We start from the raw sequence: 144,179 nt of genomic DNA, 5'->3' as shown, positions 1-144,179 counted from the left end.
TTCAGATTTCAAATTTTCTTTAATGAACTAATTCAAACTGTAATATTTAATTTATCTAAACTCGACTGGATGATAATGTCAAATACAATTGTCTTATTTCTTTATGGTAATTTTTCAATAAAAGTATTTGAGTGTTCATCCAAAATAGTATTTGCTACATAAAGCACAAATTTAATATTTACTAACTTAATTTGTATTTCTTGTACAAACCATATCTTAACCTCAAAGGCAGTGATAATAAGAAGACAACCGTCCCCTAGTAAATGCGTGACACCCCACCACATTCATAGGTTTCTTCAGCTCAACCAATATTGTAAACTTTTTACTATTAAAAATACTAATTTAACAATTTTCAGAAAAAAAAAAGAAAGGGAAAATATTACCGGTTGTAATTTATTCACGTGTCGATTATTAAAAATGAAATGTTTACATGAATCTAGCAAAACCAAGGGGCCACTGAATTCATCCAACTTTAACCATATATGTATTCATTTTAATTCACTGCATTGAAATTAGTAGTTGCGAAGACTAAAGGACAAGTGATTTATTATACTTAATCATTTAGGAGATGATCAATTAAGGACAAGGTCACAATATAAATATTGACAATAAATAAACACATATAAAATAAAATATGAACAAAATTATTTATAGTTAATTTATGAAATATGAAAATCAAATAAAACCATAATAAACAATTAAAACAAAGGAGAATTGAGATTTTACGAAACGTTGAGGCCCGTGAAACACAGTTTCCTTAAGATAGATTCGGCCACCCCTACGGTACTTGGAGTAATGTTGGTCGAAAGTCTCCCAAGATACAACAACAGTGATCGAAGTAGTAGCACCTCTACTACTATCAATGGAACGAACAATGCCTTTTTCTATCATCGGAATATTTATAAAACACGAAGGATGGAAAAAGAGATTTTTGAGAGCAACAGAATTTCGGTAGGAGAAATTCTAAGAGAGTATGAAAGTGTGTAAAAACCCTTTAGAATCATGGCCTTTTATAGGCATGGAGACTGTTGGAATTTTGGAAAAAAAATATCCCCAAAATCTGTCCTTAAATAAAAATTTTAAATAGATTTATTGGAATCAAATTAATAATATAAGTTTCCATATATAAGCAGATTTTGTCTGCTGAGGAAAATAATTTCGTGTTAGGCTAAAATATCCGCAGGGACCTCATCGAGTTTGGACCTATACCCCCTGCACGCGAGACAGAATTACAAACTTAATCATTCAATAACCCTTTAAAAGAGTTCACATATATAAACACATCCTACACTTGGTATTTAACCAATGTTGGATGTAAGCCTTTTATTTTTCCTTAACAATATTTTCAAGTAGCTTACTTTGACACTACACCAGAGCATGTTTTTAGCGGCGTTTTTTTAGGCCTTTAGCGGCGCTTTTTAACGCCACTAATGGCATTTGCGGCGCTTGAAGAAGCGCCACAAAAAATACCGCTAACGACAACGTCGCTAACTTTTGCGGCGCTTACAGAAAAAAATACCGCTAAAGATCATGTTCTTTAGCGGCGCTAAGGAAATAAACGCCGCTAAAGATCATGTTCTTTAGCGGCACTTATGAAAAAACGCCGCTACAGATCATATTCTTTAGCGGCGCTTAGAAAAAAACACCGCTAAAGATCATGTTCTTTTAGCGGCGCTTGGGAAAAAACGCCGCTAAAGATCATGTTTTTTAGCGGCGCTTAGGAAGAAAACGCCGTTAAAAGTAATGTTCTATAGCGGCGCTTGGTCAAAAACGCCGCTAACAGTAGTGTTCTTTAGCGGCGCTTATTTCACAAACGCCACTATTTGATATGACTTTTAGCGGCGCTTTTTGAAAAAATGCCACTAATTTTGGGATTTTTTTAAAATAAAATTTTCTGTTTTTTTCAGCCCTCCTGCAACAACAAATCAAAAGTAACCAGATCTAAACTAACCAAAAACAATAAATTTATATAATATTTCAAATTAAATGACTAAAATAATATTAATTGATATAAATAAGAGTGAATTCATACTTTTCTTTTCAAAAACGTTAAAAGTTAAAATGATAAAAATATTTATGCAATATACAGTATGACAGTGGAAGTTGCGACTGCTGAAACATCTTCATCATAATCTGAAGCTGCTGTTGAAGTTCGTCGTACTTTTTGCTCTGCTCTGCTTCTCTCGAAGCCGCATCTTTTTGAAGTCGTAGTTGTAGTTCTTCATATTTCTTTTAAACCTTTACTTCTATCGCAGCTTCTATTGCTGCTTCTCTCGCTGCGGCCTCTGCTTCTCTCGCTGTAGCCTCTACTTCCCTTGCTGCCGCCTCTGCTTTAAGTTGTTGTTGAAGTTCTTCATATTTCATTTGAACCTCAAATGTGGTCGCTTGCATCTGAGTCATCTGGTCTTTTAACCTCTGAACTTCAGCTTGAGATTGACTCCCCGAAGCCATGTATTGGTGCGAGCTGGATCCAAAATATTGGGTTGGGCTGATAAAAGATCCTTGAAATCGAACCCGACCATACTTTTCAGGACCAAAACTTCAGTAATAATCCGGTTATCAATGTCTTCAAGATGAACAGAACTATCACTAGAAGCAATCGCTTCGTACTCCCTCTTTTTTTCCTTTAGTTTTTCCTAATAAATAAATCACATAGTTAGGAACGCAATATATAGTAAAAAAAAACAAATGCAATATAACAATAGTCGCATTACAAGCAATGAATTAAACCATTAGAAAATAAACACTATAAATAACTAAAACAAGTCAAATCGTATTAAGTAAACGTACCATAATTTCACCAGCTTTAGGAGTCATAGCAGATCCATATTTCTTCTTATGTGTAATTTCAAAAAGTTGAAGGCGTCCAACTTTTTGACCGGACGACCGTTCCTACAATATAGTAGTAAAAATATTATTTAATAGAAAGTTATACATATTTGAGAATATTAAAAAATTAAAAATACCTCCGCCTCAGCAACACATGCAAAACTTCTCGACCCGGCTGTGTAAGTGAATTTTTGTTGCTGCCGGCTGCTTTTTCTAACTCGTTCACGATCCTACGTTATAAAATTTTTAGTACGTAAATAGTAAATACTATAAACCAAAATAATTACAATAGTTTGGAAGTACGTCGTACCTCGCCTTTCTGAGAATGCCAAAATCTAACCGCATCTTCCCATTGGTACCTCAACATACCCGGCGTGACATTTTGCAATTTCTCATCGAGGGTTGTATTTGTCTTATAATAATTTTTCTTCAAAGTACTTTTATTGTCTCTCCATCTTTTTCCCAATGCATTCTTTACATAAGCAGCCGAGAACTCTAAAGCAAACCTCGCCTACAAAAAAAATAAGTTAATAAAGTAAATATAAATGAAACTATTTCCCAAGCATTACAGATGACATTAACATTTTGTTACCTTAATATTATCGAGGGCTTGGTTTTTTTTGCTATCGGGCATTTGGCGCCATGACTCGTAGTTGATAGGCAACATATTCGCATTTCGTGCTAAAATGCCCATGTATCCTGCTAAAAGTCGAGCTTCTGATCCAACAGGCTGACCAAAACTGTTTCTGCATACCTTGACACGCTCGACTGGATCTAACTCGTATAACTCTCTAAGTAGCGTACGTCCTCGACCTCTATACGTCCCACCATTTTCAGCTACAAATGGTATATTATAATATAAGAATTTGAAAAATAAATCAATTATAAGTCAACACGCATGTAAATTAAATGTAAAATTACTTTGAACTTTCGTAGGATCCTCAGGTGTAATCGGAACATTCGAAGATCCAATTGCTGTCCGTTGTTCAGTACTATTTGTTTCTGTCGAGTTTGGATCATTTTGAACAATGCTTTCCCTTATAATTTTTCTTCTAGGCATTTTATCTGCAATACACATAAAATGTAATTAATTACAACAATAACAGCACATATAAAATAGTTGAAATATATAATAAGACCAAGATTTAATACTAATGTAAGTTACATATAATTAAACAATCGTAAAATCTTACTACATCATTATTCGTAAATATCTTCATCCGTATCCTGACAAACCCATTGAAATTGTGCACTAGTACTAGGGATATTATCGTTTAAGTTTTGTTTTGGAAATGGCAAAGTTTCTGATCTGTCATCGATGTTATCTCTACTTCCACTGCCCATGTCAAACAAGTCTCTAGGGATGTTACAGAGTACAACGTACCAACCCTCATCAGTTGGATCTTTTGAGCAAAAAAACTTGTTTGACTTGAGATGAGAATACATACGGCTCATCTATCAGTTGTTGTCCTGTGTGAATCAATCGGTCAAAGTTCACCATTGTAAAACTAAATTGATCTTGCTTGATTCCACGAGCTGTATTAACATCGGCCCAATCACCTCGAAATAAGACAACTTTCCATTTTCCGTAGTAATCCAATTCAATTATGTCAGTAAGATGTCCGAAATATTCCACATTTCCCTCAACAAGATTATTGTCCCTAGCACTAGCATAACTTTTAATTGCAGAATTAACAACTATTCCACAATTTTGCGTTCTCCTCAACCTCTCGCAATATTTTGTATGAAATCTGAATCCGTTGATGAGGAACGCACTATATCTTTTAACCACTCGATTTGGACCTTGGGAGAGCCATTTAACTTCGTCGTCTACGTTCTTCCCACTCCAAACCTATTGAATGGAAAGTAAACTGAGTAATTAAAAATGTTATGTGAAAACATTATTATTTGTAAGCGGAAGCTCCAACTGCATACCGTTTGGCTTAACCATTCATAAAAAGATTCTGTAAACAACTTATTGATATCTCGATGTTGTGTTCTTCGGGAGCACGAACGAGATCTCAATATTTGTTTGTACTCATTGTGTTAAAAAAATGTTCACTTTGTTAGAAGATAAACAATTATTAGTTTGATAAATATTTATCAAATTTGTAGAACTTACTTCCGTAAAGGTTCCAATGATTCGTGGTGAAACAGAACATATCGATGTGCTTGTACCCACGATAAATGATCTAATTCTACAATTTCAACTTTGCCGATTGGTTCTCCAAAACTTTGGAACAAATAAGTATCGGCTAAGTTATGGTCCGCGAGTCCAGCATTCCTATTTGGTCTGTTCAACCTTGTTTCAACATCTTCCAAATATATTGAGCAGAAGGTCATACATTCCTCAGCCAATTAGCCTTCAGCAATCGATCCTTCTGGATATCGCTTGTTGCGGCAGTAAGACTTTAATTTGGATAGGAACCTAAACACAATATACAACATTATCAAAAGTTGTAACTAAAGGCATAGAGGTGAATGAAGGAAAATTTTAAAAATTTTAATTAACACCTTTCTATGGGATACATCCATCGATAGAAAACGGGTCCGCCAAGAATTGCTTCGTACGGGAGATGGATTATCAAGTGAACCATAATAGTGAAGAAGGAAGGTGGGAAGATTTTCTCCATGTTGCATAAAGTCAAAGCGGCTCGATCCTGTACCTTCTGAAGTTCTTGAACATCCAAAACTTTGTCACAAATGGCTTTCATTAGATTGGATAGTTCAATTATACAAGATGTCACCTTCTTGGACATACAAGATCGTAGAGCAACTGGCAGGAAATCTTGCATCAAGATGTGATAGTCATGTGATTTTAGCGAATATAATCTTTGATCTTTAACACTAACACATCGAGATATATTTGATGCATACGCATCTGGAACCTTTATATCCTTCAACACCATGCAAAAAAATTCTTTCTCCGTCTTGGACATTGAGAAAATAGAAGGCGACAACCGATATTTCCCATTCGGAAGTGGATTGGGATGAAGATCAGGCTGAATTCCCATTTGGACAAAATCAAGTCGACTCTGAAGATTGTCTTTTGATTTTCCGTCAACATTCAAAATTGTACCCACAATGTTCTCGCAGACATTTTTCTCAATGTGCATAACATCAAGATTGTGTCGTAGGAGGTGATGCTCCCAATAAGGCAACTCAAAAAAAATACTTTTTTTTCCACAAGTCCACCTCATTAGGATCATCCTCTTCATCAGAGTCATCATCAGTTTCATCATTTGATCTTCTATTTCTTTGCGTGCTTGGCGGTTGGTTCATCTTCCCATAAATGAAATTCATATCTTCCAACATGAATAAGATTTCAGAGCCACTGGTCTGCGAAGGAGCTTCTCTGATATCTTCAGTACCGTCAAATACGGAACTCTAAAATCTAAATCTATGATTTTTCGGTAACCACCGACGATGCCCCATGTAAGAGAACTTCTTCCCATTGTACAACCATTGCGAACATGTTTGTGCAGCACAACAAGGACACGCATAACGACCCTTGATACTACAACCGGATAAATTTGCATAAGCGGGAAAGTCATTAATGGTCTACATCAACGCTGCACGTAAATTAAAGTTTTCCTTTCTCAGCACATCATATATCTCGACACCAGCCCATAATTGTTTTAACTCTTCAATAAGTGGCTGTAAATAAATGTCGATATCATTCCCAGGCCCTTTCTCTCCAGGGATAATCATAGATAAGATAAGGGAAGATTGCTTCATGCAAATCCACGGAGGCAGATTGTAAGGAACAAGCACTACTGGCCAAGTACTGTACGCAGTGCTCATGATCTTGAAAGGATTAAATCCATCAGATGCTAGCCCAAGCCTCACACTCCTAGGATCGTTTGCAAAGCCTGGAAATTTATTGTCAAATGATTTCCAAGCTAAAGAATCTGACGGATGCCTTAGTAATCCATCATCGGTTCGTCCATCATGGTGTCACGTCATTGACTCCGCTGTCTTCGACGACATGAAAAGCCTTTGAAGTCTTGGTATCAAGGGAAAATACTGTAAAATCTTGACTGGCTTCTTTCTCCACTGTGCATCATTTTCATCATCGTTCCCATCTTCTGTGTTTCTACTAATCCAACGGGATTGGCCGCATACATGACAGCACTGTTGGTTTTTTCGATCGCCCCAATACAACATGCAGTCATTTGGGCAACTATGGATTTTTTTGTACCCAAGGCCTAAATCTTTTATCATTTTCTTCATATCTTTGCATGACTGAGGGATTTTTGCAAACGGAAACATTTCTCTCAAAAACTCTAACAGCATTGTCAACGAGTTTCCGGTCCACCCTTTCAAACATTTTAACTGAAAAAGACGAACACAGAATGACATTTTTGAAAATTTTGATCCCTTATCCAGTTCTTCGTTCATGTCATTAAGTAGCGCGTAGAACTTTGCCGCTTCTCCATTCGGCTCTTCATGAGGTACACTACTGCCCGGTTCGGTAAATGCAGTTCCACCAATATTACAATCATCAGGTGCCACAAAATCCGCTGGGAACGACTGCACACCATGATTGTGCATATTAAATGCATCCCGCAACATACCTTCCATGTCATCCCCTCTTTCAGACTGATGGTAATTAGCAGTACCAGGATAAGATACATCCATCCTTGAAGAGGAAGTACTAGGCAGCCATTCTCCATGAAAAAACCATTGCTTATAACCTCGAACAAACCCATCAACAATTAGATGCTCGTATACAACCTCACGATAATGCCAGTTTATGTTGACACACTTCTTACACGGGCAAAGAATCATGTTCTCTTGGCTTGCATATTGAAATGCAAAATTTAGAAAACTCTACACTCCATTTCGATAACCGTCGCTTACCCTTGACAAATTCATCCAAGAACGGTCCATTTCTTAATTCTTGAAGTCTGACATTGACAATAAATTGCACGGGTTTAGGATTTAGGAATAAGTTATACATTATGTAAGTTGTGTAAGTTATGTAAGTTGCGTAAGTTGTGTATTATGAAACTTATGTAAGTTGTGTATTATGTAAGTTATGCAAGTTATGTATTAAGTAGGTTATGTAAGTTATGTATTATGTAAATTAATATATGTATAATATTAAAAATATAGTAATACTTATTTAAGTTATCAATTTATTATTAATAAAATTTAAATATAGCTTACATAAGCAATCTTTGCTTTTAAACTAATCTTCCACTGAATTATGGGTGGAGAGGTATACGTGTTATTGATTTGACAACAAAATATGTTTAAATATTATTAATAAAATTTAAATATAGCTTACATACGTAAATTAATATATTTATAATATTAAAAATATAGTAATACTTATTTAAGTTATCAACTTATTATTAATAAAATTTAAATATAGCTTACATAAGCAATCTTTGCTTTTAAACTAATCTTCCACTGAATTATGGGTAGTGAATATACATACAAAATTAGGGTAACTAGATGACTTAGCTACAAGTTGACTCTTTGAATCATATGTAAATAAATTAAAATAATCTAAAAGTGAGCATAGTCTGCATTCAATTTGATGCACCATTTTTACTTTGACTTATTTAAAGTATTAAAATAACAGTTTAAAGAATTTCTCCAAATTATATGAATAAGTGACTTGACATTTTGAAAAACGAGCATTTTGAACTTATGATTTCATGTTTTAAGTAAAGCAATTGTGAAGATTTATATACATCATAAAAAGGAGTATTTTGTAATATTTAAAAAAAGGTGAATCACATGAAGAAATATTAAAAAGATGAAGACAATACTAATGTCACTGTCAAAGTGCATTTCGAGTTTTGACTGGAAAATAGAAGCTGAAGACAGCTTGGTTTCACACTTAAGTTTTCTTAAGCGATTTCTAGGCAAACTAGGTCAAAATTTTCCTACATTTAAACCATTTTATCCTTTGTTTCTAGGGCAAATTTTCCTACATATACATTTGCCCATCAAATCCTTTGCTAAAAGCACAGTAGCAGATGATTCCACCGACAACAGAACGATGCAGAAAACAGAAATTTTCCTACATATATATTTGCACATCAAATTTTCCTACATATATATTTGTACCTTCAGAACGATGCAGAAAACAGAAATGAACGCAATGAAATGGAATGGACTGAAACCCTATAAAAAAGCAGTATTAACATCAGTTTGTAAGCAATGAAACCATTCCGAAAATAAATTCACATTCGAAGCATTACAGTACCTTCAGGACGATCCACAAAAAATGAAGAGGAAGACCGAATACCCTATAAACAGATAATACAATTTTTTTTAATTTCAGGATCAACAAACAATAACAAACCAAGAATAAAATTAACAAGTAAGAGAAAACCCAATGTATATGGAGGCAGAATGGGGAAAGCAAACCTTGAATACTTATTCCCCCGACGACCGATTCCGACAATGCTTCGCGACGTTCTTCGTCAACTATGTGTGTTGACCGAATGTACGAACCGGAGATTTTAATCTTTTGCAAGAAATGGAAACACCCAAACAATGAAAACGGTACAGATGAAGAATTGCTTCTTAGAAATGGCTGATAGGAAAAAACCTTAGGGATTTCGATGAAACACTTAGGGATTTCAGAGAGAAATTGGAATTGGGGCTGGGAGCGGGGATATACCCCAAAACTGATCTGGTCATTAAAACGACGCTGTTTCATTAAAATACATTTGTGGCGCTAATAAAAAACGCCATTAATCTTATATCTTTTGCGGCATTTTGAGAAAACACGCCACTACAAATTAAATTCGTCAACGAAACGGTGCCGTTTTGTTTAAATTTTAATTGGATCCTTGTGGCGTTTTGCATAGAAACGCCACTAATAATTCACTTCTTATAATTTTTTATTTCTTTTTATTTATAATTTTAATTTTTAATATATTTCTGATTTAATACATTATTTTTAAATGATAAAATTTATTAAATTTTTTTAATTTTATACAGTATGAATAATGTATATATTAGCAACATTAAAATTTATAAATAATTGAAATTATTAAAAAATATATTTTTCAATTTTAAATTTTAATCAGTAAAACCTAAAATGTAATTTAATGCTTTTGCGGCGTTTTCTGTGAAACGCCGCTAATACCGGTAAACATCATCAAAGCGACGTCGTTTTGGTGAACTTTTCGACCAAAGCAGAACACTAAACGATGTCGTATTACAGAAATATTTGCGGCGTTTTAGGAAAAACCGCCGCTAAATCCCCAAGCCATTGTGGCATTTATTAATAAGCGCCACTAAAGGAATGTGCTGAATGAAAACGAAGTCGTTTTGGTTTAATTTTTTGCGGCGTTTTTACAATAAACGCCGCAAATTCGACTCTATAGCGGCGTGTTCTGTGAAAACGCCGCTAATTATTCAATTTTTAAAAATGTTTTATTTCTCTTTATTTATAAGTTTAATGGTTTTTAATAGATTTTTTATTTTGATAATTGTTATGACATTATTATAAATTGACACATTAATATGATTGTTATGTAACTAACACAATATTAATATATATGTTTCATAATATATAACATATATATATCGTTGCATATATATCTTTTTCTATAACCCTAATTATATTTAATTATAATCCTACTAATGACATATATAATAAGAAGTAAAAAACACAAATAATTTACATTTTTTTGGCTTTTGTTTTAGATGAGTAATTAAACCCTAAAACCCAAAGCTATTAATCCCTATAACCCGTAAATTTTAAAATTAAATTATAAACCCTAACTCGTATTCTTCATGCAAATCTGAAACGCAAAAACCATGCATTGTAACATTCAAATCATTAACGCTAAACCATAAACCATAAACATCAAGCCCTAAAACAGTAAATTTGATCATTATCTTATAAGCCGTAAACACTGACCTCTCATTAACACTAACATGTAAACTGAAACTCTAAACCGTAAACCCCAATCCCCAAGCCATAAACCTAAACCCAAAACCCTGAACTTAATACTGTAAACCTAAAATAATGAACATTATGTAATGAACCCTAAAACCCCAAACCGTACACGACAAAACTTAAATATTAATCCCGAAACCCTAAAATATAATTTATTTCCTTTGCATAAAAAACGCCGCTAATACCAATAAACAGTATAAAAACGATGTCGTTTTGTCTAACTTTCAACCAAATAATAAAAGTAAACGACGTCGTATTACAGAAATTTTTGCGGCGTTTATGTAAAACCGCCGCTAATACCGGTAAACATCATCAAAGCGACGTCGTTTTGTCGAACTTTTCAACCAGAGCAGAACACTAAACGATGTCGTATTAAAGAAATATTTGCGGCATTTTAGGAAAAACCGCCGCTAAAGCCCCGAGCCATTGCGGCGTTTATTAAGAAGCGCCACTAAAGGAGTGTGCTGAATGAAAACGAAGTCGTTTTGGTTTAATTTTTTACGGCGTTTTTACAATAAACGCCGCAAATTTGGCTCTATAGCGGCGTGTTCTGTGGAAACGCCGCTAATTATTCAATTTTTAAAAATATTTTATTTCTCTTTATTTATAAGTTTAATGATTTTTAATAGATTTTTAATTTTGATAATTGTTATGATGTTATTATAAATTGATACATTAATATGAAATTATTAAATTTTTTAAATTTCGATGCAATATATATGTATAATTTAAATACAATCAACATTATAAATTATAAATTATTCAAATAATGTATAACAAATTTAATTTATATATATATTCTATTTTTAAGCTAACAAACGAATGTAACTAACACAATATTAATATATTTATATGTTTCATAATATATAACATATATATATATCGTTGCATATATATCTTTTTCTATAACCAATTATACTTAATTATAATCCTACTAATGATATATATAATAGGAAGTAAAAAACACAAAAGAATTTCAATTTTCTTTTGCTTTTGTTTTAGATAAGTAATTAAACCCTAAAACCCAAAGCTATTAATCCCTATAACCCGTAAATTTTAAAATTAAAGCCTAAACTCTAACTCGTATTCTTCATGCAACTCCGGAAACGCAAAAATCATGCATTAATTAAGTAACATTCAAATAATTAACGCTAAACCATAAACCATAAACATCAAGCCCTAAAACAGTAAATTTGATCATTATCTTGTAAGCCGTAAACACTAACCTCACATTAACACTAAAATGTAAACTTAATTAGCTATTAATTTCTAGTGGGTACGTATTAGACCAAGTAACAACCTCATTTGTCCCTTTTCATTCATTTTCAGTTCTTATTGATATTGAGTACGTACTATATATAAAAATTATTATTGGTACGTAATAAATTATCAATATATAATATTATTTATCACGATATTTGGTGTTTTATATATATAATTACTTTCTTTGATTTATTTAGTACTCTAACTATATATCAAAATTAATTTATTATTCTTATAAATTTTTATTCTATTTTTTATTCTTTACAACACAACAATTTAAGTTTTATGATATTTCATTTTACTCATAATTTAATATATTTTTCTACTAAAGTATTTTAATTAAATAAACTGTGATTGAAAAATAATAATATATAGGACTTCTCTTTAATAAAAACAATTTGTAATATTTCTAAACAATATTGTTTGTTATCATTTTAAATGTAAATTTGACCAATATATAATAAATACAACTTTTTCAACCTATAATATAAAAATGTAATTCAAGCATTACTTGAGAATATATCAAAGAATGAGATAATTGAAATGGTTTTAGATTTTATTATTAGCGGCACTTTTCTAAAAAACGCCGCTAAAAGAACGAATAATAGCGGCATTTTTAAACAAGCATTGCTAAATGACACAGTATTACCAGTGCTTTTCTAAAAACGCCGCTAATGACCAGATCATTAGTGGCGCTTATTAAAAAACGCCTCTAAAGGCCAGAGCATTAGCGGCGCTTATAAGAAAACGCCGCTAAAGGCTAGAGCATTAGCGGCGCTTTACGAAAATCGCCGCTAAAAGGTCGGAGAATTAGCGGCGATTTGTCAAAAACGCCGCTAAAGGCCCAAAAAATATGAAAACGGCGTTCGGCTTAGTTTATTTGCGGCGCTTTTTGGAAAATGCCGCTAATGCTTATTTTTAGTGGCGTTTTTCAGGATGCGCCGCTAAAGCTTAATTTTTAGTGGCGTTTGTTATCCAAACGCCGCGAAAAATGCCGCTAAAAGCCTGTTTTGGTGTAGTGTGAGCATCAATTTCTCATTCATCACTCAACTATTTTGAGCATATGATATACCGTTGTAAAGGTCTAATGGGGTAGAATATGAAACCATAAAATTATGATTCAACTCTCCACCTTCACCTATTGAGAATATGCCTCAAAGTTACTATAAAATGTAATTTTTCCAACAAACCATTCATTCTTAATCGTATCCATCTGTCTATCCAGTTAGGCTCTACATTCATCCTTTGCCTCTCAATAAAATTAACCTTGGGTAAGGATGCATAATGTTTTGTCCAACTATATGACCCTTTAATGATGTCCTCTATACTCCATGACACTCCCTGAAAAAAAAAATTCTTATTTTTCCACATTCGCCACATGATTAGCTCAAAGAAAATTAACCAATCAACCTCTCCAAAGAACAGCTTTGGCTATTTTGAAAATTTTTATCCTTACAAAATCATTAGTTGAGCTTCAATATTCATTCAATTTGAGCTACCAAATTGTAGTCCCCAAGAGTTGCATTAAATTACAAAACCAAACTGTAATAAAAGAAAATTATAAAGCCAAACCAACCAACCGATGTTCTAGACTTGTGTAAGCACAATTGGAATAATTTATACACAACCTTTTTGGGTAGCTATCGGTTCACGTCATAAATGTAATGACCAAGTTGTCAGTTTCACGAATAATGTTTATACAATAATTATATTTGAAATATTAATTAGATTTAATTTATTTTAAATAGTCAGATATTTGGGTTTTTTTTATAGTATTGTAAACGTAATAGTTAAACATCTAAATTAAAAAAATTATCAGTCTCAAAGGTTGTAAATTAGGAAGGGTCTTTTGTAAGATTACGAATTTTACGTCTAATAAATAAATTTATCATTTTATTTTTTTATTTTTTTCTGGTGAAATTTTGTACACATTTTGAAAGTAATGCTTTCAATGAAATTATAAATTTATTATTTTGTTTATATATTTTTTTCTGGTGAAATTTGTGTACACATTTTGAAAGTAATGCTTTCAATGAAATTATAAATTTATTAATTTTTTTTTATATTTTTTTTCTGGTGAAATTTGTGTACACATTTTGGAACTGATGCTTTCAACGGAATTATAAAATGTAGCCAATAATTTTAAGAAAGAAGCGATACCTTAAAAGTTTAGGTTTATATCTTTAGTTCGAGGTTGATTTAGAAGTTAAGGTTCATTCCCTTTGTCCTTAATTGATAACCTTAGCAGAGGTAGGGTGCAACAGTGGGCTGAGCAGGACAATGTCAATCCTTGTCTGCTACACTTGTCATATGGTGACAACTATGGTGTTGACACCATTTTTTTGATGAATGGGGTCGACTTAGATTTTAAAGAAAAAAATGAATATCGGAGTTGCCACCAATCTTTTTTAATGAGGTGTGATCAGGTCACCTCAAAAAGTGTTTGTTTTTAATAAATGATTTGGTTTTATTAAAACAACGATTTTGGTCCACGAAATTCAAAAAAATAGGTTCGGGAGTTGGTTACATACTAAGAAGGGTTAGCACCCTTTTAGCGCCCAAAATTGGTACCTAGTTGATTAATTAGTGTCTTAGTGTCGAAGATTGAAAACTTTGAAGAATTTTAAAAATACAATCCTAAAAAAATTTCGAATAATATGGGTTGGAATTTAGGATTCTCTTGTTTCGAAAGAATATCACATCCAGCACGTTAGGATACGATACTTTAAACTCTCGAAACCAAGATCACCTTATGGTTTCCAAAACCCATACTTTGAAATTTTAAGAGGGTATTTGGCTATTTGGTCAAACAAGAAATCAAAACCCAGCACGTTAGGGCACGTTTTCTCAAATTTCCAAACGCAAAATATTGCCTTATTTAGAAAAATTTTCCTTTTGATGTATGGTGTTAATATGCATAACGGAATAACAAATATAATAATGTAAGTAAACATAATACGAACAACAACAAAATTAAGATAAATAAATAAAAGAGACAAATCAATTATATATAACAAGTAAATAAATGAATAGAATTTAAACTTTTTTAAAATAATAATAGGCACGTAAATAAATAACTAATAATAACAATAAATAAAATTATAAAATGCAAAAATGCAAAAATATATATGTACGTATATATACAACAAAGTTTGAAATTAAAATAAAAAATAATAATAAGTAAATAATAATATTATTATTATTAATAACAAAATAGTGAATTAATCTAAAATTTAAAAATTATAAAAAAAGATATAAGTAAATAAATAAAATATATGGGAAAACCAAAATATCTTTAAACCTGATACATAAATATAAATAGAAATATATAAATAATAGCAATAATAATAGTAAAAATAATATTAATTAATTAAAAAATAGCAAGTATAAAGGACTAAATCGAACTAAAAGACGAAAATTTGGGGCAGATTCGAAATAAATAAAAAAGAAATGGACTATATTGAGTGCGCAAATGAAATAGAGGGACCAAAATAGTAAATATCCCGCCCTCCAATACGCATCACTTTGCGTGGGACTAAAATGAAATAGAATTAAGACTATGCGGCTAAATTAAAATAAAAGAAAAGAAAGAAAAAGGACCAAATCGCAACATGTTGCAAAAGCGGAAGAACCACGCACGCAAATAGCCCAAAAGTCAAAAATGCGCGGATCCTCTGGCGAGTCGGGTCGCATGCGTGGGTTGAGGGGCTAAATGACGTTGTTTTGGGCATTTGAGGCCAGTCCCAAAACGACGTCGTTTTGGAGGCCTATAAAACTCAATTTTTTGACAAAAAAACTTCATTCTTTTCCTTCTAAAAAAACCAAAAAAAAATGCTCTCCCCCTTCCTTCTTAGCCCAAAATCCGTCGAAGGCTCCGGTGTCGGACCACCGTGGCGACCACCGATCGCCAGTGACGGCGCCGCCGTCCATGGCTGCTGGAAAATTCAAGAAAGTACCATTTTTTTTACTATATATTTAAGTTTATATATATAAAAAAACATAAACGTATAAAAAAAGAGTTCGAAAAAATAAATAATAATAATAATAACCTTTGTGTTTTTTTTTCAAATTTGTTTCGTTGCTTGCTTCTTTATTTTTGTTTTTTTATGCTTGAATCTCTGCTTTTTTTTTATTTCTCAAAGAAAAAAATCCCTTTTACAGTGGTTTATCATGGCTTTTATAGCCATTTTACAAAGGTTTTTTAATCTATTTTATTTTTGCTGTCACTTTCGTTGCAAGCACAAGTGGGCAGGGGAGTGGCGGAGCAAGTGGTGGCAGAGTTAGGGCGGCGACAGTTGGGTTTGAATACCGTAGGTGCGGCTTACCTACGGTTAGGTTTTTCCTTCTTTTTTTTGTTTGTTTTGGGCCACTGGAAATGGGTTTGGGTAATTGGGCTGTTTGGGTTTAGTTATTTTTGGGTCTGAATTGTAATTGGGTTAATTGGGCCTCAGGTCAAAATTGAGCCATTACAGCTGCCCCTCTTTGCTTATTGTCGTGTAACGGGAATGGAGCAAAGACATCAAAAGGGACCAATTTTGCCCGGTGTCACTGAATCTTAACTTCTTGGTGCTCATCCTCTTCAATTAGCGTCATTCCAGTCCACTTTGTCTTGTTGCTTCAATCCACTCTACTGCCACTTCAGAGAGATATGACTTGTAGCTTCAATGCACTCTGTTGCAACTTTAGGGGGACGAGATTTGTGGTTTTAGTCTACTCCACTGCAACGTCAGAGAGATAAGACTTGTTTCTTCAAGCTGCTCCACTGCAACTTTAGGGAGATAAGGTTTGATATAATAAGATCTGCCATCTACAGTCTGCTCCACTACAACTTTAGGAAGATAAGACTTGTTATGGTAGATTTAATCCGACCTACTGCAATTTCAGAGGTATGAGATCCATCGTTTTAATCCGCTTCACTGGAGCTTCAGGGAGATAGAATTAGTTATCTTCGAGGAAATATTTGCTATCTTCAGTCTGCTACACTGCAACCTCAGTGAGATAAGACCTGTAGCTTCAACTTGTTTTACTATATTTTTAAGAAAATAAAGTCTGATGGGATCTGCTCTACTACAACTTCAGAGAGTAAGATCCATCATTTTAATCCGCTCCACTGCAATTTCAAGGAGATAGGACTAGTTTCTTCAATCTGCTCCACTACACTTTAGGGAGATAAGACTGGTGGCTTAAATCTGTTTCCCTACTACCTTGGGAAGATAAGATTCGTTGCCTTCGATCTGCTCCACTACTGCTTAGGGCGACAAAATCTGCTGCTTTCAGTCTTAACGTCAGGGAGATAAGATTCGCTGCCTTTAGCTTTAATCTACTCCGCTTTAGCTTTAATCTGTTCTGCTGCAATGTCAAGGAAATAAGATTCACTGTTGTAGCTTCAATCTATTCCACAGCAATGTCGACGAAGCAAGATTCGCTGTTGTAGCTTCAATCTATTTAACTGCAATGTCAGGGAAGTAAGATTCACTGTTGTGGCTTCAATCTATTCCATTACATTGCCAGGGAAGTAAGATTCGTTGTTGTAGCTTCAATCTATTTAACTGCAATTTCAGGGAAGCAAGATTCGCTGTTGTAGCTTCAATCTGTTCCACTACATCGCCAGGGAAGTAAGATTTGCTGTTGTAGCTGCAATCTATTTAACTGCAATGTCGGGGAAGCAAGATTTGCTATTGTAGCTTCAATCTGTTCCACTGCAGTGCCAGGGAAGTAAGATTCGCTGTTGTAGCTTAAATCTATTTAACTGCAATGTCGAGTAAGTAAGATTCATTGTTGTAGCTTCAGTCTGTTCCACTGCACCACCAGGGAAGTAAGATTCGTTGTTGTAGCTTCAATCTATTTAACTGCAATGTCGGGGAAGCAAGATTCACTGTTGTAGCTTCAATCTGTTCCACTGCACTGCCAGGGAAGTAAGATTCACTGTTGTAGCTTCAATCTATTTAACTGCAATGTCGGGGAAGCAAGATTCGCTGTTGTAGCTTCAATCTGTTCCACTGCACCGTCAGGGAAGTAAGATTCGCTATTGTAGCTTCAATCTATTTAACTGCAATGTTGGGGAAGCAAGATTCACTGTTGTAGCTTCAATCTGTTCCACTGCATCGTCAGGGAAGTAAGATTCGCTGTTGTAGCTTCAATCTATTTAACTGTAATTTCAGGGAAGCAAGATTCGCTATTGTAGCTTCAATCTGTTCCACTGCACCACCAGGGAAGTAAGATTCGCTGTTGTAGCTTCAATCTATTTAACTGCAATGTCGGGGAAGCAAGATTCGCTGTTGTAGCTTCAATCTATTCAGGGGGACAAGATCTATAATCTTCAACCTACTCTACTACAAATTCAAAGAGGCAAGGTTGGTGTTGTCGATCTGCTTCGCTACCAGTACAGAAAGACAAGATTTGCTATCTTCAGTCTGCTCCGCTGCAAACTAAGGGAGGCAGGATTTGCAGTTTCACTAATCTGTTCTTTGGGGAACATGACCTGTATAATCCATTTTATAAACCTAATTATGCCTGCAATTAGAATGCCATGATCAAAATGAATCAAATACTCCTAACTAGACGCATATGAATGATATTTGTATTAAACCAAAATGTCATTTTTCGAGAATGATCTTTCTTAACACTTAGGTTGTCGTTGCTTGAAGTTTATTAAAGCTTTATCACTGACGTGCTACAACGCCTTCTTGTTCGGTTGGCTTTTTTTAAGAAACATTTAGTCAGATTGCCCCCACTGTAAGCCTCCAAGTTCAATCGACTAGATGCAAAATTTGTACCATCTTTCTCCCGCTGTAACCCAAGGGTAGAAAGATCTGGCCTTTTCTCAATCCTTTGCTATCACAATTCAAGGATATAGAATGTGAAACTCTTTGATCCTACATCATTCCCAGGGTGTCGTACCAAATGTTTATGCACAATTGTAGAACTTTATCTTCCGAGAAACCTTTTTGTATTACTCAGTGAGCAATGCTTGTTTGTTCATTGAAGTTTTGTCACCAACACAACATCTTGTCATTTTGTTCAACCAATGTTTGGACAGCAAAATCCAAAAGGATAGTCTTAACTTAGACTCTTCCTTCTTAGACATTTCAACCTTTAAACTTGGTGCGTTCTAAACGGTAGTCATGTTTCAGGTTCCTGTATTATTTAGAAACTTTTAGAGTAATATGCAAAACTTCCCTTGTGAAAGTATTACTAGTCCATTAATCATTATTCCAATGCAACATGCTTACAAAAAGATCATAACAATGGATAAAAATAAAATTAATTAGGAGCATAGCTCGAAATAATTAAATTAATCAAAGATAGCCAAGGCAATAAAAAGAAATTGATTGGGGCGTATCGAAGAATAAGGTAATCAAAGATAGCAACTTCAAATATGGGTAAGATGGAAAACTAGGTGCCCCAGATATCGCAGCCTGAGCTTCTCTGTACAAACTTTTTGAAGACCATTTTGAGTTTGACATGTGTTTAGGAGATCTACAGTACTTTGTCGATGCCCCAAGATGTCGTCTACCCTTTCCTGTTGATTCAGGTATAACAAGATCACCACATGCCCCAATCTGATCAAAATTTGAGCTGCTCTGATCATTTCATGTCCCATTCTGATCAAAATTTGAGCCGCCCTTTTCGGGTTTTCAACTCAAATCCCTTTTGGTCTCAAGATGCCCTTTTACGGGTTTTCACTTTAGCCTCTCTTTTTTTCTTTTCTTTTTCTTCTTTCTCTTTCTCTTTCTCTTTTTCTTTTCCTTTCTTCTTCTTTTTTTTTGAAATATTTTTTATTGAATCTAAACTCATAGGGTTAGGCATGTCCTTGTTATATCTTCCGATCAAAATCAATGTTTTTCCAGATAAAGCCTTCCACATAAGGTCCTTCCTAGTTTAGCATAAAGCATTTTTTACATGAAAATGATCTTCTTCAATACCAGGTCCCTCTCATAGAATTCTCTAGGGTGAACTTTTTTTTGTGAGCTCGCATCATTTGTTTTTGGTGCATTTGACCATGACAGATAACTTTGAAACTTTCTCTTTAATCAGGATTGGATCCAAAAAACTCCGAGAGAAGGAATCTTGACTTCAATGGGTAAAACTGCGATAAGTCTAAGAAAAAGACATTGCCCCAGTAGGTTTTTTTTTGCCGTGCCATTTATTTTGGGGCAATGTGGTGTTAATTTTAGGGCAAAACTGATATCGTGCTCTTGTTCAAATTTAGTGCATTTTCAGATATAATCTTTTTTGGCATTCCATACTGACATATGATTTTTTCAAGAATTTTCTGACTGTCGACTTTGTGACATTGGTATATGAAGCAGCTTCCACCCACTTAGTAAAGTAATCGACAACCACAAAGATGAATCGATGGCCGTCAGAAGCTTTTAACGAGATCGGCCCACTGACATCTATGCCCCACATAGAGAAAGTCTATGAAAAAGTCATAACATGAAAGGATGAAGGAGGCACATAAATCTTGTCTCCATAAATTTGGCACTTATGACATTTCTTGGTATAACTGATGCAATTCGCTTCCATGGTGGACCAGTAATACCCGAATATCATGATTTGCTTGGCCATTGTAAAACCATTAGCATGTGCTCCTCATACACCCTTATAGACCTCTTCCAAGATTTTTTTAGCCTCAACACCCTCCACACGTTTTAGTAGCTCAAGAATATCTTGGTACGATCATGTGAAAATATCTTTGAATTCTTGGAGTAGCTCAATGTCATCTCGCTTTGTCTCTGCAGTGATACAAGCTCCGATCTTCACCTCTTTCTCTTCTCCTAAGCTCACAATTTTCACTTGATTCTTTGTAAGGCAGGATCTGTTTCTTGACTTGTTCTACCATCCTTAACAAGTCTAGAAATAGGCTATAATCTATGTCATCTTGAAAGTCATGAGATCCTTCTAAACAAATGTCTCGCTCAAAATGAGATTCTGAGTATGTAGCAACGTCACTCCTGCCGTTGATATCCAGGGACCTATTGTAGGTACAAAAGAATATACAAAGAATGTATGAATTTAAGAATAATTATCTGTACAGTGTGATTTATGAATGAAAGATTGATTTGGAAGAAAATACAAAAGAATGAAATAATCAAAAATAATTATTCGTAAGGAATGAAAGAATATTGGCTCAAAAATGATCGCAAAGATGCATTTCATTAAAATAATGACGTTCAAACATGAGCCTATTCCACAAAAGAATTCTTATTGCCTCTAGGCTGAAAGCAACAAGTGTGTTCTGAACATTACTTTAAGTAAGCTCTAAATACTACAGGGATTCCTTCTGTAGTCCGAGTATTCAGAACACTCCCAAGTTTATAAGGGTAGATATTTAACAAGATCCCTTTTCAGTTGTTTTCATGTATGGCATTGATGTGAACGTTTCTTTTTCTCCTCTTTTTTTTCACAGAGCTCCATCTCTTTGTTGTCCATTATATTTAGTTGGATTCTGGCTAACCGCTCTTACATTTGCAGCTATAGTTGGTCTTGCCTCCCCCTTTGGAGTTGTTCAATTTTTTCCAATCTTTGGTCCATGTCTTTTATTTTTGCTCGGGTACCGTAAGAGTGTTTGGTTGGTTTTCAGATTAACTGAAATAATTTTACTCAATTAGGGTCTTTTAATGGTCCTTAATGCATATGATGTCATGTAATGCAAATGCATGAAATGAATGCAAAAAGGAGACGTTGATTCTTGGTTCAATTATATTAGAACAACTTTACTAGAAAACAAATCTCTTTACATGAAGTGGAGATATATATAGTTTTACCCTCACAGGCGGAGACATTCGTTCCTCTTCTTCATTTGAGTGTTAAGATAAATCTCACGAACTCTTCAAAAAGGGCGTCTCTTTTATCTCTTCTTTGCTTGATCCGGGCTGCGACTCGTTGCTCACTCATCCTCGTGATACTCGTTGGCTTCTCTTTAAGAAAGTTCGGCGGCTCTCGAATAATCTTTGTCATCTTGAATCCTCGGGCAATGAAACAAAGTCGTGTACTCATTCATTAGACTATCACCCTTCCCTCGTTACGTTTTCTCGGACCATATTTGGACGACCGTATTGTTTCCCACTTTATCAAGAAACTCATTTTCCATGAAAAGCTCTCTATTTAGTAACTGAACGTGAATCAACACCTCTTTTCTATTATGAAAATGCAATGCAATCATAACCAAAACAAAAGAAAACAGGTTAGTACAAAGCAAAACCAAGCAAGAAAGAAACAAATAGAGCACCTATTCAGGTGACCACTAAGGGTTTGGAGTGGTTCTACCTAGGGTAGGTTCTTAGGGCTCACTACATACGGTTCGGCTCTAAAGTAAAGGGTACCTGAACCAACAGATTCCTCTATCCTCACCCATTATAGGCTCATATGGACCGAGTTCAGTTCAGGGGAATACATTTCCCTATGGCTGCACGGAGATAAAAATATCACGAAGACATAGGTACAGATGTATCCCGGAAGTGATCCACTATCCTGCACGGAGGTGAAAACCTCACGAAGGAGTAGCTTCTTACTCCCACTTAAAAGGTGTGACCAACGGTCATGAAATGTAATGTGCAGAAAGATACCAAAACTTAAACTAACACAGCAATTATAAACCACAATGATGAATGCCATAATAAAGGCGGATAAAATACAATGAAATGATCGTATGTTTAAATCAAGTTTTCAATTTTTTACAAAAAGACAAAAACTAATCAACTCGTGGCGTGACTCTCTTCTTTTGGGTCCCTAGTGGAGTTTGAAAATGTACCCTTTTTTACTATATATTTATGTGTATATATATGTAAAAAATCATAAACGTATAAAAAAAGAGTTCGAAAATAAAATAAAAAATAATAAAAAACCTTTGCATTTTTTTTAAATTTGTTTTGTTGCTTGCTTCTTTATATTTGTTTTTTTGATGCTTGAATCTCTGATTTTTTTATTTCTCAAAGAAAAAAAATCCCTTTTACAGTGGTTTATCATGACTTTCATAGCCATTTTTACAAAGGTTTTTTAATCTATTTTATTTTTGCTGTCACTTCTGTTATAGGCACAAGTGGGCAAGGGAGCGATGGAGCAGGTGGTGGTAGAGCTAGGGCGGTGGCAGTTGGGTCTAAATACCCTAGGTGCGGCGTACCTAGGGTTAGGTTTTTCCTTCTCCTTTTTTTTGTTTGTTTTGAGCTGCTGGAAATGGGTTTGGGTAATTGGGCTTGTATTTGGGTTGTTTGGGTTTAGTTATTTTTTGGTCTGAATTGTAACTGGGTTAATTGGGCCTCAGGTCAAAATTGGGCCATTACATATGGCTCTAAACTTGGCTTAATGTGGTGGTTCTCACAGGCCTTATAAATCTTAGGCTTTGGCCTATAATTATGGGATGGTATAACAAATACAAACTAAAAATAAAGTATTAGACAAAAAAAACTTTCTCTATAAGCCTCTTCCACTTTTGTGATTATTGTTATCTATCCAAATTCCTTAAACTCTTTCTTTGCGATCCTTCTTAACAATTTTTTTTCTACTATGTGTGTATTGAACTAATGAAGCCTTTCCTAGTTTCACACATACCATCAAAAGGTCCATTTCTCTCCTTAATGCCTCTATTTAACGATTGAAAAGGGAGCCAGTTGTTGCCGCGTCTGCCCTTTCTACGCCATATCCTACTTCCATTCTCCCAATTATACCTGGTGATCCCTATGCCTAGTTGCATCCTCATGTTCCAATGCTACTCCACTATTTTTAGGTTGCGTTGTTCTACCTTTAACTGATGAATGATTCACACGTTCTATTGTATGGTTTCTTACTATTGGTTGTATTTTTATAACAAGAGCTTAAGTTGTTCTTGTAGCTTACTGTACTATTGTGACGTGGAGTATTATTTTGCACTGAGGTTCACGACCCCTTTAGGTTACAACTACTGATTACCTCTATCAAGATCAGGTTAATTCCAATAGCTTTGATAGTATATGGGTGATTGACGAGCGTTGAAACCACCAAATATAATTTCCTATGTTTTAATTGAATTAAACAATAGTATAGAGTAGTAGGGTTGATTCGAAAGGGACTGAGATTCTTAATTTTCTTGTTTACGTGACCAAATTCCTGAGTTTAGGCAATTGTTGTGCCCATGACCTGTACGTGTAGAGCTGAAAAATAAATAAATGGGGAATTTAGTTGATAAAGAAAAAAAGTATAAATAAAATGAAATAATAACAAAATGAAGGTTGCAAAATAAAATTGAGTAATTTACAGTAAATTTGTAAATCAAATATGTGAAGGCTTAACCTTAGCCTAGGTACACTTCAAACTCGAATCGATCCTTGAAAGAGGATTTTCCTTTCCAAACGATAAGTTGGTTATAGCGATCAAGGACACTTCAACCACCAACTTTTCTTTGCGCAGTTGGTTCCGGTACGACTTGCAAAGCAAACTTTACCGATTATCTAACCAAGTAACACGCGTCCACAATTTAAAATCTCGATAGCCTTGCAATCTAGAGAAGCCCAACTCGAATTAACAACCTCAACCGCGTGGGTCATTTAAATCCGATCACTATCTCCCTTGACAGAACCCAACTAGCTTTTTCCAATTGGACACGATAATTTGTTCTCGGGAACTCAAATACGATGGACGACCGACTTATTTTTCCAACTGTATGCCAAAAAAACTCCCTCCTAATGTGTATTTTGAGCTTAAATTGGATTAACTTTACGGGACGAATGTGACTATCCTATTACCAGAGATATAATGAATATCGTGTTGTAATGTTTTAGCGTGAGTTCACATCTCACGATTTTCGATCAAAATTACAACTGACCTAAGGCTAAATGGGGTTTAGTTAAGCATGAGATTAATCATGCTTTGTTGGATCATAAGAATGACTATAAATGTAATGGTAATAGATGAAAAGAAAAAGAGCCTTAAAGAGTAATTGCACCAAAATAAAGAAAAAAAGAAAAGGAAATGACAAAAGTGCTTTGACAAGCTACAGACGTAAAATGAAAGATTGTTTTCAATTCAAGTCTCAAGTGTATGTTTCCATGCCACATTTACAATGTATTTATATATTTCTCATATTCTAATTTTAACATGATTCCCTTCTAGTCAACCAACTAAAATTATATTTTTTTCTATTTATAGAGTTTTGACAAAATCAAAATCTAATTTTTATCAGCCACCAATTTGTAACTTTTCAATTTGGCCCATTTTATTGATTTTCATTCCAATTTAGTCTAATTTGCTTCTTTTTTTTGAACTTTGACATTCCAATTGCGTCCTAATAAAAATTAAATAATAAATAACAAGATTAGTAGCATTCTTATTCAAAATTTGACAAAAAATAAGTATATTAAACACAAAATTAGCTTGCTACCAGTGGCTGCTCCACCTAAGGTTATTATTAGTATTCTCCTTGATCAATGATTCGTCATATTGGTTGTAAGCAGCATAACCCTAATATTTTGCCCTTGTTTGTTGTTAATAATATTGCTACTGATCATAACTGTATTGGTCATCTTCTCATGACCATGTTGCTTATCTCCATACCCATAGCGATTGTACTTCTAGTAATACTATCACCCTACTCATAGTTGACCTCATTTTCTTGCACTCCTAGGATGTTCTAGGTTAGTTGAGCCATAAATTTTTATTTTGGTTTCTATAAACAACGCCAATTGTTATAACAGTTAAGTTATACATGGTTTTGGAGTAGATTATGGTAGCAGTTCACAGCGTGTATGATGTAAAGATTCATTAAGAATGGTGTTTAAGCAAAGTGACGGCTAGTGGTTTCTCTTGTATATCATTCTTGTTCAGGTAATATTGGACTAAGGGATATTTATAAGAGAACGAGAGTTTGAATTCGATCCCCCATATCATGATTGCTTCTGTGGATAGGACCTAGATGCATCTCGATGTAGGGGTTGGTGAACTTGAATAAATCACTTGGAGTTAAACATTTGCATATGACAAATCAAGTTGCGGATCTTCTACCAAACTCACTTCCTTGAATTTCCTTCATTCGTCTTTTTTAAGTTGGGGTGGTTGACATCGACACCAACTATAGGGGTGTAATAACGACTATTGACCTAGTCTGTATCCAGTCGCGGAGCGTAGTGAAGACCCAGAGGGCCATGGCCCCCTCTAAAATGGTAAATTTTTAATTTAGACCTTTTATAATTTATAAAAATTTTAAAATAGTAATAGTAATATTACACTTTGATCCCTAAAAATGATAAAAAAATGATTTAACCCTTTAAAAATGATAAAGATATAAGCTATTAAAATGATGAAATTATACTTTTACCATCGTAAAAATATACAATTTAATTTCGGCCTAAAAAATTCAGATCCTCCACTGTCTAGATCAACAATTATTCTGTTTTTTTAATTTCTTCTTGTTATTTTTTAAAAAATTTCTTTATCTTATGTTTAAAATTTGTTGCTATTTTTTAATTTCTTTCTCCCTTCTTTATGGTTTAACTAGCAGTGTAACAACAATTACTTAACAAAGTATCAATAAACTTCATTCTTTGACTATAAAAAACTACTCACAAATCATATTTTATTTTAAATAAGTTATTATTTAGATTTTTTCCCCATAATTGGTGTATCATTATTGTTGAGTAATATTTTTCTCGTATCATATTAAGGGAAATGTAGGGGGTATTTATACATGTTCCTACTGTTACTATTACAGCTCACAATGGGGCCTACTATTTTTTCTCAGTCTTTGGGCCGATGGTCCTTACATTCTCTGTCCCTAGTGCTGACATTCCCAGGGCATCCATTAGGTTATTAGACGTGTGTCTGCGGAGCATGCGCTCTTTTCTGATCTTGAGACTGACTCCTTCAGCGAGCTTCGTACTTGTTAATCACGAGCAGGGATCCCTTGTAAGGCTCGCGATCCCTTCTGCGGACATAGCTCGCAACCTCATTCCTGCGAGGCTTACGCGAGCTCTCATCGCAAGCTTCTCATGATAGCTATTCGCAACCTCATTCCTGCGAGGCTTACGCGAGCTCTCATCGCAAGCTTCTCATGATAGCTATCTTTACGAACATCTAGCATTCCAGCGGGGTCCCTAACGAACTATGCTTGTAAGCAAACATTCTTCTTTCAAGTCGGGTCTATCCGGGTCAGAGATCCAAATCCTATTCAGGTCAGAGATCCAAATCCTATTCAATCATTTGGGCTGACTGTTACCAAATCCTAACAATCTAGTCCCCCCTTAATGGGCTTAAGAGACACTATAAAGTGGTGGACCTTAGGTCCATTTCAAACGCAGCTTGCTAGGTACGCCGTGGGTCGTGGTGCATAGCAATTGTCTTGTCATGTCTGAATCTGGATATTGGGTGCGCACATCTGACTGTTGAGAGACAAATTGTTTCTTCTTGCTCACATTTGGGTCGTTAGTCTATTTTTGGCCATCCGAACGGTTTAAAGAACCTCTCTTTAAAAAGGGATCTTCAGGGTTTTAAGTTTCTTCACTATTTGGCATTTTTTGCAAATTATAATCGAGATAATTTTCACAAATATTTTCTGCTTCTTAGTTTCCATTTATGTTTTCTTTTTACTCGAAACATAGTGAATATGAAATGATCCCACAACTTGATTGTCTCGGTCAGTCAAGCTCCAGTCGTTGTGACTGAGAAGCCCTATATCTGCACCACTACGCTAGAGGAAATGAAGCGGGCTCTACTTGTGTGAGGAATCTAGCTTCCCCACATTGCTTATGAATTTTCCATTCCTTTGGGGTTGCACCGTGTGTACGAAGCAACTGAGGATAGTTTCCTTCTCTCGTTGCACGTCCTAAAGGCAGGATTCCACCTCCCCCTGCATCCATTTTTCTGCAATCTCCTAAATGACTATTGCCTCGCTCTTGGCCAGCTCTCTAGTTTTTCCTAGTGGCTAGCCATGGCATACTTTCTCGACAGCTGCCAGTGCGGTGAAATGCCAACGCTCTCTATCTTCCAGCACATGTACAGGTTGAAAGAGATTGATATGGGGAAATCAGCGAGGTTTTATTACTTTTCCCTTCATTGGAAGGTATAGACGATTATACGAAATTAATGTAAGAATCTTCATTTGAAATGGGGGAAGTATATCCAAGTCCGCAACATATTTGGCGAAGAGTTTGGATTCCCAACCAGGTGGTCCTTCCCTAGTGAAGACATGCAGGCCTTTTAGAGGAGTCTTGCCACTGATGAGGCTATCGCACAATTTCAGAGGTTACACACTGGTCGTGTGTTGGCTCTAGAGGCAGTTCTGACTATGAGGAATGTTTTCAGATTCTACTTGGAGGATATCAACCCAAATGGTTGGAAGGCTGGCGACAAGCAAAAGATCGCACGGTTAGTTGGTGGGCAAACAACGAGGAGTACTTGGCCTCATGATTCCCTTGATCAGATGGGCATGATATTGACGGGGCATTTGGAGGAGCTTGTGAACTTCTTTTACAATTATTGTAGGATCGCGCTCCGTCTCTTTGCCCTTCCTAAGTTTGAGTAAGAGGAGAGAGTTAGAGGAGGTACTGACTTGTTAATTACTTTTATTGATCCTAGGATTGTTGATAGTGTAGGGGACAATCGGGGCTGCGAGGATAATTTTAGTAATAGTGACAGTATATCGCATGAGCTTAACGAAGCTATGGATATTGATGCTTTGATAGGCAATAGTCGCAAGAGGCGCAAAACTTCTGCTGGGGCCGCGCGTATCGACACTTCCACGAGTTGAAGAGGAGTGGTGCTCCATTGAAGCATCGCCAAAAGAGAAGAGCTGATCACGGAGGCCCTGTTACTGCAGTTACTTCCATCTATTCTCCCCCAATAGAAAGCTTGCCAACTGTTGCCCAAACGAACTCACCCATTACCATTAATGAGGACACCCCTTCCCCTTACTCCTAAGAATTCTTCAATGGCTCCCGCAGTTAGAAGAGTGCCTATTAAGGCTGATGAGGACTTCTTTTTATCTCTACGCCACTTACTATCTAAAATTGGTGCTTTTGGTCTGAGGTACACAGAGGCTCGTAATAAGGAGCTCGTAGATGCCAAGGCTGATGAGCAAGAGATGGTACGTAATTGCGATTATGGAGATGAAGGCAGAGGAGTGTGCAGCTAAGCTCGCAGTAGAGAAAGAGAGACGTATAACTACAGAGGCAGAGTTGAGGAGGGTCAACGCGAGGCACTCTATTGAGCTGGAAAGGATTATCAATGAGTACCAATAGCAGATGGATAGTACCCTTCGGAAGCAAGATGAGGCCCTGACAATTTTTAAGCAATAGAGATCCCAGAACATCCTAGGCTCCTTCTAGAAGTTCAAGGAGAATCTGCTTCTTCATGCCCTTATTGTTTGTGACACTTTTGATGTTTTCAAGATGGATTTTGATACACTTGCTGATGTGGACATGAGCAGCATGGGTTTTGATGTTTTCAATCTTTCTAGGTTTACTTAGGACTCTTTCTTGGCTATTTAGAAGGGCGAGATTTTTATGAAGGAGAGGGAGGACTCTGACACTGCGGATATGGCTCATTATGTTATGTGTGATGTTATGAACTCGGTTCCTCCTTCGATAATTTGGGGTGTAACTGTTGCTTCCTCAACTATTGAGGGTGTCACTCGTGTCAATGCTTCCTCAACTGTTATTTACTTAAAGAAGATACTTTTATAACCTTGCGAGCTATTTCATACTTGAGAAGCTTTTAGAATTTTTTTCTGCGAACTTTCATTGTATAGCTGGGAGCTTTGCTTGCGCTAACTATTTTGGAGGTCATGACTCTTCGCTTGTGAGCCTTGATTTTACTGCTGAGAGCTTTGCTCTCGATAACTGTTTCGAAGGTCACGACTCTTCGCTTACGAACCTTAATTTTACATCTGGGTAATGGCTACTATAATGAACTTTTTCTGCGTCATGGCTATGGGTAATGGTCCAAGGATATCAACCCCCACATTGCAAAAGGACAAGGTCCCATCGCAATTTAGAGGTTTTTTACTAGTTGTCGTTGTATTCTAGCATTTCTTTGGCAGAAATCGTATTTGCGGACCATGTGTTGGGTGTCTTTGTGGATAGTGGGCCAATAATACCCCTACCTAAGTATTTTTTACGCTAGCGATTTACTTCCGAAATGATCGCTGCAAATGTCTTCATGGATTTCTCTTATAATATACTCAGCTTCTGAGGGAGAAAGGCATCGTAGTAATGGGTGCGAAAACTCTTTTCGGTCTTGACTTTCCTTTTTACCTTGTAATGTGTGGATTATAGAGGTCATCCGTGACAAAGCATTTGCGTGCATGTTGTCGTTCCTTGAGAGCTACTTACCCTCAACTTTGTCGAACCCCGCCAGTAATTGGATTGCCATCGTGTAATACCATTTTAGTGTTACTTCTTTCACCTCGTACTCGTCATGTATTTGCTTTGCCACGAGCTAGGAGTCGATATGTATGGTCAAGTTTCTAGCACCCAACTGGTGCACTAATTGTAGTCTAGAGATCAGTGCTTTGTATTCGGCGGTGTTGTTTGATGTTTGGAATCCAGACGACAGCCCATATTGCCACTCGTTGCCCTTTGGGTCTATCACAAACGCACCTGCCCCTGATCTTATTTTGGCTGCGGAGCCATCGACGTAAACCATCCAACCTTTCGGTTTATCTATTATGTGCGCAATTCCTAGGGGTGTGTTTACAATTAGTGGTGTCCAATAATGAAAAGTAATTTTAGTACAAAATGAAAAGTGAGTATCGTTTTTTTGCAAAATATGAGAATCGCTAGAGTGGTACTACTCATCATAAAATGTGCCATCATTAAATTGCTAACTTTCGTTAGTGTTCGCATATTACATTATCTCCACGAGATATTTCACCATTTGATGCATCAAATTATAATCTATGTTACTTGTCGTGTTTTCACTTCTTTCGAACGAGCATTCTACCACGAAATCTACCAAGACCTGCCCTTTTTATCGCCGTTCGCAGGGTGAAATCTATCCCAAACTCTGCGAGTTCGATGCTCCATTTCATTATCCTCCCCATGGTGTCTGCCTTGGCAAACACTTCCTTCATTGGCTGGTTGGTGACTACAACAATTGGATGGGCCTAGAAGTATGATCGTAACTTGCGAGCTACTATGATAAGGGCATAAATGCATTTTTCTATTTTTGTGTACCTGAGGTTGCCATGCTGAAGCACCTTGTTGACATAGTACATCGAAAAATTGGAGGATGCCTTCAAACTTGACTCAGACAGCCGCGATTGCCTCTTTTGAGGCTGCTAAGTACATATATAATGTTTCTCCCGTTTGAGGTGACTTTAGCAGTGGGGGGAAGTAAGGTACTGTTTCAATTGTTCGAAAGCTGTTTGACATTCTTTAGTCTACAAGAAGGGTTTCCTTAAAGCTTTGAAAAATGGGAGGCACTTGTCTGCCATTCTGGAGATAAACCTGTTCAGCTCCACCACCCTGCCCATGAGGCGTTGGATTTCTTTTATAGTTCGCAGGGAGGGGGGCATCTCTGCAATGGCCTAAATCTTTTCCAAATTCACCTCTATTCCTCTTTTTGAGACAATGAAACCCAGGAACTTGTTGACTCGCACACCGAGGGCACATTTCACCGAATTAAGCTTCATGCTATGGGCCCCCAATGTCGCAAACGCACCGGAGAGGTTCAGCACATGTTTTTTCATGGATTCGGTTTTTACTAGCTAAGGGTGAGTAAAATTCGATTTGATTTGAAAAACTCAATAAAAATTTAAATTGTGAATTAAATAGTTCAAGTTATTTGAGTTAATCATGTTATTCGGATCAACTCGAATAAAAAATTAAGTTTTTCAGTTTAACTCGAATATAATTACACAATTCAAGTTATCTGAAAATCCAAATAAGAAAAGGTAAAATTACGATGTTTTGATTTCTAAAGTTAAAAGTCAAAACCATTAAGTTAAAAAGCAAAAACTACGTCGTTTTGATAAATGTTTACTCATTAAATAGTTAAATAATCTTGTACTTCGTTTGCTAGTTAAATAATCGGTCAATGTAAACACAACATTGAATATAAATAATAGGACTCGTTAACTCGACTCGACTTAACTCAAAAAAATTTTACTCGATTCAATTTGATTCAAAAAAAAATTCAAATTGATTTCGATTGCTAAAATAGGATTCGTCAACTCGACTAACTTGAAATTTTTTAACTCGATTCGACTTGATCGAATACTCACCCTTATTACCATAATGTCATCTACGTACACCTCCAAGCCGCGACCTATCTACTCCTTGAATATCCTGTTTACCAACCTTCGATAAGTTGCACCCGCGCTTTTTAGTCCAAATGACATGACCCAATGATAGAAGAGACCCTCTTCGGTGATGAAAGTTGTCTTTTCTTGGTCATCACGGTCCAACAGGATCTGATTGTAGCCCAAAAAAGCATTCATGAAGCTCATAAACTTGTGCCTAGCGGAGGCGTCAACTAGGAGATCTATCAACGGCAAGAGGAAGCTATCCTTGGGGCATGCCTTGATCAGGTTGGTGAAGTCAACGCACACCGCACCAATTGTTGAGTAATATTTTTTTTCGTATCATATTAAAGGAAACGTAGAGGTATTTATACATGTTCCTACTGCTACTATTACAGCTCACAATAGTACCCACTATTTTGTCTCAATATTGGGGTCAATGGTACTGACATTCCTTAGGCATCCCTTGGCTTATTGGACGTGTGTCTGCAGAGCACGCGGTCCTTTTTTATCTTAGGACTGACTCCTCCAACGAGCCTCGTACCTGCTAGTCACGAGCGGAGATCCCTTGCAGGGCTCGCGATCTCTTTTGCGGACATAACTCACGACCTCATTGTTGCGAGACTTACGCGAGCTCTCCTCGTGAGCTTCCCGTGCAAGCTATCTTTGTGAACATCTAGCATTCCAGCAGGGTGGGTCCCCAGCGAACTATGCCTGTAAGCGAACATTCTTCTTCCGTGTCGGAGATTTGGATCCTATTAGTTCATTTGGGCCTACAGTTCCTAAATCCTAACAATTATCATTAATATATAGTTGATAGATAGATAAAATGTAACAATGGTAACTCATATATTTGTCTCGTATTTATGTATTTTTTAATATCTATTGAGCTTAAAATAATTTATATTTATATAACTTTCAACATATCAATAATTTATATTATAAAGATTTTAACATTTATGTTATATTGAGTTTGATGAATAAACGAAAAAAAGTAAAGGAAAAAACATACATGAAATATTCAACTCATTTGTGAAGTGAATTTACATTCAAATAGAATGATAATTACAAAGCTTACTTCCATTATTGGTAGGGATGATGAACATCTTGGCTTGAGCCACTTGAAAAATGGTCCTGGTGAAAGGGATCATCAATAGCATTAACACAACTCAACCTGGGTGAGAAACTATATGCTCCACTCATCTGTTCCATTTCATAGCCATTAGATCTCACACTGGTTTCATCTTTGAGTTTGAGGAAGTACATGGATGACCAGAAATCTTTTGCCAAGTTCTATAGTATAAAATACATAAAAATGAATGAACTGTATTATGAGCCAATTTAATGGATTAACCACTAATAATAATTATTGATTTACATATGCTAAGTAAAGAAACACACACCATTTTCATCAACTGTAGAAGTTCATTTAGTGCATTGGTAAAGAGATCAGGATGTGTTAGATCAGTGGTGGATAAAATCGCTTGCCGGCTTCTATGAGATATGTTAACTTCCATTGCTGAACCTGCAGGATAGTTTGCCCAAGGTTAAATAATAAGACCATGTCAATTATTAAGCAAACATGAAGTCACAGATGAAATATAAAGGTCGGAGATCCGAGCTTTATCAATGAAATATTCATGGGAGATTAATACCAGACCACTCATCCCTTAGTGATTGTTGACTATTTTACCTAATTATGAATCAAATCATGCTTCAATTTCAAGTACAAATATATGCACGTCAACGATATGTTTACCTAATTACGCATGAAATCTATGTTAGGTAATCGTAGTTTTACTAATAGCTAGCGCGGCTCATCCTCGGGCCGGAACTTGAAAATGGGTTACACCAGTTTCTTTCAGAGTTTGCATGTCAAAATATCTCAATGACTCAATTTAGCACAGAACATCACCCCTCGGAACTTAAGCTTTCTAAAAGATGGAACTCGAAATGTACATTAAATTTTGAACCATGTATTAATATATCCTGCTAGTGAAGAAATGTTCAGAGAGGAGAAAATAACTAATATTTGGAGGATAGCAAAGATGTTTTCTTAAGTTATATGAACTTCTCCATAGCACAAGGCTTAATACCGAAAATAATGCAGTGAGAAACAATAAAAAAAATAAATTTAAGCAGTGGTTTCTTGAAAAATAAAATAACAAACCTGCAATTATGTATTTATTAATAATATGTCTTGCCATGTAGATCCTTCTTACAGGGTCATCTATCGGAATTTTGCCAAGCTCATGCACCTCTTCAAAGAAATGCACGCTTTCCCCAGCCAAACAACTGCGATCAAGACAAAACAATATTCAATTTTAAAATTTCTTTTAATCTTTTAAGGTCGTAAATAATGTGTTCTTTGGTTTATAACAGTGAAGAAAATTTTCAGGGAAAACCATTCCCTCTTTATTTTTCTTTGGATAAAATAAACTTTTGTCAAACTCTAACCAAGTGGAGCTGTGGGAACGTAAGAAGTACCTGTCTGCAAATGCCATAAAAGACTGACGGAACCTTTTGTGAGTAAGAAGCTTATCCAATGGTTCATTAGGATCGATGACAACAGCTTGTTCTCTATGCAATAGCAGTCCGCTATCTGGTATCCCCAGAGCTTGACACATTGTTTTGAATTCTATAGGTTCCCTTTTTATGAAGCTGATTTGTGTGAGCAGAGGCTGAGAAATTGATATGGAAAAGAAAACCAGTACAAGACTGCTTGCCTGCGAAACATACCTGAACCATCTTAGCAAAAACACGAAAATCATAAGACTCCGGATTACTTCTATCTCAACTGTCTAATGATGCAGACAAGCTAACCAAGAGGCTAAGGAATAAATCAATAACAAACATACCGTAAATAAAAGGATAAATCGGGAGGTGACTTGAAGCCATGAGATATTATCATGAATTTCATTCAAGATGTAAGCTGAAACCCAAAGTCCTGAGAAAAGCAAAGGAGCATGAAAAAGGAAATGAAGGTCAACATAGTTAAATGACAGAGATATCATTCAAAATAATCCGAATAATACATTGTATCATTATTTGTCACACTAAAGCCTGTTTCCTTTATCACCAGTGATGATAATATAATATAGACATGCAGACCAAATGAAACGTAGATAAACATGTACCAATTAGTGAGGCTGAGACAAGTATTCCTTGCCACAGGTCTTTGAGTTCATCAAACCTGAACTCTATATGCCGAATTGCCCCAGTGAACCCAACCAAAACAGCTACATACAACGCGTGGAGACACATTACAGCTATTACCCAGTAAGTTTGCAGGTGACATCTGCAATTGAGAGGCTTCTTCACATGAATAACTACATAACAGTAAACCTCCAGTTAAAATAAGAATCACATTGGAGTTAAGAGCAAAAAGGAGTCAAAATAATTATCATAAGATCCATAAGTTACAAAGCCCCAATAAGAAAATATCTACTGGAGGCGAGAATAACTCAAGTGCAGCAGTGCTATTTGAACCTGTCACTCTTGCATGGTAGTTTATAAGTTTCATGCATTTGTTAACATTATGAACATAATAAATGACTAAGGACATGGACAATGAGAATTAAGCAACCAAATATATTCTTAAGCTCCGTAATATTTGTAGACAACAATTGCAAATATTAATTCAAGATATCTGTTGACTCTTGGCTCTGATAACTGTATAAATATGTCTAGATAAACAAACGAAACAACTCTTTTGGAGAAAGTGTTGCTATCTGTCCAACTTGATGAAATTGGTACGTTTCTAAGATTCTTACTTGCAGCACCGGCGATCCATGGCAAGACAATTAGTGGAAGAAAAATATGAGATCTGACCGGTGGTAAACGCCTCCTGAAATATGCAATAACACATAAACTAACCAATTTTTGCTAAAATGGAATGTTTAAACAGATAACATCACCTCTACCGCAATTAATACTGCAATGTGATACAAAACTTGTGGTTTGGCAGCATTATCTCTGATAAACCATCAGACTGAGTAGAAATTTGCTCAATGGCAAAGTCTCGGAGTAGAAAATTGCAGTTAAATTCAAAGAGTGTTTGATTCACTAAATGTAAGATCATCTTTAGTAATAGGATAATTGAAATGTAAGATTACTTGCATATTACAAATTGTGTTACAATATCCTCTTCAATTTTGACTGAAATGTAAGGTTTTTCTATTTGGTTGATGGAATGTAAGATTACCTTAAAAACATATTTTACTAAATTATCCTCATACAACTTTGCTACTTTTTTATTATTAACTATACAAAGGTTGAAATTTATGACACGTTTGGTTACAAGTGTAATAACACGAGGAAAAAACTTATTTAATACACATGTTAAAATAGTTAGACATAAAATAAAGAATAATTAGTACAAATTTTAATTTGAAATTAGAAGGATGAGCAAAAACTCTTGTAAGAAATAAGACCTCTTCAAAATAAGCAAAAAGTTTTCCTTTGTCAAAAACAAGTCATTGGCTAAAAATTATCAATTGTAATTAGTTTATTGCTGACTCATGTACAAAAACATGTAGAAAAATAATACTCTTACCAAATGTAGCATTAAATGAATACGTTTATCTAGTAAATTAATTTCATATATTTTTTCTCAAACAAATAAAATGAAATGGGGGAGGAGCTATAAGCAGCTAAGGGCTTCTATTTTGATCAAAGTGACAAGGAAAAGAAAAAAGATTTTTTTTTGAATTAAAATATGTTATTTGTTATGGTTTAAAGGTAAATTTGACTAAAATGATAAAAAGAAATAATAAATTGTTATAAAAATAACATTTCAGGCACAATGCAATAGACAAAATGTTAACTTTACTAAACTTATAATAAATATATATAGTTGAAATGTTAATTGAATAATATATCAAAAAATTGAAAATATTGATTCAATAGTTTTTATTATAATTTAGCTTTGGTTTAAGAAAAAAGAATCAAAGTGTAAAATTGTCAAAAATCTCACAATGTAAGATTACCGATATTAAGAGTGCCTCCTATATATCAAATCTTGACACTATTGGTAATGTCACATAACATACTGAAAGTAATTTTTTTTATCCAAACATGGGAAAGTGATTCCAGAATATAAAATTGCACCAATAATATGTGAATAAATCGTCCCCTTATTGATTAAAAATTATAGCAGTCCCATGACTGAAACTAGGGGTGAGAAAAATTCAATTCGACTCAAAAAAATTGAAAAAAAATTCGAATTTCGAGTTAAACGAATCGAGTTATTCGAGTTATTCGAATCAACTCGATTTTTTTTTTCAAATTTCGAGTTCGAATCGAGTTGGGTTTTCGAATTCGAATAATTCGAATGTCAAACTATAATATTTTACATTTTTATCTAAACTCCCAAACTTTTTTACTTTTCCATTAAAACTTTTACTCCTTCCCACTTTCTCTCCAAAACTTTCACTCCTCTCCCAACCACCCAATCTACCCAAAATTCATTTCCCACCAAAATTTTACTCCCCAAAACCCTCAAAACCTTTTATTTTTCCCCAAAATTTTTACTCCCTCCCACTTTTTCCCTGAAACTTTTATTCCCTTCCCATCCCACCTGTCATCTACCCCAAACCCTCCCCCTCCATTTTTTTTTAATATTTTCCCTCCAAAATTTTACTCCCCTGTTTACTTTCCCTCAAATTTTTATTCCCCAAAACTTTTTATTTTCCCCAAAACTTTTACTTCTCACCCTTTACTCTCAAATAAAAAATCAAAATTATCCAAAATAAAAAATCACTAAACATAAATAGTAATAATTTTATTTATATCAATTATTTATATTATTAAATTAAATTTCACATTTTATATTATTTATATTATTGAATTGTTTAGTCATATTTAATATTTATATTAAAATTGAATTATTAATTATGCCATAAAATATTTGTATTAAAATTTTATATTGGTATCAATTTCACATTTTATTTTTAAAATAACTTTTATTAAAAAATCATATTTTTACATTTAATATATTTTTAATTCCAAAAATACATAGTGACAAGAATCTGAAGATAATTGAAACAACTAAACAAGCAAAGAAGCTAACCAATATATAAAAAATTAATAAATAAATTATGAGGTGATGAAAGTTAATAAAAAATTTGATTAAGGTGGACAAATTTTATTACGATGGGTGGCAGTTGTTATAAGGACCTAAAATTATTTTTTAAAATTTAACTCGAACAAATATATTCGATTCGATTCGATTCGAATTTCATCTCACTCGACTCGATTCGAGAAAACTTCAAATAAAGTTAGGATGATAAAATGAGATTCGGAAACTCAATTAACCCAAAGATTTTCGATTCGATTGAATGCTCACCCCTAACTGAAACATTTCACCTAAAAATTAACAGGATCAAGCATTCCTAAACAATTTAACCAACATGGTTCTATCATTTGTCTATTTACAGTCTGTCTTAAATCTCCCAAGTAGAAGAATATCCACTTACTTGACAAATGCATAGTATAGTTGAAAGGCCTGTGCTATGCGGCAGCTCATCAACAAACCAAATCCAAGTGGACCTTCAACCCATACTGAAACCAAAACATACTTCAGACAATGTCATGGAAAAATATAAAGTAATTTAGAGATCCATAAACCTGCCCAAACATAGCAAGACAACCACCAGTGGCTCTTTTTGTACTTGAGGAAATTCCCAGCCATCTGTAAAAAGCGTATGGTTAACAATTTAATGAAGTCATTTATTGTAGATATATAAATAACAAGGAAATTGAAGTCTATATTGCTTTACCACAAGCGATAACAGGAAGTTGAAGCTGGCAACAACTTGAATGACTGGAATCCAAAAGGCACTGCCTCTTGCACTTGGAACTTTGTGTATCAAAAACGGGAAACTTGACCTCACAATAAGTCTGCAGAAAAAGAAAAAGGCACAATTTCAAAAAGAAAATAATCCCACTGAGGCATAACATCGAATAGATGATGACAGAGCAAAACTACCCATCTAAAGACAAAAAAGAATGAACTTTGACTTCGATATGAAATTTTTATGAGATATAAAAAATGGGGCTCTTAATAAAGATTCAAAAGAAGGTACAAAATCACGGCGAAGATGGCTATGGAAACAGCAACATAATCGGAGGGGTAGCCACCATGAACGGCGGGACAGTTTGCCATCGTTTTTTCTTCAACATATGATTGATAGAAGATCAAATTAAGGAATTAGATGCGGGGAAAAGAAAAGAGTAAGGTTTGATTAGTCTTTGGGTGGGAAAAACACGGCAGTGGCCTCGTTTTCTTGGCCAAAGAGTCGCCATGTTTCCATTTCCCACGTGAAGGCTTTGTTTGACTAATGATCAAGCCAAAGCAATATTTACCGAAATCAAGGACTTCCCAAATTTTTACTTCCGTGTCTGTAACATATACACGTGACTTTTCCGTAAGCAATGATCAGCTCCATTGCTTGTCTCATATCTTTCTTTTATTGAACTTTTTAACTTCGCCGATGCTTTCTTACTCTGTCCTTTTACTTCAACAAGTATCAAAGTAGCTTTCTTCCAAAGTTATTTTCAAAATTATGAATTTTTTTAGTTAATTTGACAATCATGAGTATTGAGTTTAATAATATGTATTATGGAGCTTCATTAAAATCAAAGCAATGGTGGTGCAATGACTTGAAATATTTTCAATTTTAAACTATACCAATATAATTTAATTTTGTACACATAATTTAACATTTATGGACTTTAAGGTCTTTGATAAAATTTAAAATAAAGAGTAATTTTTAATAAATTATTTAAAGAGGAAAATGAAAATTTCCACCCAGGTGTCGGAACTACTATTAAAATCTTAACGTAACTCAACCATAAAATCTATAAATAATCAATCCTACTTGTTAATTTTTCACAGAAAATTTAAAACATTCATCATCTACTATCTATACTATCTTATATTTTTTTTCTAAATCTGAATTCTCAATCGACACATTTTTTTTATTGAGATCCAAAAAAAAAGCATTTTCAAAATGTAGGAATATTGGAGTATTCTCTAATAGCTTGACGTCGCAATAATATGGAAATAAATTCACTTGACAACAAAATCATTTGTCACTGACGAGACATCGGTTTTTATCATGCTAGCCAAATTGAGAATTTTACTTTTGTGTCATTATTCATCTCTACTCTGTTTGAACGATAGAGACCCTAGACCCTAGACCCATATTTTTAATCTCCCATGCGGCAAAGCGATAGTACCATTGGAAGATGTAGCATTATTGACCAACCTTCTAATAAACGAACACCCAATAACAAATACAATCTAGCACATATGACCTAATTGCATCATTGGAAAGAGGTATCAATCATGATTCCCATTTCAAAAGGCATCATATTAAGCTAAAATGACTTAGAAGTAACTTCAAGCATCTCCCCAAAAAACCCCAAACCCGTAGATATTCAATATCATACTAAAGCTTATATTCTTCAATAGATTAGAGGTATATTAATACTAGAAAGGTATGACAATTTAGTTCATACCATGCATCTTCAATTGTTAAATATTTTTTGAAATAATAAGAATAAACAATTTAATATATGGATTTGGCATGCCTATACAGGCTTGTAGAATGGGAAACATAGAAGTAAATAGTTGCCTTATGATTTTATAATCATGAGGCTGTATCTAGTTTCATAGATTGCGCTTATATTCTTTGAAGATCTTAGTTTCCCTTTCGCTAGAAGGTAAAATTAGTGGTATATGTTATAAATGTATTACATTATAGATGTTTTATATTGGTACTAACATTATATATTAAATAGGTGGTTCAGGCATTGTGACTATACAACTTACTAAAAGGATGAAATCATAACAATACAATCATCTATGGATGTTCAATAAAATAATTTGATGATTTTTGTGTTAGAATGATATTTATTAACTATAATTAATATCATATTATAATTGATTTTAAATGCATTTATTTATTTTTATTTTTTTAGCTTGTGTGAATGTTCTATCAAACGATAGAGATTACTAACATACTACTAATGAACGGACATGTGCACGAATGTGTTTTTAATATGTGGATGTTGCTTATATTCTTATTTTGCATCAAGTGGCACCAATCTAATAGGTTTTATAGGAATTTTGGATGTTTCAAGAAATTTCGGTAAATCTAAAGAACATTAATGGTTTTCATTTGTGTTTGGGGTCGAAGCATAATTGCTAAAATATGAATAAAAGGTTGTTGTATTTCTTATTTTTCATTACAGAATAATGAGATGATTATATACAAGTAGAAGCTCCAATTAGCTCATAAATCAAGGAAAATAATATACATAAATAAGGAAAATATATACATAAAATATTCTTGAGATTATGGGTCAATAGTACAAGTATATGGTAACTGAATATTCACATTTAGTGGCCTCTGTTAATATACCCCCTCAAGTTGAAGCATGGAGATTACGAATGCCCAACTTTCTAACAAGAAAAGAGAACTGAGAAGAACCAAGAGCCTTCGTGAAAATGTCAGCAAGCTGGTGATTAGAGGAAACACGTGAAGTAGTGATGGAGCTAGTTTTGATGCAGTCCCGAATGAAATGACAGTCTACTTTAATGTGTTTTGTGCGCTCGTGATGGACAAGATTGGCAAGGATGTGAAGAGCAGCGCAATTATCACAATATAAATGAGCCGAAGGAAACTGAATTTGTTAAATCATGAAGGAAGGTATGGAGCCAAATTATTTCACATGTAGTAGTTGCCATGGAGCGATATTCAGCTTCAGCGAATGAGTAAGAAACTGTTCAAAGGTGGCAACAACAGTAGCTGCATGCAAAAAACCACGCAAAGTGCATGTTGCATGAAGAAAACCAAAAATCCAGCCGATGCATGCTAGTGTCCATGGTGCAATTCGACAGCAACATGTTTTATTTTGTTGACTTTTGATAGTTAATGCTGTAATCATTTTGAGCTTTGGTCAACTAAGATTAATTGTGTGCTTAGCTGATTTTGTAGCTTTTTTAGGTTATCATTAAGTTGATGTAAACCTTTAGTTACTTGCACAAGCAAGCTTTGTTTTCTTTCTATGTATTTTGATCTATTTATCTAAGCAACTATGTTCTCATTCGTGTAATGAAGAAAACACTTTGTTCATTCATTTTTCAGCTTGTTTTTCTTCTATTTTTAAGCTTTCAAACACTTAAACAATTGTTTTGATTATTTTTTGAACCTTGTTGCTAAGTTAAAAACCAACAAATGGTATCCAGAGCCTACTGTCTTTGAGGGCCTCTTGTTGTGTGTTGTGTTTGTTGAAGCTAAGTGCTTGAAAGAAAAGAAACAGGAGCTACCTTTGCTGCTCAATTTTTTGGAAGCTGCGTGAAGATGAGCTTTTCACCACCACCTCCACCTGTGTTTGCTGGTGAAAGCTACAACATATGGGCTGTAAAAATGAAAACATATCTACAGGCACATGACCTGTGGAATCTTGTTCAAAATGATGCAGAACCACCACCTTTGAGAGCTAATCCAACGATAGCTTAAATAAGGCAACACAATGAAGACTGTGCAAAGAAGTACAAAGCTATGTCATGCCTACAAAGTGGAGTTACAGATGTAATCTTCACAAGGATAATGGCCTGTGACACTCCAAAGGAGGTCTGGGATAAACTCAAAGAGGAGTTTCAAGGTTCAGACAAAACCAAGCAGCAACAACTGATCAACTTGAGAAGGGATTTTGAGAATCTGAGAATGAAAGACTTAGAAACCATCAAGCAGTATGCTGACAGAATTATGGCTATTGTCAACAACATAAGATTGCTTGGGGATGACTTCAGTGATCAGAGGGTAGTGGAGAAAGTCATAACAACCCTGCCAGAGAAGTATGAATCTAAGATTTCTTCCTTGGAGGACTCAAGGGACTTATCTGCCATTTCCTTGACAGAGCTGATAAATGCTCTCTATGCACAAGAGCAAAGAAGAGCAAACAGAATGAAAGAGTATTCTGAGGGTGCTTTTAATGCCAGGAGCAGAGAGAGCTCGAGTTCAAGCTTAAATCACAAAGGTAAGAAGCCTTGGTTAGAAAAGAAAGAAAGAGGGAAGAAGGAAGCTGTCAAGAAGAAGTTTCCATCTTGTGCTCACTGCAAAAAAACAACTTACCTTGAGAAATATTACTGGTACAGGCCTAATATTCAGTGTAGAGGCTGCAAACAGCTTGGCCATATTGAAAAAGTGTGCAAAAACAAACCAAAAGCTCAGTCACAGCATCAGAATCAAGCTCAAGCTGTTGAGGACATCGAGGCACAGGAAGTACATATCTTCACATCCTCCTGTTTTGCAAGCTCGAGCAAAGTCAACAAAATTTGGCTGATCGATAGTGGATGCACTCATCATATGGCCTCAGATGAAAGCATGTTCAAGGAGCTTGACACATCTTTTGAGTCCAATGTCAGAATTGGAAATGGTGAGCTTATCAAGGCCAGAGGTAAAGGCAAGGCAGTGATTTGCACCAATTCAGGTATTAAAACTATTTCTGAAGTTCTTTATGTACTTGACATTGATCAAAATTTGTTGAGTGTTGGTCAGCTACAGGAGAAAGGTTATTCTCTCATGTTTGAAGGCAAAATTTGTACAATCAAAGATGCTACTAACAAAGTGTTGGCAATAGTAGCTATGCAAGACAGAACTTTCAATGTGGATGTGAATCAGTTGCAAGCAAGAGCATATGCAGCTCGGACTGATGAGGCAAGTTTGTGGCATAAAAGAATGGGGCATGTGAACTACAACTCACTCGGGCAAATGCAAAAACTAAATTTGGTTGAAGAAATGGCCAAGTTCGAGCCAAAGAAAGAGGTATGTGAAGTCTGTCAGCTTGGAAAGCAAACCAGACTGCCTTTTCCAGTCAATAAGGCATAGAAAGCCCAGGAAAAACTTCAGTTGGTTCACACAGACATCTGTGGACCAATGAAGACCAATTCTTTAAATGGCTGCAGGTACTTTTCCCTGTTCATTGATAACTGCACCAGATTCTGTTGGGTAAGTTTTTTGAAACAAATGTCTGATGTTACTGACTCCTTTTGTAAGTTTAAAGCTTTCGCTGAAAACCAAGCCAACAGCAAACTTAAAAGCTTGAGGTCAGACAATGGAGCTGAGTATGTATCTCAGAGGTTTTAGAAAATCTGTGATAAAGCAGGCATTCTACACCAACTGACCACTGTATACACACCACAGCAAAATGGTGTTTGTGAGAGGAGAAATAGGACTGTTCTCGATATGGCCAGATGCTTTTTGTTTGAGGCCAAAATGCCAAACAATTTCTGGGCTGAGGTAGTAAACACATCTGTTTACTTGCTGAATAGACTGCCAACTAAAGCAGTTAAGGGTAAAACACCCTTTGAGGCCTGGTTTGGGCAGAAGCCAATCGTGTCACACTTGAAAGTGTTTGGATGCTTATGCTATGCACTGGTGCCAGCAGAGAAAAGAACCAAGCTGGAAAGAAAGTCTGTGCTAGGTGTGTTTGTAGGCTACAGCAGTGTGAAGAAGGGTTATAGGATCTTTGATCCATCAACCAAGAAGGTGATTGTAAGTAGAGATGTTAAGTTTAATGAAGCAAGCTGTTGGAAGTGGAATGAGATAGATGCAAGCTTGGCTGAAGAAGACTTGCAGGACCTTGATCTCCAGCATGCTGAAGTTGAAAGTGAAGCTGTGGATGATTTTGATGATATGCTTGTCAGAGGCACCAGAACATTGGCAGACATCTATGAAAGATGTACTGTGACCATGGTTGAGCCATCCTGCTATACTGAAGCCTCGAAAAAGAAATGCTGGCAAGAGGCTATGGAAGCTGAACTAAGGATGATCCAAAAGAATGAAACCTGGGAGCTAGTTGATAGGCCAGAAAACAGGAAGATCATTGGAGTTAAATGGGTGTTCAGGATCAAAAACAATGCAGATGGATCTCTGAACAGACACAAGGCCAGATTAGTTGTGAAAGGGTATAGTCAACAGCAAGGAGTCGATTTCTTTGAAACTTTTGCTCCTGTTGCAAGGTTGGACACCATAAGGATGTTGTTTGCCTTAGCAGCTCAGAAACAATGGCAGGTGCATCAACTGGATGTCAAATCAGCCTTCTTGAATGGATTTCTCATGGAGGAAATCTTCATAGAGCAACCTGAAGGCTTTGAAGTTCAAGGAGAAGAACAAAAGGTCTACAAGCTCAAGAAGGATTTTTATGGACTTAAACAGGCTCCAAGGGCCTGGTATGATCGAATAGATGCCTACCTAACAAAGCTCGGGTTCACAAAGAGCACTAGTGAGCCTACTCTCTATGTTAAGAAGGAGGGAAGTGAGACTTTGCTGATTGTTTCATTGTATGTTGATGATCTGTTGGTCACTGGTTGCAAAAGGGAGCAAGTTGAGACCTTTAAGAAGCAAATGCAAAGTGTGTTCGAGATGACTGATCTTAGCTTGATGACATACTTCCTTGGCATGGAAGTGAACCAGAATAAGCAAGGCATCTTCATAAGCCAGAAGGCATTTGCATCAAAGGTTTTGAGCAAGTTTTGCATGTCAAACTGCAAGCCTGCTAGCACTCCTATGGCATTGGGAGAAAAACTCACTAGCCTAGGTGTTGAAGATCGAGTTGATGAAAAGAATTACAGAAGCCTGGTTGGTTGCCTACTCTACTTGACTGCAACTAGGCCAGACATCATGCATGTTGTTGGTCTTCTATCAAGATTCATGCATTGCTGCACAGTTGCACATTTTAAAGCAGCAAAAAGGGTCCTAAGGTATGTTAAAGGGACTCTGAATTGTGGAGTGAAGTTTGAAAGAGCTGAGGAGTTAAAACTAGTGGGATATTCAGACAGTGATTGGGCTGGTTCAGCTGATGACATGAAGAGCACATCAGGCTACTTCTTCACCCTTGGTTCAAGTGTTTTTTTGCTGGAGCTTGAAGAAGCAACAAACAGTGGCTCAGTCCACTGCTGAGGCAGAATACATTGCTGCTGCTTCTGCTGTAAATCAAGCCATTTGGCTTAGGAAAATGTTATGTGATTTGAATGCTGATCAAAAGGAGGCCACAGTGATTAAGGTTGACAATCAATCTGCTGTTGCCATTGCCAAAAATCCAATTTTTCATGGTAAGACCAAGCATTTTAAAATTAAATATCATTTTTTGAGAGAAGCTGAAATGTCCAAAGAGGTAAACTTCATTCACTACTGCTTGAGAGATCAACTTGCTGATTTGTTGACCAAACCATTGGCTACTTCAAGATTTGAGTATTTGAAGGATAAGATCGGGGTTTGCTACTTTGTAGCCAAGGAGGAGTGTTCAAAGGTGGCAACAACAGCAGCTGCATGCAAGAAACCATGTAAAGTGCACGTTGCATGAAGAAAACCAAAAATCCAGTCGATGCATGCTAGTGTCCATGGTGCAATTCGACAGCAACATGTTTTATTTTGTTGACTTTTAATAGTTAATGCTGTAATCATTTTGAGCTTTGGTCAGCTAAGATTAATTGTGTGCTTAGCTGATTTTGTAGCTTTTTTAGGTTATCATTAAGTTGATATAAACCTTTAGTTACTTGCACAAGCAAGCTTTGTTTTCTTTCTATGTATTTTGATCTATTTATGTAAGCAACTATGTTCTTATTCGTGTAATGAAGAAAACACTTTGTTCATTCATTTTTCAGCTTGTTTTGCTTCTGTTTTTAAGCTTTCAAACATTTAAACAATTGTTTTGATTATTTTTTGAACCTTGTTGCTAAGTTAAAAACCAACAGAAACTACAGTCTGCTTTTTGGTTTTCCATGAAATGGGAGAGGAACTAAGGAGAGGGAACGATGAGCAAGTGGACATCCAGCCCAATCTGAATCACAGTAAGTATGCAGTTGAAGGTCACAATTAGAAGGTAGGAAAATACCTTGCCTAAGAGCAACTGTAAGATATTTTAGAACCCAAAGAGCTGTTAACCAATGGCCATGTCGAGGCTGGTGCATGAACTGAGGGAGGATATGAATGAAATATCAAATCTCAGGACGAATGATTGTCAAGTAAATGAGCGTCCCAACAAGGTGATGATAGGAACTTGGATTGTCCAAGAAAACACCATCGTCTAATGCTAGTCAATGATCTTGTTCCATAGGAATAGGTGAAGGTTTAGTACCAAGTAGGTTTGCTTCTTTCAAAATGTCTAAAGCATATTTTCTTTGCAATAAGACAATGCCATTAAGAGAATGAGCCACCTCTAAGCTAAGAAAGTACTTCAAGGGACCGAGATCTTTGACATGAAACCAAGTGTCTAGATAAATTTTAAGTGATTGAGTATGCACACTATTGTTGCTAGCGATAATAACATCATCCAAATACACAAGTAAAACAGTGAATGAATCGTCTTAGTGGTATGTGAAGAGGGAAGTATCTGCTTTAGATTGAGTAAACCCAAATTTAAGAACGGCATGAGAGAATTTCATAAACCATTGGCGAGAGGTCTGCAATCCATTGACAACAGACTTGATTGTCATTAGGTGATAAATAACCAGGTGGTGGCGTCATGTATACTTCCTCGTAGAGCTCGCTATGTAAAAAGGCATTATGGACATCAAGTTGGTGTAGTTCCCATGCTTTGAAAGCAGATACAACCAACAAAGTTCGGACTGTGGTGAGTTTTGTGGCTAGAGCAAATGTCTTAGTGTAGTCCAACCCTTCAATTTGTATGTAACCTTTAGCCACTAACCGAGCTTTATATCGCTTAATGGTTTGATCTGAATGATATTTGATTTTGTAAACCCATTTACAACCAATAGGTTTATTCCCAGGTGATAGTGGTTCTAGAGCCCATATTTGATTTTGATCAAGTACCAGTTTAGAATATGAAAGAAATTGAGACAAAAAGTAAGACATACCTAAGGATGCATGATTAGAAGAAGTGAAATGCGATGCATGTTGTCCTGGCAATTCAACATGAAAATCATAAAGGTGAGGTGGCAATTTTGTTTGACGTGTAGGACGTATGGATGCAAGTCGAAGAGGTTGAGCATTATCAAAAGATGCATTAGAAATATGGTCAGTGCTTGGAGGAGGTGGAGATATAGGGTGAACAACAATATTTGGTAAAGATTCAGATTCATCTTCAATAAGAGATAAAGGGATGGGTATATTTGTAGGTTGAGTTAAAGATAGAGCATCACGAAAAGGAAAATATTTTTCATAGAAAACTGTATCTCTAGAGATGAAAATTTTATGTGTGTAAGTCATACATCTTGTACCCTTTTTTACCATGTGGGTATCTAAGAAAAAGACATGTTGTAACTCGTTTACAAAATTTATCCTTCGAGCAAGGCAAAATCAAAGCATAACAAAGACATGTTGTAGTTCGTAAGGGCTACGTCCAGATAAAAGAGCAGTAGGGATGTAATTAATTAAGTAAACAACATTTAAAATACATTCACCCCAAAATGTAATGGGTAGATTTGCTTAAAAACGTAAATCTCTAGCAACTTCAAGTATATGTCAATGCTTACGTTCGACAACATCATTTTGTTGGGGTGTGGAAACAGAAGAAAATTGAGTTAAAATCCCATGTTGTTGACAATATAATTGAAGGTTATGATTTGTAAATTCAGTTCCATTATCACTACGAATGCATTTTATTGTTTTACCAAATTGTTTAATTACCATTGCCATAAAAGAAACTAACTCGGTATAAACTTCTAATTTAGATTATAATAAGTAGACCCAAGTAGTTCTGCTATAGTCTTCAACAATACTTAAAAAATAATGAACCCTTAATAAAGACGCAGTTGGATATGGTCAACAAACATCACAATGAATTAAATAAAAAATTTCATGTGTTTTACTTGAACTAATAGGAAAAAAAGATCGAGCTTGCTTGACTTAATGACAAGATTCACAACATTTATTTAAAAACTTAAAAGAAAATGGACCTAAATCTTTAAGAAGAGACATCCTATCAAAAAATAAATGCCCAAGACATTGATGCCACATGGTAACTGAAGAATCTTGGGTAGTGGCAGTTGTTGCTGTATAATTTTTGATTACTCAAAAATGATAAAGTCCATCTCGCATTTCACACATTCCAATTAGCTTCTTCGTGGGTAAGTCCTGTAAAACACAAAAGGAAGGAAAGAAATGAGTAACGCAATTAAGTCTTTGGTTAATTTGCTAATGGAAATGAGGTTACAAAAAAAAATAAAGGTATATAGAGAACATTTTTCAAAATAATGTGAGAATTAAAAGAGACAACTCCCTTTGACTTTGCTGGTACACACATTCCATTTGGTGTTTTTATTGGTAGCAAATGAGGAATGACTGTTTATGAAGAGAGACAATTTTTATGGTAGGTCATATGATCAGAGGCATCTAAATCCAATACTCATTCAGTGTTATCATTAGACAAAAAATTTGCCTTACTTGCAAAATTGGTTGTAGAGGGTTGACTCTTTTCAAGGTTAAGCATAGATATGAGTTGAGTGTATTGCTCATTTGCTAATCCAGTGGTTGGGACAGTACTGGTGTTGCCTTCATCTTTCTCCAAATGTTGTGCATTGTTGGATGCCTTTGGTTTAGATAACTTCTTGCCTTTCTCTCACCAGTTAGGATAGCCATGGAGCTCAAAACAAGTTTGGATGGCATTTGGAGAGATCTCAGCTGATTATGGATTTTCAATTGGTATTGGCCTTTGAGTTGCTGCTAAAGAAAGTTATTGCTTCAATGGATGGTAGTCTGGAATCCACTATTAATTGTTGACATTCATTCTAAGCCACCTGTGTATAAACACGAGACAATGAAGGCAATGGATCCACGTTCAAGATCTGTGAATGGACCGTTTTGTATTTTTCATTCAGTCCCATGATAAACTGATGCACTTTTTATTTTTCTTTCTCCATAGCTAATGCCTTTGCTGAACCGCATGTACAAGGTAGAATTTGTGAATAAGTATTAAGCTTATCCAAAATCCCTTTCAATTTGGTATAATAGGCAAAGACAATCATCCCTTATTGTAAGGTATTCATCATTTCAATTTTCAACTATGAATACAAGGAGCATTACCTTGAGAAAATTTCTCTTCTAAATCTTCCCATAATTCTTGTGCTGTTACAAAGAATGCTACATTATCATGTATTATAGGATGGAGATAATTAAATATCCAAGAAAGCACCATTGAATTGCATTTAATCCATGCAGATTCCTCTTATGCTCCAGATGATGAACTTGTAATGGTCCATCAACAATGCCATATTTACTTTTCGCTTGCAAAGCATTTATCATGGCACGACGCCATGTGGGGTAATTTTCTTCTTTTAGGAGACAAGTTACTAAAGATGTCCCTGGGTTGTCAGAAGCATGAAGGATATAGGGTGAAAATATTTCAAGGTTTGTTTGAGGGGTTTTTAAAGAAGAGTCTTCTGTCATGGTTAAAAGAAAGAGCTAGAATTCTAACCACACTCTGATACCATGCTAAAATATGAAGAAAGGGATGTATTTCTTATTTTTATTACAAAACAATGAGATGATTATATACAAGTAGGGCTCTAATTAGCTTGTAAATCAAAGAAAATAATATACATATTAAGGAAAAGACATACATTAAATATTCTTGAGATTATGGATCAATAGCAAAAGTATATGGTAACTAAATGTTTAGTGGTCTCTATTAATAATAATTAAGCTATTAAACATGTTGAGCACATCACACATTAATCATCTTCAGTATAAACCATAATTTGCATTGATTAAAGATGGTAACTATGCAACATCCATGATTTATGTCGAATGGTTTAAGGCGAATGGTAAATTGCATATGAACTCGTTGGGACATGCTCCTATACATCAAATTTAATATCCAATTTTGCAATATAGGAGGAAAAACATAGAAGTATGAGACGAACCTGTCGAAGTAGGCCAAGCTAAAGGAGGGAGAAACCTATGACCTCATGGTAGAGACCAATGCATAAGCAAAGCAATTGATGTTAGGATTTGTGCCTTGAGTGTTGTTAATTTTATCATTATCTACTTGTAATTTTTGAATTGAATAAATATATATTTCTACATGATCATTTAATTTTCTTTGTATAATTTTTCTTTAATGATTTTTTCATGTAAAACAAATTATATTAGCAAATATGGAATTATTGATTACCTAAAATTTAACCAATATTAAGTTGTATTACATGGTTGGATTGTGATGCAGAAAGTCAATTTATATTAGTAGGTAATCTAAATTGTTTGTAATTCACAAGGTCATATTGAGAAAATGACTCACGTTAAAACTACTATATCATCTATAAGTTTAAGTAAGGAGATAGTTGGTTTTGGTTATCAGAGTTCGATTGACTCTAAAAAATAAAGACATAGATGTAATTGTTTGAACTAACAATACATTGAACAAAATCCAAATTGAACTTACCCTAGACCTGTTTATTTGTTCACTTAAGACATTCATAGTGTGACTTAAATAATCTCGATTAAGTGAATGATCGTGTGTGTACACTACACCAAAATAGGGATATAGCGGCCCTTTTAGCGGCGTTTGGACAAAAAACGCCACTAACAATCGAGCATTAGCGGCATTTTACGAAAAACACCGTAAAATATCGAGAATTAGCGGCGCTACATAAAAAAACGCTGCTAAAACCAAGCATTAGCAGCGTTTTACAAAAAGCGCCGCAATAGAGTAACACAGAACGACGCCATTTTCATATATTTGGGAACATTAGTGGTGGTTTTTCCCAAGCGCCGCTAATACTCCATTCTTCAGCGGCGTTTTATAAAAAGCGCCACAATGGAGTAACACAGAACGACGCCGTTTTCATATATTTGGGAACATTAGTGGCGGTTTTGCCCAAGCGCCGCTAATACTCCGTTCTTCAGCGGCGTTTTACAAAAAGCGCCGCAATAGAGTAACACAGAACGACGCCGTTTTCATATATTTGGGAACACTAGTGGCGGTTTTGCCCAAACGTCGCTAATACTCCGTTCTTCAGCGGTGTTTGGCATTAAGCGTCGGTAAAGTACCGGTATTTTAGCCGCGTTTTTGCGTCTGCGCCGCTAATGGTCTTATCTTTAGCGACGTTTTTTATAAACCGCCGCTGATGCTCCGCTCTAAAGCGGCGTTGATGGAGAATCGCCGCTAATGTTCCGGTCTATAGCGGCGTTCCTGTAACAGCACCGGTAATTCTTGGGTGTATAGCGGCGTTTGTGTAAAAGCGCCGCTAATTAGAAAATTTAAATTATTATTTCATTCTTTTATATTATTATATTATTATAATAAGTTATATTATTATGTTTGAATTATATTATTATATTATAAGTTATATATTATGAAACATATATATATTAATATTGTGTTAGTTACGTACGTACATTTGTTTGTTAGCTTAAAAATAGAGCATATATTGGGATCTAAATTAAAGTTCTTATACATTATATTAATTTGAATAGTTTCAGTAAGTTATAAATTATAATGTTGGTTATATTTAAATTATACATACTGCATAAAATTGAAATAATTTTATAAATTCATATTAATGTATCAATTTAAAATAATGTCATAACAATTATCAAAATAAAAATTCTACTAAAAATCATTAAACTTATAAATAAAGACAAATAAAATAAATTAAAAAATTAGGGACACTTATACAGAAAACGCCGCTGTAGAACAAGATTTGTGGCGTTTATTGCAAAAACGCCGTAAAATGTGTAACCGAAACGACTTCATTTTTATACTGTTTATTGGTATTAGCGGCGTTTTTACTTTTTTGTAAAAACGCCGCAAATGAAAGTTATGTATTTTAGGGTTTTGGGATTAATATTTAAGTTTTGTTGTATACGGTTTGGGGTTTTAGGGTTCGATACATAATGTTTATTAATTTAGAATTACAATTTTATGTTTAGGGTTTTGGGTTTAGGTTTATGGCTTGAGGAACAGGGTTTAGGGTTTGAGTTTACATGTTAGTTTTAATGCGAGGTTTACAGCTTATAAGATATATTAATGATCAAATTTATTATTTTACGGCTTGATGTTTATGGTTTATGGTTTACCCTTATTGATTTGAATGTTACAATGCTTGGTTTTTGTGTTCGGATTTGCATGAAGAATATGAGGTAGCTAGGGTTTAGCCTTTAATTTTAATGTTTACGGGTTATAGGGATTAATAGCTTCGGGTTTTAGGGTACAAAAGCAAAAAAAAAATTAAAATTCTTTTTGGTTTTTACTTCTTATTATGTCACTAGTATATAGGATTATAAGAGACAGGGTTATATATAATATGCCACGATATATATCTATGCATATATGTTATATATTATACATATTGCATAAAATTGAAATAATTTTATAAATTCATATTGATGTATCAATTTAAAATAATGTCATAACAATTATCAAAATAAAAATCTACTAAAATCATTAGACTTATAAATAAAGACAACTAAAATAAATTGAAAAATTAGCGGCGTTTATACAGAAAACGCCGCTATAGAACAAGATTTGTAACCGAAATGACTTCGTTTTTATACTTTTTATTGGTATTAGCGGCGTTTTTTGTAAAAACACCGCAAATGAAAGTTATGTATTTTAGGGTATTGGGATTAATATTTAAGTTTTGTTGCATACGGTTTGGGGTTTTAGGGTTTGATACATAATGTTTATTAATTTAGGATTATAATTTTATGTTTAGGGTTTTAGGTTTAGGTTTATGGCTTGAGGAATGGGGTTTAGGTTTGAGTTTACATGTTAGTTTTAATGCGAGGTTTACGGCTTATAAGATGTAATGATCAAATTTACTGTTTTACGACTTGATGTTTATGGTTTATGGTTTACACTTATTGATTTGAATGTTACAATGCTTGGTTTTTGCGTTCGAATTTGCATGAAGAATACGAGTTAGCTAGGGTTTAGCCTTTAATTTTAATGTTTACGGGTTATAGGGATTAATAGCTTCGGGTTTTAGGGTACAAAAGCAAAAAAAAAAAATTCTTTCTGCTTTTTACTTCTTATTATGTCACTAGTATATAGGATTATAAGTGACAGGGTTATATATATAATATATGCCACGATATATATCTATGCATATATGTTATATATTATATATACTGCATAAAATTGAAATAATTTTATAAATGCATATTAATGTATAATTTAAAATAATGTCATAACAATTATAAAAAAAATCTATTAAAAATCATTAAACTTATAAATAAAGACAAATAAATAAATTGAAAAAATAGCGGCGCTTATACAGAAAACGCCGCTATAGAACAAGATTTGTGGCGTTTATTGCAAAAACGCCGCAAAATGTGTAACTGAAACGACTTCGTTTTTATACTGTTTATTGGTATTAGGGGCGTTTTTTGTAAAAATGCGCAAATGAAAGTTTTGTATTTTAGGGTATTGGGATTAATATTTATAAATTTTAATGTTGTTAATGTTTAAATTAATCATACTGTATAAAATTAAAATTTTTTTTATAAATTTTATCAATTAAAAAAAGTATTAAGTAAGAAACTTATTAAAAATAATAATTATAAATAAAAAGAAAAAATATATATTATAACAACTGAATTATTAGTGGCGTTTTTATGAAAAAAGCCGCAAATATATTTAATTGAAACGGCGTTGTTTAGTGACAGATCAGAAAAAAAAGGAAAGAAATAGGGAAAGAAAAAGAAAACAAACTTTTAATTCATTTAGAAACGAAAAACTAAAGTTTTATTTTGATTAGAATGAAATTAAATACTTAGGTTTTCAAAATTTGAGGGGCTGCTTGGCAATTAACCCTTCTTGCTGAAATTAAAAAGGGGAAAGGAAATGGAAAAGTGTTTAACATGACTTGAACATTGGAAGCAAAGGAAGGAATACAAATGCTTAACCATTTGGAAAATTAACCACCCTTGGCATGTTTCTACCACATTTTTATATGTATTCTAGTTAGATTTTGTTCCTTAGTTGCTAAAAAAATGAAGAAAATGGGAAGAGTGTGACTTAAACCTAAGACTTCTTAAGGATTACTTTAGCTACATAACCATCAAAACTAAGTCATTTCTTGGTGGTTTATTTATTCTAACCCTATACATTTTGGGGTGTTACATCTTTAATTCCACAAAGATGATTCACCTCATCGATTGATCCAAACAACTAATTTGACAGTTCATATATTTCAAGAGTCAACCATGTCAAGATTGTTACAAACTGTCGAACTAATAGGTGTTCAAAAATTCTTAACTCATTTCCTTGACGAGTTGGTGACTTGTCCCTGCCAAAATTTTAACTTCAATATTGTATTTGTATAATTTGCAAATATGTTTTTAGTTGCATGTAATATTAAAAAAAAAGCTTTTATCTTTTTAATTGGAATTATAATAAACCTTTACAACACATTTGCTTGGCATGAATAACCAAATTATTCTGGTTTGATTCGGTGATAAACAATGATTCAATAGTTTGATTCATCGAATCCTTTATTCAACAAAATCATCATTCATCTCTTATTCCACCTTCTCCTGTAATGGTCATTCCTCACTAGACCCAAAGAATAGGACATTACAACCTCCACCGAATAAAGAAAAAAACATAACTTCCCATTATTGCCCTTTACCACTCTCCCTCACCAAACATCTCAAGCCACCACACCTCAAGCCTTGTCTCCTCGTTCTCGTTTGGTTATTCTCATCCCACAACGATCATCGACAGATATCTCGACATTTGGTTATTCTCATCCCACAACGATCATCGACAGATATCTCGACATTGTAAAAAGCTTATCTAAAGTTGATACGAGTAAGGTTATTATTCCCATCAATCTCACTTTCATTGTGAGAATTTCATCTCTTTGCTTCTCTGCTTGTATTTCATTAGTAGGAAGCTGTGAAAAAAATGATTTTTCGAAAAAAATTTGGTCGATTGGTTGATTCGATTGTTTTAGGGCAATTTAGGGTTAGAAATCTAAGCTTGTTTTTTTCGAATTGCATTTCTATTTTTTTGCTTCTCTGCTTGTTTTTTGATTGGTTTTTATAGGAATTTTTTTTATTGCAAGGGATTTCAGGTTGCTTGTATCAATAGTATGAGATTTCAATTTCAGGTTGTTATTCATTGGATTTTGGCTCAGATAAATTCTCGGGTAAGAATTCGTGCCTTTGTTTCACAGTTTGACTCATTATTTCTCTTCTCCTAAAGATTCTTCTCATTTGAATTGTCATTATCGTTTTTAAACAACTTTTCATTTGGAATTATGGGTCAATCATAGGCTGGTTGACTGAATTGGTTTCTAAGTTGGGTTTTTGTTTTGTATTGTAAGCAATTGATACTTTTGGTATGTACATTGTTGGATACATATGTAAGGGGAAGTTAGGGAACTAGAATATATAATGATGATGGTTGACACACATGTATGTATAGAAACATAAGGAGTTAGGGTTTTTCTATTAATTGTCCTCCAAAATTTGTTGAAACTTGGTAATCTGCTCGTTAAGCATTTTAAGGACTATAGGGACTAAATCTTAATTATTTTAGCACCAAGCTTAAGTTGTTACCAAGTTATTCTAATTGTTTGGCTAATATATATTGTATTGCTTGCTTATTAATTGAATGGATCTGTCACTCAGAAAATATTTCTGTGTAGAGTTTGCTTTGAGGAACAAATCAGGGTAGTTCTGCTTCCTTGTAGACATCATGTTCTTTGCAAGTATTTGCATCTGCCCTTCTAATACTGACAATGTTATTTTCCATTTTGGTTGTTTTCTCAGTATTGGACTATTGTTTAATGCAAATATGTCTATGAAAGCTTTGGCTTAGGCATCATATATACTCATAAATATATTATTATGGTATTTACATGAGTTGTAGTGGCATAACATATTTTTGGCATATGGTGTGGAATATTTTCATTTCTTATCAAAGGATGTGGAACTTGTTTTCTTTAATTATTAATAATGTTGTTTCTTTCTCAACACTTGCTGTGAGAAGTGCAAAAGGTGTTCTGCCATGTTTCTATTGAAAAGCGACTGCCAGTTTCTAATGTCCAGTCTCAAATTACCTATAGAAAGTTGGTGTAATTTTTTTTCAAACCGTTTCGAATTTGCTTGTAATTTTAGATAAAGCAAGCATTGAGAAGCTGGCCATTTTGGTTACTCCAAACGTAATAGAGTTGTGTTTTGCCACTCAGGAGTTGTAAATGACTAGTTATTTTCTGAAATGAAATGAAATTATAGTGATTTTGACATGTTTTGTGATAAGTCATGGGTTCTGTTCCTTTTTTTGCCTATGAAATATAAATAAGAATGGTGAAGCGCTCTCTTATGCATGTGTATAGTTAGTCCCGGACTTCCAGGAATTATATGTTGCTTGGGTTGCATTGTTTTTTTCTTTAGATATGCATGGATGGAGATAAAGAGAGATCGGTGGATTAAATCTTTTGGTTTGTGATATGGAGGAGAAAATGTTGGGATAGCGTGATTTGGTTAAGGCCAAATGGAGAAATAATCAGAGTTATTGAGTGGAAGGAACCAAACGAATGCACATATAATGATGCAGTTGATGCTTTTTGTCTTGTAAAATGTTGGAGAGGAAGATGAAGATGAATTTAAGGAGAGAGAGCGGACCAACGAAGATATAAAAATAAAATCTTAATATAAAATATTTTAATATAATTTAATATAAAATATTATTTTCAAATTTCAGAATATATAAAAATAAAATCTTTTAATATAAAATTTTTTAATATAAAATATTATTCTTTAATACTAAATCGATGTGAAAAATATATTTAAATGTTAAATGACATATTTGTCATTCGAATATATATATTTTTACTATTAGATATCTATTTCTCTCAATCAAATGTATAAATATTATTATAATACTCATTTTATTCAATCCAACCAAATCACTGTTATACCTATTCAATTTCATTATAACATTATTTTATTCCACATAATATATACTCCGTTACAATCTTATTCCATCTCAGTGAATTAAATGTTCTATTAGTGTTTAATGAATAAATACCAAACAAGTAAACAAAAATTTTAAATAAAAATAAAAAGTAATTTATATAATCATATGCTTATAGCCAATTCTCCGAATAACCAAAATCAAATAATACAAGTGAGAAGGCATTCCAAACGAAAATGAGCAAAATTGCAGCTTTATAGATTATGATGGCCTTCTTACACAAATGAAACATGTACATAACCAAAAAAAAAAAAGTGCATAGAAAAATTCCATGAAAAACATGGAAACACCATAAGCACTAAAACAAGTAATCAGAATAAAAGATACAAGAAAATTGCCAACAAATATTGACACTGTCAACTATCTTGTACTATCAATTCAACAGAGAGCTTCAGCATTAAGATTAATTTGACTAATTTCCAGATTTCAAGCAAAGCAAAACCATTTTCTCTGCATTCAGATCGAAACAAAGGAAAGTTAGTAATGAGGTGAATTTTTGTAGAAATGAGATCCCAAATAATCTTTGAATTTATGGGTCTTAACCTTAATGCAATATTTATGTTTTCTTTTCTCCTTGCGCGCACCTTGTTTCTGTTGTGATTTTATACCTTCAGTGGCAACAACTGTGACATTCCCACCAGTTCTCTTCTCATCTCTAGCTATGTTAAAAATGGCAGTATATCCTTCAGCTGAGGCTGGATCATTTACATCCCATTCACCAAATTTTGGCAGTGCTTGTCCTTTACCATACTGCAAACATGGAAAAATCAACAAATTATTGAAGGGAAAAAATTGCGTTTTTCATGGGCTTTCTGGGTTTCATTTGCTTCTAGAAAACAATGCAATTGAAAAAAAAAACAAAACTATGCTTCTTTTCATAACTTTTTCTTTCAATATCTGAAAATGAGATTGAAGAAATCAACATAAAACAGAAAACCCAGAAAATTAAAGAAGATTCCTGAGAAAAAAAATAAAGGAGAGTGGAGAGAATCTTACGGATGACATGATTGAAGAGTAACAGGGGGAGTGTAAAGGAAATGAAAAAGATAGTTTTTTGTTAATGGATGAATTGATGAAGATGTGATGATTATTCAAAGGTGAGTGAATTTATATCATGGTGGGGGGTTTTGAGTTTAGAGGGGGGAAATCGAAAACACAAACGATGGGAATGATTTTCCACACGGATCAAACTCGTCTGAGACACGGGATCTTTCCATTTTATTTTAACTCTGCTTTTGAACAGAAAAGTGGGGTCTTGGGGTGGGTGGGAGACTCGACCACTCGGTATTAAACGGTGGCCTAAAGGGCTTTTAGGATTGAATACCCTTTATTTTAAACCCCTAATAAAAAACTACAAAAATAATTGACGATGTTCCCCTTCTTGTTATCATCAGGATTATACATTGTCGAAATGGCATCCAATTCCCACTCTTAGTGTGTGTTTAGATTCAAACGCAGCTGTAGTGGTAAAATGAGAATAAAAAATAATTATTAAAGACATTAGATTAGAACTGATATATAATATAATTTTTTAAAATTATTAAAATATGTGAATTTATAAATTCATTTAATAGAATATTAAAATGTATCTTCTAATATTTTAATGAATTATATAATCAATTTAGATTATTTATTAGATAAACGCACCGCCTATCCAAAGGGAGCCTATGCAGTTAACGCCAATAATGTCTTAATCGACTTGTTTATTTTAGATGGCTTTTAATCCCTTTTCTCAAAATTTCCTAAGATGCAAGTATAAATTGCTATATTTGCTATAGTTTATATGGGTATAAATTTCAAATTTATACACGAATTTTGATCCAATGTGCAATTTAATACATAAGCTTTGATTCAATATAATTAAATATATTTTTTATAATTTATAATGTATTTATTTTTTTAAATATAGTTTTGAATTTTTTAAATTTAAAATTTTAATTAATTATTGGTATTATATCCACGTACATGCCCCATCAACAAAAGTAAATTTTTCTATCAATTTTGAGATTTTACCAAATAATGCAAGTTTAAGGGAGTAAAAATGAAAAATAGAAATTTTCTTTTAAATAGCCATTGTGCCTTTAAATAATAAAGCAAACTTTCAAATCAGACATCAGCCTGAGCGCCGATTGACCCAAATTCTTTTCCACAAATTTTTGATCTGTTTCATTTGCGGCCCAAAGCAGATAAAAGACGCAGCAAAACCAGAAATAACTGTTTTCCAGTACCATTTTTAATCTCAACATGAAAATTAAAAAAGAAAAAGAAAGTAAGAACATAGAATATATATGTGTATATAAATCAGTCATCGGCAACCCAACTCAACTCTTCCTTCAGCACGGATGCTTGTGTTGGTAAAAAGCTTCTGAAGATCAATGTAACCGATGATGGTATCTTCGAAAACTGCATCTTCAAGCTGCGCATTGTCGAATGTTGAACCAGATAACACTGTGTTCTTGAATATAGCTCCTTGCAGATTCGCTTTTCCGAAATTAACTCAATCCAAAACCGCATTCGAGAAGTCTGTACCTGTGTTCATTATATTTTGGATCATTTCCCATTTTTATGCTAAACTTATTCACCATGATTTCCAATACTCAACTTGGATGTGTGTTGAATACACACATGTACTCGGTACGTGTATGCTTAATTTTTTCTAAATGTTTTCATGTATTTTGAGGATCATACTCATATATCTGTATCTAAATATATACGAGTAATTGTGCCAAGTTTATCAAATAGATAATTTGCACAAAATTATAATTGTCTCAAAAACACTGAGTTACGAAAAGATGTATGATTGTAGAAAATGCAAAACATAAAGAAGATTTACCTTTGAAGCTAGCTCCAACAACATAAGCCTTTGACATCATAGCTTCAGACATGTCTGCACCATCAAACTTAGCATCCGACATAAGTGCAGCCGCAACAGATTTCCCCTTCAGGTTCGATTTCTCGTTAGTGTAATCGCAGAAGCGTAGATCGAGCGGCTTATTGTACACACCATTTGCCTGACATATGGTGTTACCAACGAATGCACGCTCGCATCGGTTCGGCTCCGTTGACAACGGAGGAAGCCTCTGCATGACAATGCTTTAGTAATTAGACATTTTTAGTAGCCTTTTGACAGTGTTAATTTGAATCGTCAGATGGATATAGGAACATTTATTCCCCAATCCCAATAGTCATCCTTACCCGAGCAAGCCAGTTACTAAATGACCTAAGGTAACTTGGATAGACAGTTTGATTGAATTAACTAGGCTAATTTACGTATGAATTCCATTATTTCTTCTTTCAGGCTAAGATACAAACAGCTACCGTGCAACAATTTATGTGTTCCTGGCAATTCTTAACCCAGAGGAGTGGTGAAGGTTTTCAACCTGATTGGCAGCAATTACAGGCGAGGCAGTGGCAACGGTGCATACAGCAAGAAGGCCACAAGCTACAGTCCTCAGTGGAGACGAGCTTTCCTCGGATTTGGGAACACGTTTGCTAGCTGCTTCGATGGAAGAAAACATATCAGCGGTAGTAATTAAAGAGAAAACACAAAGCTAAACATGGCTTCCCCCATTAAAGTTCCAGACAATAACTCAACAACATAAACCCCAAAACATGACTTGAACTGAAGACATCACGGCAATTGAGATTTACCCACATAATGGGAATTACTTTCAAGCTTGAATCCATATTCCAAACATTCAAAAAGAGGAAAAAAGGAAAAAGAATTTGGAAGCAGTTTAAGAAATAAAGAAAGAAAAAAAAAAGCAAGGGCCATACCAGAAGAAGAACAGGTGACTCTGAGAGGTACATGGGTTGATGAAGAGGACAACCATGGCGTTTTGTTGATAATTCTGGAGAGCATAAAGAGTTATGGGAGAGTGGAGTTGAAAGGGTCACCATTTTTGAGGGCATATATTTTTTTTGTCTCTTTGATCTTCATTTTGAGAGCTTATCCATTGACATGGTTCTAGTTGCAGCAGGGTATTTTTGTCGGTTAAAAATACCAACAGTTCAGTTGATTTCAATTGCAGCTAAAATCTCCAGTTAATTTTCAGCTGAGGAGTGTGGTGGAGATGCAATCTCACTGCACTGATTTGCTGAACCAAACAGCATAACAGTGAGATTGGTACCATTTCCTCCCCCCAACTGCACCTCACTGGCTTTTACAGCCAAACCAAAGGAAGCCTTAATGGCCAAAGATCCCACACATACGTTTGTTCAAGCGTCGATGCATGAAGATCCGAATAATGTACACGATAACTTTTATTATGTGTTGGGTGCTATATAGAAACTATATTTATTGATATCATTATTTTCTTTTTAAAAGAAATGATTGATTAGATGTATGGGATATTTATTTAATTTTTTAATTTTTTTCGATATAATTCTAATTATTCTATTTTTCTTAAGAATGCTTGGTATGAGATTTTCCCACTAATTTCATAACATCTTTACCATAGATTTTTTTCTTTTTAGGAACCTTCACATAGATTTATTTGTCATTTTTACTTCCTCTACTCTAAGGACTTGACATAAGCACAGGTTCACTTTGTTTAGAGGCACTTAGTGTGGAATTGGACTGTCCATGATTACTCTAAATACAACTTATCACGAGATCTTATATTTTTCTTAAAAGATATGTTATATCAAAAAACTTTTCTTAATATTAATGCTTCCTACCTACTTATTTAAATTACTTGGTCTGATTTTTTTTTAAATCACTTAGACATAAGTTACTGACTTTTGGACTAACTGTTAGTTACTTCAGTTAGCAGTTAAGTGTAGTTTTGAGTGTTAGTTTGTTATAGATTAGTTATGTTGTTATGAGTTAGTTGCTTATGCTGTATAAATAAGCAATCTCATGCCTTGATAACTCATTTAATTAGAATTCAAGAATTTTCTGTATTTATATTACACAGACGTGTCGTTAGGCCGTGTAATTCTCTGTGTCTGTGTGGGTTAAAAGAAAATTAAAAAAAAATAGCTCTAGTTTTCACATGGCCTGTGACACACCCGTGCCTCCAAGCCATGTGGATCACCCCAGATCGTGTGACCCCTTTTTTTTTGAATTTCTTTTCTTTTTGAATTTTTTGAATTTTTTCAACTTTTTTTAGAATAATCATGAAATTAAAATGAATAAATAAGTAAAATAAAAATACTCGGTTTGCCTCCCAATAAATGCTTATTCAAAGTCCAAGCTCGATTTCCCTTTTCAAGCTAACAGTTAAAGCGGATCTTGGAGCCGAAGCTCCTTTCTCTCGTTGTCAATATTACCACCAAAATAAAGTTTGAGACGAAAATTGTTTACCTTAAACGTGTCATAATCAGGGTGTGTTACCTCAATGGTTCCGTATGGAAATACATTTTGTACCACAAATGGGCTAGACCCTCTTGACTTAAGCTCCAAAGGGAACATTCGTGGATTTGATTTGTCTAGCAGCACTTTGTCCCCAACTTTAAATTGGTTCGTTCTCTTTACATGCACACTATGACGTTGCTTAGTTATTTCTTTGTCCGTTCTTAGGTTCTCATCAGCCTTTGTTCGCCATTCATCTAATTCATCGAGTTGTAGCACTTGCTCTCCATCGTCCCTTGATTTTTATCACCTTGAGACGAATACTATTTGAACACATATTCATTAGTAAATTCTTGCAAAGAATGTTATGCCACATGATTACTATCATTGACAGAATAACGAGTATCATCTCGCTCACTAGGAACTTTAACAAAATCACATGCTTGAAGAGTAACTTTTTCATCACCTACACTAAGTACAAGCTCACCATTACCCACATCAATAACAGTTCTAGTAGTGACTGTAATGCCCTAATTTATTTAATCCTGTTGTTACGAATTCTGTCATAACTTTAATGGTTAAGTGATTTGGGCGTGTGTTTGAGATATTGGGTTCAAGCCCCACTTTTGAATTTTTTTTTTGTTTCTAGCTTTATCCATAGCTGCTTGACTTAAGTTATATTTTTGGTCAACTCATATTAGAATTAGCCTGTTGATTCAAGTGGTAAAGTGTTGGCTTGTCTTGAGATCTTATGATTGAGTCTGAGCGAAGTGTCAATATTTTAACTTTTGTTGGTGGAATTGATGGATAGTAGAATTTGGGTGTGTTTGAGTTAAATAAGAAGTTTGATAAGTTTTCAAAATAGGGTGGTTATTATCTTTTATTTATTTTTATCCTAATTTATTTGTTTAATTTTGGTTTCAAATTCAAAAGAGTGGGGTGGTTAGGCACGTTTCCTCTCTTTCCATGTTTCACTCAACTTTTATTTTATTTGATTTTATCATTAATTAATTCTTTTCTTTTCTTTCTTTCAAGCCTGCTAAACATCTTTCATCCATCCAATTTCTATGTTCTTTTTCTTTAATTCTATTTACCTTCCTTGTTAAGTTCTTGTGCGTGGTTACTCGATGTTTTTTCTTTTTGCGTTCGATAAATTGCTTGGAGCTGTAATTTTCGATCTATTGACTGCAAGTTGTGGTGGGTAAGCTTTCTTTTTGTTCGTTCTTACAAGGTTGTGGGTTGCAAATATTTTTAGATGATGCGGTTATGAAGTGTTTTGGGGTTCGTATTAATTTCGGTATGTTCTTAGGGGAAGATCAAGAGGCGATCGGTGCTCTTCTAGTGATTTAAGTGGCGTGTGGTTGCGGTTTTTTGGCAGTAAGTGTACGTGTGCATTGTTCGGGTTTGAGAGGCTAAGCTCACGATCAATTTGTGTTTGAGTTGTAAATCAATTACTAAATTAACCATTGGGATACTGTTTTTAGGTACTGGAAATCATGTGTCATGTGGTTGCGTTCGTGTCAAAATCGAGCTACTGTTTTAAATAGGTTTTTTATTGTAGAAGTACGTTTTTTTGGAACTGCTATTTAAAAAAAAGTTATTCAATGCTAAATGTCAAAGACATCTATTTTTAAAATAAAATGATCGGTCTTTTAATGTCATTATTTATCTATTCCTATAGATTTTATAAATTATAATTGTACAAGCCCAATTTTTAGCCCAAAACCCAATTAACCCTAAACTAAACAAAAACAATTATAACCCAGCAAACCTCAGCCCAATAACCTACCCAAACCCCAATAGCCCAATAACAAACCCAAAAATAAACCCAATAGCCTAACCCAATTACAAACCAAAGCCCAAAGCAGCAACCCAATACCCATTTTCAAAAAAAAAACGAAAGAAAACCCTAGCCCCCTAACCCTAGCCGCCGCACCTAGCCCACTTGCCCTGCCACCGCCGCCTCTGACCAGCACCGCCACGGTCACGTCGCCTCACCCACTTGCACCTGCAACACCTGCAAAACAAAGACCAAACACGCAACAACCAGGGTAAAAAGAAGAAACAACAGAGAAATGAAAAAAAGAGAAGAAAACGATTGTAATACTCGGCTATAAAGGCCATTTTTTCGATTTCTTTAGTCTTCTCTCCCTTTATATGAATACTAAGAAATAAAAAGAAAACCAATGTGATTTCCTGGTATTTAGATTTCAATCTTTCGTTTTTTCTTATTTTTTTATCGTTATTTTTATTTAATATTTAACGAAAATAGAAAAACAAAGAAAACGAGAAGAAACCTTACCTGCACCCTTGATTACGGTGACCGCACGGCGGCTTGCCATTGAGGTCGGCGCCGGAGTTCAGGGGGGGCTGAAACGAAAGAGTGAAGGCTCTCTGTTCTCTGTCTTTTATTTATTTATTTTTGGGGGCTGCTAAAGATGAAACTAGGTTTTTTTAGGGGATTTTAAGGCTCCATTAAAAGACGCCGTTTAAGCCCCATGACCTGCGCGTGATCCGACCCGACCCAGGGGGGATCCGCGTGTTTTCGTGATACGGGATATTTCGCGTGTGGTCCTTCCCCTTTTGCACCTGAGTGCAATTTGGTCCCATTTGTTTTTCTAATTTGGCCTCCTGGTTTTTCGCATGTTTCATTTTAGTCCACATTGAAACACTGCGTGCTGGGGAGGGGAATATTTCCTGATCAATCCCTCCCCCTTTTCAGTGTGTACCATTTTGGTCCCGAGCCACCCTTTTGTTTATTTACGGATTTTAACCCTGAGTTTTGTTTTAGTTTTCGATTTAGTCCTGTTCATTATTTTGTTTACTTACTTGTTAAAATTATTAAGTTTTATTAGCATTTTCAAGCTTTAAAATTTGCTATATCACATACGAATATACATACATGCACATATTTCCATAAAGCATTTGTATACGTGTATATGCTTGTATATGTTTTTCATATTTTATATCTTATACATCTATATATCTATATCCATGTCCCATTTCCATGAGTATATACATTTATATATATATTAAAATATATATTCTCTTGTGGATATTTTTTTTTGTTTTATAATTCATATACTTATATATTTGCATGTTATATTTTTATATACATATATATATATCTACGCGCATATTTATATAGTTTGTAACTTATGTATGTATATTCATATATATATGTCTATACGTATACTTATTTTCTTTTTAAAAAATACACGTGTCTAAAAATGTACTTTTATGTCTTTTATAATTTATATGTATATACATACATGTGTACATCCATACATTTCTTGCATTTTTTATAATTTCATTTGTTTGATTCATTTATTTATTTACTTATTTATTTATCTATTATATTCATTTTTACTTAAATTCCTAAAACGGAAAATTTCAAAATAAAAATAACACTCGATATTTGAGATCTTCGAGAGAATCGAGCCCTAACATATTGGGTTCCGATTTTCTTTGTTGAATCAAAATAATCGAAATTACTCTTTTATAAAAAACATAAATAAAAAGCTCATCATCGAGAATTCAATACGTCGTGTCCTAATGCATTGGATGTGACACGTTGATTTCTTAAGATGAAGATTTTTTTTAAAAAATAAATACAATATTCAATGTTTAATATTTTGAGAAATTGTGCCCTAACGTGTTGGGTTGCAATTTTTTCATTTGATTTAAACAATTGAATATTCTTTTAAACTTTATTACGTGAATATTTTCAAACTAAAGTTTCAAACGATATCGGGAATTAAAAAAGGATCGTGTCCTAATTTACTGGCCGTGATCCCTTTTTTAATCCAAGATAGTTAAATATCTTTTGAACAAGCATTTTCATTCACGTATCGGGAATTCGAGACATTGTGTCCTAACTTACTGGATATGATTCTCTTTCTCGAATAACGCGAAACATGCCCTTTTCCTGAAAATTTTTAACGTTTTAATACAAGGATCGTATTTTTAAAATTCTTCAAGATTCTAAATTTTCGACATTAAGACATTAAGTAATCAACTAGGTACCAATTTTGGGCGTATCGAGGGTGCTAATCCTTCCTCGTGCGTAACTGACTCCCGAACCCGTTTTTCTAAATTTCGTGGATGAAACTTGTTGTTTTAATAAAATCAAACCGTTTATTAAAAACAACTCATTTTCGAGGTGATCCAATCACACCTCATAAAAAAGGGATTGGTGGCGACTCCCGTTTCATTTTTCAAAACCCAAGTCGACCCCGTTTTTCATCCAAAAAATGGTGTCAACAGCTTGGCGACTCCACTAGGGACCTTTTCAAAATAAGTGAGTCGAGCCATGAGTTGATTATTTTTTGTTTTTTTGTCGAAAATTGAAAATTTGGTTTAAATTTACGATCCTTTCATTTCATAGCATTCTTCATTATAATTTTCATCATTGTGGTTTATAATTGCATTGCATGACCTTTGGTCACACCTTTTTAAGTGGGAGTGAGAAGCTACTCCTTTGTGAGGTTTTCACCTCCGTGCAGGATAGTGGATCGCTTTCGGGATACATCCGTACCTATGTCTTCGTGAGATTTTCATCTCCGTGCAGCCATAGGGAAATGTATTCCCCTGAACCAAACTTGGTCCGTATGAGCCTATAATGGGTGAGGATCGAGGAATCTGCTGGTTCGGGTACCCTTACTTTAGAACTAAACCTCATGTAGTGGACTTAGGAACTTAACCTAGATAGAGCCACTCCAAACCCCTAGTAGTCACCCGATTAGATACTTTCTGTTTTTCTTGTTTGTTTTTGTACCAACCCTTTTTATTGTGCTTTGATTATGATTGCATCGCATCTGCATCTTAGGAAAGAGATATTGATTTAAGTCCGATTACTAAATTAGAAAGCTTGTCATGGAATACGGATTCCTTGATAAAGTGGAAAACAATACGACTTCCCAAATATATTCCGAGAAACACAAGAAGGGCGATGAAAGAGTTCGTGATCTTTACTTCATGGCCTAAGGGTTCGAGACGATTGTCCAAAAGCCTTCGACAAGTTGATGAGCCTTATGAAGATGGGCAGATGATGGATCGCGACCAAGATCAAGAAAATGAGCTAGCAATGGCATCTATTGGCGAGATTACCTCAAACATGCGGATGAAGAAAAAGACCGATGTTGTTTCTTAGAATATGAGGGTGAGGTCGTACATGTATCTGTTTTATGTAAGGGAATTTGCTTTCTAGAAAAGTTTCCTAAATGTAATTGAATTAGAATCAACGTCTCTTTAGGCATTCCTTTCATGCATTTGTATTACATTGCATCATATGCATTAGATTTTCACGAAGTGGCCCTAATTAGGTAAAATTATTTCAGAAAAGTCTGGAAAACCAACATTTTTGCAGTACCCGAATAGAAACTAAGGAATGGACCAAAGGTTGGAGAGATTAGAGCGAATGCAGATACAAATACTAGAGCAATTGGCAAAATTTCAACAAGATGTGAAGGATCAGATGCTAGAAGTCTAGAGAAACCTGATGAGCCAGTTAACCCAGTTGTTGGATATGAGGTTGGAGAAAGGAAAAAACCCAGTGGTCTACTTTGGGAATGATAATGAAGGTCCTGCATATCTTCCAGACTTTACTCCAACCAACATCCAAGCACAACCAAACACATATCCAGAAAGGGTAACTGTCAACATCCAGACCAATACCTCGACACCGGTGAATTTCGCGACAGGTTCAGGTTCCAATCTGAGGGGCAATGTAACTAATTCTGCTGTCCTTGATGATCTAGCGGGAACAAAACAGGCAAGGGTAGAGTTTTCAAAACAATTCGAAGATCATTACAAACGGAAAGGGCAAGAATAGAACTCCCAAAACAATACTTCAAAGGTCTTGAGGAAGAGGAAAAATGAGGTGAGCAATGCGGGTAGGCATAATGAGGGTTATTCAAAGCTAATTACCGCAGGTCAACAAAGGTCGGTTGTTACTGGCCATCAGATATCCCCAAGACATGAATCTGGCACTAAGCAAAGCATTAAGAAGTCGCAATTTACACCAATCCCAATGTCGTACCAGGAGCTGTATCAGAGTTTATTTGACGCACGTGTTGTCTCCCCTTTCTACTTGAAGCCTTTACAACCCCCGTATCCCAAATGGTATGACATAAATGCGCAATGTGACTATCATGCGGGAATTACAGGGCCTTTTATAGAAAACTGCACTGCCTTTAAAAAGCTGGTCGAAAGGTTTATCAATATGGGCATCATCAAATTTGAGGATTCACTCAGTACAGAAAACCTGCTACTCAATCATACGGATAATGAAAGGAATGCGATGAATGAAGAGATGTTGGGAAACGTTCACATTAGTGCCGAATACGAAGAAGCAACCGGAGAAGAGATCTTGTTAGATGTTCGCCCTTATAAACTTGGGAGTGTTCTAAAGAAATCCTTGTAGTATTTAGAGCTTACTCAGAGTAATATTCAAAACACACTTGTTGCTTTCAGCCTAGAGCAACAAGAAGTCTTTTGTGAAATAGGCTCATGTCTGAACGTCATTATTTTAATGGAATGCATCTTTGCGATCTTTTGAACCAATATTCTTTCATTTCTTGAATGATTATTCTTTTATTCTTTCATCCAAATCATTTTTTTCATTCATAATCATACTGTGCAGATAATTATTCTTAAATTCATACATTCTTTGTATATTCTTTTGTACCTACAGTAGGGCCTTGGATATCAACGACATGAATGACACTGCTACAGACTTAGAATCTCCTTTTGAGCGAGACATGTGTTTAGAGGGATCTCACGACTTTGAAGATGACATAGATTGTAGCCTATCCCCGGACTTGTTGAGGATGGTAGAACAAGAGGATAAACAGATCCTACCTCTTAAGGAGTCATTAGAAATTGTGAGCTTGATGAAGACTAGAATTGACCTGACCACAGAAACGAAGCAAGACCTTGTTGAGTTACCTCTAGAGTTCAAATATTTCTTTGTATGATCATACCAGGGTATGCCTCGATTCTTAAAGCCTGCACAACAGCACGATGACAGAAATTTACAGTGCGAACGATGCAATTCTTTGCCGGGGCAATGCCTCTCTCGTTGAGTCAGCATAGCTTTGCCCATTTGAAGTCGAGTTTCCATCCCTTCAAGATGTTGGATTTTGTTCGGATTAAAGAGGAAGATCCAAAGTTTTCTGTCGTAGTTGCGTCCCAAAAGGGCTCTATGAAAGAAATTTGGTACCAAAGAAGGTTTCTCACATACATGATGAAAGTAGAAGATTTTATGTGGAAGAATTTAGAATAACATTGATTCTGGTCGAAAAGCATGACCAGGACTTGCCTAATCTCATGAGTTCAGACTAAAAAAAATCAAAAAAATCAAAAAAATAAAAAAAAAATCAAAAAATCAAAAAATCAAAAATCAAAAAATAAAAGTCAAAATAGGAAAAAAAGAAAAAGAAGAAAAGAAGAAAAAGAAAAAGAAAAAGGAAAGGTCAAAGCAAAAACCCGCAAAGGGCGCTTTGACCTAAGCTGGATCTGAGTTGAAAACCCGAAAAAGGGCGACTTAAATTTTGAGCAAAATGGGGCATGGACATCACCATTATCAAAGACTTCTAATGGGCATTGCTTCATTTTTTTGAGAGGCTACTTCATGAGCCAAAGTCATCGTATACCGATACAGAATTTCAAAGAAGAGGGTATTGGAGAATGCATTGAGCTTAAACAATAGCACGATAGCTGAGGTCTCAAATTAACTCAGAAGTAGACACCACGATTCGTCACTGAAGTTCCTAGAGTTGAACATCGAAAATTGAAGGAAAATGACTGAGACGTACAAGGATTGATGTGAGAAATTACCATTTGCCCTCATTATTTGTTGAACATTGGTACTGGGGCAACACCTCTCTTTTTGGTTTATAGGATTGAGGTAGTTCTACCTATTAAAATCCCCTCATTGCTTGTTGAAGGGATCCAATCGCGATGTGATCAGTTGGCCCTAGGAAAATGGTTAAAAGCTATTCATCAGGGTCAGATGTACCATAAATAAATAATATGAGCCCATAATAAATAGGCTCATCATAGAGAATTCCACAAGAGGGCTGGATGTTGAAAAAGATTTTTCCTTAACAAAAGGATTCTAAAGGGAAATGAATGCCAAACTAGGAAAGTCCCTGTGTTGTAAAGAAGATCATTTTTAGAGGAGCACTGATCTTGAGTGAGATTGCTAATCCTATAAACTCGGATTCAGTCAAGAAACACTTCGTTTAAAGAAGAAGGAAGGACCAATGTGAAAACCTGCAAAAGGGCACTTTGAGTCAAAAAAAAGGATGAAAAAAATGAAAAAATGAAAAAGTAAAAATGGAGAGGCTAAGGGGAAAACCCGCAAATGGCACCTTAGGCCAAAGGGGATTTGAGTTGAAAACCCGAAAAGGGCGGCTCAAATATTGATCAGAATGGGGCATGAAGTGATCAGATTGGGGCATGTGGTGATCCTGCTATACCTAAAAGGGTAGGGCGACATCTTGGGGCATCAACAAAGTCCTGTAGATCTCCTAAACACATGTCAAACTCAGAATGGTCTTTCAAAGATTTTGTACAGAGAAGTTCAAGCTGCGATATCTAGGGCACCTAACCTTCATTATATTGAATTTGTTGTTGTTCTTGGAATAATTCATTCTTTTTTAAGATACGTGTTCCAATCAATTCTTCTTTTATTCTTGCTACCATTGATAATTCATTCATCTTGAGTTATGCTCTCAAATCAATTCTATTTTATCTATCATTATGTTATTTTTGCAAGCATGTTGCATTAGAATAATGATTAATGTACGAATAATACTTTCACAATGGAAGTTTTGCATATTACTTTAGAAGTTTCTAAATAATATAGGAACCTGAAACAAGACTATTGTTTAGAAAACACCAAGTTTAAAGGGCGAAATATCTAAGAAGGATGAGTCTAAGTTAAAGACTATCTTTTCAGATTTTATTGTCTAAACATTGATTGAACAAAATGACAAGATGTCGTGTTGGTGGCAAAGCTTCAATGAACCAACAAGCGATATTTACCAGGCAAAAAGAAAAGGTCTTCTGGGAGAAGAAAATTTTTGCAATTGTGCATGAGCATTTGGTATGACACCTTGGGGATGAGGTAAAGGACCAAAGAGTTTCACATTCAATATTATTGAATTGCGATAGGAGAAAATTGAGAAAAGCCATACCTTTCTACCCTTGGGTTACAGTGGGAGATTGATGGTACAAATTTTATGTCCCAGTGGATTGAACTTTGACGTGCACAGTGGGGGGCAATCAGATTAAGTGTTTCTTTGGATATGCTAGCTGAGCAAGAAGGCGGTGTAGCACATCAGTGATAAAGCCTTAATAAGCTTTTGTGTGATGATAACCTAAGCATTAAGGAATCATTTTCATGACATTTTGCATGTCATTCATACACATCTAGTTAGGAGCATTTGATTCGTTCTGATCATGTCATCCTAATCACTAGGCACAATTAGGTTCATAAAATAGAACATACAGGTCATATTCCCCAGAGAACAGATCAATGAAGACATCAGATCTTGCTTTCCTGTACTAACTGCGAAGCAGATCAAAGACAACAGATTTTGCCGTCCTGCCTTGATAGTGAAGCAGATCGAAGATACAAGCTTTGTCTCTATCGGTTGCAGTGAAGCTGATTGAAGAAAGGATCTTATCTCTCTGAAGTTACAGTAGAGTAGATCGTGTCAGATCTTATCTCCCTGAGATTACAGCGGAGCAAATTGAAGTTAGTAATCCTATCTCCCTGAGATTACAGTGGAATGGATTAAAATGAAGGATCTTATCTCTCTAAAGTTACAGCAGAGTAGATCGCGTCAAGTCTTATTTCCCTGAGATTACAGTGGAACAGACCGAAGAATTTTAGATCTTATCTCCTTCAGATTACAGCGGATCAGATTGAAGTTAGTAATCCTATATCAGATTGAAGTTAGTAATCCTATCTCCCTGAGATTACAGTGGAGTGGATTAAAATGAAGGATCTTATCTCTCTGAAGTTACAGCAGAGTAGATCGCGTCAGGTTTTATTTCCCTAATATTACAGTGGAACAGACCGAAGATTTTCAGATCTTATCTCCCTGAGATTACAGTGGAGCAGATTGAAGCTAGTAATCCTATCTCCCTGAGATTACAGTGGAGCGGATTAAAATAAAGGATCTTATCTCTCTGAAGTTACAGTAGAGTAGATCGTGTCAGATCTTATCTCCCTGAGATTAAAGCGGAGCAGATTAAAGATAGTAATCCTATCTCCCTGAGATTACAGTGGAGCAGATTAAAATAAAGGATCTTATCTCCCTGAGATTACAGCGGAGTAGATTAAAGATAGTAATCCTATCTCCCTGAGATTACAGTGGAGCGGATTAAAATAAAGGATCTTATCTCTCTGAAGTTACAGTAGAGAAGATCGTATTAGGTCTTATCTCCCTGAGATTACAGCGGAGCAGATTGATGCTAGTAATCCTATTTCCCTGAGATTACAGTGGAGCGGATTAAAACAAAGGATCTTATCTCACTGAAGTTATAATAGAGTAGATCGCATCAGGTTTTACCTCCCTGTGGTTACAGTGGAGTACATTGAAGCCAGTAATTCTATCTCTCTGACGTTGCGGAGTGGGTCGAAGTGCTAATGCCTATACCTCTGAAGTTGCAGTTGAAGTTACAAGTTTTATCTCCTTGACGTTGCAGTAGGACAGACTAAAACCACGAATCTCGTCCCCCTAAAGTTGCTGCAAAGAAGATTGAAGCTACAAGTCGGATCTTATTGAAGTGCAGTGGAGTGGATTGAAGCGACAAGACACAGTGGATTGAAATAAAATTACTTGAAGTGAATCGTCAAGAGAGGTCAAGACTCGGCGAGACCGGACAAAATTGGGCTTTCTTAGTCTTTGGTCTGTTATCGTTACACGACAACGAGCAAAGAGGGGCAGCTGTACAAGCCCAATTTTTAGCCCCAAACCCAATTAACCCTAAACTAAACAAAAACAATTATAACCCAGCAAACCTCAGCCCAGTAACCTACCCAAACCCGAATAGCCCAATAACAAACCCAAAAATAAACCCAACAGCCTAACCCAATTACAAACCAAAGCCCAAAGCAGCAACCCAATACCCATTTTCAGAAAAAAAACAAAAGAAAACCCTAGCCCCCTAACCCTAGCCGCCACACCTAGCCCACTTGCCCTGCCACCGCCGCCTCTAACCAGCACCGCCACAGTCACGTCGCCTCACCCACTTGCACCTGCAACACCTGCAAAACAAAGACCAAACACGCAACAACCAGGGCAAAAAGAAGAAACAACAGAGAAATGAAAAAAAGAGAAGAAAACGATTGTAATACTCGGCTATAAAGGCCATTTTTTCGATTTCTTTAGTCTTCTCTCCCTTTATATGAATACTAAGAAATAAAAGAAAACCAATGTGATTTCCTGGTATTTAGATTTCAATCTTTCGTTTTTCCTTATTTTTTTATCGTTGTTTTTATTTAATTTTTAATGAAAATAGAAAAACAAAGAAAACGAGAAGAAACCTTACCTGCGCCCTTGATTACGGTGACCGCACGGCGGCTTGCTGTTGAGATCGGTGCCGGAGTTCAGGGGGGCTGAAACGAAAGAGTGAAGGCTCTCTGTTCTCTGTCTTTTTTTGGGGGGGCTGCTAAAGATGAAACTAGGTTTTTTTTAGGGGATTTTAAGGCTCCATTAAACGGCGCCGTTTAAGCCCCATGACTCGCACGTGATCCGACCCGACCCAGGGGGGATCCGCGTGTTTTCGTGATACGGGCTATTTGCGCATGTGGTCCTTCCCCTTTTGCGCCTGAGTGCAATTTGGTCCCATTTGTTTTTCTAATTTGGCCTCCTGGTTTTTCGCATGTTTCATTTTAGTCCACATTGAAACACTGCGTGTTGGGGAGGGGAATATTTCCTGATCAATCCCTCCCCCTTTTCAGCGTGTACCATTTTGGTCCCGAGCCACCCTTTTGTTTATTTACGGATTTTAACCCTGAGATTTGTTTTAGTTTTCGATTTAGTCCTCTTCATTATTTTGTTTACTTGTTAAAATTATTAAGTTTTATTAGCATTTTCAAGCTTTAAAATTTGCTATATCACATACGAATATACATACATGCACATATTTCCATAAAGCATTTGTATACATGTATATGCTTGTATATGTTTTTCATATTTTATATCTTATACATCTATATATCTATATCCATGTCCCATTTCCATGAGTATATACATTTATATATATATTTTAAAATATATATTCTCTTGTGGATTTTTTTTTTGTTTTATAACTCATATACTTATATATTTGCATGTTATATTTTTATATACATATATATATCTACGCGCATATTTATATAGTTTGTAACTTATGTATGTATATTCATATATATATGTCTATACGTATACTTATTTTCTTTTTAAAAATACACGTGTCTAAAAATATACTTTTATGCCTTTTATAATTTATATGTATATACATAAATGTGTACATCCATACATTTCTTGCATTTTTTATAATTTCATTTGTTTGATTCATTTATTTATTTACTTATTTAATTATCTATTATATTCATTTTTACTTAAATTCCTAAAACGGAAAATTTCAAAATAAAAATAACACTCGATATTTGAGATCTTCGAGAGAATCGAGCCCTAACGTATTGGGTTCCGATTTTCTTTGTTGAATCAAAATAATCGAAATTACTCTTTTATAAAAAACATAAATAAAAAGCTCATCATCGAGAATTCAATACGTCGTGTCCTAATGCATTGGATGTGACACGTTGATTTCTTAAGATGAAGATTTTTTTTTTAAAAAAAATAAGTACAATATTCAATGTTTAATATTTTGAGAAATTGTGCCCTAACGTGTTGGGTTGCGATTTCTTCATTTGATTTAAACAATTGAATATCCTTTTAAACTTTATTACGTGAATATTTTCAAACTAAAGTTTTAAACGATATCGGGAATTAAAAAAGGATCGTGTCCTAATTTACTGGCCGTGATCCCTTTTTTAATCCAAGATAGTTAAATATCTTTTGAACAAGCATTTTCATTCACGTATCGGGAATTCGAGACATTGTGTCCTAACTTACTGGATATGATTCTCTTTCTCGAATAACGTGAAACATGCCCTTTTCCTGAAAATTTTTAACGTTTTAATACAAGGATCGTATTTTTAAAATTCTTCAAGGTTCTCAATTTTCGACATTAAGACATTAAGTAATCAACTAGGTACCAATTTTGGGCGTATCGAGGGTGCTAATCCTTCCTCGTGCGTAACCGACTCCCAAACCCGTTTTTCTAAATTTCGTGGACCAAACTTGTTGTTTTAATAAAATCAAACCGTTTATTAAAAACAACTCATTTTCGAGGTGATCCAATCACACCTCATAAAAAAAGGGATAGGTGGCGACTCCCGTTTCATTTTTCAAAACCCAAGTCGACCCCGTTTTTCATTCAAAAAAATGGTGTCAACAATAATTATATATATACTACAACACAAATTGCATAAAAAATGAATAGAGATGAGAAAATCGCATAAAATGCTTCTATTCTAGCAGCTTGATATAACAATTTTTCTCTTTTAACTTTTAAAATTTTATCTTACTTTTTTAAATAATCTAAAAACTAACCTAATTTTCTAAATAATTTTTCCATTTGGTATATTCTTTTATAAATAACTCTTTTTGAATTATAAATACCAACGAGTTGAAATTGATTATTAAGTTGGTACTTTACGAGTATCTTTCATTAATTTTTTTTTGGAAATTATTCTTCACTAAATTAATTATTGTATTTTTAAAATAAATATTCATCATTATTAGTCAAATTAAGCAAATATTTTATCAAATGAAAAAAAAAGAACAATACATTAAGTTATAGGAACTAATTATATAATCAAGCTTTTGAAAATTGCAAACACTGGACCTTTTTACTTAAATTGTTTTCAAAATAGTTTTTTTATGCATTTCTTTTAAGAGTTTTCTTTTCTTTTACTGAAAAATCGCTTCATTATCTTGGAAAGAAACATAAATTGTTTGCCCCCTATTTGTGCCTAGTTTACAATTTTTTGTCACGTATTCAATTTCATTTCTACATTAACCTTTTCTAGCTTTAACATTTTCACATCCCATTAAACATTATAAAAATATTGTTTGAAATGTAGAAGAGGAGGAATATGCAATTTACCCCATCACTCGAAATAAACGATGAATCGACAAATTGTTCCATTACTCTTATTATAGTGAGCTTTTGTAGCGTTTGATTTCTTGTTCCTCTCTTAATTCTCGTTTTCATTATCAGAAAGAAAAGATCCCAAGCAAAATTTCATGGCTAAGAAATTCTTCGTCGGTAGCAATTGGAAATGTGATGGAACAATTAAGCAAGTTAAAAAGATCGTGTTACATCACTGAAGGAAGTTGAAGTCCCTTACGAGGATTTCATAGAGGTTGTGACTGTTGGACAAATACGAATATCACATAAATAATAAGAATAATTACATGCTATTATTTATTATTATAAAAGGTTAGCCTAAATAAAAAGTGATTTAATTTGATTAGGACTTATTAAGTTTCTATTATTAAATAAACCGATCAACCTGTGTAATGTGATATATAAAATAATATCAAAGATACTGGCCAATAGATTTAGAAGGGTACTGGATATATGTACGGATGAACATCAAGGCGCTTTCATTCCAGGAAGCAAGGCAAATTACAGACAACATATTAGTGGCTTACGAAATACTGCACTCGTTCAAAAAGAAAAAGGAAGGACCGGATGGATTGTTTGCCTTAAAACTTTACATGTACGATAAGGTTGAATGGAGTTTTATCAAGAAGATAATGCAAAAAAATGGGTTTTTGCAATGGTTGAATTAATTTAATAATGAAGTTTGTAACTACAGTAACATATTTATTTATTATATGTGTGCACGGTTTTTCCATTTTGATTACAAGGGCAAAAAGTGATGGCCTTATTAAAGGAGCTAAGGTAGGAAGAACTGGACTGGCAATCACATGCCTATTTTTCACTAACCAAAGTATATTGTTTGGAGAGGCAACAAAGAAGGGTGCAAGAGCGATGAAAGTAGTGGTGTCAGACTTGAGAATGTATCGGGTCAGTTAGTAAATTTTGACAATTCATTGATTTACTTTAGCAGAAATACACGAATTAACGAGTAAGTGGCTAGAATATTTGGAGTACGAACATCAAACAATCTTGAGAAATATCTGGGATTACCAACAATGGTGGGGAGATGCAAAAGACATTCATTTGTTGGTATTAAAGAGAGAATTTCAAGGAAGTTAGAAAGTTGGAGCGTGCGGTTTTTACCTATAGGAGGAAAGGAAGTGTTGACAAAAATCAGTGTTATAGGCAGTCTCGATTTATGAAATGCAATGCTTTATGTTACCAATTTCTTTTTGTCGGGAGTAAGAAAACATTTTAACGGATTCTGGTGGCGTAATACAGTTACAAACGAAGGCATTAATTGCTGCAGCTGGTTAGCCATGTGTAATGCGAAATCGCAATGGGGGATAGGGTTTAGGGACTTACACAAGTTTAATATTGCCTTGTTAGCTAAACAAGGATGGAATCTACTTATGAACCCTACCAGTTACCTGCACAAGTTATTAAGGCTAAATACTACCCATGAGGTGATTTTTTAAGTGCAGGGTTGTGTTCTTACCCCTCGTATACCTGGCGAAGTATCTGGAATGCCCATTATTTACTGAACCAAGGATTGGGATGGAAGGTGGGGAATGGCACCTCTATAAACATATGGAACGATAAATGGTTTCCAGGACCTGGGAGGGAAAATACGCTATCAAAAAATTAACGTCAATTGTACAAAGGTTAGGGATTTAATCAAGCTAGAATAATTTACCTGGAATGTTGAAACCCTTAGAATTCTGTTTGATGAAAAGATGGTGAAACAAATCCTTATGATTCCACTAGTGTGTCAGAGCCAGACGGATGTTTTGGTTTGGTGGGGTGATAAATCAGAAGTTTACAGAGTCAAAAGTAGTTACAGATGGCTTATTACAGATAGTCTACAAAATACAGAAGATAACACCGCATTACAAAATACTGGAATGAAATCTTCTTTTACGAAGATGTAGAATCTTAAAGTGGCGAATAAAATTCGGATATACATGTGGAAATTAAGGGATTTTTGCCTACGCTTTACAACTTAAAAACCAAATGACTAGTGAGAAACGTGTGCTGCCCAGTTTCTAAGGAAGATGAAGAATCTGTGATACACCTGATTCGGGACTGCAAATTCACAAGAAAGATCCTGCAAGAGCCGGGAGTTGAAGATTCAACCACAGACAGAAATCAAAATTGTCAAAACTGGTTAGTGGACTTTTTCTTTAAAATGTTAGACTTCAGAAATTGAAGCAAGAAAAGATAGAGAAAAGAGGGGAAGATTTTAGAGAAGATGAGAGAATACTGAAATATTTCTTCTGAATTTTCGATAACTGCCTCCCATGCAGCACATGTAATTTAAAAGGCAATAACAAAACCAGACGTAACACATTTTAGTTATTTGCAAAACGTACCGTTCTACTAATTCTCAAAACTCCCTGTTTTAATTAAACTATTTTAACTAATTCCTTCCTGCTAACATTTTGACTCGTAACAATTCTCTCCCACAAACACATCCTTGACCTCAAGGATAAAATTGAGGAAATTTGAATTGAATTGCAGCAAGTGGTTCCCATGTCGCGTCCTCCGAAAACGAATTAACCCATCCGACTAACACTTCAGTCACAGCTTGGTTTCCTCTCTTGACTATTCTTCTATCTAAAATGCGGATTGGTTCCTTAGGCAAAGCACCGTGATCATCCACCAGAGGTAAAAGAGCTTGAGTTGGGGCCCAATGCTGAATGTTACGAGTCAAAATGTTAGCAGGAAGGAATTAGTTAAAATAGTTTAATTAAAACGGGGAGTTTTGGGAATTAGTAGAACGGTGCGTTTTGCAAATAACTGAAATGTGCCACGTCTGGTTTTGTTATTTCTTTTTAAATTGCATGTGCTACATGGGAGGTAGTTATCGAAAATTCAGAAGAAATATTTCAGTATTCTCTCATCTCTAAAATCTTCCCCTCTTTTCTCTATCTTTTCTTGCTTCGATTTCTGACATCTAACAAAGGTATCAGAGCTTATTCGATCCCTATAATGGCTGGCGATGGCGTGTCTACCCGTCTGCAGAAAGAGGTTGGAGATATGCAACAAGAGAATTCTAAAATCCAAGAGGAAATAGCTCATTGGGAGACCAAAATGGAAACTCGACTGCAGGAGTTCAAAACTGAGTTCCGTGGAGATTTACAAGCATTGTTGGGTTAGTATTTTAGACCACCGCCGACAAGTTCATCGGCAAATGTTATAGCGGACAAAGGAAAAGGGGTTTTGGGAGTTCTCCTGGGTTTTTACCTAAATATTCTGATCCACCCCATGCTCAGCCGGAACCGTTTGTTACGGATGAGGGTAGTGTACACGTGAGAGAGCAACCAGTTGCATCGGGAGTTTCGGGGAAATGTAGCAGGTTAGAATGCCTCAAGTTTGATGGTATTGATTTCAGGGGGCGGTGGACTAAGCTGAAACAATATTTTGAGGCAGAAGGTACACCAGATGCTAATAAGGTTCGTCTGGTAATATTGAATCTAGAGGGGCGTGCACTTGAATGGCATCATTTTTATTCTCAGAGAAATGGAGGCTTGCACATACTGTCGTAGCCTGCGTATTCGAAGAGCTTGCAAGATCGTTTTGGGTTTGGGCAGTTCGGGATTCCAATGAGGGAGCTGGTCAACTTGAAGCAACATGGTACGGTTGAACAATATCAGGATGTGTTTGTAGGGTTACTGAATCAATTGCATCTCCTTGAAACCTATGCTCTTAGTATTTTTATCAGCAATTTGAAGGCCAAAATAGGTCATTACTTGGACTTGTTTGAACCTTTTACATTGTTGGAAGCTTTCCAACTGGCCAAAAAAATAGAGGTGCTTATTTCCCATTCTGGGAAGGGACCTACAGCAATGGGAATTAGTTCACCTAGAACTTTACCCACCACATCGATCATATCAAGGTACTCTTCCTCTTCTACCAGGACTATTTCGAGTACACAATCTGTCAATAATATGTCATCTAGCAGGTCAAGGTCCAAAACCATATCTCCAGCATTGATGGCTGAGAGAAAACAAAAGGGGCTCTGTTTTTGGTGTGCAGCTAAATATCATGCGGGGCATAAGTGTATGAAGTCTTAGTTGTACCAATTTTTATTGGAGCCTTTTTCTGATAGTGAAGTTGAGGAATTTCAAGAGTGTTCAGAGAAGTTGGAAGAGAATGATAATGAAGAAGAGGGACCCAAATCTCCTGTTATTTCTTTGCATGAGCTGACAGGACTTCAAGGACACAATACTATGAGAGTGGCTACTCGATTAGGGTCATGTTGGGCTATTATCTTAGTTGATTCTGGAAGTACTCGTAATTTCATTGACACGAAATTGGTCAATAGACTGTCCTTACCAGTGATAAGTCAGGAGCAATTAAAAGTATCGGTAGCAAATGGTAGTTGCCTATTCACTAAGGGATTGTGTAAAGGAGTTAGATGGGAGGTGCAGGATCACAAATTTGAGACTGACTTCATGGTCTTATCATTGAAAGGTTGTGACATGGTACTGGGGGTGCAGTGGCTACTGTCACTAGGAGATATCATATGGAATTTTAACTCTTTGACTATACAGTTCCACTTAAATAGGAGACCTTGTACTATTCAATGAATTATTCCTGGAGCCCTAGCAGTTGGCAACAGTGATCCAAAATGTTTTGCAATAATGGGGCAGCTATTGGAACCCTATACAGCAGTATTGAGTTCACCTGAGCAAATAAAGCTTTCGTCCACTGGGGTCGAGGATCCTGAGGACCAACTTCAAACATTGTTGGTGGAATTTGATGATATTTTCCAAGTTCCTAAGGGGTTACCTCCTTGACGGGCACATGACCATAAATTTCCTTTAAAGGATGAAGGGGCCGTGATTAAAATTCAACCCTATCTTTATCCAGCATTCCAGAAGACTGAAATGGAGAAGCTAATTTAGGAGATGCTTCAAGCTGGTATAATTCGCAACAGTACAAGCTCTTTTGCTTCTCCGATTGTCATGGTCAAAAAGAAGGATGGGAGTTAGAGGCTATGTGTGGACTACAGGTAACTAAACCAACATACAATTAAAGACAAATTCCCTATTCCTGTCATTGAAGAACTATTGGATGAGTTGGGGGAAGCTAGAGTCTTCTCTAAGCTGGATTTGAGGTCGGGATATCACCAAATTTGCATGTGGGAACCTGATGTGCACAAAACCGCATTTCAGACACACGAGGGGCATTATGAGTTTCTCGTTATGCCCTTTGGCTTCACTAATACCCCCTCTAGTTTTCAAGCTCTCATGAATTCGATTTTTAAGCCATGGTTGAGGGGATTCGTGTTAGTTTTTTTTATGACATTCTTGTGTATTCAGCTTCTTGGACAGAGCATTTGCAACACTTGAGGACAGTTCTTCTCATTCTGAGAGAACAACAGTTATATGATAAGAAATCTAAATGTTATTTTGGGTCACCTCAAGTCCACTATTTGGGACATATTTTGCATGCAGGTATTGTTTCTATGGACCCTACTAAGATCGAATGCATATCTTCATGGCCGATTCCTCAAACAGTAAAGGAGTTAAGCAGTTTTCTTGGTTTCACGGGCTATTATAGGAGATTCATCAAGGGTTACGGTGTGATTGCTAGGCTTTTAACCGATTTGTTGAAAAAGAATGGGTGGGGTTGGTCAGAACGGGATACAGAGGCTTTTCAAAGACTTAAACGAGCTTTGAGTTCTGCACCTGTGCTGATGCTCCCTAATTTTCAGGTGGAATTTATAGTTGATACAAATGCAAGTAGGTTTGGCATTGGCACGATTTTACAGCAGCAAGGTCGACCTCTAGCATTCTTTAGCAAGGCTCTGGGTGTGCGTCATCAGGCCTTATCAATTTATGAGAAAGAGATGTTAGCGGTTCTATTAGCTGTGCACAAGTGGCACACTTATTTGGTTGGCCGACACTTTAAAATTCGAACAGATCATCAGAGTCTGAGATTCTTGTCCAATCAAGTGGCGGTTATCCCGTTTCAGCAGCGCTGGGCGGCAAAAATGCTAGGCTATGATTTTGAGGTTTTGTACATGAGGGGAATAAACAACAGGGTGGAAGATGCTCTTTCTCGTCAACCCCAACTAGAACATTGTCAACACTATCAGCTTTCGGCTAGCTCAGTTATTTCGAGTCTCTTAGAGCGAGTGCAACAATCATACACTATGGATGACAAATTAAAGAAGATTATTTAAAATCATCAACAATTTCCAGGACAGGACCAGAAATATTCTTGGGATGGTCGGTTTTTGTTGAGAAGAGGGAAGTTTGTGGTGGGACAGGTTCCACATTTGCATCAGAAGTTGTTCTCCCATTTTCATGGCAGTGCGATAGGAGGCCATTCAGGGGTGCATGTCACTAGGAAACGAATTTCAAGTCTCCTGTATTGGAAGGGTCTCACTACTGATGTTAGGAAATGGATTCGGGAATGCGTGGTTTGTCAAAAGTGCAAGGGTGAAATAGTAGCTTCTCCAGGGTTGCTACAGCCATTACCCATTCAAGATTGAGCTTGGTCGGTAATCAATATGGACTTCATTAAAGGATTACCATATTCAAACAAGAAGAATTCCATTTTAGTGGTGGTAGATCATCTCACTAAGTATGGTCATTTTATAGCATTGTCTCATCCTTACTCGGCCAAAGATGTAGCTGGTGAATATTTGACTCATATCTATAAATTCTATGGCATGCTCGAGTTTATCATATCGGACAGAGACAAAATTTTTGTCAGCAGGTTTTGGCAAAAGCTTTTTCGAAAATCGAGGACTGGGCTTCTCTTATCAACAGCCTACCACCCTCAAGCGGATGGCCAGACTGAGGTCTTGAATTGGTGTCTTGAAAACTACTTGCGTTGTATGACAGGGGAAACACCTACTCAATGATTCCATTGGTTACCACTTGCTGAATGGTGGTATAATTCCTCGTTCCATTCTTCGATTCAGCTCACCCCGTACGAGGCTCTGTATGGCCAACCTCCACCAACGCACATGCCTTATGTAGCTGGTGCCTTTTCTGTTGCTATTGTAGATCGCAGCCTACAAGCTCATGAGGCCGCAAAAAAGCTACTTCACTTCTGTCTAAAAAAAGCTCAAGCTCGTATGAAACACTTTGCTGACAAGCATCGTTTGGAAAGGAGCTTTCAAATTGTCGACTTAGTAACCTTATAGACAGCAGTCTCTTCGAAGGATCATCAATCAAAAACTGTCTCCAAAGTACTATAGACCCTTTCCTGTTATTGGAAAGGTAGGAGAAGTGGCTTATACTCTACAACTTCCGCAAAATTCTCGGACCCACCCTACCTTTCATGTTTCTCAATTGAAGAAACACATTGGTTTGGCCCCAACTCAAGCTCTTTTACCTTTGGTGGATGATCACGGTGCTTTGCCTAAGGAACCAATCTGCATTTTAGACAGAAGAATAGTCAAGAGAGAAAACCAAGTTGTAATTGAAGTGTTAGTCGAATGGGTTAATTCCTTTTCGAATGACGCGACATGGGAACCACTTGCTGCACTTCAATCCAAATTTCCTCAATTTTATCCTTGAGGTCAAGGATGTGTTTGTAGGAGGGAATTGTTACGAGTCAAAATATTAACAGGAAGGAATTAGTTAAAATAGTTTAATTAAAACGGGGAGTTTTGGTAATTAGTAGAACGGTGCGTTTTGCAAATAACTGAAATGTGCCACGTCTGGTTTTGTTATTTCTTTTTAAATTGCATGTGCTGCATGGGAGGCAGTTATCGAAAATTCAGAAGAAATATTTCAGTATTCTCTCATATTCTCTAAAATCTTCCCCTCTTTTCTCTATCTTTTATTGCTTCGATTTCTGACGTGTAACATAAAAATGACTGTATAAAATGTAAGATTCTTGTAGTTTCTTTCTGGGCACTATGGTTCAATAGAAACGGAGTCTACCATGAGGGTTTAACACCAAAAGAACAAGATGTGATTTCTTTTATTAATGCATACATGGTGGAAAATGAGTTACTTGAACGTTCTTTGGTGCCAAAAACAGTGACTAAAAGTGTTAAATGGGAACCGCCTGATGGAGATATGGCTAAAATCAATTTCGATGCCTCGTTTCAACAAGATCTTAACACTTCCAAGGCAGGTATAATTGCAAGAAATAAAGATGGATTAATTATGGTTGCATACATTAACCCGAGTACAAATATCTCGACACCAGAAATGGCAGAAGCTTGGGCGTGCTTGCATGTTGTCACCTTCGAGGAAGAGTTAGGCTTTCGGGAAATCTGTGTGGAAGGTGATACGTTGATGGTAGATAATGGGGTAACAACTATAGGGGAAGATAGATCTTGTATTAGCAATGTGATTAAAGCAGTTAAGAGCAAATGTGCAAATTTCACAAAAATAAAGTTTCAATTTGTACCTTCTTCGGCCAATACCACTGCACATTGTAATCACTGAATTTTTCCCCGATAGGTTTTTGGGCCGGGCTGGTCTCATATGGGCCCAACGATTGGGTCCGTTGGGATTTAATTTTGGACTTGTTTTTGCCCATTTTTAATTTTTGTTTTAAATATTAATAAAATAGTAATAATAAAATTTTGAAAAAAATACAAAAAATATAAATTACATTTTGGCCCCTAAACTTTTCAAAAATTATGTTTTGACCCCTAACTTTTTATAAATTTACATTTTGACCCCTAATATTTTTTAAATTACACTTGGGCCCCTAAAATTTCTAGAAATTACACTTTAGCCTTATATTTTTCTAAAATTGCATTTTTACCCTAAAAACTTTGCGCCCTCTACAATTTAGTCCTTCTAGACTTGTCAAATCACCCAATCGGCAGCCGAGCTACTCCATCAGCCTCCCTAGGCCATTATTGCTCCACTGCCACCTGCAAGCAAAGAGAAAGAAGACAAAGTAAGCAGATTAAAAGGAAGAAATTGAAAGGGAAGGGGGGTTCTCAAATTTCAAAAATAAAAGAAAAAAAAGAGAGAGAAAATTCAAAAAAAAATAAAAACAGCAGCAAACCAAAGAGCCCCCACCACCGCTATATCCGTGCCACCGTATCTTCCGCCGTAGCACCGCCGTCGTCAACACCTACAAAGCAAAGCAAAAAAACAGCAAGAAATCAACAAAAAAACAACAACCAAGAAGAAAAAGAAGCAGCCAAGAAGAAAGAGAAGAAGAAAAAAGAAGAGAAGAGGGGGCGTCAGAGACCGTCGCACCAGACGGAGGAAGCGACGACGGCGAGAAAGAGGAGTCGAAGGGAAGGAAGAAGAAAGAAAGAAAGAAAAAGAGAAAAAAAAGAAAGAAAAAAGAAGAGAAAGAAAAAAGAGAAAAAGGAAAGAAAAAATATAAAAAAAATATAACAGTCGGGTCTATCAACTCGACCCGACTGAACCGACCCGACCAGTGCAACCCGCGACCCGACCCGTGCAACCCAGCAGGCCACCAGCAGCAACCCCCAAACTCAAGCAGCCCACAGCAAAAAAAAAAGCAACAGCAAAAAAAAAGCAGGCCATTTTTTTTAGCAGGCCACGAGCAGGCCCATTCCAGTAGTTAGGCAGCTCCAGCAGCTCCAGGCCCGTTCCAGCAGCAGGCCAGCATCCAGTCCAGCAGGCCCAGTCCGCCAGTGCAACCCAACAGCAGTGAAGCAGGCCCAATTCGTAGCGGCCCAATCTGCAAAAAAAAGAAAAGAAAAAAGAGAAAAACAAAAAAAAACAAAAAAGGTCCGAATTGTGTAACCCGTTGGATCAAGTCCATAACTTTGGGCTTTTGGTAATCTTTTTATCCTCGTTTTAAATTAATCCGTATATTTAATTGTTATTTCATTTCAATTTAATTAGTACTTTTAAATAGCACATTTAGAAATATTATCACATTTATTTTTCTTGCATTTTTAAAATTAAAAAAATATTTTAATGCATAAGGCAACGAACCGGTTTAATATCAAGTCATCGAATTCATCGCTATGTTGGGTGGATATCGATAGCTCATGTTAAATTCGGGACGCCTTTTTAAAAATAAAAAAATATCCAAAAATCCTTGTGTTTTTTTAAAAATTCTCGTGTTTTAATAGAACCCCGATTAATTTTTTAAATGGAATCGGTTTGACACTAATTCGTCGATTTCATCGCCATGTTGGGGTGAATATCATCGATTCGTGTTAAATACGGTACGTTTTTCAAAAACAAAAAATATAAATTACATTTTGGCCCCTAAACTTTTCAAAAATTACATTTTAACCCCTAACTTTTTCTAAATTTACATCTTGACCCCTAATATTTTATAAATTACACTTGGGCCCCTAAACTTTCTAGAAATTACACTTTAGCCCTATATTTTTCTAAAATTGCATTTTTTCCCCAAAAACTTTGCGCCCTCTACAATTTAGTCCTTTTAGACTTGTCAAATCACCCAATCGGCAGCCGAGCTACTCCAGCAGCCTCCCTAGGCCATTATTGCTCCACTGCCACCAGCAATCAAAGAGAAAGAAGACAAAGTAAGCAGATTAAAAGGAAGAAATTGAAAGGGAATGGGGGGTTCTCAAATTTCAAAAACAAAAGAAAAAAAGAGAGAGAAAATTCAAAAAAAATAAAAACAGCAGCAAGCAAAGCCTCCACCACCACCCTCGCGCAAACACCACCACCGCAACCACCACCACCACCTAAAAACCCAATCAAGAAGCAACAAGAATTTAAGAAAACCCAAAATAAAAAATAAAATCAAAGAAAACAGCAGCCACAAGAACCATTTTTTTTTAAAAAAGAAGGGTTACCTTTGAGTCGTCGGCCACCAAGTGCGGAGAGGAGCCGAAGACGAGCACGGCGGCGGTGCCTTCCACTTTGGGGTCGTCAAAATAGAAGAGGAAGATGGGAGAAAGAAAGAGAGAAAGGAAAAAGGAAAGGAGAGAAAGAAAAGAGAAAAGAAGAGAGGAGATACCGACCATCGTCGCACCACCAAGGGAGGATCGTCACGGCGGTACAAGCAGCGGCGGACAAGGGTTCGAGAGAGGAAGAAGAAGGGGAAGAAAGAAAATAGAAAGAAAAAAAGAAAAAGAAAGAAAAAGAAAAAATAGAAGAAAAAGAAAAAAAATAATAAAGAATAAAAAAACAGCAGCAACAGACTAGTGTAGAATCAGCGGGTTGATCCAGCAGCAAAAGCCCAAAACAGCAGGCCCACAACCCGCAGCGGGCCACTGCCTAGCCCAACGCCAAGCAGCTCCAGCAGGCCAGCTCCAGCAACCCCAGGCCTGTTCCAGTAGTAGGCCAGCGTCCAGTCCAGCAGCCCCAGGCCCGTTCCAGCAGCAGGCCAGCATCCAGCCCAACGGCCCAATCTGCAAAAAAAAGGGAAAAAGAAAAGAAAAAGGAAAAAAGGAAAAAGAGAAAAGAAAAAAACAAAAAGGCCCGAATTGCGTAGCCCGCTGGATTAAGCCTATAACTTTGGGCTTTTGGTAATCTTTTATCCTCGTTTTAAATTAGCCCGTATATTTAATTGCTGCTTCATTTCAATTTAATTAGTACTTTTAAATAGCATATTTAGAAATGTTATCACATTTATTTTGCTTACATTTTTTAAATTAAAAATATATTTTAACGAATAAGGCAACGAATCGATTTAACATTAAATCGTTGATTTCATCGCTATGTTTGGTGAATATAATCGGTTTGTGTTAAATACGGGACGCTCTTTTTAAAAAAAATCGAAAACATTCAAAAATTATCGTGTTTAAAAAAATGAAATAAATAAAAATAAGAATTTATCGTATTTTAATAGAATCACGATTAAATATTAAATTAAATCGATTTGACACTAATTCAATGATTTCATCGCTATGTTGAGTGAATATCATCGGTTCGTGTTAAATACGATACGTCTTTTCAAAAAATTTCGTGTTTCAAAAAAATAGTGTTTTCAAAAAAATTCTCGTGTTTCAAAATTGTCGTGTTTTCAAAAATTGTGTTTTTAATAATTTTCGTGTCTCTAAAATTCTCGTGTTTTAAAAATTTTCGTGTTTCAAAAAAAAATTCGTGTTTCAAAAAGAAAATTCGTGTTTTCAAAAAAAATCTCGTGTTTCAAAATTTTCGTGTTTTTTAAACAAAAGTTTCGTGTTTCTAAAATTCTTGTATTTTAAAAAAATTCGTGTTTTCAAAAAAGAAAAAGTTGTTGTGCTTTAAAATTCTCATGTTTCAATCGGATCACAACTAAATATTAAATTGAACTCATATTTTTGAAAATGAAGACAACGCGCGTTTAACGAGATACCAATTTTGGGCGTCGCGAGGGTGCTAATACCTTCCTCGCGCGTAATCGACTCCTGAACCCTAATTTTCTCTGGATTTTGACGTGGACCTAAAATTGCCTCTGTTTTAGAAAAGTTTTTTTTTTTTTTTTAAATTCTTTTAAAAAGAGATTTTTGAAGGTGTCCAATCACACCTAGAAAAAAGATCGGTGGCGACTCCTTTTTTTTAAATAAAATCAAAACTCAATTTTCAAATTTTCAATAATCACTTCGACTAGCGCCCATGCCCAAAATTTTAGGTCGCTACAGCTGGCGACTCCACTGGGGACATTTTTTGAGAGTCGAGTCTGATGTTAAACGTGTGTTGTCAAACATTTCTTGTTCAAATTAATTTTTAATCGTGATCCTTGAATTTCATTTTTGAAAAGTCATGCATTCGCATTCGGTTTTTTAATTAATATTTTTCTAACTTGTTTTATCTTTTTATTTTTTTCAGCTTTAAGTTTTACGATTTTTTTTATTTTTTTAGTAAAAATAAAAAAGGTTTGTGAGTTTCTCCCCACACACCGTGCACTTGCATTCTTGCATAACATGAGGTCTCTACCCGGGCTCCGTCCGTTTAAGTGGAAGTAAACGCTACGCCTTCGTGAGTTAACTCGTCACTCCGCACAGGCTAGTGAATTACTTCCGGGTTACATATGACTTATGCTTTCGTGAGTTAACTCGTCCCTTCGCATAGGCATAAGTAAATGTAATCCCTCGAATTGGGCTCGTGAGCCTATGATGGGTGATGACTGAGGCTCCATACTAACCTTAGTAGGTGACAGTATGGACAATTCGAGTACCTTTCTAGAACCAAAACCACATATAGTGAACCGTACGAGCCACCCAATTAGAGCCATGTCGAACCTCTGTCCGTTTGATAGTTACCAAAATAAGTACACGGGAGAAAAGCCTCTTAGCTTTTATTTCTTTTACATTTACGTTTATTTGCAAATGAATTGAGTCTATTTAATAAATTGGGCCGGATAAATTGTCTGATGGTATGTGGGGTAGGTTTCTTGTAAAGCATGTTGGGGCAAAAAATAAAAAAATAAATAAATAAATATGGGTCTGTTCCACCAAATTACATGATTGAATAGCTTAATTTGTTAAATTTTCCATAGTCTTTATTTTTTTCCTCTGTTTATTTCTATTGTGATCTCTAACCAAGGTTATTTGTTCTTCATTTTATTTTTCATCATGCATCATAGACATCTCATTATGAAGGTGTTGGTTAAAGATTGGTTGCCAAAAACGAGTTTCTGATGGAGGAGCCAATTACACGAGTAACTGAGAAAAATGTTGTAGTCCGAGATTGGTCTTTGAGGACTCAAAAAGTAAAAGGGGACAGTTTAAAGGAAGGATACACCTCTGATCTTCCCGAGCGTGTGACTTTGAATACTCGTTAGAACGATTTCGAAGACTTGACTGGGATTTGGAAACAGTGGGATTCAGGCACTAGGGGCATCTTCATTGGCAAAATATTTTGTAATGGACTCTTTTGGATTAATGAAATGCCAAAATATGGGGCTAACTTGAAATCAACACCATTTTTTGCATATTTATGCATGACTGACATTCATCATCCATTCATTCATTCATTCATTGTATGTATATATCACCCTAATCATTCACTAAGGCCAAAACCATATAATCCACAATTGCAACACTACAAGTCTGGAATCACGTCATTCTAGAGCTATGGATGTTGAACTCAACGAGAGTGATACAATTGAGGATGTTTCAATGATACGCTCTTATCCCCCAAGACATATTTTGAACAATTGAACTGTTATGGACCTCATTGTAGTTTCTAAGTCCTCTCTAGAGTAATGCCTAATGTTAATTCTCCATTATTTTGTATGTCCCTAAGTAATGGGATTCCTTTTGTAAGAGCTTATGTTTGCTATTTATCATTTCAATGGACATTAATAAATATGCATTTTGTTATGATCTTTTCATTTTTATCAGTTTCATAATTACCCCCATCGCTTCATATCCTTTCTCTCCATGTATCTCATTTCATAACATTGTGTGTGTTGATTCCAATGCTTTGATGCTCCCCTATAGCAATCTTTTCTATCCGCCTTTCAAGTGCTTAGATATCCATGGCATGAACAATCCTGTTACAAGTCTTGAAATTGATTTCGAGAAGGCTGTTTGTTTAGGAGAATTTAAAGCCGAGGAAGATGCTGAAAATTGTGACCGGCCTCCTGACTTACTAAGAATGGTTGAACAAGAAGAGAAATAGATTTTACTCCATTAAGAATCTGTTGAGACAGTGAATTTGGGGAGTGAAGAAAAGAAACAAGAAGTGAAGATTGGGACTTCCATTTCGGAGAACACCAAACAAAATTTGATCGTCTTGCTCCGTGAGTACAAATATGTATTTGCCTGGTCTTATCAGGATATGCCAGGGTTGAACACAGATCTTGTGGTCCATAAGCTCCCACTGAAACCAGAATGTAAGTCGTTCGGCAGAAATTAAGAAGGATGGGACCCGAAATGCTGTTAAAGATAAAAGAAGAAGTTAAGAAACAATTTGATGCCGCCTTCCTACAAGTCTCCAAATACCCAGAGTGGGTGGCTAACATAGTCCCGGTATCGAAGAAAGACGGCAAGGTTATAATTAGATAAAGATGGGTCCCGAAGATATGGAGAAAACCACATTCGTGACAATATGGGGGACCTTCTGCTACAAAGTAATGCCGTTCGGATTAAAGAATGCTGGGGCAACATATCAGAGAGTCATGGTGACGTTGTTCCATGATATGATGCACAAAGAAATAAAATTTTACATCGATGATATGATTGCCAAATCTTGGGAATAAAAAGAGCATGTTGGAAATCTCAAGAAGCTGTTCAAAAGGCTAAAAAAGTTCCAGTTGAAGCTAAACCCGGCCAAATGTACGTTTGGGGCTACCTCGAGAAAACTACTAGGTTTCATTGTCAGTGAGAGAGGTATTGAAGTTGATCCAAACAAGATAAAAGCTATACAAGAACTGCCACCTCCGCGTACACAAAAGGAAGTCAGAGGATTTTTAGGAAGGTTGAATTACATTGCTCGATTCATCGCTCAACTTACCAACCAGTGTGATCCAATTTTTCGACTCCTTCGAAAATATAATCCAGGAAAATGGAACGAGGAGTGCCAAACGGCCTTTGACAAGATAAAACAGTATTTGTCTAATCTTCCGGTATTAGTACCGCCAACACTTGAAAAACCCTTAATATTGTACCTGACCGTGTTTGAAAACTCAATGGGTTGCGTACTGGGGCAACATAATGAGTCAGGGAAAAGAGAAAAAGTGATTTACTACCTCAGCAAAAAGTTCACAGAATATGAAGCAAAGTACCCGTCAATTGAAAAATTCTGTTGTGCATTAGTCTGGGTAGTTCGGAGGTTCAGACAATATATGTTGTATCATACAACATGATTAATTTCAAAGCTAGATCCATTAAAGTACTTGATGGAATCACCCGTACTCTCAGGGAGAATGGCACGATGGCAGATCCTATTAACTGAGTATGACATTGTATATGTGAGCCAAAAGTCGATAAAGGGAAGCGCAATAGCTAACTTCTTGGCAAGTCGAACAACGAAGGAATACGAGCCTTTGAGATTTGATTTCCCAAATAAAGATTTGATGTGCATTTCAGAAAAAGAGGGCGAGTCATCAAAAGAGAAGTTATGGAAGATGAGCTTTGATGGTGCATCAAATGCATTGGGGCATGGGATCGGAGCAGTCTTAGTGTCACCTGAAGGGGACCACTACCCGCTTACTGCCAGATTGAATTTCTTCTGTACCAATAAAATAGCAGAGTATGAGGCTTGCATCATGGGACTCCGTGCAGCTAGCAGGAGGAAAATTGAAATTTTAGAGGTACACGGGGACTCAGCATTAGTCATTTATCAAATTCGCGGAGATTGGTAAGTAAGGAATTCAAAATTAGTCAAATATCGCGATCTGGTGACAGAATTGGTCAAAGAATTCAAAGAAGTGACTTTTAACTATTTTCCACGAGAGGAGAACCAATTGGCTGATGCCCTAGCCACATTGGCTTCGATGTTCAAAGCAAACAAAGAAACTAAGATAATGCCCATCCAAATGAGTATATACGAGACTCCCACACACTGTTTTACTATTGAGGAGGAGTCAAATGGACGGCTATGGTTCCATGATATCTTAGAGTATATCAAAAATCAAAGGTATCCCGAGCAAGCAAACGAGAATGACAAAAGAACAATCAGGAAATTGGCGGTTAGATTTGTTCTTGACGGGGATATTCTATACAAAAGAGGAAAAGATCAAGTGCTCATGAGGTGCGTGGACGCTGTTGAAGCCAGAAAAATACTTGAGGAGGTTCATGAAGGAATTTGTGGAACGCATGCCAGTGGTTTCACTATGGCCAGGCAGATTATGAGACTTGGTTATTATTGGCCGACGATGGAAAGCGATTGCATTGGTTACGCACGAAAGTGCCACAAATGTCAAATTTATGGCAATAAAATTCATGCAGCTCCATCGCCCCTTCATGTCATGACTTCTCCAAGGCCTTTTTTTATGTGGGGTATGGATGTTATAGGACCAATTTCCCCGAAAGCTTCCAATGTACATCGATTCATCTTTGTGGTTATAGACTACTTCACAAAATGGGTAGAAGCCACTTCGTTTGCTAATGTGACAAAGGCTGCAGTCTGTAGGTTCTTAAAAATGGAGATCATATGTCGATATGGTCTGCCTGAAAGAATCATTTCAGATAATGCTTTAAATTTGAACAACAAGATGATGAAAGAAGTATGTGAGCAATTTCAGATAAAGCATCATAATTCTTCACCCTATCGCCCGAAGATGAACGGAGCGGTAGAAGCTACTAATAAGAATATAAAGAGGATTATCAGGAAGATGACTGAGACATATAAAGACTGGTATGAGAAGGTACCATTCGCTTTGTACGCATATCGCACCTCTGTACGGACGTCTACAGGGGCAACTCCTTTTTCTCTAGTCTACAGGATGGAGGCCGTTCTGCCTATCGAAGTAGATATCCTATCCCTGCGCGTTTTAATGGAGACAAAGTTAGCAGAATCAGAGTGGGTTCGAGCTCGGTATGATCCGCTAAATCTTATTGAGGGAAAACGCTTGAAGGCAACTTGTTATGGACAGATGTACCAGAAAAGGATGATCACGGCCCATGATAAAAAGGTGTGGCCAAGATAATTTCACGAAGGAGAGCTCATTTTAAGAAAGATCCTCCCGATACAAAAAGACTTTAGAGGAAAATGGTCACCAAATTGGGAAGGGCCATACGTTGTAAAAAAGGCATTCTCGGGAGGGGCTCTGATGCTCACTGAGACGGACGGGAAAGAATTACCTAATCCAGTGAACTCATGTGCTGTGAAGAAATATTATGCCTAAAAAAACAAGAAACAAAAAACAAACAAAACAAAAAACAAGAAAAAAAAAGAAGAAAAAAATCAAGATGAAAACCCGAAAAGGGCTTCTTGATAAACAGAAAAGATTAGGATGTAAACCTGAAAGGGCGTCCTAATGAAACAGATTCGGACTTAAGGAGCAAGACAACCTGAGTGGGGAGTCGAATGGCGAGATTATAATATTTGAAACATTCTCAGAAGCTCGAAATCTTCTACACAGGAAACCATGCTCGAAAAGATCATTGACAAAGAAATGTGGAGAAGTTCATGCGTTGGATAACTAGAGCATTCATGGCCATTGGATTCACTTTCCTTTCTTTACGATGCTTTCTTTATTTGAACTATTCCTTGTCAATTTTCTTTGTTTGTTGTTTTTGAAAAGAATATGAATGTGAGGTATTGCTTTCATGCCTACTTTGCCATTTCTTCATGCATCTCGTGTTTGATTCATTTAAATGATAAATAGTAAGATGACATACTCTAAACAAAAGGAATGTTGAACATTACCTGGATGAGAATGTGACAAGTACAAGGGCCCCAAAGCAGGAACAAAGTTCAACAAGGGGGCAGGAGGGTGGTATACGAAGAAATGTGGATTACTCACAGAACTTGAGGATGAGTACAAAATTGGAGAGAAAAGTCAAGAATTGAGGAAATAAATGCAGACCCTTACGAAAATCAAAAGTGGGGCACGTGACAAACAGCCCAGGGTGCATTGCATGATCATGTAGACACAAAAGCATTTAGGACAACCATGTGCATATCATAATAACATCATAAATGACATATACAGGTATACCAGTAGAGCAAGGAATACTGGGAGAAAGCTGCAAAGAATCAATGAAGAATAAGGCTTTTAGCTTTACCAGATGTTTTTTGAAACCCTGTTTCTTTCAAGAAATATTTTTCACTTTCTATTTTTTTCAAATATCAACTCATAATACGAGAGGTAAGTTGAGCCTCGGGTCACGCTGAGGTATTTTTAATTTCGGTCTTTTTTTAAAATCAACTCATAATACAGAGGTGAGTTGAGCCTCGGGTCACGCTGAGGTATTTTTAATTTATGTCTTTTTTTTAAATCAACTCATAATACAGAGGTGAGTTGAGCCTCGAGTCACGCTGAGGTATTTTTAATTTATGTCTTTTTTTTAAAAAATCAACTCATAATATAGAGGTGAGTTGAGCCTCGGGTCACGCTGAGGTATTTTTAATTTCGGTTTTTTTTAAAAATCAACTCATAATACAGAGGTGAGTTGAGCCTTGGGTCATGCTGAGGTATTTTTAATTTATGTCTTTTTTTTAAAAAATCAACTCATAATACAGAGGTGAGTTGAGCCTCGGGTCACGCTGAGGTATTTTTAATTTATGTCTTTTTTTAAAAAAAATAAACTTATAATACAGAGGTGAGTTGAGCCTCGGGTCACGCTGAGGTATTTTTAATTTATGTCTTTTTTTAAAAATCAACTCATAATACAGAGGTGAGTTGAGCATCGGGTCACGCTGAGGTATTTTTAATTTCTATCTTTTTTTAAATCAACTCATAATACGAGAGGTGAGTTGAGCCTCGAGTCACGCTGAGGTATTTCTTTTAAATTTCTGTTTTTTTCAAAAAAATCAACTCATATTGCGAGAGGTGAGTTGAGCCTCGGACCATGCCGAGGTATTTCTTTTAAATTTCTGTTTTTCAAAAATCAACTCATATTGCTAAGAGGTGAGTTGAGCCTCGGGCCACACGCCGAGGTATTTTCAGTTTCTGTTTTTCAAATAAAAAGGAAATTTTTGGATAGTCGAACAAAATTCAGTGCTTTTAAGTCTTTGCTCTATCCCTGTTTCACAGCGATGACCAAAGAGGGGCAGCTGTAATCACTGAATTTTTCCCGGATAGGTTTTAGACCGGGCTGGTCTCATATGGGCCAAACGATTGTGTCCGTTGGGATTTAATTTTGGACTTGCTTTTGCCCATTTTTAATTTTTGTTTTAAATATCAATAAAATAGTAATAATAAAATTTTGAAAAAAATACAAAAAATATAAATTACATTTTGGCCCCCAAACTTTTCAAAAATTATATTTTGACCCCTAACTTTTTCTAAATTTACATCTTAACCCCTAATATTTTGTAAATTATAATTGGGCCCCTAAACTTTCTAGAAATTACACTTTAGCCCTATATTTTTCTAAAATTGCATTTTTGCCCTAGAAACTTTGCGCCCTCTACAATTTAGTCCTTCTAGACTTGTCAAATCACCCAATCAGCAGCCGAGCTACTCCAACAGCCTCCCTAGGCCATGATTGCTCCACTGCCACCTGCAAACAGAGAGAAAGAAGACAAAGTAAGCAGATTAAAAGGAAGAAATTAAAAGGGAAGGGGGGTTCTTAAATTTCAAAAACAATAGAAAAAAGAGAGAAAATTCAAAAAAAATAAAAAAAAACAGCAAGCAAAGCCTCCACCACCACCCTCGCGTAAACACCACCACCACAACCACCACCACCACCACCACTACAACCACCAAAGCCACCACCTAAAAACCCAATCAAGAAGCAACAAGAATTTAAGAAACCCTAAAACAAAAAAAAATCAAAGAAACAGCAGCCACAAGAACCATTTTTTTAAAAGAAGGGTTACCTTTGAGTCATCGTCCACCAAGTGCGGAGAGGAGCCGAAGACGAGCACGGCGGCGGTGCCTTCCACTTTGGGGTCGTCAAAATAGAAGAGGAAGAGGGGAGAAAGAAAGAGAGAAAGGAAAAAGGAAAGGAGAGAAAGAAAAGAGAAAAGAAGAGAGGAGATACCGGCCATCGTCGCACCACCAAGCGGGGATCGTAACGGCGGCACAAGCGGCGGCGGGCTAGGGTTCGAGAGAGGAAGAAGAAGGGGAAGAAAGAAAATAAAAAGAAAAAAAGAAAAAGAAAGAAAAAGAAAAAATAGAAGAAAAAGAAAAAAAATAAAGAATAAAAAAATAGCAGCAGCAGACTAGTGCAGAATCAGCGGGCTGATCCAGCAGCAAAAGCCCAAAACAGCAGGCCCACAACCCGCAGTAGGCCACTGCCCAGCAGCTCCAGCAGGCCAGCTCCAACAACCCCAGGCCTGTTCCAGCAGCAGGCCAGCATCCAGTCCAGCAGCCCCAGACCCGTTCCAGCAGCAGGCCAGCATCCAGCGCAACGGCCCAATCTGCAAAAAAAAAGGGAGAAAGAAAAGAAAAAGAAAAAAAGGAAAAAGAGAAAAGAAAAAAACAAAAAGGCCCGAATTGCGTAGCCCGCTAGATTAAGCCTATAACTTTGGGCTTTTGGTAATCTTTTATCCTCGTTTTAAATTAGTCCGTATATTTAATTTTTGTTTCATTTCAATTTAATTAGTACTTTTAAATAGCATATTTAGAAATGTTATCACATTTATTTTGCCTATAACTTTGGGCTTTTGGTAATCTGTTATTTTCCCTTGTCCTCAATTATTGTCTCTTTGATTCAAATCTTGATCTATATAATAATTAAACATAATACATTAATCTCATACACATTTCACATTCCACTCAATGCATATGACCCTTAAATTTTCATTAATTACACATTTTCCCTAAACGTTAAATCTTTGGCAATTTAGTCCTCTAACCCGAAAATCATCAAATTAACCGTTTTCTAAGAATAAAATTATAGAAAAATATACTAGGCACTTTAACAGTCCATATTATGCATAAAATTCACTATCAAACCTTGAAATTTTGTCATTTTAACAATTCAATCATTAAATCAAAATCTAACAAAAATCACTTCACAAAACAATGAAATACCACAATCAAAGCTTTAAACACATAGCTATCATAAAAAAATTCAAGATTCATCAATGGGAACTTTAAAATTGTTAACAAATTCAAAAACAAAGCTACGGGCTAGCTAGACCTAGTTGCATCAATCTCAAAAACATAAAAATCATTCAAAACGGGATCAAATGCACATACCATGCAAGAAGAAATTAAATCAAAGCTTTTCTCCTCTTAAATGGTGAATTTTGGTTCTCAAATGACAAAGCATGAAGATGATAAATTTGTTTTCATCTTTTCTTACTTAAATTTCTTTTTAATTGTTAAATTACCACTTTACCCTTATCATTAATTAATAATTTCAATAAAACCATGCCTATGCACATCCACTAACTCTTTAAATGATATATTTACCATTAAAGTCCTTTAGTTTAAGATCTCAAAGCTATTGGATCCCTTTAACTAATAGAACTCAACTATTACCCTTTTTACAATTTAGTCCTTTTTACTTAATAAACTATGTAAACTTCAAAATTTCTTAACCAAATTTTTATACAACTCTAATGACTTAGTAAATATTCTATAAATAATATTTACGAGTTGACACAATGGAAATTTTTTAGTCTCGAAACCACTATTCTGTCACCACTAAAAAATGGGATTTTACAGAAAGGGTCCGATAATTTCTTCCTTCCTAAAGAACCTGAGGTGACTAGTCCTGCTTCTATTGAATAAACCAGTTAAGAGGGAGAAGAGGATTCAGAAAATGTTGCTGCCGTTAACCAACCAACTGAGGGAGCGAATTAATTTTCTTGTTGTAATTATATATGTCTCCTTTTCCATGATTGAATCAAAACTAGTTGAAACTTATCTTATTTTCCAGATTTATTTACCTTTGTTGCTTACCCTCTGATCCTTGCGGTTTTTTCATATTTTGTACTCATTTTAGCAGTTTGCAGATTCTCCTCCTCATCTTATACTTTACATAACTATCCATCAGCAGGAACCTAACTATACAACACAATATAACTAAATAAAAATTAAAGGGACTAAGCCAGATTTTACGTAACATGCACATAGGGATAACTTTCAAGATCTTACTTTCTGAGGATAAGCTAAATCGATACTTTAATACCACTAATTAATTCTCGCTTACTACCGTAATAGGTAAGAGATACAAATTAACCACTAAGATTTTGACTTCGTTGTGACACAAAAGATTAGGTTATATCTCCAAAATGAGAATTAAGAGACTTGTGTCTGACGATATTCCTAATCCTTTCAATTTTTTAGATACCTTAAAATATCTAAGGGTTAAAAATTTTATGATCTCATTACTAAGGCTATTTTAAAGATGAATAATGCTCACTCTATGAGGATGTTGAGTTTTTCAAGGGGAGAAAGAATTTGAGACATTGTCTTTGAAGAAGAATATGTTGATATTTCTCAACATATTCTTTTAATTTCAATTGATAAATATCAATGATAGTTTGTTATACCTGATATTATTCAAGTAGCAACTCTAGATCAAGACAATGTCGTTGAACCTCTCAATTAAGTAACAAACTCTACAACCTCAAGAACTAATGCCATTAAGAAGGTATACTAGAGAAAGAGTTATAATGGCTTTAGTGGCATATTTTGACCTTGAGCTACATTAAATGGATGTGAAGATTGTGTTTCTCAATGGTAATATTGGTGAGACGATTTATATGGCGCAACTAGAAAACTTTGTGTTCTGTGATGCAAAGTTAATGGTTTGCAAATTAAAGAAATTCATTTATGGGTTTAAGTAGATCTCCTATCAATGGTATTACAATATTTACCAAGTATTTATCTCATTTGGTTTTGAGATGGTTTTGGTTAATGGGATTAAGCATAATCTTAATCAATGCCCCAAGATTGATTTTGAGATTACAGAAATGCATAAGATTCCCTGCACGTTTGGATATTGCATACATTGTTGGGATGTTGTGTAAATATTTGAGCAATTTGAGTATGGATCATTGGAAAGTAACCAAATGATTCATGCATTATCTTCAGAAATCAAAACATTATATGCTCACATATTAGAAGTCTGATAAGTTAAAGATTGTCAGGTATACAAACTCCCATTTTAATGGAATATGAATGCAATTTTTTTTCACTAGGGTGCAAATTGTGACAATAAGTTGCAATAATTTATTCCAATACCAATAGGAGCAAATCAAATTCAAAACACATAGAATTTAAACTCATGGTTGTTAAAGTAAGAGTTTAGAGTGGTTAGGTGTCTATAAAGCATCTTAAGACGAACTTTATGATTGTGGATCCGTTTACTAAAGGACTATCACCCAAGGTTTTTTATGAGCACACTGCTCATATGGGTGTAATGTCATTTCAGGATATTCAATTTTGTGGGAGTTTGTAATTTTAAATGCTTTTCCATTATAGACACATTTCAGTTATTTTAGTTTATGGATATTAAGGTTATTTTCTATAGAAATAAGGTTTATTTGATTTATTCACACTTTGATTTTGGTAAGGCTTGATCTCACAAGGTTTAAGGAGCATCAGTTGGAAATAGACATGTTTAGATCAAATTGCAAGTAATTTCTATGCTACATATTCATACTTGATCTATGTCATTTATTTTTATTAATATGCGTGATCAAGGATGAATTTAGTTACAATATATGTAACAAAAGTCGACTTAGTTCTATGTTGACATAATTAACAAACGAGATTGTTTGGAATACCTTTAGGATATAATAGTAAAGTTTTAAGCTCATAAAGTTTTATAATGACATGTAATTATAGAGTAAATAGTATGTATGTCTATATATGTGGCCTAAGTAGGAGATTCTTGGGAAAATATGGACATCACATATATAATAAGAATAATTATATGTTATTATTTCATATCATAAAATGTTAGCAGAATTAGAAAAATATGTCAAATGTAATCGAAGATTAGGATTTTAGGTTGCTTTTCCAAAAATTTAGGGAAATAGGTTGTTTTTGGAGAGACAATAGAAAAATGCCTCCTGTTGGATATGTTTTTATCCCAGCTAAACGTGTCCCCATGGCGAGTTTCTTAAAATCGCAACCCAACCTTAACCCTACACCCGAGAATCATGGTGACTATCTATAAACGTGTTATCGTTTATATTAAAAATATCACACCAAAAAAAATAAGAAATTAAATTTGTAGTGTTCGCAAGTATACGAGTCAAATTGTAATACACTATATGTGTACAACAAAACACAGGAAGTATTCTGAAGATTGTACCTAAGGGAGGATGGAATAAATCTATAAAAAATCTCTTTACAATAATAAGTCTAAATAGTAATAGTTAAATAATATATTACAATAGATCATAAAATGGATTAATAAGAGAAATAATAACTAAAATAAATAAACAACAACAAATGGCTAATCAAATTAAAGCAGCAGGAAGATTAACTCATTTCAAGGTTTGTAATTAACTTCAAATTAGGGTTTTAGGATGGATTATCTATCAATTAACCAATTATTACCTCTCGGCCTCTAACTGATTAATCGATTGGTTGATACTCGTTTATCTCTTAACCTCACTTTCTCAACCAGGATAAACTACATTTTACTTGACCAAACTTATCTCCCGATCTCGTTTAACCTATTATTACTTCCTAGGTTTGCTAAGCCTAGGGTTTAAGAACACGTAATCTATACCAACTAATCCTCTCGAGAAACCTTAAATCCTCCGTTAATCACATCCCTATCCACTCGTTAATCTCCCCTAAGGGATTTAGGCACTCATGTTATTCATAATCTTAATCTCAATTGCATAAAACATGTAAAAAACATGATTAAATTGAAAGAGAAAAAAGATTAGAATAATCATGGATTTGATGTCGATTGAAAAACGGAGTAGTTAATCTCTCAATTAGAATAAAAAATGTCATCACTTGCAAAGGTAAATAACTAAAATACTTCAATATTATAAAATAACTCTTAGATCGAAATCAATTCCAAGAGGAAAGAACAAAGAGTTTATGAAAAACTAAAAGAAAACTCAATCTAATCCTAATCCTAAACTACGATGGTTTTGAAGGCATCTAAGACGACTTAGTTACATCAAACCCCTAAGGTATTATTTATAGGGTTGTTGGCAGCCTGAATTTGGTCTTCACACGTCCGAGGTCTTCATATAAATTCGATTGTGGAAACAAAAATAGCCCTGAAAGACTTAGGCACCACGTCGGCCCTGTGCCCTGCCATGCAATGCTTATAGTGCGGCACGATAAGCCTTTTGTGCGTTTTATGGTTCGTTCCATGCTTTGACAACTTGAAAAAGCTTGTGGATCACTCGTACCTTGCTCCCATATCAATTGGGCCTATGATTCATCATCCTACACACTCACTTTAACACACTAGCACTACCTAAGGCCTGTGTTGGCCTAAAAGGTTAGAACACACAAAATGTGTTAAAAAACACTTATTTTACTAATATTTAATCCTAACTAATAAATACTGAAAACATAATATAAAAATACTAAATTGGCTAGAAAACGAGCTTCTGAAGTGCAAAAATAGACCGAAATTACTACTATATTTGACGATAAGTCAAATACCCTTATAGTTAAGTCTTTGATTGTCCTCGAGCAAACTAAATAAAAACCAAATAAAAATCGAAAACAAACTAAACTAAAAATGAAAAATAAACATGCAAGAAAGAAAAATGTACTTGAGCTAACTTGATACATGAAATTTGATAGAAATATATTAACAAGATAATGTAAATAAAAATACAACTCTAACATGATATACAATGGACTCACAACTTCTAAAATTAAACTGGTTAGTTCAATAAATTACAAAGCAAATAAATAAAAGAATGTTAAGTATAGGTTTCCATCAAAACAAATATACAATTATTTTTAAATGAATATAAGTGGTAAAAATATCAATCCTTGGCACAATTTCATCTACATAAGCACTACCTAAGTCACATAGGACTTTTCAGCTTGTAACATTCTACGACTTAGGTTGGTTTGGAATTCAAAGAACAAGCTCGACAAAATGGCTAAGCACGAAAGTAGTTTGGCATGTGATGTTGTCTTCGACACTCCCCCAATTGTACATGTAGCTCACCACCTTATATTCACTTCTCTCACATTCCTTAACTCTCCATTTACTAAGGTGTCATATTGTATTCATGAGTACAATCGTCCGAGCTCATATTTTTTTGAACAAATGTGAGCGTACTTTTTTTCCAACTCACTTTGCTTTTATATATATTTTCATTGATATTTTCTCAGTTGGTATTTTGCCTTATTTTTATACAAGCTCAATGAATCTTATACTTACTATACCAAACAATTCCTTAGTTCACTCTTTATTTTTTTTCTTTTGAAACAACCACGATGTATCTACCTAATCCATCAATATCAATGCCTGGACGTTAAATTCATGCAAGGACCAAGAAATAAAGGATCAAATAGAATATTCTTTAGACTTAATGTTTCATTCATGGTTCATCAAGAAAATAGATTAAGGCTCAAAATAGGTGCTAGGGAAAATATTTACGGAATAGCATTTTGGCTTGAAAAATATTCTACCAAACAATGCCTCAGGTTGTCCCTAGGTAATTCTATACATGGATTAAATCAGACAAGTCTATCAATTTCTACAACCTACAATTTAGTTAAACATGCAAGCTATTTATATACCTATTTACCATGTGGTATACTTAACGCCTTAAATTTATTCAAAGTGTAATAAATTGAACTAAGTAGTCTAAAATTAAATAATTTAGAATCAATTAATATCAAACTAAATTTACATTTTATTTGAGAAAATCCTATGAGCATGCTCCTAACCAGTCACTTGTATATCTACAAATTCAAGCATATAGAAAACATACAAAATTAAAAATTAAAAAACTACTAAAAATAAAGGAAAATAACAGAAAAATTTTAAAAATTTTCCTAAGTCACCCCAACACTTTATTTGGCACATTGTCCCTAATGTGCAATAAAAATATAAAGGAAAGAGGTTGCCAGATTGGCGTGATTCGTGCAGCACAGTTGGTGGGACTACTCCTTTCATTTTTGGCTCAACATTACTGTGCCTTCAAAATTTTGGGGTTCCTACTATAAAATACTAAAAATCTAATTAATAAAAATCAAAACAAATGAATAACAATCATCCTAGATAAAAAATAAAGTACACTGTCTAATTTTTTAAAAAAAATTAAAAATTGTTCAGAACTAGTCGGACTCAGGCTCCGACTCCTACTTATTATCTTCCTCATCGCTCGAAGGTGGAAATCTCACGAACATGTCTGGTAGTGGTGTTGGTGTCGGCCATCCATTTTGTTGCACAAGGCGACTCATAATATTGCCCATGTCTTACATCTAATGCATTTTCTATTCGGAAATTGACATGTTCATCAATCATTTCATTTGTGATATTTGTGCTTTAGTCCTCCTTTTACCAGGCCTTTGGGGATCCCTCCTATGCTTTGTTTGCTGTTCGGAGTCCTAATTTTGCTTTCTTTAGAGTTCAATGAACTGGTTGTACATGTTGCCCCCAATTACGTTCCTCATCGGTCGCATGAATGGTTCGACAAGAGACAAGAAAACTTCAACTCATCTACATAGGGTTGTGATCAAGTGCGGAAAAAACATACTTTGTTTGTGACTCTATATGCACTTCATCATCTCTTCGTAGCTCCAATGGTTGATGCAAATCTAGTCTTTCTATAATATCAAATAAAGCATAATCGCTCTATATGCAGTGATGTCAGAAGTATTGTGTGTAGGTTGTCACACCTCAAAATTGGGCCTAGTAGTTTTGAGGGTAATTTAGGGATTTTAGCTCTAGTGTGCTTGGAAATTTCGTAGCATGGTAAACCAGAAATGTCTTCATCTATGGCATTTAGAAGATTAAAACAATTTTTGAAAATAATATTCTAAAGACCTTTAATTTTGAATAGAGGACTACTTTGAAAAGAGGGTGAAAACTAGGAGTACTATAAGGGTTAATCTACCAAAGTTTAAAAATTAACCTGTTTTTTTCCCCACCTACATAAAAATCATGAAACATTTTCCCTTCTCTTTGTTTTTGCTGTCCCTTGCATTTCTAAGCATCATTCACTTATTTTCTCTTCCAAACATCAATTCTTTTTATTCCTATCAACTTACAAGTGTTAAATCTCTATAGAATTCCTTAAACAAGAACACCATTGATTTTCCCATTGCATAACTTGTGAGTTTTTTTGGATTTCCAACCAAATGTTAATTTTTCTCCCATCGAAGGTAACGATTCGATTTCCTATTAGTTTTAAATGGAATCTAGTCTTTTAAATATAGTTTTTACCTATTGAATCGAATGTTTTGAATAAAAGCCAAAAATTAAGTCATTAATGGTAGGTTTCGAGATTTAAAGGGAAAATGATTTTCAAAGTGTTTTTCAACTTGTTTTTATGTGATTAGCAGGTTTCTAAACATTCCTTAAAGTTTAATTAAAGAATTCTAAGGTTTTATTGAATTTTCGTGAAAATTACCATAGTATGTCAAAATTTTGAAACCATGAATCTGTATAGTTTTGAGTAATTGGAAGGTTGGGAATTATTCTTGGCCGTTTAATTAGTCGATTGGAATCAGGTTTATGTGATAAGAACGAGTAACTGTTGAGATTTTTGTGTTTCCACTAAGCTTATCAAAATTTTAGTTTCATAAGAATATAGCTTCATTGGTAACCCGAACTTGGAGACCCCAGCACGACATTCTGTGAGTACTTTTGATTTCAACTTCCCAACACCAATTTTCTACACTTGAAACACTTATGTGGGTATTCCATCTAATTACACTAGTGGAAAATCCGCAAGTAGTATTGGTTTTAATGTAGGGATTACAAAAATGGAGGATGTACTTCCTACAACTTACATCGGCGAAGGGACATCCAACCCTAGACACTTAACTACGGTTGATAAAGAAGAGGAAGCTGAGAATGAAGAAAATAAAGGGGGAGCTAAGAACAAAGAGGGATCTAAAATCGATGATGATCTAATCTAGGAGTAAAGGCTGGATGGTTCGAAAATTGCATTAGTTTTTGAACCGGAGGTCATTCTTACTGAACTAGAAGGGACTGGTTCTAACGGTGAAGGTTTGAAAAATGCTGGAAGAACCCATCTAGATTTTACGACATATATAGCTCTACCCCACATGCTTAATGTCAACCTTGATGTTGAAGGTGTATTAGAATTTCCAAAACTTCCTCATAGAAGACTAGGTCATGAGAGTTCTACGAATTTCGACCATTACAAGTTGGAATGGAGTTTTCCTCCAAAGGTACTTTCTTTGTTGCAATGAAGCGGTATAACTTAAAGCATAGGGTAAACTTCTATGTTATAAAATCCCAAGTCAAAAAATATGAGGTCAAGTACGCAATGTGTGACAATAGATGTCCGTGATAAATTATAGCATTTGTGAGAAAAAAGACGGGGTTCTGAACAGTAAAGAAATATAATGCTTCTTGTACTTGTGTTATTGTAGGTACATCACAGGAGCATCCTAAATTGGATTCTAACTTGATCTCTGACATTGTCTTACGTATGGTGAAATACTTTTGTTGTTGCAGGTAAGTTATAAGATCATTCAAAATTGGATTCTGGCATGATCTCTAACATTATCTCTCCTATGGTGAAAGTGTGATCTAGAATTTTGGTGCCGGTTTTGATTGTCAATATCTGAAGTCAATACAATTACACCATGTCATACTAAAAGGCATAGGTTTCAATATAGAAGGGTATGGAAAATATGCATAACAAGTGGGATAAATCATATAATGATTTCTGGTAATGGTGCAAGGTATTGAATTAGTACGTACTTGATATCATCATCTATCTACAAATGGAACTTGTGTATAATGGCAATCGAATTGTCCAAGTGAAAATAATATTCCATCTTCTTTTTTTTGGACATTCAAGCTATATATTGAAACATTTTGGTATTATAAGTCATTAGTCCAAATTGACAGCACATTCATGTACTGGAGATATGAACATCACTTGCTGCTAGCTATTGTATAAGATGGTAATCAAAAAATTTAGGCAATAACTTTTGCAATTGTTCAAAGAGAAATCGCTAATGCGTGGGATTTCTTTTTAACTAATTTGAGAAAACATCTTTTATCGCAACCCGGTATATACATCATTACTTCTAGGGCACCCGGAATATAGGTTGCAATTGATCGACGTGGAAGCCTATGGGATCATGCACACCATAAGTAGTGTATACCTTATATCGAGTCAAATTACATGGGCCAATTTCATAAGGATGCTGAGTGGCGCCATGTTATTAAAATGGGTACGTAGTAAATATCATTTTCTATATCATTCTTTAACATATACATTGTTTTCATACATTGATATACTCTTTATTTTCTTTGACATGTTACAAGCTTATCCAACATCGATTCCATGAAATTTTAGAGAACTTGCAGGCTATAAATGAACGCGGTGTGAAATACCTTGACGGGATACCCAATGAACAGTGGAATGCAAAAATTTCGTATTGAAGGGGACGCGTCATTTGCTGGTAACGTCAGTGGTCAAAGAAACATATTCCTGCTTATCAGCCTTGTTTCCAAAGTGAGCGGAAAAATATGTTGGATAGATAAAGGGAAACCACATTTGGTGCGAGGAAGTGATAAAAGATATTACAAAAAATGCAGAAAAAGTGAACTCTATGTCTGCAGTGTGTCACTTATATCTTAATCAAATATTTTGTGTTATGGGGTTCTATAGACTCGAAGAAAGTATTATCAAGGGATTATACCATGTATACTTGAGACACAATACCTACGAAAGTGAGAGATTTCAAGCACTTCTTTTTCCAAGCGGACAAGCAATTGTTGTATGTACCCCGGCACATCTAGATTGTATGAGCTATGTTGATGAAGTGTGCAAACTAAAACACATATATAAAGTATGGAAATATGAATTCCCACCTATCCCAAAAGAAAGTATGTGATCATCTGTTTCGAGTGCTTTATTCGAGTTGCTACCAAATATTAAGTTGCGTCGCAAGCCAAAAGGTCGACTTAATTCTAGTCGAATACATAACAATATGGATATTCGAGAGAAGATAGATCAACCGAGGTTATGTAGTTATTGTAAGAACCATAGGCATAGAAGGACAACATGTCCACACTTGGAGGGAACATTGAGGAGAGGATCGAATTAAAAAATTTATTCATTTATTCATTTTTTCCATTTTTGGGTAAATTGTAAATAAGTATATTATTTATGTTAAAATACAATATAATCCAATATAAAAAATTGTTTCCATTTTTTTTGTAAATTTTGAATAAGTATATTATTGATGTAAAAATACAATGCAATACAAATAAATTTTTTTCATTTTCTTCGTAAATTGTAAATAAGTATAATATTGATGTAAAAATAATAAACAAATACTTTTTTTATAAAACATGAATAAGTATATTATGGATGGAACAATTTAATACAAACTAAATGATGATTTACATGAGAAAAAATTAAAATGAAAAAAATCATCTCCATCTTCGGCCCCAATGTATGCCACAACCCAGTGGGTGTCGGTTACGAGGATGATTTCGTTGTGGTTGGGGTTTTGGCTCATCATATTCATCTTCATCTTCACCTCCATCTCCACCTCTATGATCTTGATCTTGATATTCATCTCCAACATTTTCTTCATCTTCATTTTGTTCTTTCATGTTGGAATGTTTTTGCATCCTAGGTTCCCATTGTATATCATCGATGGGGGTGTTTGTGACACTATCAATGGAGAATTATATGGTGTTGGATAACCTGGTTGTGGATAGAATGCTGAAATTGTAGGCAATGGAGGATACATTGGTTGTTGTTGTAAGTAGTGGTGTGTAATATGCTCCTAGGGATGGAGGTGTTGCAAAAAATATTCCTAGAGAATGTGTTGATGCATGATATGATGGTGCATAGTGTGGTGCTAGTGTAAAAAACATGGGGTTAGTAAAAGCACCAAAAAAATATAAACCATATTGACGGGAGGTGGTGCACCCACCAGTATAGTATTTGGTGTTAAAGCTGAAGATGATGAACTCAACGCATGTACTCCTGATCCCAACCTTATGTGGGGTCGTGTTGGCCTTCTAAAATGAATTTGTCTACTCCTTTCCTCCTATAGTAATAGATATGCTTTATCGTGAATTCTAAACTATGTCATGTAATCTAAAGAGGTTGCAAAATCTGCTCGAACAATTGGTTTGCACATAGGTATGAAATTGTACCTAAGTTACTAGGTGTAGATATATTTGGCATGGAATTTAGGCCAATCTTCATTGGTTCTCCCCCGCAAGTCGATCTCGTTAAGTTCATCGAGCTCCTAGGGTGACATCGAAATACTTTGTATAAACTAAAACTAGCACATCACTCAATCAGATTTGTGCATCTCAACCATTACAAAAACTATCAGTGACACTTTAACATTCCAAATATTGTGATTCGCCAAAAATTCGACCGGGATGCATTCTTAAATTTTCAGATCAAGTATGACATCCATTCAAACTACAGTACGAAATTATAAATTTTATTATGTACCTAATATTAAATTTCAAATCCTTACGTAAATATTACATAATTGAAATTTTCAAAAACTAACATCGACTTCCTATCGTTGATCTAACAATAGTCGGGTATCTTCGAGCTCGTTTGGTATACCCAGATGACTTCCGTCATTGTTTCTCAAATTCAAATAATATGTTATTTCAAAAACATAATAATGAATAGTAATAATATGATAATTGTATTATTAAATTAATTTTGCCTTATTATGAGTGGGAATTGATAAGGGAAGTTTATCATGTCCATGACTAAAGAAGGAGTATACAACCACCAATTTTATTTTTTGTGCTTTCGTTGCCCGACACATCTCTGGGTACAATGTAGCCAACACAGTTGATCCCCAATTGAGTCCCCTGGCTTTTTTTAAGTCGACTAATTCTAGGAGCCACCTTAAATGTATTAGATTTCGTGATTTATCTAACATTAGAAGACCCTCAATTAACCTCAATATGAATGCTCGAGCGAATTGTTGTCTTTCAACTGCACTAGAGGAGTTTTGAGATATGAGAAATTTTCTTCTAACCATTTTATTTCTATTCAGCTACTAATAAACTTTTCCGACACATTGCCTAATAGTTCGTAGCAGATTGCGCTCCAATTGCCAACACGCACTACTCTCATAATGATTGGCCTATCAATCTGTAAACTGAGTTGTAATGCTACACCCTCAAGTGTAATTGTACACTCACTATACGGAAGATGGAATGTATGTGTCTTGGGTCTCCATCTTTCCAGCAAAGCGCTAATAAGTGTGGACTCCAATTTAGTCCCCCGAGCATACAAGACACATGCAAGAATCCTACCTCTTCCAAGTGTTGTTCAATAACATGCGGTGGCCTCGCACTTAGATTGTGTATACACGTCTCAATAATTCGATTTTCGATCTCATTATATAAACATATAAAATTTAAAAAATTAATAATATTAACAAATTAATAATTATATTAATTAAAAGAAAAAATGTAATAATATTTTCTTACTCTTTGTAATCGAACCCTGAAAAAATGTTTTTGATCCAAACGAATAAGAGGCATTAACATTTTTAAAATTTTTAAAATTATGAAAATCAAATAAAATCAAAGAAATTACAAAATAGAAAATTGAAACAAGAACAAATTTGAAAGAAATTGAACGAAAAGTTGAGAATAAAATAGTTGAGAGAATAGGATTGAAAGAAAAAAAAATAAGTTGGGTATATATTGCAAATAAACTAGCCATTGAAAAAAATTGTAGCCGTTTGAAAAAAAATTTTGACCACTGGAAAATTTACGGGGAGAAGAACGCATCCAACATTAGGCATTTTTGTATTCTCTCTTCAAAAATGGCCTATTTTCCTAAATTTCTAGAAACATATTTTAAAATCCTAATTTTCGTTTAAATTCAACGTGTTTGCCTAATTCTACCTAAAATGTTAGTCAAAATTAAAAGTGATCTAATTTGGTTAAGATTTAATGGGCTTTAGTTATTAAATAAAGTATGTGTCAAATATGTGTAGATATTCTAGTAACGAATCTCTAATTGATGATGAGCGAATTCAAAATTAAGGTTATTGTCCCCAAATAACACATTCATAACTTTTTTGACATCCCATCTTCAGGAAAGAAAAGAGAGAGAGCCATATTTTCTAAATTACTTGTGTGTTAATTTAGAAGATCAAAACTATAAGACTTGACGATCTCAAAATATCAATGGATTTAGGTACGCTTCCACTTTTAGTTTTTTTCTTGATTTATTCTTGATGATCTGACAAGATATATCATAGTCTATTAAGTTTTATATCAAATTTTGCTTTATGGTTTAACAGCGACCCCTCCATTTGTTTTCTTATCTTCATGAAAACTTTGTTGCGATTTGGTTTCCATGTTGCTGCTTAGAATTTTTGGGTTTGCAAAATTGATGCTTTTACTAGAGAAACTAGTACTAAGATGCTTGTTAATTTGGCATCCATGGGTTATTATTGGTAACTCTAAAAGAACTACTCTCCTAAATAAGTCTAATAAGCTTGTTGGAGATAAAGTAGTTTATGCTCTTTCTTAAGGGTTGAAAGTGATGCATGATTTTTTATGATGAAGAAGACTGATTGTCTCAATTGGAGAGACTCTTAAAGAGTTAAAATCTAGCTCTACCATTGTTGTCACAGCACAAACCAAAATAATTGCTGAAAAAGTAATAAAGTAAAATAATGTTTTTGCTTATAGACTTGCTTTAGACAAAAATCCTTTGCTTATGAAGTTCATTATTGAATTGAAGAATATTAGACTTGGGTAATGGGTATTATACTTTTTCTAGCTTGAATAATATTTAAAATTTTAGTTTTGAGACATCCTTTATTTAAAATTCCATATGATAACCTATTTGTTTCCACACATCCTTTCTTTATTACTTCCCTTGAAAAACATGTCAAACAAATATAAGTGAGGTTGAATTCAAAATCTTATTTAGTTGTCTAAGTTAAAAGTAATATAATACAAAAATCTAGTGAAACAAAGTGTAGGAATGGTACGATTTACAAAAATCAAGAGAAATGATGTCATCTTCAACTGAAGTGAGAATTGGATTGAAATCATTTATCCAACAAAGGATTGTCGAAGCTTGAATAGGTTTAGAAGATAATTTGACAAAGTTTTGTCACACATTTCAATTGAAAGGATTTAATATTATGAGTTAGAGTTTATGATTAGAGGGTTGAGGGGTGTTTCATGTATTTATAAGAGAAACATTACACTAACCTTGACAGATTAGAGTTTATTTGTACAAGATTTCATAAGGAATCTTTTAAAAGGTCATAAAAATGGTGTATCATTTCTAAAAGAATATGTTGAGGTATGCATATGGACAAAACAATATTTAATAAAATCTAATTTTAAATGAATAATTATTTTTAAAATTTAAACTATAAGTCATTTTTATTATTTATCATGAATTTTTAACATAAATTAATCAAATATTATTAAAGGTAAAAATTGATTTTAAAACAAAACTATTGAACTTAAAAATATAAATTAAAAATCATTTAAGTAACTTTATAATCAAAATATAGATAAATAATTAAATAATAGTATTTGTTTCTTTCTTTCGTTCTTTCATTCTTTTCTTTTCTTTTTTTTTTTTTGAAGGAAAGCCAACTTTCATTAATCCACAAAACACAGAAGCAACCCAAATCAAGAAAGGGAAAATTAAAACCCAAGCCGATATGCTTACCTATACACCCAGTTCTAAGTCCCTATTTCTTAATAGGTATTAAAGTAGCATCAAAAGACATACTCAAAATACAATCTAGAATATGATTAAAAGCAAAATGGGTTGCAGATGATAAGGCCACCCTAGCGAGACCGTAAGTTACCCTATTTGTTGTCCGTTGAATTCGTTGAAAGGACACATGTTGAAACTCAACATTAAACAATCCTATAAAATCGAACCAAAATTAGAAATATTAAAATTTTGTGAGTATAAAGAATTTATAGCATTTAAGCAATCCGACTCTAGAATAATATAGTGTTTTTGCAAGTCATTTAGCCACTATAATGCTTCATTGATGAACATAGCCTTTGCCTTGTGGAGCTTGACCTGGTACTCAACCCAACATGCATAAACACCCTATGCTCATCACGCAATAGTGCCGCTAAACCCATGGTCCCATTCTCATGAAAACAAGTCATGTCCGTATTACATTTCAACCAGCCAGCTGCTGGTATCGACCAACGCTGCACAGTAACAGCTCAAGCTGGTGGACAAGATACAATACGTTCAATCGCCTGTTGATTTTCCATTCATTCCTCCAAATATCGATCATCAAAGGCCACACCCTACATAGCAATGGACTACTCATTTTTCCAACAAATTCGATTTTAGAATAACCATGTACTAGACAACAGTGTGAGTTCCCTCTCCATTAGAGCTTCCCTACCATGTGTTAAAAAGTACTCAATAAGGGTAGTAACAGAGGTATGCCAAATTAAAATATCAACATACTGCCACACCTCAATAGTTCAGTGGCACTTAGGAAACACATGATTCATTGTCTTGACCTGATCGCAAGATAAACATAATGGATCAATATTACAACCCTTCTCTAACAAACGAGCCGTATATGGGAAGAAATTCCTTAAGCAGTGCCATACAAAGTCCTACACTTTTGAGGGAATATGGGCATTCAAAACACGAGGTCAACTTCCAGCAACAAGACTCTATTCCAAATGCAAGAAAGACTTTACAACAAGCACATAACAAGATGTAACAATGTACCTACCATGCTTGATGAAATGCCATATGAGTTTATCATTAGGCCATTGTTAGCTAATAGGAATATTCATTACATGAGCCATATCCAAAGGCATGAGAAAGCCCTTAAGAAAAGTTTTATCCCAAGCCACCCCATCACATTGTAGTAAATCCTTTTCCCCTAAAATTTTCATGCCCAACAACGAGGAAGACGTAATATAGAAATCTCTATCATCCATAAGCCAAGGATCTTGAAAAACTTGTATGCCTGCCCCATTACCAAAACACCAGCATATACCCTTCGAGAGTAACCCCTTAGTTGCATGCAAGCTTCTCCACACGAAAGAGGGGTTTTTCCCTTCCATCACTTTTAGAAATCTACAATGGGGAAAAAACTTCGCTTTGAACACCCTAGTTGATTAGAACTTCGGAGAAAAAATAAAACACCACCTTTTTTTCCTAACATGGCCAGATTAAAAACAATGCAAGCTTTGAAAACCCATGTCGCCGAACTTTTTAGGTACACAAAGATTGTCCTAAAATGCCCAGTGAATCTTTCTTCGAGTTATTGTCACACCTCGAAATGTTGAAGTTAAGTTGGAAAGGTGAAATTGGGGGCTAATTTGAAAAGCTTACAAATTAAACGACTTCTAGTATAAATAAAAAGAAATGGAAGAATGGTTGTGGAAAGGTTGGATTTCAACCTTGGTTCTGTTGAGTTTAAACTAGGATTATTTTTAGTAGGAGACATGATGATTATGGGCGTGCACACTTGGCTGTTGAATTTAGGATTGGTGAAGGAAATGAATGAGTAGTATATAAGGGAGAGATGTTATTCTCAGGCAGGGGTTCATTCATCCTCTTCATTGATCTAGTTGAAGGAAGGAAGTTAAAGTTGTACATAATTAACTGATAATTTATCAAGCTAGTAAGCTTTTTAACCTTTTTCTGTTACAATTTTTAGTTGTCCATCAATTTTTTTTGTATTGGATAAAGTTGTGGATAATCATTTTAGAGGCCTCTGTATGTAAACAAATTCTGATTATTATGATGATGAAATGTCTTCGTGAAAGACTGAAATAGTTGTTATGTTTTGTAAGTTGCTGGAGGTTCGGGTAGCAAGGGAAAAATCTAAGAAGAAGGTTTTGGCGTCAACTTCCAAGTGAGTTGTCATGTTTTGTAAGTTGTTGGAGGTTCGGGTAGCAAGGGAAAAATCTAAGAAGAAGGTTTTGGCGTCAACTTCCAAATGAGTTCTAGAACTTATTTCTTAGACCATTATTCTTGTAACACCCTATACCCGGTCTGATTTACTAGAACCGTATATAGGATGCCACAATATTTAAATAGTTAACAAAAAATTTACAATTGGCAAAAACCATACTGAACATACTTTTTATTTGTTTATATTCTTTTCTAAGTTAAAAGATTTTGAAGGAAATGTTTATTAATTACAATAGATTCTCAAAAGCGATATATGACATTACAACTTAAATCTTTGTTAAACTAGACTTAATCTTGGCATAGAATACTATTCCCCAAATTCCCAAGAGTCCCCTCTATATGCATAATGTCATTCTTCGAACTGCCACCATGGCGCATTCCTAGCTTGGTCCCTCCTGGTGAACTGGATTAATTCTAAGAACATGCATTACAAATAGATGCTTGTAAGTTCAACGAAACTTTGTCAGTCTTAACCAATATTACCTTTAAACGTTGTTGTTGAATTCCTCTACTTAAAAATTCTAGACATCCTTTTTGATTTTGGCGGATACTTTTCTAATTCCTAGCAGATTACTATATGCCAACCTATGCACTTAACCCACTTATTCACATTTCGCTCGATTAGTGGATCACAGACTTCACACCTTATTGCGGATCCTATTTCACAATCTCTTTGAAGATAGAAGTTGGATACATTCCTCAAAATGATATATATTTAGATACTACTCTTGGCGGATTCTTATACTAGCTCTAGCGGCTGTCAGGATGCCAGTCACACCGTATCTTAAAATCAATCCAGACAACGAAATTATTTCGATGAATGTAATATTTTAGATCATCCAAAAGAATCCCAAATGAATTCAGTACATAATATGAGAATTCTTATGTTTGGCGGACACTTACACCACCTATAATTCTAGATACACCAAGCTTTTTGTCCAGGCGGATTACAATGGTGGGTTAATCAGTTGGGTATGATGTTCAGAATTCTTTCAAAAAATGCCTTAAAGACTTAACCAGATTTCGCTACAAAGCCAGACTAACAACTCACCAGTTAGGTGTTAAGTGGCATTACAAAATTTTTCATACAAGCTTTTTAGATCACTTGCCACTGAGGCTGCCCAAATAATACGTCACATAAGCTTTTCAGATAAATCACCACAAAGGCTTCCCAAATAACTTCGCCACTAAGGCTTCCTAAGTAATACGCCACATAGGATTTTCAGATGATTCGCCACAAAGGCTCGGCTTGGTTTTCCTTCAAGGCACCACATAAATTGTCATGTTTGGCTACATGGATTTTCCTAAACTCAACATCGCTTGAGGTTTGCCCATCATCGTCCCTAGGACACACAGAAACCCTAGTAGACAAATATTTATCATCCATCATTTCCAAAATGTGCCATGGCCATGGTCTTTCCACATATCTGCCACACTGGCCTTTTGTTGTGTTTATTATCCCAACATAATACATTTTTTCCATATTAGCCTTTGTGTTTATCGTCCCAACGAACGTCATCAAAGCACTATTACGGGTTCCATTATCATATCACATATTTTCTTGACACTCTGCCCGAAACCCCTTATCACTAACTATACTTTTTCATGCATCATTCAATTAACATAATGGACACATTAACAAATATTTCACTCATACCCATAACAGAATCATACTTCCCAACACGTAATCTCTCAAGCATGCTTACCATACATCGTCATATTCATGCAGCACATTGTACACTTTATTATATATATACAGATGCTTCAGAAAACATACACACACACAGATACATACAACAACTCCCAAAGAAGATATGCACAACTACATGGACATCAATCATACAAAGAATCATCATAAAATAACATACAGGAGTTGGGTTTAGAGACTCACTAGAGACCCATCTTTACCTCGGCCCAGAACTTCTGTTTTGATCGTCCTTCTCAATTCAACAACAGTTTCTGCTTACAAGATCATGGAATTTCCATTAAAATCCTTATTTACAGATAGTTTACTGACGTTTCAACTACATGTAACCCCCATACAGGGTCTTCCACTCACACCCTAATGTTCTTACGTCTTTTTAACATTCTTACTCTTTAACAGTTATAACATAAAAAGTTATAAGACTTACCAGAAGGTTGAATCGTCCACTGATTAAACAAAATATTAGCTCTAGCTTAATGAATAAGAAGAGAACATTTAGGTTAGTAAGAAGGAGAAAAATGTAAAGCAGAAAGAAAAACCATTTGGAATGCCTCCTCCTTTCACTATATCTATACACTATTGGTCCCCATTTTTTGGATTTTGACAAGTGATAATGCTTATTGAAATTGTTCCCTAATTTCCCTACAAAATCCAAGGGAAGGTAAAAAAAATCTAACAAAGATCTACGTTACTGTTTAACCAATCATGGGGAGGGTTATATCAATTCAGTTGACTCCCAACTAATCCCGTTGCAAAAACTAACTTGAATAGTGCTCATGCAAATCGAGCGTACTATACCTTGGCGGTGACTCACATATGGCGTGATCTTAAAGACAATTAAGTCTCCTACAACTTTCTCATACACTTGATAGGCAATTTATGCTCAGCCAAAACTTTGGGGCGTACTCTTTCTTAGGTATACTATTTCCTCACTTAAAGATACCCTGTAATTAAATCCTTAGATACTACCAACGGGCGGATACTTTAACACTAGCATGCACCAATACTCTAACTCGTCAGCAAGCCAGCAGAGTAGTGAATTATGCTACCATAGTGCGCCAAAACAATTAACATGCATACCTCACTCACCTTTTTGGATTTTCCATTTTTAGGTTGTGTCAATTCTTTTATCATAGTATCCTGTGTTGGACATGCTGGTTGAGTATTGAGCAAATGATGCGTCATCTTATGGTTGAATGATGTGTAATTGATGAATTACCTTATAAACTTAATATTAATGTATCCTGAGGTATGTTGTGTTGATATGAAAGTGTATGAAATGTTGGTGTAATGTGTGTTGTGTATAAACGGTAGTGTTGGTAGAGTGTCTGTGTATGAAATGCATGTATTTGATATGTGGAGTGTGGAAGGTTATTTTGGTGGATGAAAGATGAAGAAATGTCACATTGTGCTGTCTATGCCTTGTTTTATCTACCTTTGCGAAGGTTTGGATGGATAGTATGGAGAATGTTTATGCATGGTTTTTGGTTTTACAGAGGTTTGGTTGGATTGTACAGAGATATATACGCAAATGAATATGATACCTCAGCGTGGGTTCTATGAATATATAAGACTCTGCAAAGTCTAAGGCTTTGAGCCAATATATTTAAGCAAGTCCATGGCCATGGCATATGAAAATTATGAAAGATGTAAAAGTCCGTCAAGACTATCTTATATATGGAAGTCCATCGGGACTATCTTATATGTGAAAGTATGTCAGAACTATATTATAAGTGGAAATCTGTCAAGGCTAAGTTACAAATAAGATTTTGTAAAGATCGAACGCAGTTGATTAAATTGAATCATTCTCTAGGATGTGAGAGTAAGTAAGAAATGGTGTCTTTGAAAATAATATACCAACTATAAGTAATCCAACTCGTGGGTCATAAATAGTAGGCCAATGAGATTGGCAAACTATCCTGGTTTAGAAAGTCAGACCTTAATTCAAAATCATAAAGTGCCATTTTATTAGAATTCTGCTAATACGAGGTATGGATAACTCACTAAGTTCATATGAACTTATGTTTGTGACATTATGTATTGCAAGTAATAAGGGAATTCGATAGTTCGTGGAGAGACCAGACCAGAATCCATCGTGATTGGGCATTTGTGCTTTCTAGTCATAATATGCATATAGCCGGGTGAGCTGAAAGCAGAGTCTCAATGTCAAAGTCTTATTTGTAACTAGTTTTAATAAGAGTATTATTTCCTGTAACACCTCTAACCAGTCTCCGTCATCGGATTAGGGGTATAGAGTATTATAGTACAATTTAGAACAATCAGAATATTTGATTTCAAATCAAACATTTATTCAATTGAAATGATAACAATCATTTACACATTCCATTTATAGCATACAATACACTTACGGGCCTTAAAACAATCTTACGGGGCCCTAAAAATATTTTAGGAACATTTTAGGATCAATTTGAAACAAAACAAAAAATTTTGGAAAAACTTGAAAATTTTGGAAACAGGGATCACACGACTGTGTCTTAGACCGTGTTACATACTAACTTGAGACACACAACCATATCATGGACTGTGTCTCAGACCGTGTGAAACCTGTACCTAAAATAATAATGACACATGGCTATGCAGGGTGGTCTTGTGTGGCACGTGACCGTGTGACAGCTCGTATCCCAAGTCGTGTGCTTCTTAAAATGACCCTAAAACAAGCCAAAGCATTAACCTATTCTTGCACCAAAAACCATACCATTTCCAATCATTTTCACATGACCAAAACACTTTAAAACATACCAAACCCAACCAACTTAGGTGCCTAACCAATATGCCATCAATTGACACTACAATTCAACACATCAACTTGACTCAATTCAACATTTCAAGTTCATTCATTAAGCGTAATTCATATTTATCAAATAACAATTTCAAGCATACCACTCATTGGTACCACAATTGAACAAACTTAAAACAAACCAAGTTATCAAATCAACATTCATGCCCTATTACATGCCAAAACACACACATATCATTTAATCTAAACGTCTATCTAATATACCCTCATTGGTACCACAATTTAACATCCAAAGCAATTCAAATCTAATGACATAAATTCATACCTTAAGCTTACATCACACATCTACCATTAAACCACTTCATTCACATTTCAATGAACCAAAGGCCATCTAAATCTCAAGGCATTCACAAGTGACCAAAACATAAAAACTCTTATTACATGTCATTTATAACTGTTAGCCAAAACAAACAAAACTACCAATATGACGAATGGATAGTGTGATTGTGCTCTTACGTGATTTCAACCGATCGAGCTTTTCGATGATCTACAAGAAAAAAATACCTAATGTAAGCCAATAATGCTTAGAAAGCTCGTATAAATCTTAAATGTAAACTTACCGAATAGGCTAAATTTATGTAATTCATAAATAATTCCTTTGACATGCTTAAGAGATTATCCATTTCCTATTACAACATCAACCTTACAAGTTAGGAAGTACAATAATGAAAGATCAAACATTCATCCATATCAAGGAACATATAATGGAAGCAAATCCATATACATAACATTCATCACATCTCTAATATGTATCATTCACACCTTCAAAGCTTTTATGTCAAAAATTTCCATTCCATTTATCATAGTTTCATAACATTTTATATAATTAAGTTTATTTGTTTAAGCCTTTATTACCCGTTGAACTAAATAAAGCATCATAGATCACTTGGAAAATACTTATATAATCATTTAATTCTCTAAACACACCACAAACTTAACTAGATAACGTATTTATAGACATATGAAACATATAATTACACCAAGGCATTAATATTCATCATCAAGCTCTACTAATCAAAGCTTTCATCTCATTTCTATACTTATGATACATATCTCACTTTAAACATGTTACCTGAATAGTGAATAGTTGAAGGATGAGATACCGAACTTTTCATTGTTATCCTTTTCAACCTTTCCAATGATATCCTTTTCAGATAACGTCCTTTTCAACCTTTTCATTGATTTAGAAATACCGAATGTAATGCTATGGTATCTTTCAACCATGGTCTTTTTTTAAGTATAATACCATGATATATTTCAATCATGGTCTTTTTCTTTTCTCAATCAAGACTGTTCCAAACACCAATTCATTTATACATATGTAAAGATATCAATTAATCTTATAAATGATATACAAACTTATCTAAACTGATTTTGTAGCAAACACGATTCCAATGACTAATCAACAATTTTTCCTTTTCCGCGTTTGTTTATCGATTGATCCGTTTCTTGATCTAAATATAATAATTTAATTCAATTATCCAATTCAAATACTTAAATTCATGTAATTTACCATTTATCAAAATTTTACACTTTTACCCTAAACTTTTACCTTTTATTCAATTTAGTCCTTAAGCCCGAAACTTAAAATTTAGCATAATTAAATCAAATCATGCTGACCATATTTTCCATAATCCCTATACAACCTATATTTATTACATTTTCACAAGAATTTCATGTAATTTTACTATTTTAACAACTTAGTGCCTAAATACAAAAATAACAAAATTTATTTAATCAAATAGTCTTTAAACATTCCATAGCTTCCAAATCTAATAATTTATATAGGAAACATATAATATTCATCAATGGAAAGCTTTAAAATCTTTAACAGTTTTGAACATGGAGATACGAATTAATTGGACATAATTGCAATTATCTTAAAAATATAAAAATTACTAAAAACAGATTAAAAGATACTTACCATGCCAAGAATTAGGCATGGCCAAAGTGTTGGTTTCTTTCAAATGGAGGATTCAGCCTAAGGAGAAAGATGATGAAAAACATGCTAATATTTTCTTACTTTTCTTTATTAATTAACATTTAACTATTATTAATTAAACATATATATATTAACATAAAAAATACACATTATTAACCATTTAACTGTCCACTATAACCATTTAAGGTCTAATTACCTTTTAAATCCCTCAAATCATGGTTTTATAACCATTTAACACATATAAGCTAATAGCGATTAACTTTTGCAACTTTTACGATTTAGTCCTTTTTACTTAATTAACTATCTAAACGTTAATATTTCCGGACCAAATTTCAATATGCCCATATAATCACTCTGTAAATATTACACAAAAATATTTACGGGCTCGATTTATAGAAACGAGGTCTCAAAACCTCATTTTCAATATCACTTGACTTTAAGGACAATCACTTGAACTTAACTATTCATTCAAATTATAAAAATTATCAAATCAAAATTTATTATAATACTATATTTAACTCGTAAATATTAAATAATATTTATAGACTCACTCATCAAATTTTCGGCTCCGAAACCACTGTTTCTGACACCACTGAAAAACGGGTTGTTACATTTCCAAACTAAGTAAATATTCGGTATGTTTAAAATACTTTGTAAAATATTTTTTGTCTAAGATTAAAGTTAAATAATTAAAATAAATTCATACGGCGTGATCGATTAAATAATTGTATTTTAATAATAACTGCATTAAGTCAGAATGGTGGAATTTACATTAAAAAATGTGTTAGTTAATTTTTAGTTATAAAGTGTAACATCCTGTAGTCTAGATCCGATGATCAGGTCGAGTATGGGGTTTTACGCTTATATTACCTACCCCTCCCAAAAAGGTATTCATCATGCGTTGCAAATCGTCACATAAACCCAAAGGCAATAAGAAGATACTTATATAAAAAGCAGAAAGGCAAAAATCATTTTAAGAACAATATTTTTAGAACAATCTTTTTACCCGGTTTTGAGAGTAATCTTTTCTTCCAACTTAGTAGCCTCTTACTTAAGCAATCACAGAGAAAGGCAAAAACTTGTTTCTTATTACGGTTGACAAGCAATGGCAATCCCAGCTACCGACCATGATCTAAAAGCGTGTCCACCCCTAATATAAATATAGCATCTTTCGATCATGCACATTTGTGCTCGAGTTGAATAGTATACCTGACTTATGTAAGTTCATTGCTAGCCCAGAGGTCATTTCATATGTCACCAGAATGTTTCGAACAACATAACACTCAAAAGTCTTCACTCGACAGAAAAGGAAACTATCAATTGCGAAGAACAAATAAGAACCAGTGAAGCTCCCCAAAAAATTGAAACCCTATGGAGGTCACCTCTAGCCTCACCACGTTTGAACAAATAACTCAATCCCTCAGTATAAAAAAACAAGTATAGTGAGAGAAGATCCCCCTTGACGCAAATCTTTCTATGATATAATCAGCCTCAACTCATGCCTGTTCAACAACACCGAGTATTTCACTATAGAAACACACATCATGATCCAACATACAAAAGTATAACAGAATCCCATCTTACCCAACATAAACGCGAGAAAAGCCAATCTACTCTATCATACGCCTAACTCGAGTGATTATGCCTTTTAGTATTTATTATAATCGGGTTTACTAAAAAATATGTGTTCTCTTAAAAAAATCTGGCTAAATATGATGAATATGCCGTTTTTTTTAATTTGGCCTTTAGGCCGATTTTAAAATTAATTAATGAAGTAGACCATTTTTAGGAGAGAGAAAGTGAAATCACGTCTAGTTGAGCACTCTTTTTGCATAAATGGCAAGAAAGCTCGTCCAGCTGAACACTCTTTCACTTTCCCTCTCTAGGGTTAGGGCTTTTTTTAGGTTAAGATTTTTAAGATTTAATATGTTTTTAGGGTTTTGGGTATTTTGAAAGCATTCAGGGTTTTCAGCTGAAGTGACGAAAGTTCTTAGGTAGTTTTGAGGGGTCGGGGATGTGATAATGTGCTTTAGCACACATACATTTCATATGTCATTGTGGGATAGGACCATTGTGGGGAAAGCTGGTTTCGGGGTAATAATGCTTAATACGACCAGGGGTAGAAGTTTTAATCTGCGACTGTGATGCGGTCATAGGTTCGAGTATAAGCGAGCCCCGGTGACGATTGTTACACGGTTAGGAGGTTAAGCATTTTGGATACCCGTAAACAATGCCCTATATATACCATACATAAGATTGATGCCATAATCACATATAAAAACTATAGGAACTTCTGGTATAATCAACGTAATTTTTTTCTATATTTCAAAGCAACCAATATATTTAACCTTTCATTCTTGTCCAAAGGCTGACACTAAGGTGGACACAAGAGAGCTTTTAGGTAGAGAGCAGATGTACTGGTACGATAGAGGTCAAACTCAGGTCGGCACAACAACGGTTGTAGTTATTAATGGGTTGTGTAATAACGACAATCATCATCACTCTGAAAAGAGCATCACCTTTACCATACTGCAACAGTTGTTCCCTGCCTAAAAGTCCTCTTGTATCTACGACGGTGCCAACTTTTGAATAGGAAGGAAGGTTAAAGGTATCGGTTGCCTGAAAATAGAGAAAAAAATTACACCGATTATAATGGGAAGCCCCAAAATTTTTTTGTATGAATATGCCGTCAAACTTTCATATGGTATTTATAAGGCATCATTTTCGGGTATACAAAAAGATTGAGCTCGTGGCTGCGTAACGACCGTCAACGGCTCTCTTGTTATACCGTGATCCATTACCGCATAATGGTTGTCAATTGAGACCTCCACGTCGACTTCCACCCTTGATCGTAGAAAGCAAAATCACCCCATAACCGACTTTCCTAGGATAGGCTTCAGAGGCAATTATCCCATCTTGGCATGATATATGAAATACGTATAGCTTGGAGCGATATCGCATTACCGACGACTCAAGAATACCTCGAATGTAAGCCAACTATTTTTAGTGACTGAAGTTTGTAAGACCGATAAATGGTTTATAGTGGAGAATGGGGATGATTGGGGAGAAATTATATAACTGAGGGATGATGATGCTTGGTGTGTGTAAGGCCTTTTATAACCGTAGGAAAGGGTCTGTTTGTAAAGAAAAACATTAAAAATGCACTATAGGAGTGATGAACATATTCTAAATGTGTTTAAAGCATCTAAATTATTCAAAGCGTCATGCTTTTCATGCCGAGGAATAAGAAATTTGTTAGAGAAAGCTCCCCCAACTGGGCGAGGTTTCTCTAACAAATTTCCTTTCTTTTGATAGTAAAAGTACCTTTTCAGATGCCTGTAGATCACTTTATATAGTGTAAAATATCTCGAGAGTACATGTATGATGAAATTATATGAGTTTTGAAGCCTTCTGAAAATTATTCACTCTATACAATAAACAACGAATGTGTAAATTTGTAAACGAAATTCAAAGCACATATTCTCTTTCATTGTACATAATTCTCTCATAAAAGGGGTGGAATTTTTATAACATAGACATGCATCAAGTTAATATCAAACAGAAGAACCTTGTGTTATGAGAGTTGTGTATTCTTTTGGACAAATCTCTACTTATTTTTTTACGTTTTTTATCCAATTCCTGACTAGTATTGAAAATAAGCCGACAAGTGAAATCCTTTATATACAACGATGGTCAAATCTGTATACAAAGGTTGGTGTGATGCTTGTAAGAGCGAAGTTCGTGGAATTTGCGTTTAATAGTACTATTCAAATGCATGAGCTATGGACTAGAATCAGGAGGAAAGTTGGCGGATTGACCCGGGGAAAAATTATGAGGTTGGAATTCAAATTTCTTACTTTTTTTGATCTCTATAAGTATGAGCTATTAGAAGTGATTAGCGAGACGCATCTCAAGACGATCATATTATCGCACATCGTAAGCAAAAATGTTGTTATTGAGTTATATATGGAGTTCGCCAGTGCTGATAGATCTAGCCTATCTTTGACTACCGTCGCGGCGAATACGGGTACCAAAGTTGAAGTAAAAAGTCCTACTACATGGTTGTCCAGTACACTCATCGATCTCTAGCATCGATCTAAACTTTAGGGGTCAGTACCAATCAAGGTATCATTATAACCCAAATTTAGACACTCGGGCTCGACATTCAATTAGTGCGTTCAATTTCAATTTCAATTTCAATTTCAATTTCAATGGAACTGAAACATTGCGAACCTAACAATGACGCCCCAGACAATGCTTTGGATCCAAATGCGGGATTTAGGGCGTATAGACCTTTGCTCCATATGACGAACGTCGGCCTATAGGTTGAGGGTGGTTTAGAGTTTTTGCAGCTTCCGCACAGAACATCTAGTTATACAATCACATATCATGATGTACGAGTACTGGAAGTTAGAATGAAATACCCAAATAAAGATGTTTTTCTTTCTTCACTGAAGCGATATAGCTCCAAGAAATTTGAAGAAAAGTGCGCAATGAAGGATAAAAGGTGTAAGTGGAAAATTATGGTGTCTTACCGGAAGAAAATTAAGGTGTGGCCGATAAAAAAGTATTCTAGTCCCCATACCTACATTGTGACGGATGCAAGTTAAGACCATCTAAGGCTAGCCTTGGACATGATAGTTAAAATTATTATACCAATGGTGAAGGCTAGTCCCTGGATTCAAATACCAGTGTTGATTGCGAACATACGTAGTCAGTACTAGTACACTCCAACATACTACAAAGTGTGGGTTGCAAAATAGAAGGCTATGAAGAAGTTGCATCATGGGTGGGAAGGTTCATATAACTATCTATGACAATAGTGTTAGGTATTGGATTCCTACGTACCAAGTTCTGTAACCGATCTCAAAATAAGTTTTCCACCAGTTCTTTTGGATGTTTGAGCAATGCAAAGAGGCATTTCAACACTGCAAGCCTATGGTTCAAATTGACGACACTTGGCTATACCGAAGGTATCAATAGTGTTTATTGCTTGTCATTGCTTAGGACGGTGATAGGAAGATTCTACTTATAGAGTTTACAATAACTACCAGAGAAATGGCAGATGCTTGGGATTTTTTCCTAAGCCATTTACGTCGCCTCGTTTGCCCATAGCCTAGCATATGTGTCATATCAGATAGGAGACCCAGAATACTTTCGAATATTAATTGTCACAGAGCCCTCTGGGATTGCACTCATCATCGGTACTGCATACGACATGTGGGATCCAACTACCACCAAAAATATCCTTCGGTAACTGAGCGAGATCTAGTCATCGACATGAGTTTGTAGTTCGAACTATGTATTCACTGCACATAAAGTATTCATAGTAATTTATTTCATTACACTAACCAGTAGTTGTTTCTCGACAGGTTACGAGCTCGTCCAACGTCGATTCCATCAAATGTTGAACAACTTGAGCATCATTAACGTCTACGGTGCGATATATGTATCAAATATACTGTTCGAATAGTAGACGCAGTTATACGACGGGGATATACGATACAGGTACATAACGTCAAACTTGACCGAGTACACCAACTCCGTACTGAAGGGGACACATCATTTTTTGGTAACATTGGTTGTCAAAAAGACATACTTTCAACTAGCAGCCTTGTTTCTTAAGAGGGAGTCGGTATATGCTGGACAGATAGTGGGCGGTGGTATATTCTACGATGATGTGATGAAAAAGATTCAGTAAAGTACAGCGAGAGCGAACACCATGTATGTAGTATGCCACTCACGTTGAAACCTTGATTTTTGAATCATGGAGCATGCTAGGCTCGACCAAGAAATGTTATGTGCATCCTATCATATGAACCTAACGAAAGAGACCTGCAATTATGAGAGATTTCAAGCACTTCGGTTCTCAAGTGCACATACAATTGTTGTATATGGGAACATATAGATTGAATATGTACCTTACATTAATGACGTCTATCGACTACAATGCATTCACACTGTGTGGAGTCCTAAATTCCCACCCGTCCCAAATGAGAGTACGTAGTCGCCTGTGTCCAGTGTACCATTCGAGTTTGTGCCAAACAAGGACTTGTGTCGCGACCTAAAGTGTCGCCCGAATTCCACCCAGATAAGAAACAATAGGATATTCATGAGAGACACGATAAACAGAAATTATACGGGTATTACAGAAACCCAATGCATATGAAGCCAACATGTTCTCTTTACAAGAATAAGTTAGGGTTTCAGCATCAATAATATTACTTTCTATCAAATTTCATATTCATTAGCATGCTTCGTATATTCCTATTGGTTCAATTTGTTATTTATTGTTAACTTATCCATAACTCATGATAGATAGTAATAAAGGCAAAGGTATTGTTTGAATGAATAACTTCGGTTTTTTATTTATGACAGATCTATATTTACATCACAATATTTATAAAAAGAATACACACAATCATGTTATCAGGAAGAATGTGTGCCGCAAGGTAGTGGACGACGGCCGCGTAGTGGGTTTCTGTGTACAATTGGAGGTTCAACTGAAGGTGCATCTGGAGGTCAGAGCTGTAGACTTCTTCATCGTCATCATCATCGCCTGAATATGTACCTAGAACTGCCCCCGAGGCAATCATTTCTTTGGGATTAGTAGCGCCATCATTTTCCTCTATGGTTGATTGTTACATCGTCCTTACCTACAATCATGTATTTACCACTCCCGCGTTTGGTGGTTGCGACAATAAGCCACTCCCATAAAATAATGATGTGTGTGGTGTTTGGGTCACTATAGGCATGTAACCATAATGTGCCTTAAATCCGGATTACGTCAGAAAGGTACCGGGCATCGACATCATCATCGACTGCTATGTGGGCGTTTGTATTGGTATCGTCATCGGTGGTGGTGCATACATTGGTGTTTGTCCCAACATGGGGTTCGACATCGACATCTTCATGGAGGTGTAGTATACAAGAGACGTCGATGCCCTAAAATATGTACTTACAAGAATAAAAGAATCGGCCACGTACGACGGTGGTCCGTAGCATGGTGGTACTTTTGAAAAAACATCGGGTTACTAAATTGAACGGGAATAAGTGGAGCGAACTGACCCGAATATTACGTAGCCATAGGCGGCGCATCTTTTGCCAGAGCAGATGACGAATCCATCATGCGATCGCGTCCCCTCCTATGCTGTTGTAGCAGTCGATGTTGCCTTTTCGCTCGAATTTGCCTATTCCTTGCTTCCAGTGGTAGCAGATACAACTTGCCGATGGCTCTGAACCATGCCAAGTAATTGTTAGCTATCGCCGTGTCCGTTGAGAAAAAGGGTTCGCGAATGGGTAATTATTGCATCCTACAATCCCACGTCTCGATGTGCCGCATCGCCAAGTCATTGTCCTTCTCTCGCATGTCCATCTTGTGCAACATCCTTAGGTCTCGCGGTGGCGGCGTAATTCATTGCCTCCACATAAACTTCTGCATCATCCGGTTTGACTCGTGCATTTCGACTGTCATGTACACTATTAACGACACATTTGCATCCCACAAGTCTCGATTGGCCAACACTTCCGACTGAATGTAAGATATGATATCGATGTCGGCGTACGACATCCATTCAAATTGAAAAGTAGAATTGTAAATATTGTTATGCACGATTTTTTTTACGAATCATTGTGTAATTAATATAGGTTTGAAAGAATAAGTAACTAACCTCGGCTCCCAAGCGATGATCTAATAATAGCCTAAAATCTTCTAGCTCATCGAGTAGTCCCACGTAGCTCGGCCCATGGTTCCACCTGTACAAGTGATATGTTAGTTGAAACGTATAATAAAAAATTACTGTACAAACTAAGTATTTGTTAATAAATGATGTTTACTTCGTCACCAATGGGAACATGTATGGGTCGGTCACCTTAGGTCGTAGAAATGGTAGTCACCATTAGGCCCACGACTGCAACAGAAGCAGGCAACCATTGATCGATGCCTTACTCAGTACCGTGGCCTGACATATCTCCCGGTATAATGTGGACAATACGACAGATCCTCAACTTAGTTTTTTGTATTCATTGAAGTCCACTAGATGTAGTAGCCACCTTATGTGCACCAAATTTCGAGATTTGTCGGGCAGAAAAATGCCCTTGATTAACTTCATGATGTATGCTCGAGCGTATTGTTCTATGACCTCTCTCGTTCGATCTTCAAGGAGCTCGTCGAAATTATCCTCCAACCAGTTGATCGATATCCGACCACCTTCGAACTTGTCCGAAACCTTCCCCAATAGTGTTGTGTAGAGGTCCACTTTACCCGGAACAATTACTAATCTCATAATGACTGACCCATCCGCTGACAGGTTGAGTTATAACACTACGTCCTTGAATGTGATTATACACTCGTCACATGGAAGGTGAAAATTGTGTATTTCGGGCCTTCATCTTTCCACCAACGTGCTGATTAGTACCAAATCGAGTTTGTAGCCCTCGGACATGGAAGTCACATGTAAGAATCCAGCCACTTGCAAATGGCAATAAATTTTGGGGATCGCGAGCTTTCTCATATTATGAATGAAGCCATCCAAAAAATGATCATTCACTTATTTACTCAATAAAAACAATTTTAAGTTAAAAAATAAATAAATTTAACATTATTGAAATTAACAAAATTTAAATTCCCATCTTACCATTACTGCTTGGGCAGCAGTAATATGTTTGTCGTTGAAGTAGATTAGAGAGGCAGTAATTCGTGAAAAAATGATTTTAAACAAATACAATACAAGATAATTAATAAAAATAATTATTTTAAATGAAAATATTGAACACAATCAAAATGAGAGAGTTAAGAGACTTGAGAGGGCTTGAGATAGTTGAAAGAAAGATGTGAATGAAAAAAAATGAAATTTGGGGTATTTATAGGGTAAAAAAAACTTATTGTTTAAATTTTATTTTTTTTACTATTGAAGGAAAACACATTCAACTAGGCACGCTTTCCTACCACCTTTGCAGAAAGCTCGCCTAGTTGAATGCGCTTTCCATTTCTCTCTCCTAAAATCAATTTATTTGTGTGATTAATTTTAAAACCGGCCTAAAGGCTTAATTAATTAATTTTAAAATCAGTCTAAAGCCATATTTAATTAAAAATACAACTTTAGGCCTAATTTAGAAAAAAAAAACCTTTTACTGTTTTTTTTTTTCTAAAATTATATTATCAACGTCAAAATTATATTTTTGTTTTTTAGTTTTACAAGACAAATAATAGATCGCATCTCATTGGAGCGAACTACGTCACACACACCTATGAAATCGACATAATAACACAAAATAGCATGTATATCAAGACAAGAAAATAAAATTACAATTAAAATTACAAATAGAAAATAGTACTAATCTGCTGTGCGCATTCTGCAAATTCTCCTTTGAATCGAAGCTGAATCAGAATCTTATCAGCACAGAAATCCACAGTGGGATTTAAATTCAGGTCAAATCCATTAATCCGTTTTGATTCTAGGGTTTTTTTTATGTATTCATATATTTTTAAAAATTCTTTGGCGCTGGATTTTAATGCAGATCTGATTCTTGTTATTCAAGAAGGAGCTGTCTCTAATTATTATGAATTTATATTACCAGTAGAAATGTCTGAAATTAACGATTCGGAGGATTCTGGAGCTCGTAATCAATCTTCGACTTATCAGGTTTTATTTTTATTTTGTTTTTTTTTTGGAATTGAAATCTCAGGTTTCTTTTTGTTATTGTTGACAGGTAAATCTTTAATTTGATACATATTTATTTATTTTTTTCAATTTAGGAAGCGGAATCTATTGAGATATCTCATGTGGATAGCAAAGAAGATATGTTTATGGATGCATCGGATGAGTTGAATAATGATAATAAGGAAGCTGTATGGTCAACTGATCGGGATAACAATGCCATTTCAGATGAAAAGCCGGATGCGGTACCTAAACAGTTTGATGAAGTGGACAATGGTGCATACAATAACGAAGATAATGATAACAATCACGTTGTTAAAGAAATGGAACGATTGCGCGCTTTGCTGGAGCAAGCTGCTGAAGAAAAAGGGAAACTCGAATCCAAATACAAGGTTTAGTGTGTGTGTGTGTGTGTGTGTGTGCGCGTATGTATGCATGTATTTAGATATTTCAGGTATTGCTCAATGGTTTTCAGTTTATTTAATGTTACTTAGGGTTATAGTATGTGCAGGAAGAGATGCAGACACTTTCAAGGGAGATTTATGTGAAGGATAAAGAGATTGAAGGGCTGACTGCCAAACTTATGAGTTCAGTAGCAGAAACAGAGAAGGATGTTAAGAACCAGCAATATGAGGTTGCACTGGAGAGGATTTCGGCTGCACTTGGTTCAGTTATAGATCAAGGAGATCTGTTAGGTGATTCTGGGGCAGAGCAGATTGACCTTGTTGAGAAAAGCACATTAGCATTAATTGAGAAGTATAACCAGTTTCTTTCAGAAGTTAATCAACTTAGGCAGTGTTTGACAAAGGCTGATTCCGATTTTGGTGTGCAGGAGTTTGGGACCGTATTTGTTGCTGCCCATGATGAATTATATGAGTTGAGGAGGAAGGAAGCACAGCTGGTTGAAAACATAGCTTTTCTAGAAGATGAAAATAGGAAATTTTTTGAACAAGTTGAAAGTGAGAAAGCAATGGTGGAGATGCTAAAATCCGAGCTTGAAAAAACAAAGACAGAGGTTGAGCAGGAAAAGATGAGGTGTGCTAATACTAAGGAAAAGCTGAGTATGGCCGTGACAAAAGGGAAGGCATTGGTTCAGCAACGAGATGCCCTCAAGCAGTCTCTTGCTGATAAAACAAGTGAGCTTGAGAAATGTCTAGCTGAATTGCAAGAGAAGTCCAGTGCTTTAGAAGCTGCTGAATTACACAAGGAAGAGTTGGTGAAAAATGAAGTTTTGGTTGTGTCATTGCAAGAATCACTCTCTGAAAAGACCTTGATTATTGAGGCATTTGAACACATCCTATCCCAGATTGACGTACCTGAGGAACTCCAATCAGTGGATATTGTTGGACGAGCTAGATGGCTTGCTAATGAAAGAAAAGAACTGAAGAGTGTTTCGATGGACTTCTACAGATTGAAAGACACAATTTGTGCAATTGAGTTACCTGAAAATGTCTCCTTTCCTGATTTAGATTCTCGCTTGGCTTGGCTTAAGGAGTCCTTTTACCATGCTAAAGATGACATAAATATGTTGCAAAATGAAATTTCCAGAACAAAGGAAGCTGCACGTGATGAGGTAGATCACTTGAGTGCTTCACTTTCGACTGTACAACAAGAGAAGCATTACATCAAAGAAGAGTTAGATCACCTCAGAAACGAATATGAGGAAATTGTTGGCAAGGCACGTCAAATATCATTGGACAAGGATCATTTAAGTGCTTCACTTGAAGCAGAACTAGTAGAGAAGGATTATATTAAAAAGGAGTTGGACAACCTCTCAACTGAATATGAAAATGTAGTTGAGAAGATCCATCGACTTTCATCAGAGAAAAATCAGATGATCAGCATGCTTGTAGAGGCTTCTGGAATGATGTTGGCGGATCAAGAAGGGGTTGAAGAAGCTTCTTATCTACCCATGCTAATAGATAGGTGCTTTAGAAAGATAAAAGATCAACCGAATGCATCTTCAGAGACTACTTTCGTAGAAGCACAACTATTTGAAAAGCTTCAAAGTCTGTTCTATGTTAGGGATCTGGAGTTGACACTTTGTGAGGAAGTACTAGAAGAAGATATGCTGGTGAGATCACAGCTAAATGGTCTCTCGAATCAGTTGAAAGTAACTTCTGAGGAACTTTTTGCACTGAAGGAGGAGAAAGATGTTCTGCAAAAAGCTCTTGAGCAATCAGAGGAGAAGTCTAGTCTGCTGAGGGAGAAGTTATCGATGGCAGTTAAGAAAGGAAAGGGCTTGGTTCAAGATCGGGAAAACTTGAAACTTCTTCTTGAGGAAAAGAACTCGGAAATTGAGAAGCTGAGGCTTGAGTTACAACATGAAGAATCTACAGTTGCTAACTGCAGGGATCAAATCAGCACTTTGTCTACTGATTTAGAGCGCATCCCGCTGTTGGAGAGCGACCTTGCAGCTATGAAAGAGGCATTTGACCACATCCTATCCCAGATTGACGTACCTGAGGAACTCCAGTCAATGGATATTGTTGGACGAGCTGGATGGCTTGCTAAAGAAAGAAAAGAGCTGGGGAATGTTTCGATGGACTTCTGCAGATTGAAAGACACAATTTGTGCAATTGATTTACCTGAAAATGTCTCCTTTCCTGATTTAGATTCTCGCTTGGCTTGGCTTAAGGAGTCCTTTTTCCAGGCTAAGGATGACATAAATATGTTGCAAAATGAAATTTCCAGAATAAAAGAAGCTGCACGTGATGAGATAGATCACTTGAGTGCTTCACTTTCAACTGTACAACAAGAGAAGCATTACATCAAGGATGAGTTAGATCAACTCAAAAACGAATATGAGGAAATTGTTGGCATGGCACATCAAATATCATCGAACAAGGATCATTTAAGTGCTTCACTTGCAACAGAACTAGTAGAGAAGGATTATGTTAGAAGGGAGTTGAACAACCTCTCAACTGAATATGAAAATGTAGTTGAGAAGTTCCATCAACTTTCATCAGAGAAAGATCAGATGATCAGCATGCTTATAGAGGCTTCTGGAATGATGATGGCGGATCAAGAAGGGATTGAAGAATCTTCTTATCTACCCATGCTAATAGATAGGTGCTTTAGAAAGATAAAAGATCCACCGACTGCATCTTCAGAGACTACTTTCGTAGAAGCACAACTTTTTGAAAAGCTTCAAAGTCTGTTCTATGTTAGGGATCTGGAGTTGACACTTTGTGAGGAAGTACTAGAAGAAGATATGCTGGTGAGGTCACAGCTAAATGATCTCTCGGATCAGATGAGAGTAACTTCTAAGGAACTTTTTGCGCTGAAGGAGGAGAAAGATGTTCTGCAAAAATATCTTGAACGATCAGAGGAGAAGTCTAGTCTGCTGAGGGAGAAGTTATCGATGGCAGTTAAGAAAGGAAAGGGCTTGGTTCAAGATCGGGAAAACTTGAAACTTCTTCTTGAGGAAAAGAACTCAGAAATTGAGAAGCTGAAGCTTGAGTTACAACATGAAGAATCTACAGTTGCTAACTGCAGGGATCAGATCAGCACTTTGTCTACTGATTTAGAGCGCATCCCGAAGTTGGAGAGTGACCTTGCAGCTATGAGAGAGGGAAGGGATCAACTTGAGAAGTTCTTATTTGAGAGCAATAGCATATTGCAGAGACTAGTTGCATCAATTGGTCACATTGTCATTCCAGCTGATTCAACATTTCAAGAGCCTGTAGAGAAGCTGAACTTTCTTTCTGGGTATATGGATGATTGTCTGACTGCCAAGGCACGGACTGAACAAGACTTGCTGCAAGTAAAGGAAGAGGCTAAGAACGTAGCTGTCAAGTTAGCAGAGGCTGAAGCAAATATGAAAACACTGGGAGATGCATTGGCTGTTGCCAAGAATGATTTGTCTCAACTTGCTGAAGAGAAGAGGGACGTGGAATTTGGTAAAAAAATTTAGAAATAGAGTTGCAGAAAGCACTTGAAGAAGCTCATTCAGAAAATAGCAAGTTTGCTGAGATTTGTGAGGCTAGAAAGTCACTTGAAGAGGCATTGTCACTGGCAGAAAATAAAATTTTATTTCTTATCAGTGAGCAACAGGAGGTTCAAAGTAGCAGAGCTGCTTCAGAGACGGAAATGGAGAAACTGAGAGAGGAAGGTGCTATTCAGTCTAGCAGACTCACAGAGGCATATAACACTATAAATACACTTGAAAGTGCACTTTCTCAGGCAGAGATGACTGTTGCTTCATTAACTGAGCACAGTAACAATTCAAAAGTGGAAATAACCAACTTGGAGAATGAGCTGAGGAAACTAAAAGATGAAACTGAGATCCAGGCTAGGGAGCTCGCTGATGCGGAAATTACCATAAAATCGCTTGAAGATGCATTGGTTAAGGCAGAAAATGAGTTTTCTGCACTTCAAAGTGAAAAGAGAGCCGGTGATCAGGAAATATCAACTCTTAATTCCAAACTGACCGTATGCATGGAAGACTTGGCTGGAAGCAGAGGGAGCTCTGCAAGTAAATCCATAGAGTTGATCGGTCATCTTAACAATCTTCAAATGCTTGTCAAAGATCAAAGTCTGTTGTCAACGATGAAACAATGCTTTGATAGGAACTTGGAGCATCTAAAAGATGTGGATCTTGCCCTTAAGAACAATAGGGAGCATTTGTTGGACAAGAGGTCGGAACAGCTGCAAGATTATCCACTCATGGAGGTAGGCCTCTCTTTTTTCTTTCACCTTCCTAACTTCTTGACATTCAGTCACTTTCTTTCCCTAATTTGCTGAATGAGAAAGTAAATCTATCATTGATTTTTAATTGTCTATTTTCCTTTATCTCAGGATATTGCTCTTCTGGCAGGATGTTTCTCTGATGATATTGATAATAATGTGAACATTGGAATGGAGAATGATTATGAAAATGCAATCAATGGTGATGATGTTTCTTCATGCGTTATAAGGGTTGCAGAAGGGTTCCAGTTACGAAATAAAATCTTTGCTGATAGATTTGAAGGTTTTTCTAAATTCCTAGATGAGTCAATAGGTTCCTTGTTAAAAAAGTTACATGCCACAGAGGATGAGGTAAAAAGCATGGTTGAGAATATGGAATCCTTGAAGCAAAATGTTAAAAACCTGGAAATGCGTGAACAAGAAAAGGAGAAGGCTATGGCTATTTTACAGGATGATGTTGAAACTTTATTCTCTGCTTGTAGAGATGCAGTTGAAGACCTTCACTTCGAAGTCAAGAGCACTCTCACAGAATTTAACTCTCTTCCTGGACTTGAAAATTTGAACCATGGTTTGCACCCAGGAGGAGAATTTGTTGGACGAGATATGGCTCAGCAAGATATTGGTGGCAATAGATATATTCAGACAGCTGAGAAATTGTTCGCTGCTACTAGAGAAGTTCAAAGTTTGGTGAAGTTTTATGAAACCACTAACAAAGCAGTGGCCACAATTGTTCACAATTTGCAGAAAGATTTGGAAGATACCAGAAGAGCCTCAGAGAAAGCTATTGAAGAAAGAGATGTATGTCAAAGTAGGGTTTTCAAGTTGGAGAGTGATGTAGAAGCACTGGAAGAATCATACAGAGAAGTGACGCACAAGGTAGATGATTATCAAGCCAAAGAGGACATATGGAAGGAAAAAGAGGCAGAACTTTTGTCATTGTACAATAATATGTCGATGAAAGAAAAAGGTAAATCTCTCCCCTCTCACTTGATTGTTAATTGCTAATACTCTTTATTAAGTTGTTTTGTATTGTTACAGAAGCCAAGGAGCCGCTTCTGTCAGCAACTCAATTAAGAACTTTATTGGACAAGCTAAGTGTGATCGAGATTCCTCTTGTAGAGTCTGAAGACCTCGAGCCCCATAGCTCAACTGAAGTTAAGAAACTGTTTTCTATTATTAATAGTTTCGCTGAATTGCAGAACCAAATAAATTTACTTTCTTATGAGAAGGACGAACTACAGTCTATGCTTTCACAACAGAGTTTTGAAATTGAGCATCTTAAAGAAGAAATTGAGAGACATGTTAGAAATAAGCCAGAATTGGAAGTGATGAAAATGGAGCTGCCTGAGGCTACATTTGGCCTGGAAAAGATTATTGTTGGATTGGGAGGTAAAGAGTTGATTGGAAGCCCAAATTCTGTTGGTATGAGAGCACTTTTGCCTGTTTTAGAAAAGCAGGTGAATGCCTTGTTATTAGAGGCTGAAAGTTCAAAATCCAGAGCACAGGAACTTGGTACCAAGTTGCTTGGAAGCCAAAATGCCGTGGATGAATTGTCAACTAAGGTTAAGTTACTTGAAGATTCTCTTCAGGGTAGGACTATTCAGGCAGAAGTTGTCCAGGATCGGAGCATCTTTGAAGTACCTTCTGCATCCACAGGGTCAGAAATATCTGAAATTGAAGATGCGGTAAATACTTTACACATTTTCGTAATTAATTTGATTTATTAACTTGTTCTTGTCACTATTTACTGTCTGTGGTTTGATACATGCACTATTAGCTTGTTATATTCAGTTAGCATATGAGCTGTCTGGGAGCGCTTAACTATCCGGTATGAAATTTCGGAAACTTGCATTAAGAGGGGAAAAAAAGGAGCTTAAGATGATTGCCTGGGTTGAGATTGTGAGGCAAATATTGAGTTTATTTTGCTTAAAAGATATAGCTATTAAGCATGGCTGTTTAAATAGACCACTGGTTTTCTCTTATAAATAGTTTCAAATCTTAAATATATGGTTGGTTCTTTAGTTCTAGTTAAAATGAAATGCGTTTAATTTTTTTTGTGAATGAATCTGGTTTGTTATTGTTGTACCATATTGTTTTATCACAGATCTATTTGTTTGACCTAATGTAAGGCAATCTTGGAGAACTTAATTATGAATTTTTCATGTATGTAATATGTGTGTGTGTATATATAACACCAATGCATGCTCTCCCATTAAAAGCTGAATGCTGGTTGCTCAGTAGTCAATACCATTCTTGGAGGGTCTTTTTTATCTGTTTGTGCCTAGTGATGTATCATACATCCCTGCAAACATTGCTCTTAAGGACTTGAATTGTTTTTTGATGCTTATGCAGGGATCCCACGTAAAGAAAACAGTATCTCCTGTTCCCTCAGCCGCTCACGTCCGAATTATGCAAAAAGGATCGGCTGACCATCTATCACTCAATATTGACTCAGAAGCTGATCGCTTGATCAACAGTGAGGAAACTGATGAGGACAAAGGTTTGCATTCTCGAATTCTTTCTAGAAAAGTAACTTCTGATCGAAACAAGTTCTGGAATTCATGATCTTATGCATGTTTCCTCTTTTCTTTCAACAGGTCGAATGTTCAAGCCTCTTAATACAACTGGCCTCATCCCAAAACAAGGAAAGTCTATTGCAGATCGTGTTGATGGAATATGGTATAGATTTATCCATGAGAAAAGGAACTTTTCTTGCTTGCTATTCATTGTGTTCGTTTGTAATGCTCATTTATCTGTTTTTAATGGCTACAGGGTATCTGGTGGCCGAGTTCTAAGCAGCCGTCCCAGAGTAAGGCTTGGCCTAATTGCCTATTGCCTTCTCCTTCATATATGGCTACTTGTGACCATTGTGTAACGAAGGTTGCAATCATCAAGCCTCTGAACCAACGATGTACTTAAAATTGTATCATACACAAAATATCATAATCAATTCTTTCCCCATATGTTTTACATTTTTACATCATAGGCGGATAGGTTGTTAGACATATTTTGAGGACCGTATACATTCTCTGTGATGGCATTTTTAGGAACCGCAGAGATTGTAAGGTTCATGCTTTCAAAGGTAATAATAACTAGTACCATCGAGCCTATGTTGTCTGAAATGGGACATTGAGCATAATTTTGCAATTTGTGATAATAATAATATATGTTCTTCACAGTATTCTCCTGCTAGGTACCTGTGGGACATTGAGCCTCTGTTGTCTGGTTTAACTCTCGATACTGGAAGTAAGAAGTTTTGAGACGAAACCTGTGGCTAAATTTGGATTCAAGCTTCACACTTATTTTTAAAGTTTGACCTCAATTCAAGATTAAGGGGAAAACAATACAATTGATTATCTAATAAAAAAGTTGTCTAAATCCAGTCCTCACTTTAAATTGATTATTTGTACTAAACATAAAAAAAAAAATTATCAACTTTGTGAACTATTCGAGTTAAAGATGATAAGCCAAATAGTTGCAAAAGAAAATGTGGTGCGGTATTAACGCGGTAAGTAAATGACCCAATAAACCAATTCATTTGACATCACTTACAAAACTACACTTTTGATTAGTGCGAATAGATATCTGAATCGTTTTCACCAACTAAAAACTTTTACTCAAAAGAGGAAATTGTGATGTTTCATTTTGATTATTTGATATGTATCTGATTTAATCTTGTTATACACTAATGATCACCAACCCAAAATCTAGATAAGATTCAGGTTGCCTACTAGCGACCCGACCAGGCCCCACTAGATGGATGTGTGCGAGACGTACAACGAAAGGAAAGTCGGGGGAGCTTGCGATATATGCTCGCACGAGCCTAGGGGAGTTCGCGGCCTCAGTTCGCATGTGAGGGGCTGCGAGGTCTAGCAGGCGACCCAGAATGGTACATGTGTCCAGCATGCCCAAAGCCTACTCTGAATGTCAATCCTATGAACAGTGGAGTCAAGTCCATGAACAGTGGAGGCAAATCATGAACAACAATAATATGTATAAATACCCGAATGTTCCCTTGAATGAGACACAAAAAAGTACTCAACAATTGGTGCGGTAAGCATGGACAAATTTCCAATCATCAAATTTCTTCAATTTCAAAGAAAAATGGCTCACCCAAATGAGAACTTCCCCTTTAATATTTCATCTGGACAAGCTGGAGTGTCAGGTTTTGGCAGTCAACCTAATGAGGCAGATTTGTTTGCAGGTTGGTTTGCCTATTGACCTGAAAACTTCGGTAATGCGGCTTATCAGGGAGTTTCAGGTCCATTAGACTTGAATATATCCACTGGTCAGAGGTTGTCACTTCCCCCTAATCCGGAAACACCCCCGCAGTAGTTCTTTGCTCTTCAGGAGCAGATGAAGTTCATGAGGGAGCAAATGGATGCGCAGGAGGCACGATTCGAGTAGCAACAAGCTTTTCAGTAAGAGCTACTAAAATAGAATGAAGAGTTGAGAAGGAAGGTACACTTTGAAAATTGTAATTTTCATGATAATATAAATACAGAAGATGAGGTTTCAGGTATGCATGTGAGAGAATGACAGAACGAGTTGGAAGAGTTACGATGAGATGTAAGAGCGTTGCACCCCGAGTATCAGGATATGGATTGGTTGTTCTGTTTTAACAATCCATTGGCTCCTAAGATAACGCTGGTGAACTTGCCGCATGATTTCGAAGTCCCAAAGGACATTGTTTGAAGGGAGAAGGGACCCGCGAGCCCACTTGATGCAATACAATGATTACATGAACGTATTGAGAGCATTAGATTCAGTAAAATACATGGCTTTTTCCATGACGCTAAAAGGAAGTACAAAGGACTGATATTTATCCTTTCTCCAGGGCTCAATTCGAAGCTTCTCTTAATTGGGCTAGATGTTTTTGGTAAGATTTAGAGCCCACAGAGCGATCATAAGCACGTTTATGAGGTTGATGTCGGTGAAACAGAGAGAGGGTGAGTCCCTCCAAGATTATATGAAGTGATTTCATACAGCGACTCTGAACACGAAGAATTTGGAGGATCAGTGGGTTATTGATGCTTTCATAATGGGGGTGCAAAATGACCATGTACAGTACTCCTTTACTGATAACAGGCCACAGAGTTTGGTTGATCTATATGAACAAACCCACAAGTTTGTAGAGGTAGAGGAGATTAAAAGGGCGTCACGTGACACATTTGAAAGGGAAGACATGAATTTAGAAATCGAGAAGGAAATCGCAGCAGGTAGGGCCCTCCTAACCAGTCATTACGAGCAAGAAATGATAGGAAGTAGAGAAATCAGATGCAGGGTGATTCTCCCAGGGCTTTCTAGAGATCTCAGCAAGAGCATACCGGGAAGTACATTCCCCAGGGCAATTTCAAAGTTTACACTTCTTTGAATGCTACCTATACTTACATTCTGAACCAGGTAAAAAGCCTCAAAATCCTCCCCAAGCCATCCCTGATGAGGCACAACGTGAGAAGATCGAGTTCAAGAGATAGGTGTGCTTTCTAAAATGACGTTGGGTACAAGACCGAAGATTGTTTCGTTCTGAAGGATGCTATAGAGGAAGCTGTGCAAAATGATGAGCTCGCTAAGTTTGTTGATCAGGGTGTTTCCTAGTAGGGTCAGAGTTCACGTGGTGATCCTAAAGGTAAATAGAAGGTTAGGGGTACCATCCATGTAATAATTGGAATGGATGAAGAATTGGCGACCTCTAGCACTAAGAGGAATGCACACCTTAGGGGTGTTATGTCTATCAATTCACCCAAAAGACCTCGCTAACAGGAAAGGTAAAAGGTGGAGTTCACTGATGAGGAAGAAGAGTTGGTATATAATGAGGATGGTAGCAATCCCATGGTGGTGATTGCGACAAATGCCAGTTTTGAAGTGAAGAGGGTTCTTGTTGATAGTGGAAGCGTAGTTGAGGTTCTGACCTAGGATGCTTTTCAAAAAATGGTGTTGAAAGAGATGAAATTGAAGAGGGCGAGCCTGCTGTATAGTTTCGCAAACCACCTTATCAAGGTAAAGGGCTCTATTACCTTGCCAGTAACTTTGGGAGATGGCGAGCACACTACCACGGAGTATGTCTAATTTTTCATAGTAGATCATCTTATGGCTTATAATGCTATCTTTGGACGCCCGATCATGAGGACGACAAGGATGATGGTGGATACTTTCTACATGAAGATAAAATTTTCCACTAAAATAGGGGTTGGGTACATGCAATCAAATCAGATAGCAGCTAGGTAGTGTCACATGTAGTCGATACAGTAGGTTCACGAGTAGGAACAATGGGGGTAGAGTTCGCAGTAGGTGAAACTAGATGGATAGTTGCTGGATTTGGACAACCTTGGTAACATATGTGAAGAGCAAGCAAAGAAGCTAGAAGCGACTGAGGCTATGGAAACTTTGCAACTTTTCAGTGGTAGTACAGACAAGGTGGTTAGAATTTCGTCTACACTGACGAGTGAGGAAAAGGAAAATTTGATTCATTGCTTGAGAATGAATGCTGATATTTTTGCTTGGTCCACTGTAGATATGCCAAGGGTGGACCCTCAGGTAATTCTGCACAGGTTGAATGTTTTGTCCAAGGCTAGACCCATAAAAAAAATAAGAGAAGGTTCGTACCACAAGTTGTGAATTTTATACGACAGGAGGTCACAAAGCTGTTGGCCATAAGATTCATTAAGGAAGTTGAGTATCTGGATTTGATTTTGAATGTTGTGATGGTGAAGAAGGTGAGTGGTAAGTGGAAAATGTGTATAGATTTCACCAATCTCAACAAGGCTTGTCCGAAAGATAGCTTCCCTATCCCTTCGATCGATAGACTTGTTGACGCGTCCTCCAATAACAAATTTATGAGCTTTATGGACGCTTTCTCTAAATATAATCAGATCTCCATGGCTCCTGAAGATTAGGAGAAAATAACTTTGTTAGAGAAAAATGTTTATTTTGCTACCATGTGATGCCTTTTGGTTTGAAAAATGTAAGTATGACTTACCAGAAGCTGGTGAACAAAATTTTCAGAGAGCAGATTGGGCGAAGTGTTGAGGTATGTCGATGACATGTTAGTAAAAGGCTCTACTTTTGCCGAGCATGTCCAAAATTTGTTAGAAGCATTTAAGGTATTGTGAACCCATTGGATGAAGCTAAACCCGGA

The 144,179-nt window shown here is 35.5% G+C and overlaps 5 protein-coding genes, 2 long non-coding RNA genes and 1 pseudogene across 17 annotated transcripts; 5 read left to right on the top strand and 3 right to left on the bottom strand.

Moving 5' to 3' along the window:
* Positions 1-32,206: 32,206 nt before the first annotated feature.
* Positions 32,207-39,675, bottom strand: LOC107909746 (regulator of G-protein signaling 1). Of its 3 annotated transcripts, none has more exons than XM_041088889.1 (12): positions 39,320-39,675; positions 39,014-39,134; positions 38,862-38,925; positions 38,711-38,795; positions 36,008-36,081; positions 35,372-35,563; positions 35,093-35,181; positions 34,722-34,960; positions 34,405-34,529; positions 33,638-33,759; positions 33,313-33,527; positions 32,207-33,023 (listed from the first exon to the last, which is right to left on the bottom strand). In XM_041088889.1, exons 1-11 carry the CDS (start codon positions 39,397-39,399, stop codon positions 33,318-33,320), a joined length of 1,401 nt encoding a protein of 466 aa, XP_040944823.1. In that variant the 5' UTR covers positions 39,400-39,675; the 3' UTR covers positions 32,207-33,023; positions 33,313-33,317. The 3 variants fall into 3 exon arrangements, with proteins under 3 accessions (XP_040944823.1, XP_040944822.1, XP_016692874.1); XM_041088888.1 differs by having other exon boundaries at positions 32,207-33,016; XM_016837385.2 differs by lacking the exon at positions 32,207-33,023 and having other exon boundaries at positions 33,168-33,527.
* A 15,653-nt stretch (positions 39,676-55,328) lies between these two features.
* LOC107909747 (uncharacterized) lies at positions 55,329-57,462 on the top strand. 4 transcript variants are annotated; one of them, XR_001687340.2, is made up of 2 exons: positions 55,329-56,021; positions 56,323-57,462. It is a non-coding gene; the product is annotated as an uncharacterized lncRNA (long non-coding RNA). The 4 variants fall into 4 exon arrangements; XR_001687341.2 differs by having other exon boundaries at positions 56,287-57,462; XR_001687344.2 differs by having other exon boundaries at positions 55,329-56,026.
* Positions 57,463-58,370: 908 nt separating this feature from the next.
* LOC107909748 (protein NOI4) lies at positions 58,371-59,494 on the bottom strand. Its single transcript, XM_016837386.2, has 3 exons — positions 59,190-59,494; positions 58,737-58,943; positions 58,371-58,643 (listed from the first exon to the last, which is right to left on the bottom strand). Exons 1-3 carry the CDS (start codon positions 59,196-59,198, stop codon positions 58,620-58,622), a joined length of 240 nt encoding a protein of 79 aa, XP_016692875.1. The 5' UTR covers positions 59,199-59,494; the 3' UTR covers positions 58,371-58,619.
* An 841-nt stretch (positions 59,495-60,335) lies between these two features.
* On the bottom strand, positions 60,336-62,463 carry LOC107909749 (thylakoid lumenal 17.4 kDa protein, chloroplastic). 2 transcript variants are annotated; one of them, XM_041088886.1, is made up of 4 exons: positions 61,971-62,463; positions 61,574-61,689; positions 61,027-61,273; positions 60,336-60,722 (listed from the first exon to the last, which is right to left on the bottom strand). In XM_041088886.1, the coding sequence occupies exons 1-4, from the start codon at positions 62,053-62,055 to the stop codon at positions 60,691-60,693; spliced, it is 480 nt and encodes a 159-aa protein (XP_040944820.1). In that variant the 5' UTR covers positions 62,056-62,463; the 3' UTR covers positions 60,336-60,690. The 2 variants fall into 2 exon arrangements, with proteins under 2 accessions (XP_040944820.1, XP_040944821.1); XM_041088887.1 differs by having other exon boundaries at positions 60,336-60,716.
* LOC121214738 (uncharacterized) lies at positions 61,280-61,690 on the top strand. The gene is made up of 2 exons (XR_005910461.1): positions 61,280-61,418; positions 61,492-61,690. It is a non-coding gene; the product is annotated as an uncharacterized lncRNA (long non-coding RNA).
* A 15,401-nt stretch (positions 62,464-77,864) lies between the features above and the next one.
* LOC121214569 (triosephosphate isomerase, cytosolic-like) lies at positions 77,865-112,964 on the top strand (annotated as a pseudogene).
* An 18,965-nt stretch (positions 112,965-131,929) lies between these two features.
* Positions 131,930-136,667, top strand: LOC121214737 (protein MLP1-like). 5 transcript variants are annotated; one of them, XM_041088882.1, is made up of 4 exons: positions 131,930-132,123; positions 132,276-132,337; positions 132,451-132,744; positions 132,855-136,667. In XM_041088882.1, the coding sequence occupies exons 2-4, from the start codon at positions 132,278-132,280 to the stop codon at positions 136,266-136,268; spliced, it is 3,768 nt and encodes a 1,255-aa protein (XP_040944816.1). In that variant the 5' UTR covers positions 131,930-132,123; positions 132,276-132,277; the 3' UTR covers positions 136,269-136,667. The 5 variants fall into 5 exon arrangements, with proteins under 5 accessions (XP_040944816.1, XP_040944815.1, XP_040944814.1 ...); XM_041088881.1 differs by having other exon boundaries at positions 132,273-132,337; XM_041088880.1 differs by having other exon boundaries at positions 132,213-132,337.
* Positions 133,047-140,222, top strand: LOC107909750 (major antigen). Its single transcript, XM_016837390.2, has 6 exons — positions 133,047-137,026; positions 137,153-138,008; positions 138,080-138,726; positions 139,394-139,541; positions 139,639-139,720; positions 139,814-140,222. Exons 1-6 carry the CDS (start codon positions 136,445-136,447, stop codon positions 139,914-139,916), a joined length of 2,418 nt encoding a protein of 805 aa, XP_016692879.2. The 5' UTR covers positions 133,047-136,444; the 3' UTR covers positions 139,917-140,222.
* The last annotated feature ends 3,957 nt before the right edge of the window (positions 140,223-144,179 follow it).

This window comes from Gossypium hirsutum, chromosome D02 (assembly GCF_007990345.1).
Source record: "Gossypium hirsutum isolate 1008001.06 chromosome D02, Gossypium_hirsutum_v2.1, whole genome shotgun sequence".
In the NCBI taxonomy this organism is placed as follows: domain Eukaryota; kingdom Viridiplantae; phylum Streptophyta; class Magnoliopsida; order Malvales; family Malvaceae; genus Gossypium; species Gossypium hirsutum.
Note: the sequence above shows the minus strand (reverse complement) of the source record. Positions and strands in the feature narration are given on the sequence as shown.

Excerpts from the sequence above, each read along its gene's own strand:
- LOC107909749 (XM_041088886.1), bottom strand. The coding sequence starts at position 62,055 with ATGCTCTCCAGAATTATCAACAAAACGCCATGGTTGTCCTCTTCATCA. Across the intron at positions 61,690-61,970 it reads AGTCACCTGTTCTTCTTCTG|CTAGCAAACGTGTTCCCAAA; the intron begins GTATGGCCCTTG and ends CCATCGAAGCAG. Across the intron at positions 60,723-61,026 it reads TGTTGGAGCTAGCTTCAAAG|GTACAGACTTCTCGAATGCG; the intron begins GTAAATCTTCTT and ends TAATGAACACAG.
- LOC121214737 (XM_041088882.1), top strand. The coding sequence starts at position 132,278 with ATGTCTGAAATTAACGATTCGGAGGATTCTGGAGCTCGTAATCAATCT. Across the intron at positions 132,338-132,450 it reads ATCAATCTTCGACTTATCAG|GAAGCGGAATCTATTGAGAT; the intron begins GTTTTATTTTTA and ends TTTTCAATTTAG. Across the intron at positions 132,745-132,854 it reads AACTCGAATCCAAATACAAG|TATGTGCAGGAAGAGATGCA; the intron begins GTTTAGTGTGTG and ends TTAGGGTTATAG.
- LOC107909748 (XM_016837386.2), bottom strand. Across the intron at positions 58,644-58,736 it reads AACATAAATATTGCATTAAG|AGAAAATGGTTTTGCTTTGC; the intron begins GTTAAGACCCAT and ends ATCTGAATGCAG.
- LOC107909746 (XM_041088889.1), bottom strand. The coding sequence starts at position 39,399 with ATGGCAAACTGTCCCGCCGTTCATGGTGGCTACCCCTCCGATTATGTT. Across the intron at positions 35,182-35,371 it reads TGTCTCAGCCTCACTAATTG|GACTTTGGGTTTCAGCTTAC; the intron begins GTACATGTTTAT and ends TGCTTTTCTCAG. Across the intron at positions 33,760-34,404 it reads TAATAAATACATAATTGCAG|GTTCAGCAATGGAAGTTAAC; the intron begins GTTTGTTATTTT and ends ACTATCCTGCAG.
- LOC107909750 (XM_016837390.2), top strand. The coding sequence starts at position 136,445 with ATGGAGAAACTGAGAGAGGAAGGTGCTATTCAGTCTAGCAGACTCACA. Across the intron at positions 138,009-138,079 it reads TATGTCGATGAAAGAAAAAG|AAGCCAAGGAGCCGCTTCTG; the intron begins GTAAATCTCTCC and ends GTATTGTTACAG. Across the intron at positions 139,721-139,813 it reads GATCGTGTTGATGGAATATG|GGTATCTGGTGGCCGAGTTC; the intron begins GTATAGATTTAT and ends TAATGGCTACAG.